General features: G+C 31.5%; 9 protein-coding genes across 21 annotated transcripts in view; 3 read left to right on the plus strand and 6 right to left on the minus strand.

The window, feature by feature from the left end:
- Nucleotides 1-4,099: 4,099 nt before the first annotated feature.
- Nucleotides 4,100-6,553, minus strand: LOC126841307 (lipase member H-A-like). The gene is made up of 4 exons (XM_050577700.1): nt 6,408-6,553; nt 5,985-6,121; nt 5,399-5,683; nt 4,100-4,287 (listed from the first exon to the last, which is right to left on the minus strand). Exons 1-4 carry the CDS (start codon nt 6,551-6,553, stop codon nt 4,100-4,102), a joined length of 756 nt encoding a protein of 251 aa, XP_050433657.1.
- Nucleotides 6,554-10,286: 3,733 nt separating this feature from the next.
- LOC126839233 (acyl-CoA Delta-9 desaturase-like) lies at nt 10,287-13,216 on the minus strand. 2 transcript variants are annotated; one of them, XM_050574407.1, is made up of 6 exons: nt 13,079-13,216; nt 12,642-12,911; nt 11,963-12,093; nt 11,697-11,902; nt 11,370-11,555; nt 10,287-10,796 (listed from the first exon to the last, which is right to left on the minus strand). In XM_050574407.1, the coding sequence occupies exons 2-6, from the start codon at nt 12,862-12,864 to the stop codon at nt 10,523-10,525; spliced, it is 1,020 nt and encodes a 339-aa protein (XP_050430364.1). In that variant the 5' UTR covers nt 12,865-12,911; nt 13,079-13,216; the 3' UTR covers nt 10,287-10,522. The 2 variants fall into 2 exon arrangements, with proteins under 2 accessions (XP_050430364.1, XP_050430355.1); XM_050574398.1 differs by having other exon boundaries at nt 13,072-13,212.
- A 4,669-nt stretch (nt 13,217-17,885) lies between these two features.
- Nucleotides 17,886-33,485, plus strand: LOC126843806 (EF-hand domain-containing protein 1-like). 2 transcript variants are annotated; one of them, XM_050581612.1, is made up of 11 exons: nt 17,886-17,936; nt 26,405-26,563; nt 27,046-27,182; nt 27,364-27,580; nt 27,684-27,803; nt 27,861-28,048; nt 31,941-32,119; nt 32,276-32,345; nt 32,469-32,592; nt 32,702-33,047; nt 33,152-33,485. In XM_050581612.1, the coding sequence occupies exons 2-11, from the start codon at nt 26,516-26,518 to the stop codon at nt 33,352-33,354; spliced, it is 1,632 nt and encodes a 543-aa protein (XP_050437569.1). In that variant the 5' UTR covers nt 17,886-17,936; nt 26,405-26,515; the 3' UTR covers nt 33,355-33,485. The 2 variants fall into 2 exon arrangements, with proteins under 2 accessions (XP_050437569.1, XP_050437560.1); XM_050581603.1 differs by having other exon boundaries at nt 27,684-28,048.
- On the minus strand, nt 23,814-39,378 carry LOC126843796 (tubulin-specific chaperone D). Of its 2 annotated transcripts, none has more exons than XM_050581589.1 (18): nt 39,186-39,378; nt 37,756-38,147; nt 37,513-37,688; nt 37,302-37,440; nt 37,033-37,231; nt 36,726-36,945; nt 36,502-36,650; nt 36,193-36,422; nt 35,876-36,121; nt 35,468-35,798; nt 35,007-35,369; nt 34,790-34,923; nt 34,568-34,719; nt 34,298-34,493; nt 33,916-34,230; nt 33,651-33,857; nt 29,666-29,735; nt 23,814-24,183 (listed from the first exon to the last, which is right to left on the minus strand). In XM_050581589.1, exons 2-18 carry the CDS (start codon nt 38,122-38,124, stop codon nt 24,098-24,100), a joined length of 3,582 nt encoding a protein of 1,193 aa, XP_050437546.1. In that variant the 5' UTR covers nt 38,125-38,147; nt 39,186-39,378; the 3' UTR covers nt 23,814-24,097. The 2 variants fall into 2 exon arrangements, with proteins under 2 accessions (XP_050437546.1, XP_050437538.1); XM_050581581.1 differs by lacking the exon at nt 23,814-24,183 and adding an exon at nt 28,808-29,028.
- Nucleotides 39,379-44,855: 5,477 nt separating this feature from the next.
- LOC126842320 (transcription initiation factor TFIID subunit 9) lies at nt 44,856-47,005 on the minus strand. Of its 2 annotated transcripts, none has more exons than XM_050579258.1 (6): nt 46,876-47,005; nt 46,586-46,721; nt 46,387-46,523; nt 46,025-46,153; nt 45,861-45,966; nt 44,856-45,275 (listed from the first exon to the last, which is right to left on the minus strand). In XM_050579258.1, the coding sequence occupies exons 2-6, from the start codon at nt 46,707-46,709 to the stop codon at nt 45,091-45,093; spliced, it is 681 nt and encodes a 226-aa protein (XP_050435215.1). In that variant the 5' UTR covers nt 46,710-46,721; nt 46,876-47,005; the 3' UTR covers nt 44,856-45,090. The 2 variants fall into 2 exon arrangements, with proteins under 2 accessions (XP_050435215.1, XP_050435208.1); XM_050579251.1 differs by having other exon boundaries at nt 46,848-47,000.
- A 738-nt stretch (nt 47,006-47,743) lies between these two features.
- LOC126844171 (putative uncharacterized protein DDB_G0282133) lies at nt 47,744-61,683 on the minus strand. Of its 8 annotated transcripts, none has more exons than XM_050582089.1 (40): nt 61,503-61,683; nt 61,108-61,187; nt 60,884-60,991; nt 60,216-60,323; nt 60,068-60,145; nt 59,946-59,996; nt 58,736-58,882; nt 58,605-58,673; nt 58,333-58,389; nt 57,956-58,189; nt 57,601-57,765; nt 57,379-57,504; nt 57,132-57,293; nt 56,165-56,989; nt 55,976-56,107; nt 55,536-55,676; nt 55,346-55,444; nt 55,151-55,261; nt 54,897-55,076; nt 54,737-54,832; nt 54,265-54,480; nt 54,104-54,184; nt 53,639-53,854; nt 53,454-53,573; nt 53,272-53,370; nt 52,586-52,702; nt 51,920-52,048; nt 51,682-51,840; nt 51,406-51,555; nt 51,199-51,330; nt 50,896-51,129; nt 50,455-50,556; nt 50,253-50,372; nt 50,038-50,167; nt 49,680-49,956; nt 49,328-49,514; nt 48,824-49,000; nt 48,599-48,748; nt 48,353-48,532; nt 47,745-48,293 (listed from the first exon to the last, which is right to left on the minus strand). In XM_050582089.1, the coding sequence occupies exons 2-40, from the start codon at nt 61,130-61,132 to the stop codon at nt 48,010-48,012; spliced, it is 6,174 nt and encodes a 2,057-aa protein (XP_050438046.1). In that variant the 5' UTR covers nt 61,133-61,187; nt 61,503-61,683; the 3' UTR covers nt 47,745-48,009. The 8 variants fall into 8 exon arrangements, with proteins under 8 accessions (XP_050438112.1, XP_050438103.1, XP_050438046.1 ...); XM_050582118.1 differs by having other exon boundaries at nt 54,737-54,805; nt 55,334-55,444; XM_050582107.1 differs by having other exon boundaries at nt 54,737-54,811; nt 55,334-55,444.
- A 627-nt stretch (nt 61,684-62,310) lies between these two features.
- LOC126845557 (U6 small nuclear RNA (adenine-(43)-N(6))-methyltransferase) lies at nt 62,311-65,831 on the plus strand. Of its 2 annotated transcripts, none has more exons than XM_050584270.1 (7): nt 62,311-62,536; nt 62,616-62,832; nt 62,916-63,056; nt 64,043-64,265; nt 64,337-64,622; nt 64,697-65,060; nt 65,558-65,831. In XM_050584270.1, the coding sequence occupies exons 1-6, from the start codon at nt 62,432-62,434 to the stop codon at nt 65,042-65,044; spliced, it is 1,320 nt and encodes a 439-aa protein (XP_050440227.1). In that variant the 5' UTR covers nt 62,311-62,431; the 3' UTR covers nt 65,045-65,060; nt 65,558-65,831. The 2 variants fall into 2 exon arrangements, with proteins under 2 accessions (XP_050440227.1, XP_050440218.1); XM_050584261.1 differs by having other exon boundaries at nt 64,697-65,045; nt 65,558-65,827.
- On the minus strand, nt 65,170-76,062 carry LOC126845551 (TNF receptor-associated factor 4). The gene is made up of 7 exons (XM_050584249.1): nt 75,734-76,062; nt 68,319-68,420; nt 67,970-68,224; nt 67,665-67,892; nt 66,449-66,593; nt 66,079-66,353; nt 65,170-65,677 (listed from the first exon to the last, which is right to left on the minus strand). Exons 1-7 carry the CDS (start codon nt 75,902-75,904, stop codon nt 65,477-65,479), a joined length of 1,377 nt encoding a protein of 458 aa, XP_050440206.1. The 5' UTR covers nt 75,905-76,062; the 3' UTR covers nt 65,170-65,476.
- A 15,233-nt stretch (nt 76,063-91,295) lies between these two features.
- LOC126841383 (protein CBFA2T1) overlaps nt 91,296-144,179 on the plus strand; it is a 56,964-nt gene continuing 4,080 nt past the window's right edge. The window contains exons 1-8 of the mRNA XM_050577836.1: nt 91,296-91,365; nt 91,436-91,714; nt 122,457-122,635; nt 127,987-128,110; nt 139,495-139,632; nt 140,460-140,599; nt 141,334-141,480; nt 143,652-144,086. Of these exons, the coding sequence (XP_050433793.1) occupies nt 91,296-91,365; nt 91,436-91,714; nt 122,457-122,635; nt 127,987-128,110; nt 139,495-139,632; nt 140,460-140,599; nt 141,334-141,480; nt 143,652-144,086 (1,512 nt within the window). The remainder of the gene's footprint in view (nt 91,366-91,435; nt 91,715-122,456; nt 122,636-127,986; nt 128,111-139,494; nt 139,633-140,459; nt 140,600-141,333; nt 141,481-143,651; nt 144,087-144,179) is intronic.

Consider the following 144,179-nt stretch of genomic DNA (forward strand, 5'->3'; position numbering starts at 1 on the left):
TTGAGTTTTATATTTATTATTATTGAGAGAGTATATTTTATTGTTATGTGTGTTCTATAGAGTTATTATGGTTTACATATTGATATATGTTATTTAATTATTGTTATCGTTATTTTTGGGTCTATTTTTATATTTATATTGTTTTATTGATTTATTAGTGAGCCAAAGTGACAGTTGTTTTTCCTAATACATAGCTGTGATAACTGCAGTTAATTTTTTTTTAATATTTAGTTTTAAGAATTACACACAATACACATATACATACTACTAATCCAGCATTACATAGCTCACTGGTTTTGTACAGGCGAACCCTTCCACCTCCAGTGAGTCTATCACATCATTACAACACACACTGATCGGTACGGTAGAACGCGAGGAGTTGGTGACCGAGTAAAGTGGATTATATTTGTTCACATGCGGCCCACAGCCACAGAACAAATTTATTAAAAAAAAGTAATTTTCAACAAAATTGTAACTTATCACGTTTCATTAATAAACGATTCATTTGTTTTCTTTGTTCGTAAAAATTCATTAAAAATATATATTTAAAAGTGCACAGCCTTTTCGATAATCATTACACTGGCATGCCCGATAGTTTTTGTTTAAATAATCATAAGAACTATTATACAAAGATTTGCTCAAAATAATGTTATTTTTTCACTTATAATGCAATCCGTAATGTTATCATAATAGTATATTACCTTACAAAATGGCGCTAATTAGGAATATAACTTTCGAAGGCTCCTACCCGAGTCCTTTGAACACTCATTTAGGCTATCAAAAAAATTTCATGAGACAACAAGTTGGAAAGTCCCAAAGTATCATATTTTAAAATTATTATTAATTACTAATAATCGTTCAGTTCAGTTCTGTGTTGAAAATAATAACAAAATATGGTAACACGGCTCTATGTATAGGCAATTTAAAAACGTTCCAGCATACCGTACCAGTGGCGTATTCTTGGCTTTTTGTCTACATTATTCAGCCCTCGAAATTCTTTAAAATTCTGAATTTCTCAATAATATTATTAAACAAATTGTTCAGGGTGTTCAGGGAAAGGGAGTAGGCAAAGTGCTAAGAATCTATTTTTTGGAATTTTATTCCTAACACTAAATACATTTTATCGAATTTATTAAAATAAAAAATGTAAAAACCATTTTTTACATAATGTTCATTAATAATACTAATTCCTACAAATTTCCTACTAATTTCCTACAAATTTTGTGAAACGTCAAACAATCATTGGTTAAAAAACCCTAGTGATTATTTTTCTGAGACGGTTTTTTTTTAATTTTTATAATATATTCTAAAGAAGTATAATAAAACATTTTAAATAATAAAGAACCAAAAAAAAAAAAATCACTCCAATAACTCACCGCTAAGATGTCAAGCTTTCCTACTGTATATACTTTTAACTATAGTAAACACAAGTGGCCAATCGCTTGTGTCTTTTGCGATATTTGAATAAAAAAATTATTTTATATTATTTTAGTGAAAATCTAATTTTTTTAAATTCTGTAGTGCAACACGACGGTTTAAATAGTTACAACCATACTAACTACATTGTAGTTAAGTTGTAACTATTATTCAACGCATTGTGCTCAAAAAAAAATGTTTTCAGTTTTCCGATTAGCAGGTAGCGATAACTTTTAAATACAATAATAATGTACAATTACTATTTATATGATGATAGTGTCCAAGGTTAATAGCAGATTCAACGGTAACAACGGTCTAGTGTGAAAAACTTAGCTATAGAGAGGCAACTTTTTTTTTTTGCATAAAACAAGCCCACTCAAACAACAATTACCTAGCAATGCTACCATAGATATTTTTCTATATTCTTATTTGGTAACGTGGTGACGTTACATACAATATAGTCTGGTTTGATTTAATATCGTTTAAAATCATACTTGAACGTACGAAAACTGAGACATTTAGGCATATTACTTATTAGCAATGCCTGAAGGGATGGGTTCAGTTGGGCCATAAAAACAGCATGAAAAATGTTGATAGACAGACAATAAATTATGCAAATAATGTTGCCAGAAACCGAATTCAAATAAGCAGCCTTTTTTATTTTTAATTTGTATAACTAAATATATCCTGTACTCCCAGATTAAATGTTAATTGCCAACTCAGTTAGGTTGAAACTAACTCTCAGGCCCGTACTGGCTTCTCTTGTGGGGCGCTGGTTGTGCTTAATTTTTTTTAAAAATTGAATTCTAGTTTAGAGATTTATAGATTACTGGTTAAAAATAAATAAAAGAATGTATTCTTGAACATTTTTAATAAAATTACAAATGGGTATGTTTTTCTAACCACAAAACAATATTTTAACGAAAAAATGTTATTCGAATTTATTTCAGTAATAAATTCATTCACTCTAAACGTGTAAATTGTTATTCATAATCAGAAAATAATAGCACTAAATACTCAGAAATGTTAATAGGACTGTAGTTTAGTCACCCAAAGATGCCAAAAAATATCTATCCATTTTTTTGGAGCATATTATAATAATAATTATTTATTGGTTATTAACATAAAAAAAAAAAATAGCAAATATCACTAACAATAATGTTTGTCTTTTTATTTTATTACCATTTATATTAATTGTAAGATACTGATATTATTAATTATTGACTCGTAGAGTTATAGGTTCGTTTTTGTTGTAAAATGGTATTGTAGTCATGGAAACATAATATACTCCTGCGGATCTGTAAGCATAATAATATGTACAACAATTAATAGCGTCCATTAGAGGTAGGTATGTTTGCATTAAATATAAATAATTTTCAACAAACTTCAAAGAAACGTGTTCGCCAAACACAATCGAATTGTTGTCCGGCTTATTCGAGCATGTTGTACTTATAGCGTTGTTATTATTATTGTCAATGGCCAGCACATTAATTTTATTTTTAACAAGTTCTTTTATTTCGCTGCAAGGTATAGCCTTTATTCCCATGTTGTTTACCGATTCGGCGTAGAACAAAACGGCGCTTATGTGCGAACATAAGAAATCCAGCTTTTGATCCTTGCCTTTAGTAAATCATAATTGTAAGTAATTATCAATATTGAAAAAATTGTAATACGCAAATAAATTCATTTTCAACTTAGTAGTTTTATTTTTTTTTAAATACACACTGAAATTTGAATAAGATTTATAACATTAGGTATAACACCTTAATGAAAAAATATCAAATTGCAGATATTTAAAAGAGCACAGTTTACAGACTGATCAATAATGAGAGTTCTTCCTTGTTATTAAGCCCTTCGGTGTAGGAAATAAAAACTCAAACTTTCAATCCATTTCCACAAAATGTTTGAGTTTCGTGATTAATTCCTTATTATTTTAACAAACAGATGACAATGCTAATTTCCAGCAACTAACAGAGCCATCGTTGAACAAAATATAAAGAAAATCGTTGGCCATTAAAAAAGAATACAATTCGTACAGTAATAGTAAGAAAACGTTTGAATTGCCTTCCTTATGCCAATATCAATACCGTACAACTCACTTACAATTCTTAAAGCTTCAACATTGATATTCTAGAGGTATTTGACTTCTACTAAACCATTTTGGTTAAGTCTTTTTTTAATATGCAATCTTTACCATTCCTGACGACAACACGAATAAAAAGAAGGTAACAATTCAAGCTTCTTTTTACCTATTAGCATTTAGCTCTGCCTTGTATTTTATTCCAAGGAAATTGTCAGAAGCGCATTCTTCCTATGGCTCCAAATAAGGCAAAACATAATTGAACAATTGAGTGGAAAAAGGATAAAATTCCATTGAAACTTTATTTAAAAATTATAACAGGAATTATATAAATTATATATAGGAAATAAACAGATTTCTTTAATTTCCCAAAAGTTGGGTGCCGAGAAATATTATCCCTTTTCCACTCAGCTTTTCGATTATGATTTGGTATCTATAGCCAGGTTAAAATTTGTTCTAAATAATGTTTTTTTGACGTATTTATACTAAATTGTTCTTTTGTTTTCAAATGTAAATATATTAAATTAATAATTTTTTTAAAAATCATTATTGTGTACTGTACCGCTCTTTGGGCGTCAATTATTTTAAACAAATTTCTATTGTTTACGTTATGTATTCACCTCCGAGACATGCCGTTTGTATCACGCCGTTGTTTATGTAAAAATCAACAGTTCCTATGGGATCCACGTAGCCCAAAACATTGATATTGGTGTGCACCACGTCTACGAATTTAGCTATGCGAGTATTTACTCTTGGCGATCCTTCAAATAACGGACCTGCTGGGTCTAACGCTACATAAAAAACAAAAACAAATGTTAACGATCGAACCACTTATTTCAGGAATACATACATATATTTTAAGGGAAACGTCTCATTCTAATTTTAACCATACTCTCAAAAACGCGTTGGCCGACAATAGTTTTGAAAACGGACAGTAAAGACAGTATGTAAGAAAATACAATAGCCATTATTTTCCAACATTAGTGGAAATATTTGAAATCCCGCGCTTATTTAATTATCAATAGCAAAAAATGGGATTTTTTTAAAATTAAATAGGCATCTTTTTGTAATGTAAATTTGAAAAATACAAAAATGACACATAGCAATACAAAATAAATATCACTGACACTTATCAATACTTACTTGATCGAAGTACATTTTTAATTTTATTGTAAAAATAATTAAACATCTTATTAAATTGCAATTGTTCACAAAGAAGTTATTAGTTAACTAAAAATAATTTTTAAAACTGTGCCACGATCGATAGGTACCTTTGAAGAAATGTTTTGAAGTATCCCAAAGTATTTTTTTCAAATAAGGAACATATGTTTTTATACAAAATTATACTTTTGTGTCAAAATATACTTTTCTTTTCTGTGTTAATATATGCATAAGTGTGTATTAAGTAAAAAATTTAAATTTCCTGGTTTTTTGGTTCATTGCACTTTTTGGGACATTGGTATTACAATATACTTAATAGCCTCCTACACGTGTACGAATATTGGATTTTGGAAGAAAGAAACTGATGTTTTTACTTTTAGATGACAGCGCGTTAGTGAAGCTCAATAGGTACGCAGTATACCTATATTAATTCTGGGGCTTGGGTCAAAAAGGGGGCTAATCTCAGTTTTTGCCGAAAATTAATTAGACCATTAAATACAAAAATTAAACCATCCTCTACTGTGGAAAAATGACACTATGAGGACAACTATTAAATAACTTATGAAGAGTTTGGTAAAAATGTTAACGTAATGAAGCATAATGAAAAATGAAATCTTTAAAGTTCATTTGCCAATGGACTAAATTTTCCAATTTTCTAAAATGCACCCAAGGCGTTTGTGCACTATGCCTATAATTATTATTAGTATTGCCGTCGATAAGCTATATGTTCTATATGCTCACCAGTCACCCTGTCCACCAAATTTCCGGTCAGTCGCACATAGTGTTTGCCTACTTGGCCGGCTATATGAGCGCCAAGGCTGTGGCCGATCAGGTGTACGTGATTCATATAGGACCTCGAGGTTAGCGTTAACACGACGAGGTCGACAACTTGCTTGGCTATGTCCGGTACGTCGCAGAGTACCAATTTCACGTACAATGTTCCCAATTCGAATATGGAAACGTTGGCGACAATGCTGGAGTAATCTACCAGGACGACGTTACGGTTTGCCACTCCGTTTAAATAGCCTATAAATATATTATAGAGCAAGAACAACAACAAAGTAGGTACATTAAAATGTTTTAGATTCTTAGATGTCTTAAAGTTATCATAACTTTTTTTTTCTATTTCCAATACCGTACTTATTTGATTTTCGAAAAATCAAGAAAGTAAAATTTCAGATAGCCGCCACTAAAAATATCACTTTTGTGGGGTTAGGCGGTGCTTATCGATAAAACAAAAAAGACATTGTAATTTGTAGTTATTCATTCTTAAAGCCATCAGTGCCTTATATACAAACACGAGTATGTGTATTTTATAGTTACAAACCAGTTCGTAGGGTAGTGACGTATGGGTCGTCGTAGCGCTCAGTATAACCGTGAATGATAATAATAAGACTTCTGCTGTTTACAAACGGAGCATGTTTAATTGTGTCCTCGTCTACCGCCAATCTAGACAGTCTATTTCTAAAAAATGTTAACGACTTAGGTTCGTTAAATGACAAGAAATTAAATTAAGGAAGGTGCACAAAGGAGGGTAATTGCGAGATACCTCTTGACCATATTATAAAGACAAGAGATTTTCTATTGCCTCTATTATCACTTTTCATTATTCCAAGAGAGCCCTATGAACATAGTAGTTGTGATAATGTGCTAAGGACACTTATATTTTTATGACCCTTTATGACCTTAGAGTCTTAAGTTTAAGCTTAAGAGTTTAATATAAACGTTAAGACTATTTCCATATGCTTACTTGGTGTACAAGAAGTACTTCATGTTATCAATATTAGACGGCCTCAACATACAAACGGGATTCGTCAAAGTTATGCCTTCGCCAATCAACGATAACAGAGTTAAAACGGTCAAAATGCAAAACACAGTAAAGTCCATTGAGTCCATATTTATTTTAGAATATCGGCAACACCTGTAGGATTCAGACGTCTGATTTAAATACCAAATATAAATAATAGTAGTTCAGTATAATAGACTATAATATTATGACACCTGTCACCTGACCCAGTTCAGATAGTATTGTAAACGAATAAGGTGAATGTAAATGTGATTTTTTTTCAAAAAAAAAAAAAAAACACCATTTGAATTGAATATTTATAAAAGAAGTAAAAATAACCGTTTTCACATACAATTTTACTTGAAAAAAATTATTTAAAAAAAAAATATATTATTCTTATTTAAAATTGTGAATACAAATTTTTCAAATTTATTTTTTGACTAACAGTAAGAGTTTTAATTGTACAAATATGATCCTTTTCATAAACAAATGTGTTACTCAATTCTTTTTTGAAATAACATTACTAAATCGTAAACAGGATTGTGTGCAATATAATGATGTAAATCAAAGCTACTTTACCCATATACTTTATTATGACTTTTAAATAAATGTTTCGTTGTAAATGTTTAAATCGCCATAATCGAAATATGAACTATGAGCTAAAGTAAACGATGCGTCTATAGCCACTGTTGTGGCCGAAGCGCACGGCTAGCCGCTCCCTCTCATCTTCATCGTCTACACACTGTCACTACCGGGCTCTGTTATCACGGAACGGTTTTTTTTAATTGTAATTTGTAACGTTATTATAGTAGTAGATTTTTATACAATTTTTGCTTTTTATCTAGATTTTGTTGTGTGTTTCGTCTCCGTATGAATTTAAGTTTTTGTGTATTTATTAAGTCAAAAGAGTAAATAAATATTGTAAACCAATATTTAAAATTTATATTTTAACTAACAGTAAGGGTTTTAAATGAACGAATATGACCCTTTTCATAAACAATTGAGTTACTTAACTCTTTTCTGAAATGACATTACTAAATCTTAAACAGGATTGTATGTAATAGAATGATGTAAACCAAAACTACATTACTAATATACTTTATTATGACTGTTAAACAAATGTTTTGTTGTAAATGTTTCAATCGCTGTAATAAAATGAACATTCTGTTAATAAAATCTATATTATGTTAACAATATGTATAGGCTACATTTCTCGATCTATGGAATTTCGGAAAACACCGGAAGAAACATTTCTGTATCATAACCTTCAGAGTCCTTTGAAAACTCATTTCGGCTCTTAAAAAATGTTATCAGCCAACAAGGTGGAAAGTCCCAAAGTAACATATTTTATAATTATTATTAATTACTAATCGTTAAGATCAGTTTAATCCTTTGTTGAATAAAATAACAAAATATTGTAACTCTATGTATAGGCAATTTTAAAACGTTTTGGCATACCGTACCAGTGGCGTTTTCTAGGCTTTTTGTCTAAAATATTTTTTTAAAATTCTGAATTTCTCAATAATTTTATCAAGCAAACTGTTTAGGTAAAGGAAGAGAGGAAAGCGCTAAGAATATATTTTTTTGAGTAAAAAAGAAATTTTATCGAATTTATTTAATAAATGTAAACAAAAATCAAAAAATTAATAATCAACGTTACTCGAAATGTTGAAAACTGAAATATATTTTGTATGCACAACGTTTTATGTTTGCTTGAAAGAAAAAAACAATTTTCCTAAACAAAAATGAAAATTGCGTAGAACAGAAAAACAAAGCATTTGATATTACTGACAAATACAATTTTAATTTGTAAGACAGTTTTGCAGAAAATCATTGTAATTTTTTTGTTCGCATAATTCTTTCAGAAAAATTAATTCGACAGGACGCAAATTTTTAAGAAAAGAAAACCAATCTAGAAAGATTGAAAACAATCATTGGTTGAAGTACCCTAGTGATTATTTTTCTTTTTTTTTTATTCGAATAATATATTCTAAAGAAGTATAATAAAACATTTTAAATAATAAAGAACCAAAAAAAAAAAAACACTCCAATAACTCACCGCTTAGATGTCAAGCTTTCCTACTGTATATACTTTTAACTATAGTAAACACAAGTGGCCAATCGCTTGTGTCTTTTGCGATATTTGTATACAAGAATATTTATATATTATTTCAGTGAAAATCTAATTTTATTTAATTCTATAGTGCTACACGCTGTTTTAAATAGTTAAAATCATACTAACTAAATTGCAGTTAAGTTGTAACTATTATGCAACACATTGTGCTCCACTAAAAATAATGTTTTCAGTTTTCCGATTAGCAGGTAGCGATAACTTTTAAATACAACAATAATGTACAATTAATATTTTTATGATAATAGTGCCCAAGGTTATTAGCAGATTAAACGGTAACAACGGTCTAGTGTGAAAAACTTAGCTATAGAGAGGCAACTTTTTTTTTGCATAAAACACGCCTACAGTCATTTAACAATGCATATCAGTGGCAATGATGAAGAATCCAAAAAATAATCGTTTGTCACGCTACTGATAACCAAATGGCGGATATTGTTGTGTTGAACATTCTGGAGCAAGGACGCCCACATGAAGGGAGGACAACTCTCTCCTAGTTTCTGCACAAGTTAAAAAAATGTATATCCAATACCCCAAATTTATAAAATATATTACAAAATCATAGGTGGCCCTCCCACCTGAATTTTCACCAGTGGGCTAGCCTATCTGGAGTAACCATAATAAAATGTTTTTCACTGTTATCAGGTACCTAGCAATAGTTATTGCTAGAGCCAGAAAGTTCATGCATTTTCATGTTATTTTTTTTAATGGTCCGAAAAATAGCTATATATAAGCTACAAATTTTGAATTACACTTTTAAAGGATTCGAATCAAAAATTTATTGTTTTGCATATTTCCATAATATTCATAATATATAATATTGCAGTATACATAATATACTATTACTCTTATTTTATTGAAATAATGTTTACATGTTGCATAAATATTCAAGGTGTCAATAAATTATTGTATTTCATAATAAACTGATTTACTCACGATTATAATGACATTTATTGCATATGAAGTGTTGATTTAAACAGGTAATTAATAATTTTTATCATAATTTAATACATTCGAAACGTTTTTAAAACTATAAATGTGCAGACCTTTTGCGTCCATCCCCATCTTTAGCCATTTTTTCCCAGTAAGGTTTAAGTTTAGTTTTAGATTTAGGCTTTAGGTCAAGTTTACAATTGGTAAAAAAAATCAAATGTCGGACTTTTACCAACACTAGTTGTTATTATAAGATTTGCCAAATCTCGTTTGTTAAAGTTTGAAAACAATAATATAATTTTAACCTAAGCAGATTATTTTATCTATACATTTAACTTTCTAATTTAATAAATAGATTTATTTAACACACTAATAGCCTAATATTCGTATTTTAAATTAAAGTTATAAGTTATAACTGAAACCTTCAACTAAAACCTGAACTCATTAATTTTTTTTTCCATTTGACGAAAGTTTTATAAAGTTAAAAAACTTTTTCTGATGAATCCACGAGGTTGCAAGTGTGCCACTATCCTATAAACAACTTTGTTATTGCTATACTTATCCTTGACAATCGACTACGTATTTCATATCCCAAATTATTATTCCAACAAAAAACTATGAAAAAGTTTCCACCCCCTTCTTACAGATATATAAAACTATATCTGTATAATCACCAGATTTCTGAGCGATTGCCATCTTATGTTTGCAAAAATCAATTTAACCTATTTGGAAAAAAATGGGATAACTATAACATTTGAATAAATATTACAAAAATTTAACAATATCCTTTGACTTTTTTACTGTAATTTTTCGTGATAAAATGATCAGCGTTATATCATAAAACTATAAATAATTTAAAAAAAAATATATTTAAATTACACCAAGCTATTACAATACCAAATATCATTTACGGTTTTTATGTATTCTATATGGTAGATGGTAGTAATTAAATATTAAATAACATTCTTGAATAAACGTGTTTAAAAAGTCTTGTAATGTAGAAAAGAAATGCATTGATCTAATTGAAATAAGCTTCCGTATCCGGTACTTCCTGCCAACTTCCATCGCCGTGTCTGAGAGCTACTTTTCTGACAAGGTCTGTTGACGGCCTTTTGAGGTCGTACGCCCATCCGATCTTGGCGAACATGTCCAACAGCAACGTTGTACCATTGACCATGTTGCCGCCATATTCTTGGGCACTGTAATCCCACGGGAAAGTATGATGATAGTTGTGCCATCCTTCTCCGGAGGTCAAAAGAGACACAGTCAAGCTTTGCACAGGCCTGATGCGCCTGAAAGCAAAACATATTATCGACGATTTCTGAGTGTGACCATAAGTAATTTATTCTTCTTTATCTTCGCCTTACACTCCCCCAACTACATGGAGTCAGTTACCCTAGTACTACACCTCCACAGAGCTCAATCTTCTCTACATCTCGTTCAAACACCCCAGCTCTCCTCATATCACTCTCTGTATTTCCTTTGGTCTTCCTCTTCCTCTCTTTCCCTCTACATTCATCTTCATAACAACTCTCACTGCCTCTGCGTCTTTCCTCATAAACATGACCGAACCATCTCAACATATGCTCTCTTAATTTCCCCACAATTGATGCAACTCGTAGACTCCCCTTGTAGTCACTTTACTCACCCATCTTAGTATTCTCATCTCCGCTAAACTAATTCTCTGTTCAGTTTTCTTGTCTACTGCCCAACATTCCGACTCATATAACATTGCTGGCCTTATAACCGTCCTATCATATTTACCTTTCAATCTCATAGGCATCTTCCAGTCACACAAAACACCTGAGTCCTGACGCTTCCCCTCCACTTTATCCATCCACAATTTATTATTACTTATGACTTACTTGTCATAAGGTTTGGATCCAAAATAGTGAGCCAAGCTGTTGATACATAAAACGAAGTGGTTAAAGACAACCAATCGTAAAAATCCACTAATACAAATTGCTTCCATCCAGTTTTCATTCCAGAAGATCGCTGGTACAGTGATTGGAATCACAAGGCTCAAAAGTATAAAAAAAACCCGAAAATATCTAAAAAAAGAATATATAATATATATATATATAAATTGAACAAATATTCTAATCAATACAAGTTATATATTTTTTTAATGCTTTAATAATAATCAATACGTAGCATAGTGAGGTAGCAGTTAAAATATTTAAATAACGTACTTGGTGTGGAATTGAACTAAAGGATCATTGTCCAGGTCGGACATGTCAATAATCTTCCTAAGACGATGGACTTCGGGGTGGCGACGTAGCACAATCCATCCGATATGAGAGAAAAACAGGCCTCGAGTGGCGTTGTGCGGATCACCATCGGTGTCACTGAACTTATGGTGCAGCCTGTGGTCCGAAGCCCAAGCAGTCACTCTTTTCTGTAGACAAAGGCCAGAACTAGATAATTAAATCACAATAAGACCAATAACAATTATTACCTGTCCGGCAACTGAGTAGCAAGCTAAAAGTATCACTTGTAGTGGTAACTTTGCTTTGAACGATTTGTGTGAGTAGTACCTGTGCGCACCTGCAGTTACGCCAAATTCTCCAATGTATCCTACTAGAATAGCTGTAACATAAGGTAAATATAGATGGAATAAAAACCTTTAGCTTTCATTGCATGGACACAAATTAATTTCAATACAAAACAATAAGTCCAGCATACATATTTCTCAACACAGGGCGTTAGTAGTCTTCATTTATTGTCAAGAACTAATAGTATGAAATATGAAGTCATATGGTAAAAGCATCGAGAGCTACAGAAAATTGTCGTTTCATAGATTTTCTTTTGATACTTCAACAACATACAGTCCCCCTAATTTTTTTCAATACCAGAGGGAAATTCGACAAAATCAATCATGCTACACATTAATACAGTTCTAATGAAGCGATAAGTTATTCGTTATTTGTACAACTAGTTACAAATAACTAGTTACAACAGTTAATTTTTAATTTTAAAACTAGGCAATGGGTATTAACTTTTTTGAGTATAGAGTTTCAGATATTGGAGGGATAAACCCCCTGGGCTCAGCTGGGCTTGACCAAAAAAAATTAATTTTATTGTTAACTCTGTTTGTAAATATACTACATACACCACAAATAGCTAAGTTTTCTCACCCCACACAATTGTCGCCAATTTCACGGTTTTTAAGTAGCGTATCGCACAGATGACGGCTACCACGTGGGCAATAAAGAAGTATATTGCAACGGCCCAATAGATTTCGTATTTGTGATGTGTCTTTTGCGGTTTCGGCGGTTCGGGCATGTCTTCTTCCTTGTTGTTTTCGACCAACGGCTCGGCCACCGGCTCTTCGGTCTTTGATCTCAATTGTACGCCCATCTCGTTGACTCGTCGACAATATACAATAATTTCCGTCACCAAATGGTCTGAAATGGTCATAGGGGAAAGAATGTTGATCCAGTTAAAAATAAGAGAGCTTTAACTATAGGCCTCTCGTCGACAGGTATTCTTAGAATACTTAAATTTTAAATGAAATACAAGCACTTGAAAAAAAGTTGTACTTTTATAAAAATACAGTGTACTTACTACTTACTGTAATGTTAATTTTTTTACTGCTGAGAGCGTCTATGGTGTAGAACAATTACTTCTTTTAGATATATTATAATAGAAGAAGTAATAATACTTTAGAAGTTGTGGATGTTTAGCGTTCGCTGTATTACTGAAAACCCGGTACAACTTTTTATAGCTCTTACTGTCACACTGACATCTCCAATCGTCCTTCGTGGACAGGTTTTTATTTGCACCTACCTAATTAGCAAAACAATTTATTGACATTTTAAAAATATTAAATCATTACCAAAATAATGTGTTGCAAAAATAATATTTTTATAACATTTAAAAACGTTTCAGATACCTGCGTAACGCTTTTTTCTACACAAGTTTTTGGTAACAGTTTTTGACATTTTCATGTCTTAGCTCTAGCACATACCGAAAAAACTGTCTTTTTATAAAATATTTAGAAAACAATCTGTTATGAATTACAATAAAACATTGCTTTCAAAATACAGGGTGAATTATTTTTCGAGGGCCACTCAAAATCTCACTGGGTTTAATTAATAACATCATTTTTTGATTTCATAGTGCTTTCATATAATGTGATCTCAATTTGCCACAAATTTGTATGTTTGATGTTTTTAGGTTACCTTTTAAGTTTCAAAAGTTGAAAAATAATTAGTTTGGGAGGGGGTTAGGAACATACAAATTAGTGGACAATTTAGATCACATTAAATGAAAAAAAAAAAAAATTATTAATTAAACCCAATGAGATATGGAGAGGCCAATAATAAAACAATCACCATGTAAATTAGAATTATGTTTATTTTTTGATATTTTATTTTATGACATATTATACAAAACATTTTTTATAAAAACATATTTATTAAACATTTTTTATAAAAACATATTTATTAAATATTATTTATCAAATATTTTAATATTTAGAAAAAAAAATGTTTTTTAATGTGATTATTATATAATGTAGCATAATTTTAATGAGATACATCAATTTATATGATTTGCGTTCAAATTTGATATTAATTGTAAAGTCGGACCCCTATTTATGGAGTTACGGGGAATTTAGGGGGTAGTTCTAAATACAAAAAGAAAATGCATCTATTAATGTTTTTGCGATAATTGAAATCAAATAATGTATAATATTTACAATCAAATATGATTTCCGAATGCAAAACATTTGTAATTGAATCCCTAAATCATCATTTTGAAAATTTGATTTCATGGTTGAACTCAGTGAAGTTAAAATATATATTTTGGTAGGTATATTTGATATTTTACAATTATTTAAAAAATGTACTCTTTATATGTCCCTAAATTAGAGAACATTTTAAACCGATATTAGAATTGAACTTAGAAACCTTAAAAACAAACATTTTAAAAACGCCTAATGACAAATTATATATATTTTTTAAAACTACCCCTACTTCTACTCCTAAATTAGAGTAAAATTTACTAAAAAAACATAATATATTAAAATCCCAGTTTAGATAATGTAATATGTGACATACATATAATAATATAAACTCCTAAAATTTATATTGTTATGACTTACGAATGAATTGTATGAAATTTTCCAATTTGACGGTTCGCCTAAGGTATTGTTAACAAACTCACAAATTTGTTTTATTCAAATTTTTTAAAACATAAAAAAAAGAACTTTTGTTAATGAGGGTCTAACAGAAACTTGAAAATGTTTAATAAAGTTGTGTCGGTATAAACTTACAACCTAACCTACCACAGCATATTTTAACAACTGCGCTGGTCGACAAGGATGTCACTTATTTATTTAATTAAGTTTGTTCCAATTTCTTAAAAAATATTTTTTTTGTATAGTGACTATCGTAATAACATTAATCATTATGTCCCGATTTGTTTGCCCAACAACTAATATACACGCAGATATACTTTCATTAGTTATTACCTAACGGCTAACTTATCGATAAACTAGTATTTCCAAAACAAAATCTAGAATAAATTACTACAGTAGCCTTAATATATAGAAAACAAAAGTAGACTACATATTGATGGTATTATCTAGGATCATAAAAGTTTCATTTTTTGAAAGAGACAATTTTATTATAAACGCTTATGTATTTGAATGTGTTGAAGCTTTCGCGGATTTAAATATCACATGATATATCCGAAAATTATTCATGTGACGCTTATATATTATTGCGTTATTCTCAAAAAGTTATCATAATATGATGTACGTTATTTGTGTTGCCTACTTATAGTTAATAATTTAAATTTTAACTTTTAAATAATATATTTACTGTACTTTGGGCATAGCGCGTTATCAAACGAACAAATATGAGTTTAATAAAAGGAAATCTGCGTATGGTGAACGGGTGAAGATTGTTTTTCCTTATGTAAATTTAATGAAATCACTGCGACAAAAGTATCTGGGTGTATATTAATTTATCTAAAATTTATGGATGTGACTAAGTAATTAGTATAGCTCATATAAGTGGTTTGTTTTGTTAAACACATTTAAATATCAAATTAATTAAGACAGACAAATAATATATTACGGTCGAATAAATATATTTTTATAACGTTTTTTATTATATTAGAACGTTTTTATAAACTCACAATTTTGTTTGTCGTTCCGGGTGGAATCTTGCAATTCAAAAAGACTTATTTCTCACCCGCAAGCAATAATTATGCGTGGTGCGTTTGGGCGTAAACGTTGCTCAGATATGAGCGGTACCAGGTTCAAACCCGTGTTCCCATCATTACCCTTTTTTGCATTTTCTTACAACTTTTATTCAACTTTTATGATAATTTATATAGTAATTACAACTTAATTTCAACTTTTATGATAATTTATACAGTTATAATTCTAAAATTATAAGCTTTTAAATTGATTACTAATTCTTATGATAATCCTTCTGACCATGCAGCAATAACATTGTACATTTAAATGTATAGATACGTACATAAGAAAACGAAAAAGAACAAAATAACTAAAGTAGATTAAAAAATTAATCTAAAAATAACGTTTTTATGCGCCTTTAAAAGTATAAAATAACCCTCCGGAGGTCTTGATAACCAAATAGGACAGATGAACTAGAAAAACGTGGGGCGCATCTTTACTACTTCACACGTCTGAGTATATAATAACATTCTCTTCTCATTAATAACTCATAATTCATGCACAATCATCTTTTCTCTTCTAAATAAAATAATACTTAATGACATGTCATGTAAAATTGAGCACCACATTACTTTAAATGTTAAGCAAGTAGGTAGTTAAAAAAAAATTGAAGCAACCTACATAAAACAAACTTTGGAGAGAATAGCAATTAAGTCTTTTCAATTTGCAATGAAATTTAAGGCAAGTGGCACGGAAATCCATCAAATTTCATTCCCAAAAAAAAGTCATACTATCACTTTCTGATCCGTTCGGTTAGAGAGACAGCATTATTAGAGACAACTTAATGCATTAGCATGAAAGCTTAGGTTTTAATATCTAAGTAGAAAGATGCGCCCCACGTTTTTCTAGTCCATCTGTCCTATTTGGTTATCAAGACCTCCGGAGGGTTATTTTATACTTTTAAAGGCGCATTAAAACGTTATTTTTAGATTATTTTTTTAATCTACTTTAGTTATTCATAGTAATATTCAGTACTGATAATAATACATTTATTTTTAGTTTAATAGCACTGTAGCTACTCTGTATGATTTCTATTTAAATACAACATTAAAGTTTGATAACTATTTAATTATTTTTAGAAATAAAACATTTTTTAAGTGAAGTATTTGCTGCACCCTAAAAAGATATTATGTTATTATTATTTTATCTCATTGCATTACACTAATTCCAGTTTTTTCAGTTACAAAAAAAATATATTACAATAGATAGATTTTACTTTTATGTTGTTTAAGCTGTTCTTCATACGCAGCAATCACAGTTTAAACAAAATTTGACTATATTTATTAAGATAACTCTGTGAACGGATCTGAATTCAGGCCAGGGTACTTATTATGCAAGTTTTGTTTTCAATTAGTACAAATAAGTACAGCATAAATATTTCGTTGCCTAGTTAAACAAAATAACAGTACATGGATTTTTAGTTTTTTTTGACAAATCAAATCAATACTAAAAATACCAGACATTGGATATTTTTAATTGATTTATGATTAACCTTTAGATATGTTATTGTACTTTAAAACATTTCTTGCTATACCTGTTATAAGTAAGCATCACGGACACCCGCTTTTTAATTGGCTTACCTCTAGCATTTATTCTAAATTTAAACCATTTATTATTTACTCTAATCGGGAAGCAAGTAGAACCAGACACTCGCTTTTCAACTAACAACCTATCATGACATCCGTGTAATTTACACGTTTTTGTGACCAGGGTGAGAAAAAGGTTATACATTTTAAAAACATTTTACAATAACTTAATATGACAGAAGATATGCAATAAAAACAATAAATTATTTAATAAATAATTATCTTTTTCTAGAATATAAAACAACTTAAATTCAAATTAAGAGTTTATCTTCTACAGAACAATTATTTTTTCAAAACCATACAGTTAATATTATTATTATCATAATACTTATATTATCTTCAAGTAAAAACTAAATCAATAATACAATTTAAATTTCATATTCGACTGTGAATTTTTCTGATGATCCCAAGGCTTGGGTAAATTTTGAAATCGTTATAGAGAAATGAAAAATAAGTTAAACATTTTAAAAACGAGATTACAATTACTTACAATTGATTTAGACCGAGTTTTATATTATGGTAAGGGGGGGGGGGTCTAACTTCACACACGACTACCTAAGTACCTTTACTTTATTGGGCCAAATCACCGTGCATTTTAAATTGAAACTCTTTAATGAATTGTTACGACGAGCCCGGTGAGTGTAATATTATTTTATTAAAAACTAAGTGTCTGTCATTACTCAACTAATGTTTACAAGATTTTTTAAATTGTGTTTTTATCTATTAATTATACATAAATGTTTGTTATAGATTACTATTTCAGTGTTTTTTTTTAATTGGACATGTACAACATGCTCAAACTCTTAAATTTTTTTATAATATTTCGAATTATTATTATGAAATATATCAAACATTACTATTTTGAACTTCTAACTTCTGTTCTAACTTGTATTCTTTTTATACAACTAGATTGTTTTTTAATTATAATTTAAATGTAGTTTTAGTATGCAATGTGATCAAAATTGTATGTTATAGCCAGGACTCGGCAATAAAGCACATCAAATAATCAAAATAAAATCTTCATTATAAGCACATTAAAATGAGCAAAAAAAGCAAACTTAAAAATAGTGACCCTTCTGCTAACTCCAAAAATGAAACAAATATCCAGTCAGAAATTCAAATTTCTCCTTGTATTATAAAATTCTAGATATTTTTTCCCATGCTGATTATATTTTTTGAAATCTAATAAAATGTAGATAACAAAAACAAAACAAATATGAGTTGAAATTATATTTAGTTTTAGTTCTATTGGAAACACACACTGAAAAAAAATCAAAATTTTTTTTGCATAAAAAAAACCAGAAATCACTAATAACAAGCTTTTTTTTTAACCCATCGAAATAGCAAAAACGGCACTTTCAATTTTCATATACTATCTGCTACATTTTAAGTCAAACCAAAAAAATAATAAGAAAATGCTATAAGCTTCGAGCCCAATTAGGTTGTTAAAACAGTTGTTCTAATAATTTTTCAAAACAAAAAATATAATATCCAAAAACGCTTTAGAAACGTTGAGTAAACAATTTGACTGACAATTGTATTTGTGTTGCGTGCTGTCGTTTGAAAAGTAAAAAAACAAAATCATTAAAACGTAATTTAAGGAGAGAAAAATATGAACAATATTTGCCAAAAAAATTGTACTGTTTGAATAAGTAGGTCACCCTAGTTACATTAGTGACTAATGATAAATAAATATAAATGTAACGATGTTAATTTAGTTCGGTCCTAATTTTCGGTGTCTCAATAAATGCCGGGGGAAATGTTCTAATTGAGGCTTTAAACAGTAGTTAGGAGTTATAAATTCACAATCTTATTAAACAATGTCAATATACACTATATTTTCGATTAAGATAGTTGATTCGTACCATATTATTTAATCGTTTGGGTACAATTAATTTTTTGATATTAAAATACAAAAATCTACAGCTATTTAAAAATCGTTTTGATTTATCGAAATGACACACTGACATACACTGACGCCCCCGTGTTAACAAAAAATGATATACTATGCGATTTAAACAAGTGTTTTTATAAATAATAATTGATTCGCATTAATCTTATTATAGGCTTTCAATGGCTATAAATGTACAAACAAACCGTATAGTCAATTCATAAATAATTTCCAAATTTCAAACTGAGTACGGCACTCATCTTAAATAACGCGCTAACAAAAGGTAAGTGAATTTAGTAGTAAAATCTATATACGTTTAATTTATTTGTCGCTTTTTTGATAATCGGTGTTGAGTTTTTTTTTATTATGGGTGGTTCTTGTGCACATATCATTTAGGCTAACTAAGATGTGTTATCCAAATAAATCATTATTATAAAAAAAAAACAAATATTCTATTTAATGTCGTACACAATAAATTTACTACATAATACTCTTTTTTACACACATAAACGATTGTAATTTATAGCCCCAAACGTTATAATTGACAAGTCATCATTTTAAAACAATGTAGTCATTAAAACGGCTGTTTTGATTTTTTTTGTAAATGTAATAAAATAAAAAGCTAGTACAGCGGGGTTGGAGCATAGTGGGGACGGAAAGGTCACAGGTCTACAGATTTTATTATAACCGAAAGTGGTAAAATCACTTTTAATTAAACGCTTCGATGCGAATCTGTGGATAGAATGTTCAAACCAGTTATTTAGCCATTCAGCGGTTTAGAAGATATCGTGGGACCAGCAATAATGTACTTAAAATTTAATATTTTAGTCTTGTGCAGGGTGGACACGATAAGGGTTGATCGTCTGTCTAAAAAAATGTACTGTTATAGTTACCCATATATCGTAATTAACAATATAATAAAAATATTTTCATTACCTGTTGTCTGTTGATTCACTCACACATAGCAACCTAGAAACTGACTACGGCCAAAGTGTAAATTTACCCTATTTTTGGTGTTTTTCCCTAATAAAAAAAAAAAATGACTACATATTTTTGAGAAGATTTTATATGTTATAGTTCCATTTTAGATCTACCTTCGGTCTATTTTTCAGATCTAAATCTTTAAAATTTTGTTTGAAAAAGTGAAATAAAGAAAAAATTTCTATTCCTTCTAGGGGAAAGGATTTATGATATTTTTTTGGTTTGTTAATGTTTATCGATAGTACTATGTTTGAAGAACAATTCATAAAAAATTTAGAACATTTTCGACTATTTTTACAAAAGTTATAGAGCACCGTAATTTTAAGTTGAAAAATTTGTAAATTTTTTGGGTGTTTTTCTCGATTTTGATGGGGAAGGGGTGACTTTTTTAAGTTTTTGGCCCAATAACGTACCTTCCAGGTATGATTTCTGAGTTGCTACACGAATAAATCGGCTCAGCAGTTTACGAGTTATCGTGGGTCCAGACAAAAAAAAAATAAAAACACATCATTGTAAAAACAATACCTTCTTAGCTCCACACCGAAGCTAAAAAATAGTATAATACTTAAAATAGAAAAATTTGACTTCAGGAAAACTGCATTTACTTATTATGTTACGCAATTTATCAAACTACATTTTTTTTTTTCAGAAAAGCAGGAAAATGAAATTAATTTTTATTACATTATTTGAGATGCTTAGTGCAGTATGCATTCTTTGTGAAGTAACTAATGGTAAGTTATGAATTAGTTTATCTATTATAAAGTAATTAATATGCACATAAAAAATAAGCGCATATTTCTTTAGCGAAGTAAGGACGGACTCAGTTGAATTACTTGCACCATAAACAGTATTATAAAAACAGAATTTTTTTTTTATTTTCATTACCTCACTTTTTAATTGTTTTATTACATTTATCATACCATAACCTTTACATCTACTCAGTATTTGTTAAGAAGGTTAGTCAATTTTTTTACTGACTTAAGGTCAAAATTTCAATTTTTTTTTATCCTAATACAACATACTGTACTCTTTTAATTCATAACTTTGTTTTTAATTTTTTTTTTGTGATGTACAAAAAACTTTAAAGTGCCATACTTTAATTAATATGCACATAAAAAATAAGCGCATATTTCTTTAGCGAAGTAAGGACGGACTCAGTTGAATTACTTGCACCATAAACAGTATTATAAAAACAGAATTTTTTTTTTATTTTCATTACCTCACTTTTTAATTGTTTTATTACATTTATCATACCATAACCTTTACATCTACTCAGTATTTGTTAAGAAGGTTAGTCAATTTTATTTTTTTATAAAGCATTTGAATCAACTAAAACATTTTGATTTCGTTAATAATAATGTAAAAAATGTAACGGTTCAATTAGTCGTATTATTGTTTAATAAAACATATCGAAAAAAGTGGTTTTATAGTGCAAATAATTTGTTATAAAAAACATTGTTTTATAATAATATTATTCCATCTATGGTTTTCTCAAACCCATTTTATGTTTTTAGAAGAAAAAGATTGTTATTAAAATGAAAAAAATAATTTATATATTATATAAATATAATTTATTAAAAATGAATATTTTATAATAAATAAGTGGGTATTATTGTAACATCATTCTCACATAATGTGGTTGATTTATTAATTTCTTTATAAAACAATATACTACTCATTGCATCGATAAAGAAAATGTATTATAATATAACTTTAATATGTGTTTGTTTTAGTTCCACTCTATAGACTGGCAGTTACGTGAGCTACGACCATGTGTGTGCACAAATGGATTCGTGTATTACGGTTTACAAAATATTAACAGAAAATAATTACAATTGATAATAAAATGTAATATTAATTTCTGTAAAACTACCTACAACACAATAAATGATTTAAAATAAAAATAAATTGCGTTCATACAAATGTCAAATAACATTATATAAATATCTAATATTACATATTAGTTAACGGTAAGCACTATTACCTACACCAATGAAATATATAGATCCAAGGTCGAAAAACATCTGTTGAAAAAACACCATAACTGAATCGCTTCATATGCAAAAACGGCCTTGATCCTGAACTTTAAACTTTTGGAAAAAAGAAAAAAAAATTTTTTTGTTAAGTCCTCATAATATGTTTAGTGATAAAAAATCATTTTTTATAAAAATTACATTTTTTTTTTTTTTAATGTTAAATTTTGCTATTTATTTGGTATACTTGTTTTGTAATTTTGCAACAGTTTGCAAACTGAATTTCGAGTAGTTAAACCCATAATAGTCTTCCAAAACCACATTTAAAGTGTTCAGGTTTTTTTGCAGCTCTTAAAATATAAAATTGTGCCTAAAAAAACAGAAACTCCAAGTAGTTTTGACCCATCTAAGTACATCTGCATACGATTCCGGATCTAATGTTTTTTTTTAATTTCCAATTTATATTTTATTTAACTACATTTTTTTACTATTTCAAATATCCTGTTTTTTTTTTTTTAATAAACATATACTTGAATTTTGAATTTAAATTTTATACTTTAATAATGTTTTTATTCGAATATTATTTTAATTTTTATTTTAATCAACTTTTTTTGGATACAATTACATTCAGATTTAATAATTGCATTGACTCAACTTTTTGCTAACTTCTTCTGTGCTGATTTATACTGTACTTGGTCTGAACTGTGCTTGGTTTTTGTTATTTGCGGCACTTTATAGCTATTACTACAGCCAGAAAGTTCATGCATTTCCATGTTATTTTTCTGAAATGGTCTAAAAAATAGCTACCTGGGTCATTCAATGCAAAATCACCTAATGATTACCTTAAGTTCACGATCACGTTACATAATGACTAATTATGATATTGTATAGGAACTTTCACTAAACAATTTTAATTAAGTGTTCTTTTTCATAATATACTTGAACAATTTTTTTTTAAATACTTAAGTACTTAAAAAATGAAAAACAAATTCAAAATTGTATGGATTTCATTCAATTTTTTTACTGACTTAAGGTCAAAATTTCAACTTTTTTTTATCCTAATACATCATACTGTACTCTTTTAATTCATAACTTTGTTTTTAATTTTTTTTTTGTGATGTACAAAAAACTTTAAAGTATGGCATTTTACTAAAAAGTGATATACTTAAGAACCTATAACTTTTTATCCCTACACTGACTACGGTCAAGTAAAGGAACCGCCAACACTTACTTTTCAATCTCATTTCGTCTTGTACGATGGCAAATGTCTGTCGTTCAATGGTTACACAAAACAATCAAACCCCGAATCGCCATTGGACAGTTGTGCTCTTGCGATCAGTTCACCAAAGAGTTTTTGACCAGCCAGGGTATTGTAGTGACCCCGGACGAACCCGTGCCCGAAGACCCTTACACCGTTAAAAGAAGCCAACAGTTACAACTAGAAATGAAAGCCAAAAAGCCTTACTTTTTTAGTAGTTTTTTTTCTACATTTCATTATTATTGAAAGTTAATAATTCAAACGACAATTTAAAAATTAAATTTTTTACTACTCAGTATTATCAGTAAACCTAAAAAAATGTGTTTGCATTTGAAAACAAAGTTGATAGTTTTATTCCGTATAATGGGTTAAAATAAAAATTTTCTAAGTAATGACAAATATACTATAATAATATGTACCTACAAGTAAAAGAACATTTCTTTTTCAAATGATTAATATTTTTCCAGAAAATTAGTGTCTTACAACACCCTGTGTACAAAAATAATAGATGCTTACTTTGGATTTAATTTTGTAAATATTACAGACATTTATTTAGATGCTCACGACAGGGGCGTATTTATGGGGGTGGCTGAGGGGACTCCATTTTATTATTAATTGTAATTTTTTTCTGTTAATAATTTGGAAACTGTAGCATTACTACGGAATCTATTTGTGCACACACATGGTCGTAGCTCACGGGACTGGCAGAAGTGACTTAGATCGTCCAGTATGGACTATGGTTTTTGGTATCGGATTGCCTGCCGGTCCAACCACTGAACCTAAAACAAAAACATATTATTGTTGTATAATAAATCTTTATCGAAAACAATGTGTAATATATTTTTTTGTAAAGAAATGAATAAACCACTTTATGGAAAAATGATGTTACAATAATACCCACATATTGAAAGTAAAATATTTATTTTTAATAATTACATTTTTTTTCTTCTAAAAACATAAAACGGGTTTGAGAAAACCATAAATGGAATAATATTACAATAAAACAATGTTTTTCATAACAAATTATTCGCACATAAAAACCATTTTTTGTAATATGTTTTATTATAATGACACAACTAATTGAAACGTTACAATTATTTTACATTATTATTAACGAAGTCAAAATGTTTTGGTCGATTCAAATGCTTTATAAAGAAAACAAAAAAAAAATAGCTTTATCCTCTTAACAACAACTGAGTTCATGTAGAGTAGATTGAAAGGTTCTCATATGATAAATGAAAAAAAAGTGACTAGTGAGGTAATGAAAATAAAAAAAAATCCCATTTTTATAAAATTATTTATGTTGCAACTTGCAAAAAATTCAACTGAGTAAGGACTACTTCACAAAAGAAATATGCGCTTATTGTGTATGTGTATATTAAATATTTTGTAATAGATAAACTATTTCATAATTTACCTGCAAGGATGGATGTTGCATAAAGTATCAAAAATAATGTAATATTGAAAAAATTCATTTTTCTGCTTTTCTAAAAAAAAAAAAAATCCAGTTTGACAAATTGTGTAACATAATAAGTAAATGCAATTTTCCTGAATTCGGGTTTTTCTATTTTAAGTATTACACTTTTTTTAAATATTGTTAAAATATATTTAGAAGTAGTATTCATTTTTGTAAACGATTTTTTTTTATACTATTATAAAATATTAGAAACGCGAAATCACAGAAGAGATTATGTGGAATTCAAAACTATTTTAGAGTTCAAATTGGAAAAAATTGGGAGCTTGGATTGATGAAAATGCCAAGGGTCTATTTACGCCTAATTTTACCACAGTCGCGAGGCCCCTAAATTTTACCTTTTTCTTTGTTAGACTTTGGGCTTCCAATATTGGGTAAAAAAAACTATTTATTTTATTACATTTACAAAAAAAAATAGTCGTTTTAATAAGTACGTTGTTTTAAAATGATGACTGGCCAATTATAACGTATGGGGCTCGTGAAAGTGTATCGTTTAAGTGTATTTTGTAATAAATGTACTTTGTACGACATTAAATAGAATATTGTTTTTTTTTTTTATAATAATGATTTATTTGGAAAAAAACATCTTAGTTAGCCTAAATAATATGTGCACAAGATAATAAAAATAAAACTGAAAACCGATTATCAAAAAAGCGACAAATAAATTAAACGTATATAGATTTTACTACTTGATTCACTTACCTTTTATAAATGTATTGTTAAAGATGAGTGTCGTATTCAGTTTGAATTTTTGAAACCAATTATGAATTTCCTCTATCGTGTGTTTGTATATTTATACTCATTAAAAGTCTGTGAATTTATGTAAATAAATTATTAGTTATCAAACACTTGTTTAAATCGCATACTATATCATTTTTGTTAACACGGGGGCGTCAATCTACGTCATTGTGTCATTTCGATAAATCAAAATTATTTTTAAATTATTTTTGAAATAGCTATAGATTTTTGTATTTTAATATAAAACATTTTATTGGACCCATACGATTAAATAACATGATACCAATTCTAATAATCTTGTTAATCATACTCAATTAATAATTAATGCAAAAAGCACTTGGAGTTGAGTAAATCTAGAACTGAATTTTTGGAAATTTCTTACTTGAATAATAACTACTTTTCAGATAAAGTCGAATTCTATAATATGTAATATTTTATAAAATTGTACTATTGAATACATTTTTTTTTTTTAACAGCAATTACATAAAATGAAAGTTACTTGAATAATTTATTATATGAATAACATTTTATTTGAAATATTACGCACAAACTTTTCCATAAAAAAAACACTTCTAACGGAATACGGGATTATAAAGGGAAAATTTGCTAGAAAATAAACTAGTATTAAATGTTAAATTGGTATTCAACATCCTTGCTCGAAAAAACCTCATTATATGGCACCTTTAAAATTGTTATTGAAATAGCACCTATGGTTATAAACACAGTAAAAATTATTCTACCAAGTTCTATAAAAATGTCAATGCTATAACAATTGCATGACTTCTTAGACTGGTTACGCCTCTGCTTCTTTTATGCTCCTAGTAACGGGAGCTATATCGATCAAATGAAAATGTTAATGAACAGTATAGGTTCAGTCATTGCAGGAATACAAACAGACAATGGACGGTTTGCCGTTTATACCGGGATTTCGTTTCAACGACATCACTGTAAGTATTTATGCGATTATAATAAATTATTTAATAAAATGCTTTACGGTTAATATTATATAAAAACAGAATCATCCAAACATTTCCATGACTACATGTAGATAATCTAAATATTGTTTAATATTCAGTAAAATAGGAATAGTATTACCGCATGTAAAACATTTTGTAGCTACCTTGAATATTATATAAATTATAATTTGAAAATATTCTATAAAGTTTTCCATTTTTTAAAATATGCCCAATAGAACTTTATTCTGTGTCGACTCAAATATCTTACAAATAATTTCATACAACTTTCGCCACTTCTGAAATATGTTTATACCTAACACGTTTAATGTCATGTTTAAAATAGTTGCAATCGATTTATTGTTACTTATATATAATATAATTAACAAGATTACTTTTGTTTCATGTATATATAATTACAAATACATAAAGCAACTTAAACTTTAACTTGTGTTATTACTATATGTTTTTATTAGAAAAGAAATTATCACTTAAGCGCCCAATTCAAGTGGAAAAACGGATATGCCATTCCTAAAGAAAAATGCATTGGCATCGGCAGAGGTTTACTCGATGTAGATTCTGTTCAACATACGAGGACATTGGGATCCACCGGGTCCATAATTTAAAATAAAAATAATTCTAATTTATTGGCAAAGCGATAGCTTTTTAATATATGGTTTTTTTTTATAATTCTAGAATCATTCAATATGTAATATCACTTTGAAATTTGAATTTTATGCATTCACAATCTTATTTTCTAAATGTATATAAAACATATTTGATATTATTTTTAGCTATGACCCTACACTGACTTACGGTCAAGTAAAGCAACCGCCGAAACCTACTTTTCAATCCCATTTCGTCTTGTACGATGGCAAATGTCTGTCGTTCAATGGTTACACAAAACAATCAAACCCCGAATCGCCATTGGACAGTTACAGAGTGCGTCGTGTAAAAATCACTTATTATTTAGTAGACGACACTATATCCGTCGTTGAACCCGTCGTAGAGGTAACACATTTTTTTTATCTTATCAAATAATCGACAAAGGTTAATTAGAATTTATTAGGCCCTATGCCATAAGTTATAATATTAATGCATTTTTCTTTTTTAGAACGCAGGTTATCCGCAAGGGTGTCTGTTGAAACGCGGTTCAATACCAAAACCAAGCCGGAAGAACAAGACTTGGCACTGGTCGGATTTCAACAACGGTGTAGAGCTGACATTTCACGGTGTTAGTTACAGATTGTGCTCTTGCGACCAGTTCACCAAAGAGTTTTTGACCAGCCAGGGTATTGTAATGACCCCGGACGAACCCGTGCCCGAAGACCCTTACACCGTTAAAAGAAGCCAACAGTTACAACAAGAAATGAAAGCCAAAGAGGCTGCGATGGCGACAAAGTTGACCGAATTTGCAAGTGACCAAGTCGAACACGGCAAGTTCAAACGGTTTTTGGAATACGACGGCAAAGTACTCAGGTGAGTAGGGTTCGAAGTACTGGGCCCAACCCAATAGAACCCAGTGGATTTTTATGAGTTGGGCCTAGTAATAAAACCCAATAAACAAAAAAATATGTGTTTGCATTTGAAAAACAAAGTTGATAGTTTTATTCCGTATAACGGGTGAATATAAACATTTTCTAAGTAATGATAAATATAGTATAATAATATGTGCCTGCAAGTATAAAAACAAGTATTTTTTTTAATTATTAATATTTTTCGAGAAAATGAGTGTCTTACAACACACTGTGTACAAAAATAATAGATGCATGCTTTGGATTTAATTTTGTAAATAGTGCAGACATTTATTTAGATGCTCACGACAGGGGCATATTTATGAGAGGGATGGCTAAGGGGGCTCCAGCCCCCCCCCCCCCCCCCGAAATTTTGTTAGTCTGCCTATGAGCCTATATGTTGTACATTTTAGAAGTCTAATATTGACTTTACAAAAAAAATTCAATTTTAATAAACAAATTACTTAACTTGTGAAATAAAAGTTACTTTAAACGTTTAAATCGCTCTATATCTCCAGCCTTCCACTTTATCAGTTATCACTTATCCCTAACGTTTTCTTACTAAAGGACAATCTGCTACTTTGACAAAAATGTGATCCGTAATAGTTATGGTGTTTTTAACAGATTTTTTTCGACTATATGGATCTAGATATTTTATTAGTGTAAAAATGTTTATTTATATATTAATATTTGACATTTGTATAAACGAAAATTAGTTTCATTTTAAATCATTTATTGTGTGATAGTTTTACAGAAATTAATATTAAATTTTTACTATCAATTGTAATTTTTTTCTGTTAATAATTTGGAAACTGTAGCATTACTACGGGTTTTATTTGTGCACACACATGGTCGTAGCTCACGCGGCTGGCTTAATTGCCCCAGATCGTCTAGAATTGATCACGGATTTTTTAACTGGATCGGCTGCCGGTCTATGCAGTGTACCTAAATTAAAAACATATTATTATTGTATAATAATTCTTTATCGAAAACAATGTGTAATATATATTTTTGTAAAGAAATTAATAAACCACTTTATGGAAAAATGATGTTACAATAATACCCACATATTGAAAGTAAAATATTTATTTTTAATAATTACATTTTTTTTCTTCTAAAAACATAAAACGGGTTTGACAAAACCATAAATGAAATAATATTACAATAAAACAATGTTTTTCATAACAAATTATTTGCACATAAAAACCATTTTTTGTAATATGTTTTATTATAATGACACAACTAATTGAAACGTTACAATTATTTTACATTATTATTAACGAAGTCAAAATGTTTTGGTCGATTCAAATGCTTTATAAAGAAAACAAAAAAAAATAGCTTTATCCTCTTAACAACAACTGAGTACATGTAGAGTAGATGGAAAGGTTCTCATATGATAAATGAAAAAAAAGTGACTAGTGAGGTAATGAAAATAAAAAAAAATCCCATTTTTATAAAATAATTTATGTTGCAACTTGCAAAAAATTCAACTGAGTAAGGACTACTTCACAAAAGAAATATGCGCTTATTGTGTATGTGTATATTAAATATTTTGTAATAAATAAACTATTTCATAACTTACCTGCAAGGATGGATGTTGCATAAAGTATCAAAAATAATGTAATATTGAAAAAATTCATTTTTCTGCTTTTCTAAAAAAAAAAAAAATCCAGTTTGACAAATTGTGTAACATAATAAGTAAATGCAATTTTCCTGAATTCGGGTTTTTCTATTTTAAGTATTACACTTTTTTTAAATATTGTTAAAATATATTTAGAAGTAGTATTCATTTTTGTAAACGATTTTTTTTTTATACTATTATAAAATATTAGAAACGCGAAATCACAGAAGAGATTATGTGGAATTCAAAACTATTTTAGAGTTCAAATTGGAAAAAATTGGGAGCTTGGATTGATGAAAATGCCAAGGGTCTATTTACGCCTAATTTAACCACAGTCGCGAGGCCCCTAAATTTTACCTTTTTCTTTGTTAGACTTTGGGCTTCCAATATTGGGTAAAAAAAACTATTTATTTTATTACATTTACAAAAAAAAAAATAGTCGTTTTAATAAGTACGTTGTTTTAAAATGATGACTGGCCAATTATAACGTATGGGGCTCGTAAAAGTTAATCGTTCAAGTGTATTTTGTAATAAATGTACTTTGTACGACATTAAATAGAATATTGTTTCTTTTTTTTATAATAATGATTTATTCGGAAAAAAAACATCTTAGTTAGCCTAAATAATATGAGCACAAGGTAATAAAAATTAAACTGAAAACTGATTATCAAAAAAGCGACAAATAAATTAAACGTATATAGATTTTACTACTTGATTCACTTACCTTTTATAAATGTATTGTTAAAGATGAGTGTCGTATTCAGTTTGAATTTTTGAAACCAATTATGAATTTCCTCTATTGTGTGTTTGTATATTTATACTCATTAAAAGTCTTTGTGAATTTATGTAAATCAATTATTAGTTATCAAACACTTGTTTTAATCGCATAGTATATCATTTTTGTTAACACAGGGGCGTCAATGTACGTTATTGTCATTTCGATAAATCAAAATTATTTTTAAATAGCTGTAGATTTTTATATTTTATTATAAAACAATTATTGGACCCTGCGATTATAAAACATGATACGAATTCTAATAAAATCAAATATCCTAATGGAAAATATAGTGTATATTGACATTGTTTAATAATATTGTGAATTGTTAACTCCCAACTACTGTTTAAAGCCTTAGTTAGAACATTTTCCCCAGCATTTATTGAGATACCGAACATTAGGCAAATAAATTAACATTATTACATTTATATGACTAATGTACCTACCTATTCAAACAATACAATTTTTTTGGCAAATATTGTTTATACTTTTCTCTTTAAATTACGTTTTAATGATTTTGTTTTTTACTTTTCAAATGACAACACACAACACATAAATAAAAATGTCAGTCAAATTGTTTACTCAACGTTTCTAAAGCGTTTTGAAAATGTGTTTTTTAAACAATTATAAAAAAAAGTTTAATGCACTCAATATTTCATATAAAAAAAAATAACGCTCAAAGTATAATCGTTTGGCTTAAAAGGTGAATTTGTTGGTATTTTGATCACATTGCATAATAAAACTACATTTAAATGCCAAAAAGACTTCCTTAGAAAAGAAAAAGTTTATCTACAGATTTTTCAAAAATTGTAAATACATCAATTTTACTAGATTTACCTTAAGTAATAATTAACAAAATAAGTCCAAAAACTAAAGAACCTGTGTTTGTGCAAGGGTTCGTTTTTTTTACCAAAAAGCTTGACCAAATTTCAACTAGGTACTTAAAATGGCCCGATTTCGATTCTGTAATAAGATAAGACTTCATTGGCTACTCTACTAAATTATGTCGGAAACGATTTTTTGCTTTTTTTATGTAAAAATAGAGTTAATTAATATTTAAACATTTTCATATTTCATTTATTTAATTACAAGAAACTGGTTTTTTATTTAAAAGAAAATCGGTTTTCTACATAACCTAGTAAATAAATAGTCGAACAACTCGAATCTTTTTACAAAATTAAAATCTGATAGATCTAAGTAGGTAGGCGTAATTTCTAAAAGGCTTTTAGGTTTAAAATAAACCAAATTGGCTTATGCTCGTAGGAAAAAATACATTAACTAAAAATAACACCTTGAAGCTTATACAAATTAACCGGAAAATTAAACGATATGGTCGAAAATCATTAAAACCATTTTTTTTTATCTCCTATGCAAAACTCCTTAAAAACAGACTGAATACAATCCCCTTATTACAATAATTATTATTAGTCAACGTTAATAGTTTCTGACTTCTGTGAATAGATTTTATGCGGCCTGGGACGACAACGGATCCGAACCAGCGGAAAGGAAGTTTTTCGTTTTTATGTACTTCTTAGCTAACGACCAAGTGAAGATCTACGAATCAAATAACAAGTGCAACGATTCGTTTCCGCTGTTTTTGGGCGAAACTAAACTGCGAAAAAATTGGAAAAGTTTTTCTTGTGAGTTCATGGATAATTCAATATATAATTTATATTACTTACCAAATTAACCAATTACTTAAGCTTTTCGGATTTAAAGAGTGTACATAATTTTAGTAATATTAAACAATACAGTTGTAAAGATGTACAAACGGTTTATTTCGTTTTACTTTTCAGCCGATTTACTCGATTATTATCAACCGAAAGATTTCATAATTGGCAGCTATATTTCCGTGATGGGACGAAGGTAGGTAAACTCGGTAGTCAAAATAATTATCTTAAAAAAAAAATTAGAGCCACATCCCATGTCCAAACGGTAATATTGTGTGTAATTTTTATTTTTTTACAAATACATTTGTTTAATTTATAGATTTATGCTCTACGATTGCGATCCGTTCACTCGAGATTATTACAATCATAAGTTGGGCATCGTTCAACCTGATCCCATTCGAGTGGTGGAGCCCAAAGACAACCATTTGACTCATGAGGAAAAAGTTAGCAGCATTATTAAATTATTCAATTACAACAAAGTACAATATGTTATTTTGTTTATAAGTAATATGATTAACATTTTTTTGTTTTTTGGCATTAACATTTCCATAGGCGATACCGCCTTACACGGGCATTGGAGACCCAGACGACACGATGCAAAACTGCTTGTCGCTTACACCGAAACCGCCAAAGAAAGTAGACTTTGTCAGATATGTGTTGAACGCCGGCAAGAAGTTGCGATATAAACTCAAGATGTCATCAGTCCGCGAGGAAGACCGTCACAGAGATTTCATCATGACATTCTGTCTCGGTAACAGTCAAATGGCCATTCAAGAAATGGGCAACAAAAACAGCGGGTTCATCAGAGGGAAATTTATGGCCGGTGTACAGCTCCGCAAACCTCATGTGAACGTAGACGACAATCAGCAGTATTACGGACCAAATGATTTTGCTATCGGTTAGTTACATATGACTATAATAGTGTTATGTACATGAATAAAATATTTTTTATTAACATACGCCTCTGTTGTAACTTTGTTTTTCTTTGTAACACTACATAAGGAGCTGAAATAAACGTTAGAGGATTTACGTTCATTATCGCCGGCTTGGATTTGTGGACATACAACTACATGAAAGACAACAGCTACATGTTCAACCCAGAAGTCATACATGGTGCTAAAGAGTATTTAGAACGAGAAGGCATATTGAAAGAACAAATGATGATTACAGGAACCAACGATAAACCCCGAGATGTTTTTTGTTGACAAACAATTTAGTAGATTAATAAATAACATGATAACAAATTAGAATGTAAATAATTTGTTTTATTTAAAATTTAACAAAATTAAAAAAATAGAGTGTAAATACACGTGGACTACAAAAATCAAATTAATTAATTAATAAAGGGTTCATCACAGATGTTAGTAAAATTAGTAAATCGTTTATAGCTTAACATAATTAAAAATCTTACTATAAGAGTTAACGGAAATTAGTTTTTTGGAATTACTCTTGGAATGGGTACGTTCAGCAGACCACAAAATTTATTTCGTACTGCCCTCACTTTATCAACGCTGGATTCTTGCCAATCGAATTCTTCAAGTAGTTCGGTGGCTTCATTGACATTCTCATCTGGTACTCCGAATATATCGGAATAGACAATTAGAACTTCCACAAGCCGAGCTGCCACAACTTTACGCAACCAAGCGAATCGATGAGCCAAAAATATAGACAACTGGGTCATTGAACGCATTCCAACTTGTCCAGGAACCTGTGCAAAGAAGCTAACGTGTACATTCTGAAAATTAAAAGTTAAATGCCAGCTATACCTGTACTAAATGGCAAAGTAGTTCAACACACGATGTAAGTTTGCTCGATCCTTTAGTAGAAACAGCTTCTTTTTTTATGAGTGTCAAAACATTAGCAGCAAACTCTGATTCGTCTCGTTCAAACTGATTTTTAAAAGCGCCCGCAGTAGCCAACCTCTCAATAGACATCAACACACATTGATGAATACGTTCATCTGCATCGACTTCGGCAACTTTACCACTCCAAACGGCTATTATATCATTGCATAACATTTCAAATTCATCGTCCGGAACGAATTTCATGTGTTCAGTGAAATGATGACAGGCTTCTTTCACCTAATGAAAACAAATTTATATATTAACTAGAAATTTATCAACATTTGCTGAATCGTGTAATACATACAAGGCTTTCAGAAACACCACCAATACAGACTAATAGTCCAACCAGTACGGAGTACTTATATTCGGGCATGCTAAGAAATTTCACCATAACAGAAAACGAGTCCGATTCGGTGAACCAATTGAACGAATCTTTTTTTTTAAACAATTTTTCCAATTCTTCTCGATGGGCAACATTGGGTACGACATTTTTTTTCCTTCTACGATACATTTGTTTTTTTTTTTTTATAACAGATATTTATTAACGAAAACAGTTATTATTAATCACACCAACCTGTGCAATAGATTTGTTATGACCATACAAGATAGACCTCTAATTTTGTCGATGCGGTCAACACCTTGTCTCACTAAGACGCACATAATTTGTCTGACAATATTCTTGTCGAGCAATTCGGGATGAATATCTGTCAAATTTGAAACTATAACCTGATGCAAACATAAATATTAATATATTACATGTAGTTCACTATTTAGTTTTATTCACACAAAAACATACTTCTAAGCTATTTATGGCAGCCTCTCTAACCCATACTCCAATATCTCCTCTGTGGTCCATTGTGTATTCTAACGCACAGCTCAATAAACAATGTAAAATTAAGTTAGAATGTTCAACACAATTGTCAACATAACCTGAATAGTAGAAAAATACAAATTATGTATAAACATTATTGTTTAACGTTTACAAAGGAAAATATTTAATCATCTAAACATACAAGGTGTTGAGCTTAATTCAGTCCAAATCTTTGTAATGGCCATCACAGCGTCTCGCCTGGACTCGGCCCACTTTATTGTTGGTCGTGTAATTTTCGCACAGTCTATAAGACCATTCAAAATGAGTAAAATGTGTTTGTTCAATATAGAAGACGGAAGCGATCCTAGTGCTAAGCTGTAACCAATGCGCTCCATCATATGATTTGAGGATAATTTATTCACATAAGTGTTTATTATACTATCAGTCTCGGGTGAAGTAGGGTCATAATAGTTGCTAAATAAAGGACCGATGGCTTGTACAGCTTTGTTTCGTAAATCTAACATTTCGTTTGATATACAATCTTCCAGCAAAATTCTCCATTCGTCTGGAAATTATATTTAAAAAAAAACAATTATTATTCAATAACTATAACATTGAATAGTGTTTTAAAGGATTACATTAATACCGTCAAAGATTACATACCTATAATTTTTTTATCATCGACTATAATTTTACTGATGGATATGAGTTTGATCAGGTGACAACAAGCCATTTTTACTAATTCACTGCTAATGCCTTTTAATTTCCCATGATTTTTTAAATTGAGTACAAGGTTTATTATTTTTTCTAATAATTCTTTGTTTAATTCTACATTAGGATCAAGAGTCTTTGATATTCCATCCAATACTTCACCAACCGCCATAACACTTCCATGTCGTTTATTAATATTGGATGTTTCGGTTAGTTTTAATAGTTCTGAGAAAACGTAATCTTTAGCTTTTGTTGGCTTTAATGTAACCAACCTGCCTAATGCCTAAAAATAGATTTGTTAAAATTATTATTATTATTATTATTACCTAATTTATATCATGAAATAAAATAAATAATTACCATAGCAGCTAATTCTCGAATTGAAGTATCCCAATGAACAATTTTTTTTTCCAGAAGGTGTTTTATCAGTAGTTCATCGTACTCTTTGTACTGAGCAATGTAGACACTTATTTCTAAATAAGCATGATTTCTCATACCGACTGCAAAATAATCGGCCGCAGTAACAATATCAATTCCATGAGGAAAAGTACCTTGACGACCCACGTTTTCTTGGAATGCTGCTGAAGCAGCTCTGCGACAAGTTAACTACAAAAAATAAAAACCATTTATTTAGAAATTGTTATTTTTTTTTTTTTCATTTTCCCCTTTCAAATTACTTCTCTGTCAAAACAAGCTACTGCTAAAAGTGCTCCAGCAATTTCTTCAACGTAAGGTTGAATGTCACTTGTGCTAAACGCTCTTGCAAATGACCAGCACACATAGCATGCAGCGTCACGGATATGAGATCCAACAGAAGTATATCCTTTCGGCTCATCATATACTAAGGCTTTCAAAATAGCAGGGACGACATGAGATAAGTTTTCACTGATCAACAACCCACGGCGACCTTTAATAAGAAAAAAAAACAAGTTTTGTAATTTCATTTTTTTCCAAAACTACGAAAGTCTTATATAGTTTTTACAAACCTAATTCAGCAAGAGCCAAACATCCTCCGTGCCATGCGTTATCGTTTTCGTCAGGACTCAGCATGCTTAAAACGGCATTAACCACTTCATTTCCGTACGTTTTTGATAGACGACCAGTTATACGTCCAATTCCTTTAGCTGCAGAGTACCTATAGGGTATTGTACAATCAAGTCATTGAGTAATTTATTCATATAAAATAAATCAACATAAACTCTTAAAATACCTAACAATAATATCGGTGTCTTTTAGTCCTTCAATCAATTCTTGAATAATGTCTTCTAGAACTGCAGGAATATCATCATAGTCATCCTCAACGTCATCTAAATTTTGTTTGATAATTACTTCAGATGATTTTGATTCTGCATTTAATAAGTTTTGCTCCAACGATCTAGTTCCTCGATCATAACGCCAAGCAGCAATTCTGACTTTCAATAATGTTAGTCCTTAGAAAGAAAGAGAAAAATCTATAGGTATTTTTTATGCACAAGAAAATAATAAGTAATAACATAACTAAATGCAATCAAACACACCTGCTCTTTGTACGATTTTCATATAATATTTTCTAGTCAATCTTAAGTTGTCAGATTTACATTTTGACTGTTTTAAACATTCAAAAATATCTTCGACATAATGTTGGGCATCCTCACGCCTAGCCGCCTTAAAGATAGCTGCAATGGTACTCATGGCACCTAATCTCTCCCAACGGGTTGCATTTTGATCAGTTATTTTCTGCAATCAAATTTTTGAAAACTTCATAATAAAATTGTAATAATTATGACATATTATACTGAATTCCTACTTGTTTGGCCCATTTCAAGAAATCAGGTAAATGGGTTTCTTTAACATCAGATCTTATAAATAATCGAGTAGCAAGAACAGTAGCGGTATCCCTACACGCGTCACCAGAACATAAGTACTTCATTATAATATCAACCAATCTACAATGAATAAAATGACACATCACACATTGAACAAATGAATAAATGTTGATGTTGTAGTATTATTAAAACCTTTGCAGTGTAGTTTTATTTTCTGGGTGTAATGTACCATCCAGCTTCCTCATATCGAAAGGTATTATAACGATAATAGAAAGCCATAACAATAAACAATAACGAGTTTCCCAAGAATTGTAATCGGATTCGTCTTGTTCTTCTAACATTTTCAATACTTTTTCTAAATCGGATACCTACATAGAAACAAATGTTAAATTAGTATTTTATTCAAATACATTACAATTTAAAATGTATACATACTTCATGAGGTAAGTTTCGTAAAATAACTTTGTATCCTCTCACACTGACAACCAGAAAGAGATATTGGAATGTCTTATGTTTAAGTAGAGTAGGTTTTGAATCATCTCTTACGATGGCCAAAATTTTGTCAAGTATTTCACACAAATAAGGATCAATCAAATGTGGTTGTTCTATATACTGTGTAAGAATGTACTTAAGCGTCTCGTAAGCTTTTTCACTTTGACTTTCATTTGAATAAATTTCTGGGAGTTGGTCAATCAGTCCAAGAACTTGTTTCCATTCTGAGAATAGTACTAAACAACAGCCTAGTCCTACGCCTTCACTAGTATCTTCTAGCGAATCTGACACACTGTCACATGGCATAACCATTCTGGAAAATTGTGTTCGTAAATCTGAAATAAGTTATGGCATATTTATAATCCAAACAAACAATTATAAGTATGAATAAAGATTAAAAATTCACTTTCATCTTTTTCTACCATTAAAAAACTACTATTTTAAACATATTTTATCTAGCGTCTGAATAGCTAATCAATTACAATGTTCTTTATACAATACTTAGTAATGATTTTATTAACCTTTTATTTTGTTAATATTAATATTATTTATTAAGTGTTCATTCTATAATTATTAGGTATAGATTATTTAAAATTTTAGTGAAGATACTACACATGTGTTGCAAAAGTGACATAAGTCAACAAATTTGTGTTTTTGAGCTATCACCATGGTGATGATCAGGCAAGCAATCCTTTGATCAAAATCTTATTTTGAAATTGTTTTATACTTTTTGACTCGAGTTACTCTTGAAAGATATGTGAAAAATAATATAAAAAAGCTAATCATTAAGTTGCAAATATAAATTTAATTATAATATACTACACTGACATTATTATTAATTAACACATTGGAGACGACTGCCGTGTTTAACGCGGTCTTTATTATTAACTATAGGAGACGGAAATATTATTATCAGGCAACAATGTTGAGCACAAATTATGTGTTTAGCGCTGCATGTAACAATGATATAAAAATATTATCGTGTCCAGTATATAAAAATACTGACCGCGTAGACACAGCACCCGTCCTCAATTTAGCAATGTCATAAAATTAGTTTAATCTCCAATGTGTTAATAGTAAATTATTATCTTCTCATTTAAACATTTTCAATAGATAATAACATATATTTTTGGGTTTTTTTATTACCAAATAGTTTAATTTGTTTACATTCAAATTATTTAAACTTTTAATCAGATTTACCTAGGTGGTAAATCTTTGGTACAAACTTCAAATATCAACATCAGTTATTAAAAGTATACAGCAGATTTGTTGGGTATGCTTAAATTACTATGTTAATCAAATAAAAATTTACATCTAACAATAAAACAGTAGTTAGTAATTAATTAAAATAAGTATAGTTTAACATTTTTTACCTTATAAACTTAATAACAAATTATTTCTCATTCGATTAGTTCATTCATTACAAATCGACTTAGTAAAAGAGTAATTTCTCGAAGAATCGAAAAGAAAATATATTAGTATAAGTATTACAAAAATATTATATAAATTTAACAGAACAAAAAAAACCATAGAGGAATTATTCAGAATTCATCAATGAACATGTTGTAAACAATCCATGGCCCACGCTTTTTACCTTATCACTACATAAAAATCGATATCACAATTCACAGAATATATCATTATCACTTTAAATGATAACATAAATTCAGGACTCCAGCTGTTTATTGATAGGACTCCTGTCTATTGATCCGGCTAAAGAACAGGTTAATTTAAATTTGTATTTATCCAGTATGAATATACAGATAATATATTATACTGTATATATATTTATGTACGGTTAATTTTAAATTATAGACATTTTATATACTATACTATGTGTTAAATGAGTGTCTTGGACCACATAACTACACAAACTATTATTTTGTGTATCATAATTATTGTATAATATATTTGGCTTCCTCTCAATTGGCCGATTCCAATGAACGGCTATTATTTTTTTCGTCCTTATAGGGGTTTATATTTTACTTCCCCTTTATAAAATCGAGTAAAACAGTAAATAGTGGTATTATCTTGAAACCACCTTTTTAGTATTTTTTTAGTCTGATGTTGTTGCGCCTTATTGATACTACCATCAAAATACTTTGAAAAAACTAAAAGAAAATTAAATGTGTGACTCAAAGGATTAAATTTAAAAATTAGTCCGAATTAGTTCCAAATTTGATAACGTTCAACTAAGAGTAGTCTGTCGAAATATTAAGTTCTGCTGCTCATGGCCGAATCCAGCACTCATTTTTGGGGAGGGTTTTATTTTAAGATAAAACTAGTAAATAATATTTAGGATTTTAATTAAATAGAACCATATCAGTTTTTAGGTATATATATATACCGCGTGGTCGAAAAATCTCAGGTGTATGAATGTATCTTAACGGGCCAATTTCTATCTCGGTTATCAACTCACTATTACGTTTTTTAGGTGCAGTTTTATTCGTTGGAATCTCTACTTTACAATGGTATATTTGGATTTTTGTTGTGACTATTTTAGCAGGTTGAAATAATAGATCTTTCCAGTAAACGATTACGGTGTCCTGTCGTTGTCGCCGACGCTGGTAATGACTATTATTTTTGTGTTTATACATATATATATATATATATAATAATTCGTTATTGTGGGTACAGATCCAAAAATGTAATGCAGTTTGAGTACACTATAAATTCTATTTGTATGTATATATATATAAATATATATAATATATAATATTTTTATTATCGACACGACTCGTGCTTTTATTCATGTACAGAGTTGAAACTTGAATCGATTCTATATATGAATGTAAACATTTAATTATTACCCAGTCATTATTGACTATATTTAAATATTGACAATATTTAAAAATATTTCCAAACCATTTTCATTAATATTTAGGTAATTAAGTTTTACATCTTTCATTTGATCAAGTTTGTTTTGATCAAGATTATTTTTATAATAAATAATTGTTTGAATAAAACGCATGTGCATACTGGACTAGCTACTATATACAGTATATTACACCCTTCTATCAACCACAATTACTCTGTCAAATAATTCAATCTATGCTAAATTAATATTAATAATGTAAAGCTAATTTTGTGTTCAAAGAGATCCTTTATTATATATAATATAATATAATATAATATAGGATCTCCTTGAACACAAAATTTGCAAACCTTTGCTGACTCTATGTGAGTTTTTAACTGCTGAAAACAATTCGTTTCTATGTTAACTTCTGCTTGTTGTTTGAATAACAAGACGTAGCAATTGTATATTAAAAGTCAATACTTAGATTTTAATATTTTCAGCGAACAATATGCATTGTGTCGAAGCGTTCTGCAGATATATTTTACGTTAAAACAATTACTTTTTCGAACGACTTAAATATTACTGTCATGTTCTACCATAAGTTTGGACGTAACTTCAAGCTATTTCCAAAAAAATCCGAAGGCGACCAAAAACTCAAAAGGGGTTTCGCCTGGAGACTTGATGGTAGGTATTTCGAACACATACAGTTATTATATTATGTAACATAATACAGCAATATGTTCTTCTCTCTCATTGTTATTTATAATAACTGTTTCAAAAAAAAAAAACTTTTATAAGAACACTTGGAATTTTAAAAGTTGGTGAATTAATTTAAGCATTTGAGAGTCTAACAGGGCGATTTCACATTTGGGCTTCAGAGTAGGTAATGCAAAAACCCAGCATGCTGTGTTGAAATCTCTTAACATATAATAATTTAGATACCAAATATAAAGTCCAAATCCAATTATTACTAAATACTATTTTTACTAATATTATGTTTAACTTTTTTTTTTAGATTCAAGTGCAATTATTTACACGTGGCGGTCAATCATAAATTTCCTAATAAGTATAAATAATACGAAGTAACCCATAAGCAAAACATGTAGTCATTTATTTTAAATATTAATAATAATTTAATTGTATACAGCTGTAAGGGTCCGGAATTAACTATAGACGAAATAATTGTACCAAGTTTCTCTGCTCAGTAAAATTCTTACATATTAAACTCAAAATAAAATAATTGAAAAAACATTTTTTTATATGTCTGGTTTGTTAGTTCTAGACCTTTTTCTAGTGCTTGGTTTAGTATAAGTAATGTATTCCTCAAACGAATTTATAAAAAGTGAGTGTAATTATTGGAAATATTTTTTTCAACTAAATCAATACATTTTTGAGTAATTTATTCTGGTCTCACTTGGAAGTAAAATAAAGATACCTAGTAGGAACCTACGCTAAAATATCTAAACAATTGAGTTACCTCCCCTCCCCTCTACTAAGTCAAGTACTATGTGGATTAGGTCTATGTACGATGATGCCATTTTACTCTTAATTCTCCCTTTATAAATTATTTTGGACAACCGCACAATTATAATTTATTTATTTAAGTAAATTTACACATTTTAGCACTATTGTCATTTCAGATAATTGAACTAAACTACTTTAACAATTTTTTCGTTTGTAACTTCTCACTTTCGCGTTGTGGTCGTTCTCGTTATAGTTCATAAACCTCTCACATTTTCTGCTTAGTAAAAATTAATTACTTACTCAAAAAATTTCCGTCCAGTTAATCAAGTCACAACATTTTGTAAACCAACAAGATTTTTTTGTAAATCAAATTACCAATATCTATCCCGTGATCCTACTGGATAACATCCTTCGTACTCTCTTATACGCAAAGTCTGTCGAAACCGGGATATTTTAGTCATTAAGTTAGTCTTAAGTTATGCCCGGATCGGCTTCGATGCGTAAGTCCACCATTGTCTGTTGCGTGGCCGCTCAGTCTGTCGATACCGGGATATTTTAGTCATTAAGTTAGTCTTAAGTTAGTCATTAAGTTAGTCCTAAGTTATGCCCGGATCGGCTTCGATGCGTAAGTCCACCATTGTCTGTTGTGTGGCCGCTCAGTCTGTCGATACCGGGATATTTTAGTCATTAAGTTAGTCTTAAGTTATGCCCGGATCGACATCTATGCGTAAGTTCACAATTGCTTGAAACGCCCCTACCACACATTTCTGGTGGTTGTACAGTAAATACAATTTGAGCATCATCGTAGATGGAGATACCACATAAAAAAAACGAGCCAAATACTCTACCTCATAGGTGGTTTGGAAACGAGTATACAATCCCTAATACGAAGTAACCGGTAAGCAAAACATGTAGTAATTTATTTTAAATATTAATAATAATTTAATTATACACAGCTGTAAGGGTCCGGAATTAACTACAGACGAAATAATTGTACTAAGTTTCTCTGCTCAGTAAAATTCTTACTATTCAAATTCAAAATAAAATAATTGAAAAAAACATTTTTTTATATGTCTGGTTTGTTAATTCTAGACCTTTTTCTAGTGCTTGATTTGGTATTAGTAATGTATTCCTCCTTATTGACGTCTTTCAATAAGGTACACCAACGAAATTCGAAAAAAACTAAAATTCATTGGCGTGTCCATAAGCCTAAGCAGGCGATAACGATAATATCACATATTTATTTTTGTTTAATTCTATTTTAGGCTTTAATGCTAAAAGAAAAGTTACATCAAAATATTTTTCTTTTTTTTACATCATTTTCAGGAGTACTTTAAAAAATTGGAACAAAAGACATAAAGGAAAGGTAATACAAATATTTTTCGATGAAATTTCGGGGGGGGGGGGAGAGAGGTTGCTGCTGTAATAATTAGCTCATTTTATATCAATCCCTCTGCCAAAATGTTTTAATCTAATCTTAGTATAAGGTTATTTCCAGATCCGAGACAATCCGAAGATTCAATAAGCTCAACGTGACGGACAAATAAAACTAAATATTGTTTTTGCCTTTTAGTTTTTTTCTAATTGTTTTAATTGTTTTCCTTAATACTGTATTTTTTTTTTTATCGAATGACCTTATTTACACTTGTTAGAGTTAATATCCGTTAGAACTTGTTTTAATACCTGCTAATATTATTTATGGTAAATTTTTGTAATTTTGGCTTCTAAGTTTTTAATTTTATTCTGTATTTTATACTTTTATTATTCATATAATTTTTAAACTATGATATGAAGATTAAATTGAAACAAAATGAGACCAAATTGATATCAAGACTATTAAAAATTATTATTTGTATCCCTGGTATTGGAGACTTACCTTCTACAACCGTGCAGTTGTACCTACCATTATATAAACTATAGTGCTAACGCTGTATATAAATTAAGATATTGCTTTTGTAATTATTTGGTAATATTAAAGTGTATATTATGCAGTGGTGTTCCCATTGGGTATACTCCATATACGCCGTATCCTCTCAAGATTTTTTTTAAAAAACATGGGTCTACTGCATATACTCTCAAGTTTAAACTAATTTGCGAAAAAAATAGTTATTATTTTTGTAGATTCATTTCTTTATAGAAAATATAAATCAATTAAATTTATATTACAAATAAAATCTCTGTTAGAGTGAATGCAGACTAATATTTACACTGCACCGGTGCGGTAGCCACGGCCGACCATTTATGATTTTAGCTAAAAATATAATCTGATTTTTATATTATTTTGTTTTCAAACATTATCTTCCATCACCAGATGCATAACCCGTCCCCCCGTACATAAATAATATTATTTAGCACCTTAATACTTTTTTGTTAAAATTGTGCTGAGTATACCCTCAACAAATTTGATAGGAACATCACTGTTATTATGTACAAGTTAAATTAAAATAACTGATTAAAATATGTAAGAAAATGACGTACTTGTTGTTAACTATCATAAAATATAAATACAGCTTATATTTAATAGATGATTAATTTGTTTTTTGTTTGGTATTTATAAAAAAATTATTGAGATGACAATTTAACTTTAGACCATATTAGAGAGTCCATTAAACATAAAGTATCTTTTAGTATATTTATTTAAAAAATCAAATTTATTTACTATTGTCGGCAAATAACTTAACAAGTTTTAACTTTTTAACTAACTAAAATTAGCAATTAATAAATCCAATATAAAAAGAATAATATTCGACATTTTTTTTTTATAAATAAAAAAAAATTAGTGTTGCATGCATTGTATTATATTACATTAGTGTTTTTAATTTTATATAAAACTAAAATTTTAGAACATAATTAATTTTTATTATTATAAACTGAATAATAACGTCTTTGAACTCACAATTATTTCAATTAAATATAATCCTACACTGTGAAGTCTACTCAGTTGAAAACTTACAATAATTTATAATAAACTTGCATAATAAAAATTTGTACAAAATAGCGGGTCATTTCACAATATTTTACATATTATCAAGTTGTTTATCAACAGATTCGTCCAGTGAAATACCAAATGAATGATTGTCGTATGTTTGGGTGTCCATAAGTTCAACTTTGTCATTTTCTTCCACACTTTCGTGATTACTCTGTTGTTGTTCCATTATATCTTGTAGATCAAAATCTAATGAATTGCTCATCATTGATTCCGCTATAACGAAAAAAAAAAAACAGATAAACTTGTAGTATTTAGAATTTTATGATAGGAGTATTTGGGATGGGGCTCGAGATGCGCCGTTGAATAATGCGCATGGCTTAGAATGACATTACAGTCGTAGTCTCCAATTCCCTCCTGCCTACAGGATAAATAACTCAAAAATTGTCCAATGAAAACATACAGTCATTAATTTTCATTATATTATTGTTTAACACATTGGAGACTAAACTAATTTCGTGACAAACCTCATATCAATACATAACTGACAACATTATTTAAAGAATGCCTTAAAATCACCCGTCCAAGCAACAATAGTAAGGCAGGAAACGTTTCGTCCATATGAACTGAAAACAAGTGCCGCGCTAAACACTGCATTCATCCTTAACGTTGTTGCCTAATAATAATATTGCCGTCTCTAATAGTTAATAATAAAGACTGCGTTAAATACGACAGTCGTCTTCTATGTGTTAAACGAGTTAACTATAAATGCGGTGGGGTTATTATATGAATTTAAAAGTACATATATTTTAATTGATTAATACAAATTATAAATCTAGGCACAAAATTATTATGACTTACATTGCTCGTTGATATTTTGCTCAACTACCATTTTTCTTGAAGCTTCTAATAATTCCGCAGCAGTTGTTTTAAATGCATCTAGTTTTAAAGTACTAGAACCAGAGTCCTATAAAAATGTTCAAATCAAACCACTTCCTAATACAATATAAATTAACAATAATTACCAAGTTATCGACGAGTCTGTAATTCGTTTGCAAGAAATTGGAACGATCATGTGGAATTCTTAACCCACTAGCTGGTTTGATAGGAGGTAGTGGTATTTTGTTGATTTCATGACTTGCCGCCATAAGTACCTGAAATTTATGAAATGATGATTAATTTTTTTCTCGTCACAACAAGAACATACAAGTTATGTAAGACAGTATAACTTTTAAATAATAATAATTATTTACAACAAATTTACTATTTTTCTTACAAATATTTATTGTTGTTAGGCTTTAAAATGTACTATTGCTCAGGATTATTTTTTCCATTTAATTTATCATTATACAACGTTTTGATTATTTTCCATTCTCATTATACTTACATCACGTGGAGTAGGCTTGTAAAAAATGCCTTCCTGGGCCATTTGAATAGCTAGTTTAACGTCATCCGCATCTATATTTTTCTTTTTAGCAAAACTTGAAAATGTCTTTGCATCCTCTAACAACAGAGTAGCGTATCCTGTAAAAGCAATTAGTATTACACTATTGTGTGTAAATTGTAATTTTTTTTAAATATATTACTGTAATTAAATTCTAAGAGATGATTCAAAACTTGCTGGTCGTATTCATATATTCCCAAATCTTTCATTATGGAGACTATAATCTGAGTGTCTTTCGGCAAATGTTTTCCTTGTCCAGACGCCATTTGAAATGTTGACTTTATAGTTTATAACATAAATTCAATAAGCAAATTGTTATTATTATTTATTTTTTTGAAGAGATATTTTCAAAGTAAGAACAGTATTAAATAATAACTGAATCAAACAATAATAAATTACTAAACTGATATAAACTATAGACTAGGTATTAACCGTGAGTGTATTTTGTATTCTTTTCTATGATTCCAGGATTTTGTGTATAAGTCATTAAACTTTATATAGACTACTTTTGCGAATAAAACGGGTTTGAATTCGGCACTAATCATTTGCTAAAAAGTAAAATTTTAAATAGATAAGACCAAAATGATAATAGTCGATTTTTTTTAGTAGTAACAAAATATACTGTAAAGGCCTTATATCGTCTTCTGATTGGCCGTTGTAATCACGGTATCATTTGGTCACCGTGACCTACCAGGTTATTGGTAGAGTTAAGCACAACCACAAAATAGATTATAATATTACTACTATGAGACTAAATTTATAAATTTAAGACTAAAAGTATTTATGTAAAAATACCTTCAGAAATTAGTTGAAATATTTGAAATCTTTTTTTTTTTTTAATTGAAATGATCAACTGTTTTCATTTTTTTTATGTAAAAAATGTTCAAATTTAATTTATTTAATTACAAGAAACCGAGTTTATTAAATGACAATAGAAAAATTAAAGCTGTTAATTAAATGACATGGTCGAAATTTATGAAACATTTATCCTAATTATTGCCTGTATAAAACTCCTTAAAACCTGTCCGCTTTTAATTCTATTAATGTAAAAACATTGTGACGATGACTTTTTGCCAGAAAAAAACGTTGCATTTGGTAACAACGTTTTAATAAAATAATATCAATGTCTTAAAAATTATGTAGAAAGAAATCAGTACACAATACTGTGATAGTATAAACTCGTATATTAAACATACAATTACTTTCATTTATTTAAATAAATTTTTAACAATATATTATGATACAATTTTTTTTGGTTATATAATAGTAAAACATTAAAAAACTACATAAAAACTATGTACCATTTGTCATTTTTATAATACAATATCTATCTAAATCCGCGTACAAAAATAAGCAGAGTTCCGAGTTTTTGAAAAGGTTATATTATTTATTATATTGGCTAACCAATATTATAATTATCACAGACATTATCAGTCAAAATTATTTATAAATATTAAAATAATAATACAAAATTTACACTTTTGGTTTTTATATTAAACTAAAATAATAAACAATGATAGAATCAAGTAATTTCGTAGAAATAGGAATTATTTCTATGTTGTGGACTTATTGAATAGCATGCACTTGGGTTATCACTCGATAAACGTTTTTACTTTTCAACAAAGAACTATTAATGATACAGTTGACCATATTGTAGTCATCCATGTCGCATAACTTGTCCCATAACTCTGATCCCAGAACAGATTTAAAAATGGTAATTTTTTTTAATAAAAGTGCAGACAGCTTGTACTTTGGTTTCCATTTCATCAAAGCTACAGTACTTGTTGCATAATCAACTGAGCCCAAAACCATAATTAAAGTCGCAAGCGATTCTTCAAACAAACGAGAACCTGTGGAAAAAAGAATTAGTTAAGAATTTGTTTACAGACTTGTGTGCTAAGATACTAACGATTACGATTATCATTAAAGTACGATAGAAACTTTTCTTGCAGCGTCTTATAACAGTTGTACATGGTTATATTAATATGTTCTTTATAGTCTTTATTCGGGTAGACTAAGCGTTTGTATTTATTTACATAGGTAGCCACGATAGTGTTACAAGATGTTTTGAATGGTGGAATTGATTTAACTAAAAATGGCATTTTAAAAATTAAAACAAAATTAACACATAGAAGACAACAATATGTACTATTACCCAATGCTTGTAGGGTTTTTAAAGCATTTCCTTCATTTTGTTGAGTATTCAAGTAATTCTCAATGATTGGAAACAGACAATTCACAATAAATTCGACCTTGTCTTTGGGATTACAACATTTCAAAAATAAAACGATAGATACGAAAAAATCTGTTGATAAAAATATTCAAAAATTACCAAATACAAAAAAACTGAAATTGAAAAATTGTTTATTTTAACACATACCTGGTTTGTTTATGTGCTGCATGAAATTTACAGGTAACTCTGTGCTAAACGAGTAATTAAAATGAAATGATAGCAAATTAATTAACTCTCGCTGGTAAATATCAGGGCCAATAAACTGTTCAGAGTAGAATTTCTGTTTAGCAATCAAACATGATAAAATAGGTACAAGAACAGGGTCTGAAACAAAACACATTCTTATATAAAACTTAAAGGCCAAAATAATTTAATAGCATCATGAACAAAATATACAGGCTGGCAGAGAGGTATGACGTTTTTCACAATAACTAATAAATCACTTAGTTTAAACAATCAAATTAAACAAAAATCTAAGGCAGTTTTTAATTTTTGTCTCAGTCAAATTTAACCAAATTACATTACTCCATACTATAGGTGGACAATACTATTGTATACCATTTTGTTGACAAATTTACCTCAAATCTGGATTAATAGTTATAAAATTAACATGAAATTCCAAAAAATAAAATATCCAAAAACTAGATTTACCCTGCTGATCATTTAGTTTCCTAGGTAAACAACTTTTCCACATCAATAACGATACAAATATGACACAGCAATACTTATTAGGTAATAATACCATTGAGTCGAAAATAAACATTTGTAAAGTCTTCAATAGTCTTAATCGCACACATATGTCAACAAAATATGTTGTTTGTGTAATGATCATATTATCCTGAAAAAAAAAAAAAATTAAATTCTTAGCTACTTATTTTTATAAGTATTTTATTAGTTTGTACTTCATATTTATGCTCCTTACGAGGAGTGTGTCAATACACATTTAAGTAATATAGTTTACATAATTACATATTCATTTTACTTTTTAGTTGAAATCACTTACAATCTGATGGTTAACATTCAATTTTTTGTTTAATATATTCTTCCGAATGACATTTAAAATCTTATGAATTAATGAATCTTTCCTGATCATTTTTGCTAGTGCCAAAGTGAGCAAGGTTAACCTTACTATTTTAGGGCAAATAATGTGCAAATTTGTGCTTCTCAAATTTTCAAACTTCTTGGCATCATCCAATTGAGAATAGTCGACTTTGTAGGGTTCCAATCCGTTTATTACTGGTACACCGAGAGTATTTTCAAAAAGAAATACTCCAAATGAACTAGAGTAAATTAAAATGTGTACATTACATTAAATTCTTGCTATAGTCAATTTCATTTACATTGGAAATGTCATTTATTACCAAGCGATATCCTCTTCACTGAAAAATCTTAGGTTTCTAAATTCTTTAGATTCCACTACTTCATTTATAGGCTTGTTTGAATTAATAAATTCTCTTAGGTTGCATCTAATTTTCATATTACTCTTGGGAGCTAAAACAGTTTATGATTCATAAGCATTGTTTAAATTCATCTAGAAAATTATTGATTACGATAAAATTGCATTCCATTGACTTACTATGTTGTTTCTTTTGTTGTAAAGCTGTATTTTTCTTTTTTTTCTTTTTTTTTTTAGGTGTTTTAATTTCACAGCTCGTTTCGTTGGATTCATCGAGTTTTCCAATGCTTTCGCCAACATCTTAAAAAAAAGAAAACAACAAATAGTATAATTAGATAATTTAAATTATATTTTCTACAAACAAATTAATTTACAAATTTACCTTCTTTCATATCAACATTACTGATTTCTAATGGCATATCATTTACATTTATATCTTGTGTTTTAGTATTTGCAATACTACCAATTGTAAATTCCGGATCATCTAAAAAACAACAAATATAGTACATAGATATAAAAATACATTTTATTTACTCAAGTAAGATTTTATTCAAGTAGCAAAACATTTATAACTTGTTACGCTTTTTTAATAATTAACAGTTACAGTTTTATGTGTCAGTTATTAAAAACCTATAACTAATAGGTACTAATACTAATAGGCCTATGGGGTGATTCCATTTTGCCTAATAACTAGATTTTAGATTTTATGCTCATTTAAGACATTAGTCAAATAACTCTATTAGTTGGGATGATTAAATATTTTTTGAGGCCAATGGTTTTAACTTATTATTATTAATCTTGTATATATGTTGTATATGCTTACCACATTCAGGCACATTTAAATGAAAACACATGGGAACATAAGGCACATCGACTAACATCTCTGTAAATATATCTTGAATGTGTTTCGGAAATGATAATATGTCGTTATTTGAGTATTCTTTTAAATATAATTCATTACACATATCAACTGTAAGATTGGGGGACATATAATCAAGTTGAACCTTTATGCTGGATTGTTGATCTTCTTTAGGTTCAACAATTGTTATTGGCAAAGCTAAAAAATATTTTAGAAATAACAAAAAATAGTAGGTAAGCAACAAAAGGGTTGTGCAAAGTTTTATACCCGTGTCTTTGTCATTGGTATCAAAATTATTTAATGAAAATAATTCATTGTTATTTCCTTGAGTAACATTTATATTTGTAACCAAGTCTTCTTCCTTGTTGAATACAGATATCATATTTTTAGGTTCTAAAACTAAAATAATCATAACAATAATTAAAAGAGTTATTTATTTTGAAGGTTTTTGTTCCATCCAAAAAAAAATTGTACCCTTTTTTCCTCCTATGTCTTCCGAAGAAGTACTATTACTTCCACATAAAGATAAGACATTAGAAGAGTTTAATGATACATTGTTATCACATTTTTGTAACGAATCTAAAGTTTTAGAATTTTTGTCACTGTAGTTGTCGAAATCACATTCTAAAAACATTAAAAACAATTAGTTTTTAAACAAATTTAACCATAATTTAAACACTTAAATATTTAAAATTGTATTAATTGACAATACATTTATAGCGTTAAATTAAAGCTCATTGCAATACTCACCAATCTGCAATTTTCCTTCATCGTCAGAACTATCATTGTCAGTCGAATTATTATTATGATTAAGCACCTTTCCGTCATCATAAGAACCAATATCAGTAGCCGGACTACTATTGTCCAAGTTTAGATTGAATATACTTGGTTGAGGTATATCAATAGTCTCTATGATATGTACAAATGAAGAAAATTATTATTAATATAATGTTGTATTATAATAATTTTTAATATTAATTTGGCTCACCCATTGTGTTTTTTTCACAATGTACTTTATCCATTGATTTTGTTAATGTATTGTGTTCATATTGTGATTCCAACAATGGTAAACCATTTTGAATTAGTCCAAATAATGATTTACTCTCTTCATTATGCCCTAAACAAATTTGTTTACAATTAACATTTAAACTTAATTACTCACATAAAATTATATTTTAGGGGTATAGTTTACACAGGGTTGATGAATAAAAATAATGTCGTGCTATGAACCAAATTAAAATGAATAATTCCTAGGTTAATAAGCGCTCAAGAGAGACTTTAACTTAAGGTTTGTACATTGCTAATGATTTTATAATTACAAAATTAGTTTTAATCAATATATAAGCCATCGAGGGCAAAAGTAGTGAAAGTCACGTAAGTTCAAAGTTGAGAAATAAAAAGATAATGCAGAAATGCTGTAAACGATTTTACGAGAACGTAAAAGTTCTCCCGTCATATAACGAAAACAACCAAAGGACTTGTACTACTTTCGCAGGAAACTGATTGAAGGTAGAATTATCTGGTAGTGTTACTTAAGATTATGTGAAAACGTAATGGGACTTACACCACTCTTGCTCTTGGCATCACATATTTTTTTAAAATATAATCTAACCAATAAAATGCAAAAATAAAGTTTAAAAATTAAATATCGTACCCATAAGACTGTTTTTAAAATCTGGTGTCGTTTTGATTATTGAACATGGTTTATAGTCTGGTTTCTTTTCATCATGAAGCGTATCACATACATTAGTAGATGGAGTCAATGTTTTATCTATTTAAAAAAAAAGTCGATTGTTTTGAAAAATATTTTGCATTTGAGAATTAGGAGACAGCGTGTTGGTTTTTGAATTACCAGAATTTGAATTATACAACTCATTACTACTGACTTGCCAATCTAAGTATTAAAAACATCACAATAGAGTAAGCAACATGCGAGAATAATAAGCGCTCTGTGCCAAAGTGTTTTTTGTTCAAAAAACAAGTCTTATAGAAAATTACTTGACTTTTGCAGAATTATCAGATTTCAATATTTTTTTTTTAAAAAGAAGTTTTTTTTAAGTCTGCATTGGATTTTTATTTTTTTAAATATAATTCTACACGCTGTAATAACAGTTCAATGCTGACTATATTGCACTAATATGCAAAAAAAATTATCAAATCTGATCATATTTACAAGACATAATATCATTACTTTTCCCGAAATGTTTCACAACTAAAATGGCTACAACTCACACGGAAAATGTTATTAATTAAAAATTATACCATAAAGCTAATACAAAATTAACTGAAAATAAGTGAGCGAGATCAAAATTAAAAATGTACAAAAAAAAGTAAACTTACCCATAGAGTTATTTTCATCATAAGCTGGTGTTATTGTACTGTTGTCTAAATTGATATTTTTCCCATTACAGATTGAATCAGGCACTACATTATTTGAAGCTAAATTAAATATTTTAAAACACAATTATGAATGTCAAGTAAAATAAGATTTACGAGTAAAATAAAATATTACAGATACTCACTAGTTTGGGTTGATTCATCGTCAGAAGATGTTTCACTATCTACATTAGTTATTATTGCACTATTGTATGAATTGATTTTCTTCTCATTACAGATTGAAACAGGCACTACATTATTTGAAGCTAAAATAAAAATTATAACACACGTTTATAAATGTCAATTAAAATGAAATATTTCAAATACTCACTAGTTTGGGTTGATTCATTGTCAGAAAATATTTCACTATCCGAAAACCATTCATTATTGATACAAGGCATAGTTTTAGTCGATTCAATTACTCTTTTTAGTGGACTATTACCGCAATGAAATTGGTTGCTACTAAGATGTATTGGTGACTTATTAGGTTCATTCTTTGATGCACTATCTAAAGGCAATTTGTTTGGCGATGATATGCTTTTATTTGCTAAAAGAATCGAGAACAAAAATTTAATTTAAATATTTTGTATTAGATATAAAAAATAAAACATAAATAATATCCAGTGAATTTTTCCAACAAATTTAGTTTTTTTTTTTATTAGCCGTGACTCACAAGAACTAGATCTGAAGAATTAGTGTCTTGACATTTAAAAATTTGAACTAAATAATTATTGCTATTATTTTGTAAAACTAAAAAAACTGTTATGATTGAAGAACAAAAAAAAAGAAACCTTACCCATTGAATTTTTTTCGTCATTAGTTGTTATTGCACTATTGTCTGAATTGATATTATTTTCATAAGAAATTGAAACTGACACTACATTATTTAAAGTTAAAATATAATAACAGCACATGTTTATAAATGTCAACCAAAATAAAATATTGCAAATAACTCACTAGTTTGGGTTGATTCATCGTCAGAAGATGTTTCACTATCCGAAAACCATTCATTATTGGTACAAGACGTAGTTTTAGTCGATTCAATTACTCTTTTTAGTGGACTATTACCGCAATGAAATTGGTTGCTACTAAGATGTATTGGTGACTTATTAGGTTCATTCTTTGATGCACTCTTTAAAGACAATTTGTTTGGCGATGATATGCTTTTATTTGCTAAAAGAATCGAGAACAAAAATTTAATTTAAATATTTTGTATTAGATATAAAAAATAAAACATAAAACATAAATAATATCCAGTGAATTTTTCCAACAAATTTAGTTTTTTTTTTAATTAGCCGTGACTCACAAGAACTAGATCTGAGGAATTAGTGTCTTGACATTTAAAAATTTGAACTTAATAATTATTACTATTATTTTGTAAAACTAAAAAAAATGTTATGATTGAAGAACAAAAAAAAAGAAACCTTACCCATTGAATTGTTTTCGTCATTAGTTGTTATTGCATTATTGTCTGAATTGATATTCTTCTCATAAGAAACTGAAACTGGCACTATATTAATTAAAGCTAATGTATAATAACAGCACATGTTTATAAACGTCGAGTAAAATAAAATATTGCAAATACTCACTAATTTGGGTTGATTCATTATTGATAGAACCCGTAGTTTTAGTCTGTTCGATTATACTTTTTAGTGGACTATTAACACAATGGTATTGTTTGTTACTAAGATGTATTGGTGACTTATCAGGTTTATTTTTTGATGCACTCTCTAAAAACAATTTTTTTGGCGATGTTATACTTTTACTTGCTAAAAGAATCGAGAAAAAAAACATAATATTAATATTTTGTATAAGATAAAAACAAAAAAAAGGAAATCCATACTCTTATTTTCATTTAAATGTGTTTTCTTGTGTTCCACTTTTTTTTGACCAGTAATATTTAATTCTTTTTTAGAAACCAAATTAGTTTTTAATAAACAAGATGATTGATTATCTAAAAAAAAAATTATGTTTAAAATTAGACTAACGTTTACTTTCGTTCTATGTTGTTTATAATAATATTCACTTGTATTATTACTTTCATATTTGACAGGACTATCGTTAGTAAAAATATTTTCAAATGTTAAAGTTGAAGATTTAGGTATTTTGTTCAAATTACCATTAACATGTTTCATTTCTGTAACAAAAAAGTTAATTTTCAATAATATCAAATTTTCAATTAGAGTATACTTAAATTGAACTAAACATGTTTAAACATTAAAACATACCTATTGATTCCTTTTTTTCGATCTTAAAATTGCCTTTTAGGATTATTTGGTTTTTATTTTTTGAGGGTTTAGAAGAAGAATATAAAGTATTATCAAACGATTGTTCATCTTTCTGGACAATAGTTTTACTATTTTGACATTCTAAAAACAACAAAAACACAAGTTATTTAACTATAAAATGATATATTTTAATAATAAATTCATTTAACATATGTATGTAAGTTAGTTAGATTAACGCTTTAAGACTGTACATAAATTCCATTTTAGGAGAGATTGCAGATGTTGCTTTTGCGGTATAATATTATTTATTGTTTTCCTAACATTAAACCTTAGCACCAGCCCTTATTTAATTATTGCGGAACAATCATCGAACTGATCTATTATTATTTTTTAAATCTAAGATATAATACTATTTTAAATAAATATTAGTTATAACTCACTTGGATTGAGCTGATAACCATTTGTATTTTCACTTTTTATTTCAGACTCAGCAGTTTTGGCTGGTAAGCATGTATCTAATTCGAAAGTATTTTCCATTGTTGTTGCAACATCATTCTCTTTTTCAGCCAATACTAGAAAATAAAATTGTTAAAAAATGTTTGCAAATAAATGAAATATTTGTTTCTTACTTTCGTTGAGAAATTCACAACTATCGGAGTGGTAGTCTACACCTACATAAGCTTCATTTAGAATACTCATTATGTCTGGTTCTATATCGTATGTTTTTGGAACTCCTAGAGTTTCATCAGAAATATTCATTGCAATATCATGTTCTATATTATGGCTTTCTTTTCTATCATTAGTAACAACTGTTTCATTTGTTATGCTATTTATAATGGGTTCTATACAATTGATTTTTGATGTTTTTGGAAACACTTCAGAAGTTCCATTTGACACATTCATTGCGGTATGTTCTATACGGTCTTCTTTTATATCGTTTGGAACAACAGTTTTGTTTGAAACATTCTTTAAGATGGCCATAATTGGTTCTATATGTTCTTTTTTTGATGTTTTTGGAACCACTTCTAAAGTTTCATTTGAAATATCCATTGCGGTATGTTCTATATGGTCTTCTTTTATTATATCGTTTGGAACAACCGTTTCATTTGAAACATTCTTTAAGAAGGTCATGATTGGTTCTACATGGTCATCTTTTAATGGTTTTGAAGCTACTTCTAAAATTTCATTCATACGTTTAAGTACTGGTTTAACTTTTACAATGTTTCCTTTATTGACTATGTTGTTTCTCGGTCTAATTAAGCTTTCTTTCCCTTTTGTTATTAGACTTTGTAAAGCACTGTTTTCAGCAATTTTTTGATGATGAAATTTATCACGAGCTTTTTGAGTGTTGATATCAAACACAAAATGCTTTAATTTTGTATTTAATATTTTATTGAGAGTTATGTCAAGATCAAAGTATGTTTTACACTTACACTTATTCTCAACTGGAAGGGCTGAAACAAAACAAACAAACAAACTAAAAAGACATTTATTAAGTGAACCTCAAATTTAGCACCAAATTGTGTAGTAACTGTTCTTTATCACTTTTACTTGTACAAATATAAAATATAAAATAAATATAATTTAATTACTCACAGCTTCGTAATTTCTCGTTTATACATGAATTAATTATTACATTTGTATTAGTTGCTGTTTGAGATACTAAAATACTTTTATTAGTCAACTTGTTATCAGCATCATTGGTTTGCTCATTTATAATCGCTTGAGGTAGTTCGGTAGCAACAAAATCAGAAAAATCTAAAAATGATTGTATCATAAATAATAAAATAATAGTAAGGTAAGTTAAGTTTAAAGAAATAAAATTTGTGGAATAAATATGTACCAAAATGAATTGGAGTGGCAAGTGTATTCTTAATTTTTAAATCATCTTGTCCTGCTTCTTTGTTTGTTTGTTGACTATTTATTAAAAATGTATTTGACATTTCTAAATTGCTGCCATTAGTTCGTTCTTTATAACAAAATAATAATAGTAATAGTATTAATGTATTTATTAAATAGTAATTGAAATGAAAACTGGTAATTAAACTAAAAAAAAATTACTTACGACTATTTATACTCTCGTTAGAACCATCATCGCTACATAAAGATTCAATAACCGAAGCAGGCGTTAAAGGCAAGTCAAACATACTTTTTTGTAGACTAGTGTTATAGGTATTTTCATTATTTACATTCACTTGAGGTGATTTGATTGTATTTTTCTCTAGCACAGCTATAAATAAAAACGTTTTTTTTTTTTTTAATATTATAAGTAAAAAAAAATTTAATGTTTTACATTAACTAATATTTATCACATTAAATTATAATGAATAATTGTAAAAACAAATTTTTTAAACTACTCAATCTAAATACATTTATAACATATAATATTTTTAGTTAAAATGATGTAAACACAAAATTACTTTTTTTTCCCGTGACGTTATTGACTAACAAATATCGAGGTGAATCTCCAGGACATTCTGATGAATTACTATTTAAAGTTGAGGTATCGTCTGAATTCATAGATTTTAATGACGGATTATCGCGTATAATTACACGAAAAACTTGAGCTGGATTTTTCTTTTGGCAAAAAGATACATCTATATCTTCTTCACTATTCAATTCATTGCTTTTACCCATTTGTATATTATGATTACCTGCAAATAATATAATAATTATTAATTTTTCAAAAACTAAAATTATATTTAATTTAAAAAAACAAACAATGTACAACATTTTATGCCGTTAACAATTTTCCCAATAATTGGTTAACAAGGTGAGATTATGAAAAACAACTTACTAGTATCTTTTAATTTTAAAGTTGATTTCTTGTTGAAATACTTTTTCATTCCACTATCTAACACATATAAATCATTTAATTAATTTAAATTGAATAATAACACACCCGATGATGCACCATTTTTAAACAGTTGCAAAGCAATAGATATACTCAAACAAATTAAAATACATATATACACGTATGATCACAAGTGTGTGTGTGTGTAAGGGTTAATATATTTAAAACATATTGCATATTACTTTAGTTATATTTAATTATCTAAAACAGTATACCTTTAGTAAAAGTAGATGCACAATCTGAGGCCAATGAAGATTCATTTGCTCTGTTAACTGTATTAGAAGCTAAAATTAAATAATTATTAATTATTACACATTGTATTTAAAAATTATAGAAACAAAGTTACTTGTTGCACTAGTTTGAGTTAATTGAAGTTCTTCTTCAGATTCAGAACCTGATTCAAACAACGATGGCGTAGAATTTGTATTACGTTTTTTCTTTGTTTTTATTCTTTTGAAATTTAAAGATGAAGAAACAATGTCATTTGTAAAAACTAAAAAATATACAAGAATTTATAATATAAAAAATATATACTAAGATCCATAAAGTAGGTCTGAGGTATAAATTATCGATGGGTGTCTAATACCTCGAATTTTTAAAAAAGTCAATTTATTATGTACATATTGCAAAATCAATTTTTTTTTAGATAAGAGGTATATATACTGATGATATTAAGAGTCCAAATTTTAATTACTATCACAATTTGTAGTGATGTTCGTTTGAAATTTTTTCTTCTTCATTAATTCAGTTTGTTTGAAAAAACAACTTAAAGTTTGGTTTAATTTGGTCTTAAGAACATTTAAAAAAGTTTGGTTTTGATTTGCATTGAAAAATAAGGCTTTGTCACATCACAATTATACTATTAAAACAGATTCTAAAATATGACACTAAAATAATTTTTTTTGAATTTTTATGAACTATAAAGATTGGGATAATCTATTCACACGTTACGTGTTACCACGGCCTTTACACGCTGCAAATTTTTAATCCCGTGGTCTCCCATTTATATTTATACATTACTCAATTTTGTGATCATATTTTTAACTTGCCACTCAATTCCATGCCGTTCTACAACACACATTTCAAAATATTTCGAAAAGACTGTTACATTTGACGACAACCAACAGAGTGCTTTATCAAATTACTTTATACTACTGTGCTTTAAATACTCCTTTTTCATCTCTTTTCTCATTAATAGGATTAAACCCAAAATTTGCGGCTACTTGAAGATTCATTTAAAAATGTTGCCACGGCCATTTCTTACAAATCCCCTTCAAAATTACTGTCAGGAAACTTGAATAATCCATAATTGATATTATAGGTGCATATTCTCTAATCAAAATTAAAAACGGTACTGATGCTTAACGTATAAATTTAATTCATTTTATTATCCGTGGTATCCGTCGCGTTGTATTAGTATGCACAACAAAATCACACATATAACACGGTGTGGCGTGTTACCACTTGATGTGTGAATAGTATTTCCCTACCTTAATAAGGATTATGATCATCAACTATTTTTTTTAATATGGACCTTAATAAAATAAAATATTTACCATATCCAGGCATGACTTTTTTGTTTTTTTGGAAGTTTTTACTTCTCTTTCCTGAAACAAAATTAAAAAACATTACACTTGAATAAATATATATTTTTAGTATTTTGCGTAACAATTTATACTTGGAGGTTTTTTGGACTTGGTTGCTTCATGGTTAATAGGCATTTTTGAATCTTGAGATGTTTTTAATTTGTTATTCTCTAAAGAACAAAATAGGTTTTGTTAATCAAATGTGTAAAATTTTATATAGTACATTCATAACTTTAATACCTTCCAGTTGTTTAAGCAATCGATGTCTGGTCATGTATCCCCTAGTGGTTGTTTGAACAGCTTCATTGATATCTTCTATGCTCAAACTACATGATTTTTTCCTTTTAGCTAAAAACAAAATTAATTTATTTTAAATTGTTCATAAGTATTTGTACTACTATATTCTGTTAATACTAACATAAACTTGCATTATATCATGTTACAGTAGTGCAAATAATAATTTAGTAAAAAAAAAAATATGTTTAGCTACAATATAAATTGTAGAGATATTTGAGCAGTTATATTTTTCAATTATCTAACTAAAAGAAAAGAACAGCTAGTTTTGATATAAACAGGAAAATGTAAAATAAACAATATACATATATTATCGAGTCCTGCATTTGCTACACAATAGATAGCAAGTAATTATTTAGAAATGTTATCTACAGTAAGAAAGGTACGAATGTATAGTTAGAAGGGAAGTGTCGTATGAATGACTCGATCGGTAACAAAGAAATTTAAGGTTTAATGTTGTCTGGGTACCAATCTTGGTTAAGTTTTTAAAAATGACTGCTAAACAAATACTATTTTCAAGGTCGATAGTTACCTACCAATAAAAAAATCGAAAAGCTAGAGCATGACGTACCTAATTATAAATTAGTCAATACAATACTATAGAAACGACTTACAAGAAATATTATCATTTTCATTAGAGCTATCTTCATTGTCTGTGTTTAGAAGTGGTCTTTTAGAATTTGAACTAGGTGAACTTATTTTTGCTGGTGAAAATGAATTAGCTGGAAAACAAATATAAAAATTATTAGTATTATTTTGGGCTCCTAGTAAGCACCATCTCCGGCCAGTGTTTAAAATTAGACAACTAGATGATAATATTAAGAAAACAGTAACTCACTGTGACTTGGACTCATCTTGATCATTTTTCAAGTGATGCCAGCAGTCTCTATATCTGCAGCTAACGTTTAATTGTTTCCGCTATATCAGTTCACAAAAAGAAACAATATGAATGGTAGAATAGGTATGAAACAACACAGCTTTAAATAACTATTGTTATAAACAACTTTATGGTTGACTTTAAAAATTAACTTCCAATTGAACATAAAAATTATAATGAATAAGACACACAGTACCCGACAGCACCGTGTTACAACAAAAAAAAGCAATGGCAATTGATTTATAATGAAATTATAAATTAAACTATTTAGTTGAAAGTTTACAAACAACACTGCTTAAGTAAAACGTTTGCAAACGTTTGCGCCAATCGAACAAAATTTAATACTCATCACATACCGTGCTTGTTTATAGTCATCGAAATATAATTATCGTTTAAATATTATGTTCCGGATGTGAACGAATGTTTTTATATTACTAAATGTAAAATCAATGAAGAAAACATTACAAATTACAATGGGATTAATGAAAAACGCTGAAGAGAATACACCGACTTCGACCGGTGTGCTAAGTACCGACCATGTGCATATCATGAAGTTAGAAACATCAAAACAATTGAACAAGGCGAGCTGCTGTTACCGCGTTTATGTTCTTGATAAGAGATCATGATAAGAGACAATGATATAAGATAATATTTTTATAGTCATTGGTAAATACAAAATAACAACATTATGTTGTATTTAATCAATTTTACAGCGTTGTGTAAACAATGCAATACAAAATGAATTATTTAAATTTTAAGAAAATACGAAATCAACACAACCGACGAGGAAATTTGCAGACATAGTAATAAACCATTAAATGTTGAATATAATTCGTTTTCGGTATTACTTTTAAAATTGTTTTTTTCCTACGCCTCATAATGGAGGTAATATTGGTAACAGTCCAATAACACGCTATACGTCCTATTCATTGCAAATGATCTAAGATAATACCACGGCCTTAGAAAAAGATATTATTGTCTTTAAAAGTTCTAAGACCACTGCCGTGTCTCTAGACCATTGAACTATAATGTTAAATGTTGGAGGCAAAATGGATTTATAAGACTCCCTTGGATGGAGGTTTTTACAATTTACAAGATAAACTCCACTTACACAGTCTTTGAAATTGATAAGAATTTTAGGATCAATATAAATTGAGTTCTAGAAGCGCGCGCATATGTGCCATACCAGAAGTTTTATTAAAACAAACAAGTGACAACAAATTTTAATTGTTTTAAAAATTATAATCGTTTCTGTTGAATTAAGCATTTAAAAGCATATCACAACATGCCCAAAATTCAATTGATGCATCCCAGGAATTTGTATAGAACCCCGCCCAATTTCAAAGAATTGGCAGACAATTACCCAGAATTTAGAAAATATGCAACCACTGTAAGTTTTTCATTTGTTACACTATTTGTATTCGCGTTTTTACTTAGTTTTGAACATTGCACAATTCAAACGTTTACAGAGTCTAGACGGAAAAATAGTTTTTGATTTTAAAAATCAAGACGGACTAAGAGTGTTGACACGTATTTTGTTGAAAAAGGATTTTGATCTGGATGTTGATTTACCAGTTGGTAAACTAATACCGACTGTTCCTTTACGACTCAATTATATTTTATGGATAGAAGATCTTTTGAACTTGAATAATTCCAATTCATCAAATACCAAAGGCATAGATATAGGTAAATATGTAATATAATTAACATTGGCATTGTAAGAAATAGGTATTTTCTATCATTTAGTAAACATTTTGCTACTTTTATAGGTACCGGAGCATCGTGCATTTACCCATTACTTGCGGCTAAGAAATTTGGTTGGTCCATGGTCGGTACTGATATTAATAAAGAATCTGTTGAAAGTGCGTCAAAAAATATATTAAAGAACAACTTACTAGATCGCATAAATGGTAAATCTAAAACACAAAATTTAGTATATTAGTTATGTTACCTATTGATGCTAAAATTATAGCGCTTGGTATTTTTGAAGAAATCATATTTTTACAGTTGGTGTAGTTTTAAGAAAAATTTTCTATATTATAAATGCGCAGTTTTGTTTCAAGTCGACTTTCAAATTTTACGTTATGTAATCAGTTTTTAAATTTTCCCAGCTCTTTTATGTTTAGTACACTAACGCTTTTAGTCATGATTCGTACTCATTGAGCCAGTAACCTCTTACGGAACACTAATAGATTAGCCTTCCTGCTGGGAACTAAACTGCATTTGTTTAAAATTTGTATTAGGTAGACTTCTTGATTCATTTTTATTCATTTAACATTTAATGACTTGGAACATAATTAAACGGAGCGCCCATAATCAAGTGTCGAACCAGCGACAGTAAGTGCTAAACACTTCCGCCTTATCCACTCGGCCATTCCTCCTCCTAATTTTTCAAATATAATATAATATTTTTATTTTTTAGACAATTGTACGTCTAATATTATCCTTTGAAGTTTGATAGTTATTTGTTTTCAATTCAGGTTTGGTGTGTTTTTTCTTTTCTCCTAACTTTGTATAGATTAAATTTACTATAAATATGCACAACTTATATAATAATTGAAAACATTACTATAGTTACTTTCAATTCTGGATATCACAAAGGTAAACCTAAAATAACATTTTAAAATGAGCGCCGAATCAACCTCACGTCGAAAAACAATCTGAATATTGCTTATCTTTAATATAATAAATAATTATTAATCTATGTTCCTACCAACCAAGTGCCGGAAAAAAAAAAAATTTTTTTTTTATAGTTTTTATCATCATTTTACAAAATTAAGTTTTTTTTTTGTCAAATTGCATCTGTATTCTATATTTATTATGTATATAATTTTAATGTATACAAGTTTCTTGTTAAAAATGTCCTAATACTATTCACATTTCATATTTTTTTTAGTATTAGAAGTGTCAGAATGGGATAGCCTTTTACCAGTGAAAAAAAATGAACATTACGATTTTTGTATGTGTAACCCTCCGTTTCATTGTCAACAAGTATTAAACACGTCTGACGAGGACGACTGCGATAAAGCAAATTCCTGTGAAATGTACACGGCTGGCGGTGAAGTCGATTTTGTAAAAAAAATTATAAGCGAAAGTGAAAGATTGCTTAATTCCATAAGGTACGTTAGTACATATTTAATATTTTTTAAAAATTGTATTGATCATTTTTTTTTTGTGTATATCGATTTAGTATTTATACTACTATGATTGGATACAAATCGTCACTGAAACCACTCAAAAAAGAACTTCAAAATATTGGAGCCAAAAGTATCTGTGAAGCTGGATTTTTCCAAGGTCGTACAGCACGTTGGGGAATAGCATGGACATTCCAGCCAGACATAAAACTAATCGATTTTATGCCTACTAAAGATTTTAAGAAAAAAGCACTTAAACCGCCCGTGTCATTTGCTCTTCCAGATTCTTATGATGCAAATACTGCTCTGTCAAAGTTGAACGAGCTATTGATAAGTCTTAAGGTAGTGTACCCGTTTGTTTATTATTTATTTAGATAAATTTTATTTTGATTGTTGTACAATTATTTTATTTACAGTTGGCTATAGTTCCCTGTAAAACACCAACGAACAAAGATACCTTGTTTCAAGCTGACGTCAAAGCATATGAAAACACGTGGGTTCACCAAAGACGAAAAAGACGTATGGAACAGAGAACAATTGACAATAAACGACAAAAATTGCAAGAGAGCACACCCGAAGATTCATACAATGTAGTATGTGCACAACCCTCAGAAACTAATGTCAATAATAAGACATTTTTATTTGACGCCACATTTCTTTTGCGGAAATCCAATGACAAGATTTGGGTTGATATGTTGCACGTAAACGGCAATAGAGATAATTCCCATCAGGTGTTTCAGTACTTAAAAAATAGATTTACATAACGTAAGTCAGTCAAAGGTATATAAATAAATACAAAAACTATGACGTTTTTATTAGTTTAATGTGAATAACAATAAAAAAAAAAATATTGTGTATAATATACTTAATTATAATTTAATGATTACATTACTAAAAAACTAGTTTATTATTTTGGTACAGCGTTCTTGAAAAAAAAAAAACAAAGAAAGAAAAACAAATTACTTTATAAAAAGATACAAAGAAAAACTAAGAAAAAAAAACATAAACCTTAAATAAAATAAAAAATAGATTCAACATAAATAATCTACTTGTTTGTACATTACCAGAAATTTATGGGAGTTGGGGGAATAACCCCATTTATATTGAACATGACTTTTTTTTCATACATTTAATGAGATCAACAAATTTGTTTAAAAAAATGTCATTACTTAGAAGAGAGTGTATAATATGGTTTTTTATACAGCAATTATTTTACTTGGATCTACTTTGATACGAAGAAATAGTGTGTTTTCTTTGATAAACTGTCTCTTTTTCAGTAATGTATCATGCGACACGAATTTTGGAAAACCAAATCCGAGACAATCCGGTTGTGTGCTTGGCCGTTGGAAATTTTCCCAGGATGGATCAGGCACAAAGCTTTCTACTATGTTGCATGGCTACGGAAAAACAAAGAGGTAAATTAAACATCATGGCATTGCCTGGTACATCATAATAAATCGACTAATGTCATACAAGTATGTTTGCACGTTTCAAAATGAATATTTGAATCACATTTATTTATTCGTGTTTTAATTTTATCATATGTTTGTTATAATGTTAAGTTTTATTAATAATAATAAAAAAAAATTGTGTTCAAATATAGTATGTGTATGACAATTTTTTTCTATTTTTTTATTTTCTACAGTACAGATGTACAACAAGGTGTATTTGAAAACTATGTCACCCTATATAAAGTCACACTCTGTTGAGAGCAAGATATACATAGCATGACATTGAATCCCGATACACCTTGTGAATTTTTTTATATAATGGTTACTAATATAATATGTTTTTATACCTTTTCGCTTTGGTCAAACAATGTAAACGCCACTGAATGTGAAAACGGCCATTTCAGTAGAGCATCAAATTCTCCCGGCAGGATTTTTATGTACACCGATACGTGTGTGCCCTCGCCAGATCCGTTGCCGTTCAAAAACACAGACGCTTGTAACTTGTACCCAAACTGACTGGTATAGAACGGCGAGCCGATCAGCTCCAGTCCGTCGCCACACAACTTATGTCGGCCTTCTTCCAGTTTCTCTAGGACATCACTGATTTTCCAGATTAGAGTACCTAAGGCCAATGGGAAATAATAAATTATTGTATTGATGATCAAAAACAAAAATCAATACAAATCTAACTGTTTATTGGTTATGATTTAAACTCACCCGATTGGTTAACGGCCATGTTATTAATGACTTTTTTCATGGACACAATTTGCTGCTGTTGTTTGGCGACCATCGCACACATGAGTGTCATGTGCTGTTGGCCGGCCTCTTCCATGTGCGCATCCATGGGTTTTCCTCTCAAAGCCTGTAAATTACAAATTGATTTAATATACAAACATAAATACATACATCTTATTGTGGTGAAAGAGATGAAATGTTTGTGACAAAAAAGATTGCTATAAGTCATATAATTATTGTAAATATTTAGAACTATTTAAAAATTTACTCATTTGATAAATTAATAAAAATGTAGACATAAAAACAAACTTAAATCATAATTTAAACACTTTGATTACAACAGTTTTATTTATTCATTGCATTTTTTGTTTTTACCTTTTACAACTTAATTGATTGATCTTTTTTAGTTAAATGAGGAGATTTCTATAAAAACTAACAAATTCGGAGGAACGAGTAAAATGATTAATCTCGACTTGGGTAACATGCCAATATTAAAACTGAAAATTCATCGTGTGTGGATTAAGAATAATTGTATTATTTATGTTGATAGGGTTATAATTTATCTAAAAACTAGCACTTTTCATGTTTTAATTATTATCTCATTATTAATATAAATACTACATAAATTACATTCTTAATCATCGGATATTCAACGAGTATACATAATATGTAAATCGTATACTATAATGCTTGTAAACTTTAATCGTCGGTTATTTGTTTTATACAACACTGACCACAACGTGTATTATTAACCCTGTTGGTTCCAAATAAATTTTAGAGGATATTTTTTTCGAATACTTGCCATAATACAACGTGCAATAACGAGTTTTGTGTAGGCAATATTGAAGAAAAAAAAGAGGCTTTAATCATAGGCGCGATTACGGGGGGGGGGGGGGCTAGGGTGGGCTTAGCCCCCTAATGCTAGACATAGCCCCACCAAAAAAATTAGGTTATACATAAAGTTTTAAAATACAAAAATATATTTACTTATATATGTATATTTAAAAAGAAATTCCAGCCCCCCGAGTTAAAAATTGAATTTGCGCCTATGGTTTTAATCAATTTTGATCATATCTATTAATTTACCGGTTAATTCGTATAAGCTTTAAGGTATTATTTTTAATTTAAATAATTTTTTTCTATGATCCATTTTGGTATATTTTAAATCAAAACGCCAGACAACAATGTCGAATTTTACCTTGAAACGGCATCCGACGTCTTTGAAACAACACGACTGCAACGTGGAGTTGCACGTGAGCTTTATGTGATGTTCCAAGTCTTCTCGGGCCACGGTGGCCGTCTCGCACCTGTTCGGGCAAGGGACGGGATACCGCGGGCACGAGGTCGTGTGTGAATTCATCGTGTCGGCCACGAATTGTCGTCCACAATGGCGACACGGTACCAGTCTTTTCGAGCATTCGGTCACCTGGAAAAAACAACGACAGTTTTCATTAGATTTTGTCCCCAACACAACCCCCATTTTTTTGTTATTCGCGTTCTCACCTTGTGCTTGGCCAACATCCTCCGGGGTATCTTGACGCCGCACTTGGCCTCGCAGTGAATGGGCTCCACCGGGCAAGTCCGGCTGTGCTCCTCGCCGGCCGCTTCGCCTTTCATTTCCCCGTTACAGTAATCGCACTTTATAAGACGTTCCACGCACGTGTACCTCACGTGATCGTCCATGAGTATGCGAGCAATCTGGGCCCCACAGTGGTTGGTGCATGGCGTAGCGTCGAACTTGCAAGTTTGCAAATGACCCTAAGATGCCATCACAGTCCGGTTATTAGTATTCATTTTTAATTTCAATCGACTATATTATTATATTATAATAACCTATATTTTAGGTACTAACCTTCAAACGCTTGAGCTGATCGGTCCACTTGCACCCCTCCTTGTGATGGATACAATACACGGTGGAAGCCATAATGTCCTTCTCCTTCTCGCTGTCGGACGCCTAAAAAAATGAAAAAAACAAATCTAACGTTAAATCAAAATTTTACCGACTTCCAACGTCAACGGGGAGAGTATTGGGAATAAAATTAAAAATTCAAGATTACATCCGGCCACTTGTGCAACATGGTATATAAAGCAAATAAAAAAGAACATATCGTGGATTGTATCTTAAATATCAGGGTACAGACGTCTTAACCCAGAGAAGGCAACGCCACATTGTTCGTGCAAACGGACCGTGACAAAATCTGCTCAAAATCCGTTTTTGCTATTTTTTCCCATTTTTTTTGGAACGGGACGACGTACCCGAGCCGGAATGGACTTACAAACAAAGCAAAGCCCGTTTTATATTTACCAAACACATGTGCCGCCTTTTTTTTTACAATAGGTCGGCTGACGAGTTCACCATATGTTTGTAAAATGTAATACAAAAACGATTTTTCGGCCCTTCCCAGTGGGATACCACACGGAACTGTCGACACATGTGTGTGTTGGCACGTTTAAGGTTCCAAACGTCTGAAACGCCTCCTTCAAGGAAATTTAGCCGGGGGCGCGTCTCCTGCTGCTGTCCAAGTGGTTAGCGAGGAAGAGTACCATTTTTACCGATAACCCTTGGTGTTGGTTGTTACAACGGATAGCATTACCAAAAAATAGAAATGTAAAGCCCAGTAATAATAATTGTGAATCCCCCTGTGAACGTCGTTTATGGTCTATTGGTACTCGTGAACGACAGTGTACGTTTTCTGTAGCATATAAAACCGCAGGAATCGATTAATCTAACCTAACCGCTCCAAGAGGATAGCCTATTAACGATAACCGAACCTTAGGTCCCTCGCGACCGGTAGCCATGTAATAATAACTTTCCCACGCGATCATTTCTGTCGTATACACTAATATAGTTTATAATATCCGACTATTTATTCATTTACAGTGGTGCTGTCCATTTTTTGTCAGTTGAACCGCGATGCAATTGAAAATATCTAGCGAGTCTTAAAACAGTAGGAACAGTATAGCAGTAGTGATCAAACCAAAAGATGTCTGCACGGTCTTAAAGTGATCAACTTTAGTAATTTGGCGGCATAGTGGATACCAGATATCAGGATAAAACGAGAACATTGATGGTCAGAAATTGTAAAAGACATTTTTTTTTAAATATTTCCGTCAAAACGTTAATTAATAAATTGAGTAGTTTGATAGAAACTGGACTGGGGTGGAACCAGACGAGGGGGGAAGTTAATCTATACCGTGCAATGGGTAATACTTGTAACACTGGCGTCAGCCACGTACGTTTATCAGGTCTTCATAGGAGCGTCAGGCTAGGTTGGGCACGCCGTGAAACCAAACCAGGTGTGAATCCTTCACCCGTGAGCATCGTGGCCGGTCAGTAAGGCGTTTCGAAAAGGATATACGCTTGGCGAAGTTCGGGGAGAGACCTACCGTAGAATAATACATGCACACTGTAAGTATAGTAAGTTACGGTCGCCGAAGCACCTGCTCGCCATGCACGCAGCTGCGGTCTTACACATGGCGTGTAGTATGTACGTGTACCTAAATACATTAACATGCAAGCTTGGATCTAAATATAAAAATTGGGGAGAGGAGGTCAAGTTTCCCAGAGTAAAAAAAATACTTGGTCATGACCCACCCCATCCCCCTTGGATCCGCGCCTGTTAACGTGTAGGTTGAGCATAATACATCAAAGATCCGAAAAAGCTCCTACACTTGTTGAATAGGACTTAAAAGTTGACTACTCGTCCGATTTAAGAGCAAAACGAACATAAGTCTTATACATATTTTATTATACATTTCATTATTGTACACCACCACCGCACCGACACGGATGGTATTCTGGAAATTCATTTTATTTTTTTTTTGTCACTAAATTACAAAACGATAATAATTATACAGCGTGTCCGTCTTCTATACATTAGCTTTTGTATTACAATAATAATAACAACGACAACAGTACCTATATAATAATGTATTAACATATTATATCGTTATCGCGTGAACGGGGTGCACCCGACAATAGCGTCCGAGATGATCATTAGTCAACCGCGCGCTGGCCAAGCTATTTTGACAGCATTACTAAAAAAAAAAAAAGCATATGTATGTACTTATGCATCTACATACATATATATACACTCAAATATGTATACATATGTAGGTATGTATGAGTTTTCTTACAGACAAACGTATCGAATCGGTCCGGCATTGAATTTGAATTCGAACGCATATCGTGGTCGCGCGTACATAAATTATATTTTCCACCAAAAACGCTTAACAACGAATTATCTTACCACCCGATAACAATATTTCCAGTCACACACGCATAACTTCTTTTATAACAATATATCGTATTATGTGTGTGATATGAATTACTTAGACCGACCCCGACAGATGTATCTACGTCCGCCGTTTTGGGCGCATTCCATTCGGGTTAGTTGGTAGGTTTTATTATTTAGTTTTCACCCGCAACACACATGTGACAGATGCTTTCGAACCGTGATTATCCTCCCTTGTGGACTGCGGGCACAACCCAATGGGGGTCACACGTCCGGCAGCTTGCGCACGCCAGAGAGATGATCAGACTACCTACCAGAAGAAATTAAAACCATTTCGACATCCGTCCATTGGCAAAAGCCACGAAACATATTATTAACCCACTATCTAATTGTACAATTATTATTCACATATTCATCGGATCTTTGATTTGTGTTTTTTTTTTCCATAATATATTTGTCGACCTACTTACACTACTATACGGTTCTTGAGTGAGTTTATTATAACTCGGTTCTAGAGCCCAAGAAATAGGAAATACAAGAACGGGCGTTTGTCACGAGAAGACGTTGCACTAAGAAATGGACAGTTTTTTTATAAATAAAGAAATAAGGTCGATCGTCGACTGTGCAAGATTCGCGGGGCCACCGTAAAGACAGGATCCTGCTTCTTAGGTCAGGCAATAGCATATAGTATCATATACATAGTAGTGTGAACTAGGACCATGAACGGTTTGAAACTTATTGGTAATGTAAACAAAATCTATTTCTTAAACTGAACCTAGTTGGTGGTAAACTTCTACAGTACATAATAATATTATAGTAGTATATGATGTGTATTTGTGTTGCTCGTGCAAACCTTATACACTCACGAAATACGGTCACAGGAGATGAGTACAGGTACAATGATAATTTTCCCGTTGCTACAAACCCAAGTATATTTCCAAATCAACCTAGATCACAAACGAACCGCAAGTTCTTATGAAATTTAAGCGAGGAAAGCACCGAACCGTGTATAATATAGTACACGTTCGGACGTTGAATGTATACAATAATATGCTATTGATAATTATTTTCGAATTAACGGGTCGCCCGAAGACCTTGCATAAGGTTAGTTTATATTATTATTATTTATAGTACTATTAGATATATATTTTGCGGAGGAGAACGCCATTATAAAAGACGAATATTACTACTTATGTTGTGATGTCCGACAACCGGTTGGTTACGCGTTTAGATTATTTCCACTGTGCGGTGCAGCCGAATAACCCGTTAGCTATAGGTCTAGCTAGGATTATATCATACGCAATTTATAGTAATAATAATACACAATAACGTTCTAATGAGCTTAATACGACCCTTTGGACTGTACTATAGGGAATTAATTGGTTTTATTTTACATGGCACATATCCATTATCCATTAAAGGTAAATAAAAACCAAAAATCTCTATCATATTACCTTTCAAATACGATAATTCTCATTGCACATGATCCTTCAACTCACACACACACTGTCCAAGTATAAACCGGCTAGCTCTTAATATACTATTATATATGTATAATATATATACACAATATTATTAAGTTGTTGGCGAATCTAACTGCAGTTTGTTCGTTTATTATATGCGTTTTATTAGTTTTGTGAATAATTCTAAACAACGTTGTTTGCGCCAAACGACAATTATTATGCATTATTCAATTTTTTTTTACATTCATACATTTTATAAATGTAGTGTCACAATGTACACGTTGGCAGTGTGTCTATTAGTACGGTTAAAAAAAAAAAGTGTATACTTACTATTATTAATTAAGCGTGCGACGACCGTACACATTGTTTTTTTTTGTTGTTGTTTATTTATATAGTTCAAGTGCGACTGGGACATATTAAAAAACAAAAGTATAGTGGGCGAATGCATCGTGAAAATGCAGATTTCTACACAGTCGGTCTAAATTATATTTTCATTTTTGACAAATGTCGAGTACCTACATGCGACTTACTCGTAGTCGCAGTCGCCTAACTGTATTTGCATAATATATTATTATAATATAATAACACTGTCTGTGCTAGCCCCTCCCGGACCTTAACTAATAATATTTTCATTAACGGCCGTATACGCTGAAGAAAAAAAAGAAAAAAAAAAGAAGACAATTGTATGCAAATGCGACGGCGCGCTCACAATAATCGTTGCACCACGTTTCATTGTTGTTGTATGATAAAAAAAAGTGTTTTAATTTTTTTTTTCGTTTAATATATTATTGTATACATCATAGTTTTGGTAATATAATAATTCCATATAAGTAGTGGATCGTAGTATAGGTATAGTTTACGTCATTGTATTTCTGTAGCCGTCTGCCATATATGTCTATATATGCCATACATGTGTAGTGCGCCAAAATACAATGTATAATAAATATTATGTATAATACTTAACAGATTGATACCAAAGAATACACATGTACTTAAATCGACACGACTAATAACACTGCGAGCACGACCAATTTTTATCCCTCTCTCTCTCTCTCAAAATAATAGGTAATATAAATATTGTTAATAAGTAAATTACATAAGAAGCTTACGCGTGTATCCGAATAGCGTGTTATAACAAAAAAATTTACGTTTAATTACTTTAACCACAACCACCAATACATTAGGTTTAGCCGTACACACATGATTTATTTACCAGTTTACTTGTAATTTTTTTTTTATCTTCCTACTATTTATTAGATTCCTGTTTCGAGTTGTTCCTATTTGAACTGCACAACCAAACTCGTTCCATGTGCAATGCATTTTTATTTAGCAGAATACAGATCCGTAGTGCGATACCGAAGAATTGCACCGATAAACATAATATTATATTTTAGTCTCTCTCGTGGCCGCTCTCCAAGTATTAAATTCACAAAAAAAAACCAGTAAACGCGGGCTAGTAGAATGACGGGTAGAAGCGTTTTGAATTTCTACTTAAGTAAAAAATAATTTCACACAACCTCTGGGCAATTAATTGTGGCGTTACGCGATGACATTTTTGACAACCGTATATTTTCACAATAAAAATTTCTCTACAATATTAATACCACTAAGTATTAACTATTATTAATTCACAATAATGTTACACAACGCTTCGAAGACGGTTATTGGATTTCGGCAGGTCGCAGCTATAACACGGTAGAAGTATAGGTTTTTGTATAAGGCATGCTAAGTAATGTAACGCAGAAGCCAAACCTCTTTGACGCTAAGACTATACTAATCACGTGAAGATGATTTGAAATTTACAAATCGTTACGAAATTGTATACCTGACAAATTGTATTTATTTGTATATGTATTGTCGTTTGTTGCAAATGTTTAACGTAACTTTAAAAAAATGTCTCACATTAAAAAAAACAAAAACAAAATGGTTGTTTTATCAATAGATTCTTGCTAAATGATAAATGTTTTTCATATAAGAAAACTGATGTACTAATATGATCTCAACCGTTAAGTACAAAACTGCTTTAATGAAAACCAAAAAAGAAAAGCCCGATAGCTTTTAAGTGTTTAATAAGAAATCGCTAAGCCGAAAATAATTTAGTTGAATCAGTGACAACTAAACACTTAAAAGTCGGTCCTACCAGTACCGCAGCTACCTAACACTGAGCTAAGTTAACAAAATTAAACTTAACTACATATTTTTCAGTCAAGAACATTATTTATTTAGTAAAGTCAACTAGAAAATCTCGATTGAACTTTTTTTTCGGTGTGCCTACCTATAGTTACATTAGTTTACATTCGGTTAAATTTAACAGTAAGGTACTCGATTGTTTTTTATTTTTAATAGTGAAAATTGAGTAAGTACTGATATTATACAAAAACATATATTTTGTTTTCCTCTACACAAGGGTTGTGCTTTACCAACCTTGAATTCCTACGGCGGACGTTCTAATCCCTATAATCAAATCTTACAGTCAGAAAAACATCAAAAGAAAAAGCTATTCCAAGGAGAGGGTTAGTCTTTTCCTAGTTATATAGAAATTTAATTTTATTGCTGGGAGAGCCCGCGTATTTGTAGCCTACGAGGTTTTATATTGTTGTGTTTTCTATTATTCTATAATCCAGGCCAACCTTAGATTTTATAAGGGCAGTATTCAATGTATTAGGAAGATTCACATTATAAACAGCAAGAGTATAACTTTAATATTTAAAAAATATCGTATAAACGTTTTAAATATATTTTCCCCATAAAAACAGTTAAAACATATTTTACTATTAAATTTGAAAAAAGAACACTGTCAAATAATTGGCACGCAACTCAAAGGATCACATTCAACCATTTTAATAAATTAATATTCCAAAACAGGTAACCTGGAAACAATTTTGGTCGAAAGTGAAAAAATCACCAGGCACGAGAAACGAAAAAAAACATTTTCCAGAGAACCGTTTTTTATTGAGAAAGCAATAAAAAACGATTTTGTTTTAGGTGTACGCAATATACAGTGGCGTAATAAGGGGTGTGCCTTCGCCACTCCCTCCGGATATTTATATTTCCCATCTATAATTTCGGTGGCATTGGGGGGAAGATAAAATACTATGGTATGATTACCCAAAATAAGAGATGTATTATTATCTGGACGCCCCTTCACCAAAAAAAAATATGCCATCAAGGAGATACTGAGTATTTTAAAAGCAAGCTAGATTTCCATAATGTTTAACCTCAAGTATCGAGCCCCTTTCTCCTTAAAGACGGCTCAGTTCATATAAGTGCACAATCGGAGATGGACTGAGAATCATTAACTACAAGGTGGAAGTTCACGTACACAATACAACGCAACTAGAGGGGTGTTAGGGAGATTTTAGCATCCCCATACTCAAAATTAGCACTCCCAAAAATTCAAACCCCAATTCTTGGTTTGTAAGCATACGGTTTTAATATGTTCATATTCTGTCCAAATCATACTCTTGTCGAGCGATTTTTTTAAAGCTAGGTAGGTGATGAAAAACAATGTCGCATCCCTAATCAGACAGTTGTGGGTATAATTATTATACTGTTTGAACGGTACTCACGTCGGGCGAAGACATGGGGGTTTTGTCTTTGGTCGGCGTGGCGGGGGGTGCGAAAATGTTGCACGAGGAGGTGTTGATGGAAGTGGTGATGCTGTGCTTGGAAGACTTGTTGGGCGAGTTTCTGGACGGGAAGCTCAAGGTCTTGGTCCACAGAGCTAGGCTGCGACCCATTTCGAAAAAAAGAAAATAGGCAGTACTTAACAATAAACGTTCGGATCACAAAACTGTAAAAGGGCACGCGCACGTTTGTATATTTGATATTTTAATCGCACGCTGTCGTCAAAAAAAAAAAAAAATACACAAATATAATTTGTCGAAAGAACGTGATGTCGACACAACGATTAAAACGCGACTGGCCAAGACGGCGGCTTATGGATAGGATACAACCGGTGCGAAAGGACCTAACAGCAGCTGTTGCGGGGTCTGCCCCACCACCGCTATGTGTATTTGTCCTGCAGGCGCCGCCGCCGTTGCCTCCCATAACATGCACCGACTTGCAGCCACACGTCGCATAGGGTCTTACTTCCTTTAGTCATATTTTATTATTATTACATTATGTATTTAGCAGTCGTCCTCTAAGTGTTATTGCACTCTTTATACCCTCCCCCCTTACCCTCTCCTCCCTACCTCGAAATATGAATAAATAAATAATAAATATAAAACTGTTATCCGATTATCGAGTATGATATTCTATGCGGTCCAATGCATGATTTTTATAATGTACAATTTTTTTTATATAAATTAAATTGTCGATAATTTTAGGCGAAAGAAGTAAAAAAAAAATATATGTATATATATATATATATATCTAAAAAAAATTACATTTCACAACACAAATCATTTATTTATAAAACGTGATAAGTCAAAATTTTGTTGAAAACTACTTTTTTTAAATACCTAAATATGTTTTGGTTCATTTTTTTCAAACATTTACAACTAAAGTTTCTATTATTAATTTATATTTATTTTAAAAATATTTGCTTAAAAGTCATAATAAAATATATTGGTAAAGAAGTTTTCGTTTATACCATTCTGTTGCACACAATCCCGTTTGTGATTTAGTAATTTTATCTATGAAAAGATTTAAGGAACTCTTTTGTTTATGAAAAGGGTCAAATTCGTTTAACTAAAACTCTTATTGTTGGCTAAAAAATAAATTTGAAAAAATTGGTATTCACAAATTTAAATAGGTATAGTGCATAAGAATTTTTTATAATTTTTACTAAGTAAAATTATATGTGGAAAACGGATCATTTTAATTTCCCGAAAGTTTAACTTTTTTTACTAAAGCTTTTTGTGAACAATTATACCTAAATAATAGTTAGAATGAGTATGATATTATATTTTTGGCAAATTTTGAAAAAAAAAAAATGCAAAATGTCATTTGTCTGGATTAGATAAGCGGTATACGAAAACCTGGTTGTATAATTTCACTAGTATATTTCACCATTTAATTAAATCGCTTAACTAAATGAAACGTTTATATAAACGACAATGGTCAGTGTACAAACTATTAACGTTATATAATGTATTAAAAAAAAAACAGTAGTCGGTTGTCAGAGAGTGAGTAATAACGCTTTGGGCGAAAACCTATAACGTTTCGGTTATCGATCGACATAAACATTTTTTTTTTTATTATTACTTAACGAGGAAACGCACACTGTTTAAACTATATAAACGTAATTATAAGTCATCGTTTTATATGTGTACACATATCATATTATTATTATCATAGGCGTTAATTTTTTGTTTTATATAATCATTTTTAATTATATTTTACACTACTCGAGCATAACATATTATAATAAATGCCGCATAGAATAAAGATAAGAAAACGTTGGTTCTTTTACAACAATCACTGTACACATTACCGTCCTAAAAAATATTACTTTCGGCTTAACCGATGTAAGCTCTAACTAAAAAAAAAAATATGTATACAACCAAGCCATAAACGTGCTCGGTGCCAGTGTAAACAAAATTCTGTGCACACCAATTGGCTAGGTTAAATTCATGTTTATAAATTCCATTCGGTCAAAACGCAAGTAAATTTAAGATTTTACTCTTATTTAATACTTAAAGAATGTATATACTTATTCAAAAAAAAAAAACTAACAAACTTCCCACAAAAAAACATCATATGCAGATTGGTACCATTTTACGACCACTTGTACTTGAAACTTAAATATAAATATTTTTAACGTTTTTAAACTACTATTAAATAAAATAAAAAAATGTGAACAATGCAAACGGCGGTGCCGCGCATTATACCTTTGTTTTTTTATGATGACAAACCAACTGTGTTCCTATATGTAGATTAACACAGACAGATCAGACATCCTGTATGTTATAGCAGTGATTTCTACTTGACAACCGACGAAGTCTGGAAAAAGGGTTATACGCGATTAACGTTTCTCTGAAACGTTTACTTGACTATATAGATACTAATTACTGCGTTTTTCATACCACAAGTGTAACATCTTATGTTCTAATTAGCCTGGAAATCTAATAACGTCCGATCGAGACGAGCCTAGTTAGCCACACGCTTTAATTCAATTAACTCTTAACAAAAATAACACAAAACATGAGGATTTCTACTTGAGATGGCGCTCGATAAAGTAGAGTAGGTTTTTTTTTCATTCTATGCGTTGTACAAACCTAATTTTTAAATGTTTAACCACTACAAAGCCAACAATAATAAAAAATATCTAATAAGAAATTGATTTGTAGTCCGAATAGTAGCCAACTAATAAACAACTAAGAAAGGTTACCTTAAATAATGCATATTATTATTATTTGCAATCATTCTATTTTATGGAAAAATAAAAAAAAATTCACCAGACCTATTAAATATGATAATAATATTATTATATAATATGATACTCGACGCTCATATAATTATTACTTTATTATTCAAATCGTTTTGAATTGTGAATAATTATTTCAAAGCAATGTAATAATTGCAAACCGGATATATTATTCGTGGAAAAAAAATTAAGTACCAGACTTTTGCATTAAAAATAAAAATAAAAATTTTAATACAATACAATTTCAGTACAATTTTCCGCATTTAAATGTGCACGATTTTCGCACGTAGGTAATTTATATACGTTTAATTGTATTCTTACTCGATTATTTTGTTATTAAGGCTTTATTTTAACGCGAAACGGATTTTATAAGTGTGAACACAGTCAATGTTTTAATAGTACAATTAACAGTGGTTGTGTTTTTTAATTAAAGCACACTGCGTCGTACGTCATACGTCGTACAATTTTACCGATTAACATTCACAATCGGTATAAAGTGAAGTCAACAAGTCAAACGACTTATTACATTATAATTATTGTATATTTTAAGCCGGTACAGTTTTTTATAATATAGGGGGGTGGGTGGCAGGACAGGGGGCTACCCGGCTTAAACCTAAACCTACACGTGTGTTCGTTCACACGGTTACAATTTATATATATAATGAATAAAACAAAACTATACATCATAATGACACTATATAGTAAAGCGTTTGGTTTGATAACAATATTATACACTGATAACATTCAAAATGGAACAAGCCAAGCGGATCCGATTTTTTGGTTCAGCGGTTTATTAAAAAGAAAATTATATATATTTTTTTTAAATAACATATTTTATGATAGGCTTAACCCGGCTCTGAGAGTGCGAAGAACAGCTAATGCGATCACACGAATACCGCGAGAAATGGCCTGTACGGTAGTAGTAGCTGTTGGAGTGTGTATAAGTGTATCTGTGTATAATATGTATGTATATATAAAGAAACAGGTTTAGCGCCGTGTCCTTTACGACGACATCAGCGTCCTTGCCTCGGGCTAAGTGGTCGCAGTCATCCGAGTAGTCGCCGGAGCTTGAAAAAAAAACAACAACACAACGCTGCAATATGTGTGTGTCTTTCCTCCTTTTTTTTTTTTTACACACTATATGTTATTATTATTATCGTTATTGTTGTTGTCGTTGTAATAACGTTTAACCGTTCCTTAACCCGCCGCCCCCGTCCCTCGGGAACACAGCATTTCCAGTGGTTCCGGTCGGTTGGACACACACATACACAGAAACAAACTTATACGCTACATGTGTGTGTACTGTATTACAGTAGACTAAACAAAAATTACAATATTTCTTCGATGAGACAATTTTTATTTCAGTGTGTACATAAAGAAATACCATAATAATCTAGTTATGCAGCGGTTAGAAAATTAATAAGTGTGCAATATACCTCCTGACCGCATTTTTACAATATATTATGTTGGCTAGCCAACAAGGGACGAGGGTTACAATACATCATCCCCTAGAGTCTTAATTTTTATAAATAGTTTGTTTGATTAAGAGCTCTATCATTTTTTTTTAACTTTAACGGTAACGTATACATTTAATTAGCTTTTTAAATTAGGAATAATTTACTGAAAATTTTGATTGGTCGATTACCAGTTTTGGGTAATTACTTCCGGAGTATTATAATGTTTAAATTTTAAACAGGAAGTGCAGTGCAGTATATAGTAATGCGGGCAGATAAAAATATTACTACACTTCACCATATATACTTCCTGTCCTAAATGCTTAACTTTGACAACATTAAACGCAATTATCGAAAACTAGTTGGCGACCAGTTAGCACCAGTTCAGCGTAGACTATTATTAATTTAATTAGTTAATTAAATATATTATACGTTACCGCTTAAGTTTCAAAAGTTAACAGAGCTACGGAAAATACTAATAAGGTAAATATTTTGGTAATTTTATAATATTGTAAGATGAACAAAAACGTTTTCAAAAAGAAAAGCTAAAAAGTTGTGATTATTTTATGTAAAACCACATAAAATAATCACAACTTTTTACTGCCTTATACTTAATGAATCACCCTTTATATGTGATTGCGGCACTAATGTCATCAGCCGTAACTGCTAAACAAATACATTCTAGAACTATCATTTAGAACGCTTAATTTAATTGAATACAAACCTCCCAACCCTATTTTTGCATTAATTTTTTGTTTTCACCGCCCACAAGTGAATAAAAAACATAACCAGTGTATAATGTATTGTAATATCATAATAGTTTATGATGATTAACCTAACCTATTTTGTATACATCAGAGTCTGTCGATATTTTATCGTAGGGACACGATAAATAACATTGTTGTTATAATATGGGGACGAACTAGAGAAATAAGTGATTATTGTAAAACCAAAAATGTAATCTTCAAGGTTTCTGACCGGTCCAATGCTCGCTGCATATTATATAGATCTCTATCGGACCGGGATTGTGACGATAACCACTACTTGATCCTTAATAGACCGTGTCGCCCACATCGACCACAAGACTTATATTAGCGATAATCCAATTCTAAACTATTCCTATATAAGAAGGTCGCGCGTTACTACAATATAACGTTATCTCTAATTAGGCGAGCATCCGTTTTCATCATAATATATTTCAATAAATTATCGGCATGTTATTAGTATAATCAATAAAAAAAAACGGGAACCAACAATGCATGGGCGGAACACGGACAGCATATTATTTCTTCTCTAGTATAATATTTTTTATTTTATAGTCCACAACCAGCCGTTCTTGAACTATCGACCTTAGCCCGTGTCAATAATATTTGTTTTTTAATATGTTCATCGTCAAAAAAGATATAACATGTATTTCTGCAGATATGTTTGAAACGAGCTATCGCTTCCACTAACAGAGGCAACTTTTAGACGCTATAGATCAACTTGATCTATTGATCTAATCAAGTCAGACTGAGAGCGTACGGCAATGGTCAGGACGGATGTAATTGAAGTACAGCATAAGCTAAGACGGAATTTGACCGCTATGTTTTGTAAAAAGCGTAATATTAGAAATATTCTATACTTGGCAGCGTGTGAAGGAGTCGGTTTTGAGTCGATACAAGGCCGTTAGATATTTAAAGACTTCTAAAAACAGTATAACCTGTTCTTACACGGTAATTGGCGATTAAAGTTCTCGTTTATAGCTAAAAAGATCTTAATTTGTTTTTTCCTCCAAAAATAGTATGAAAAGTAATTTATCTTTTCTCACTATATTTAAATTAAATTAAATTCAAAAAGAGAACATCGACGAAACTGTCAAACTCTATAATTTGGGTTTAAACTTTAAATAAAATTACATCATTTAGACAATATGGGGAAAAATGTAATTATTTGCATATTTTATAAAAACGGATGTTGTGTACACAAATATACATTCCGCGTGTATGACAGATAGGTATCACGATTTTGCTTTGACGGTGAACACTTTTGTCGAGTAGTTTCTTACACCGAAACATCTTGATAATAGACTTGGTTTTGCATCTCTTCAAACTAAGACAACACAGCTCACAGGAAGTCATAATAATTACTTGTAAAGGACCTGTAAAGGATTCATATACAGTGTTTTTTTTTTTATCATGGGCCACTCAATATCTGCCCTACACTTGAAAATTCAAAAATAGTTATCCAAACTGGTTATCGACCGTTCAATGTTTTTAGTGTCGTTATTCTCAATTTAATAAGACGATGAAATGTATGCGTTACCGTTTAGGTTTTAAAAGTTTTGAAGGGGGCAGGAACATAGAAAATTATGGAAAATTGAGATCACATTATATAGAAACATTTCTAACTAATCTCAGTGAGATATTGAGTGGTCCACGATAAAAAATAAGGAACTTCGTTCCAAAATCACTCTGTATTAATGTGTGTATGTTGGAATTATGCAGGGTAAAAATGGCGGTTATACAGTGTGGCGCTGTAGTGAAGTCATCATCACAATAATATTATATTATAAACTCTATGGAATCGGACGAAGGTCGCACAGCGGTTTATTGTTATTTTTTTTCGGTTGTTGTTTTTTTGTTTTTTCTTACTCGATGGTCCGGGGGTTTTCAATAAGACAATGGCGCGAGGACGTTCGAGGACGTTGGCGGGAACGATGGGAAAAGCATTTCAGGAATTCGGACCGACAGGAAACGTGTGAATTAGAAAATCCGGTCTTACACCCGTTTCCTGTGATTTTACACAACAACAACATGCGCATATTATTATAGTGAATTTCTATACACATGTATAAGCGCATAGTGTAATATTCGCATGTAGTAAAAATACTTTACACGGCCACGCGGCTTTCACGGCTTTCGGCTCGTCGATAAGGCCAACTAAAGAACCGTTGCCAGTTTGTTGGGTACACAATAATTAGTTTATACAACTACAGGTACCTACATCATAGATATGCCACTGAAGAAATCCCCAATTTAGACGGTACAACTTTAAAAGTCAGAAGCTCACACTGAAATGCCCCAATTAAGCGTAACTTCGAATTAACTTTTATATTGGTCAATGGTTGTATTATTGTGTATAATATAATGTCTAGAAATACACAGTACGCTGTACAACGTACACTATATTATATTTTGATAGGAGAAAATCTGACAGACCAGAATTGATTACACGACGAATCCAGTTGATCACATTCGTGTTGCCGACACTTGACCCGTCGGTGTTGTGTATATTATAACATTGGTTTCCGATGTTAATCTCTCGGTCGAATCCGTAAAGTTATTCATTAATTCCACTCGTTGTACATCAGTTTATTGTTCCTGAAAAAAATGGTAAACGATATCATCTATACACACGTATGACTGCCCTCCTAATCTATTGATGGTATCTGCGCTGACTCGACTTGTCCATTCGACACCGTACAAACGACAACGCGGTAACATATTATATTGTACACAAAATGTAAACCAAAGCCACGGCCGCTTATGTAATATATTATTATTATTATGTGTACTCGTGTGTCAACAGACCCCGTTTGAACTTTGGTGAACATATTGTACCTACACCGTAGCCGTACGCACGTTTTATTACAAGCATTTCCTGTTCCATCATCATCATCATATTATTATTGAAACACAGTCTCGCATGTGTGTGTAAAAAAGTGTACCTACATATAATTAACTGCAGATAATTTATCACAAGAATATCCGTAATCTTGACCGGCAACCACTGAACTCAATATATTATTGAACGCGCATTGCCCGAAAATGTCCTCTAGCGAAAAGGCTGCCATATTGTGAACTGTTATTGTTTTTTTTATGATATTTATTGTGTTTTCTATGATTTATCAAATATATGACGGTGTTATCATAGAATATGTGATGGCAGAACGCATTTTTACTTCCAATGAAACGGTAAACAACATGGTAACTTTCTGGTCCATGACAAATTCCAAACCGTATTCGCTTTTTATATAATTTAATATTGAGTTCAGCGACGGCAATAATAAAGCTATAAACATTGTGAAGGTCGTTATAAAAAAATACATATATACGCATACATATATATACGCATATATATATAATATATATATATGTATAATATAATGTAGATGTATATATTTTTTTTTACAAACGTTGACAAAAAACCACTATGGATTATTCGAGGAAACGGTTAAATCTCTTTTTAGTTATCTAACATTACACGATTCGGATCCACCTTGCTACTGACTAGTAATATAGGTAATTGATAAAAAACAAATTTCTACAAGTGTACAAGTAGCACGCCTATGCCGACTAGACGTAGGTAGGTACAACTTATAGTTTTCTACATATAAAGATTGTGAGTAAAAAGTCACTATTGACCACAGAAGTAGATAATAAACTAGATTGTTCCTGACTTGTGTTGGTCACGGACCACGTCGGGATAACAAATAATTTTAAAACGATTTAACAATAAGAAATTAATGATAATTCTCAACGCATATTTTCTGTCACCTACAACGACAAAAGTTATCCCGTTTTTGCTTATTGACTGTTGGGACTTGGAATGATGTGTTTCCTGTCCGTTTTCCACTCCTCCCTTTAACCTAAGCACTACAATGCGCAAGAATAAAAAATAAATGTATCACTGTTACCTACCGCCAGGTGTTGAACGGTATTATCTTTGTTGTTCAAAATCAGATACGTGCTATACATGATAATAATTCATGCTATTGCAAAAAAAAAAAAAAATAGAAATCATAATACACACAATATCGTTCATGTTTTTAGAATGGAGATCGCCTTTTGCGTAGCACGGCCAGCTGTAAAGGTGTTTGGATGTGTAAATGTGCGCACTTACTTGTGCATGAACTAACTGACAAATGAACACAATGACATAAACAAGCCATTACGACTGTATTGCATCAGAGGCGTAGAAAACGTTTTGTCGCTAAGTCGTCGAGACGGTTAGTTATTAAAAATGTGGTGAAAATAGCTATTTGGGTAGGTACTATTTGTGATTTATCACCGTAGTCGTGCAAAAATGTAAACCTAACCGCTTGTTTTAGACAATGTCCACTTTTCCCTCACTCTCTCTGTCTGTCTATTTAATACACACACTAATTACCAGACTCAAATCATCTTAAAACGCTGGTCGCCTCATCGATAATCGCTACGGTAGTCGATGAGACCGTCTTCACTTAAAAAACCGACAAGGCACATTTTCACAGTGGATTTCCAAAAGTCATCTTTGTTGTGGTTAACTTTTCGTTTTTAAATTACCAATAAAGTCGTTTGGTCGGGCGTTCAAGTTTATATTGGGAATATGTCGACGTTCACGTTGCATACAATGCATATTATATTATCATTATGGATTGTTGTTTAAACGAGCCTGCGCAGATGTCTAAATTACCAGACCGTGAATTATTTTTTAAGTTATTATCCGAAAATTAGAAGTAACGTTTCGCTTGCCGCGTGGCTGCTGTTGTTTTTTTTACAATACTAAGTTTACCTCTACTAGCTATATACCTATCTATAATGGTTGAAGTATATTCATTACACAGTACAGACACACACATTGGTTTCGAACATATCCGGCCTTGGCAATGCAAATTTATCCACTCGGAACGACCGACAGTGTACGGTTATAATATAATGTTATTGTTGAATTTAATATTATTCCCATTTTCTTTCCCAATAGACATGGGCTGAGAGAACACGGTCGGGGGAGTTTTATGATACACATCTGCTGTTAATGCGTTTTAAGCAAATACCTATTGCGAATTCTTAAAATTCTTTTGAAACTAAACGCCTCAGTTGCGGTTATTCGAGTGTTCGCAGTATATTATTGATCAAGCTACAACTACCAATTAGCAAAACTGACCCAACTTTTTTTTATACTTAACAATTGAACCTAATTAGTATAGAAAATCGGGGATCGTTATTTTTAATAAAGCACACCGATGAAAAACAGTAATTATTGTAGTTCATGTAAGAAATTAATGAAAGATTTATGTGTTACGGTACAATACTCGTGTTTCTAAAAGACGCACAACACTCAGTAGAGTACTTTTCAATTGCTTGGTAAAGTACTAAAAACGTTAATTGTGTAACATGCGTACCATGTAATTAAATCGAATATAATTATAAAATAAAAAAGTTCTCGTTATTGTATACTAGCAATAATTACCTACTGACTGAGCACAAGAAAAAGGTTCTGAATTCTTAAACACGATGATCCAGATTAGAAGACTTTGAGATAGTGGGGTTTTCTAGAAGTCTTCTTTATCTTCGCCTTGCACTCCCAACTACATGGGGTCGGTCACTTTATTCTTACACCTCAAGTGTCCTCATATCACACATAGGCAAGGTCAAGCCTCATTTTTAACCCTTTCCTAGTAACTTGATCATAAAGTAATCTTATGTTTATATTACACCTCTCTCAAAGGGGTCAATTATTAAATATTATAAATTATGTAATGTTCAAATGAAGTACACGGTAAATACAACTAAAATATTTAATTACCTACATTATATAATGCTATTCAAACTAAATACGAGTATAACATTGTACACAGCCCATTAGAATTTGTCCATAATTCAAATTATTTACGTTTCACTTGCACGTATGGTGTGTGTGTATGTAGATTGACCGTGCAATTACTTTGGACATGCGAAAACAGTTCGGTGAGTTTTATGTACTCAATGTAAATATAATCTCACAAGCGGTCTCTTTTAAAAAATAGAAGGAAAAAAAAAGCAAGACTAACGTCGGGGAATAAAAAGCAGCGACGACGTGTGTACCTATACCGAAACCAGATAATCAGATAACTCTAAACGTCAGACATTGCCGGTGGCGTGTCAGGAAAAAATATATTTCCATATAGCTCTTACTTCTTCTTCTTCTTATAGTCACACTAGTATTTAAAAACACCGCCTCGGCTAGACGTTGGGTCACACATTCTTGTGGCAAAGCACCGCCTTAGAGATATAATAACATAAACCAGGTAATATGCTACACTTTTTGGACTTGTAAGATTTCACGTGCCTGGAACACCAATTATTTTATGCGCCGGCTTTTTTTTTTGTTTGTTTTTACAAACAAGATCATCTCGAATTTCGTCTTTAAGACGATTCGATTTCAACACAAACCGCTTTGTAAAACGATTTAAAACTAATTTAGTAAAAATTGAGTTTATACATTAAAAGGGATGACCCTTTGAATGTATAAACTCAATGCAGTAGGGCCAAATTATAGTGTAGAAAATATTGCACACACTAATTACAATAATAACGTGTAAACTGATAACAAGAGGTTGATTAACAATGGTTAATGGTGACAACATTTCAGATGCTTGTTACAATTTCTTAGATCACACTGTACAATAGAAAAATTATTTTTTGGTCACACTGACATGAGATTATTAAAGTTTGTTTACATTTCTTATTTTTTAAAGTGAACTATCTGGCATTTATATAATCTGTGTTTATACACCAAGTTGTATTACCTACGTCGTTTCGGGTGCCGGATTTTTTAAAATATTTTTTATCAACCCGTTTATGATAATGATTCGGCACACAAGATTATATATATATTTTTTTTATAAGACTATATCATTCTAGTATAAAGCTAATTCACATTTTAACGCGTTTAAGTTGTGTTGTAATAATACAGTGTGTTGAAAACGTTCAACGTTGTTTTACGATTGGTATATAATTTGTTTTATCGACCGACGATGATGTTGTTTGCATTGGCGAGTGAAAACTGAAGACCTACAAGAAGATATTATTATTACCAAACGGTATATATTGTTATCGATTGAACGCTATTTTACGACCCCGTCTGTTTTTTCTACTGGCATTTGTCCCTATAATGGGTATGTATATAGTATGGGATATGACTTGGAAGACACATATTGTCGCCACTCTCTACCGTGCCCATTACAAGAAAACCATCGTCCCCCATCGGCACTGAAAACGGTGCTACGGTTAAGACAGGCACGGCAGGTGGTCATCATCAACACGAAGAGACCTCAACGCACACGATATGTCCATGACGGTTGTGTGTGCACCTACAGTGTACATATATAACATCAATTAGGTACACCAAAGATCCGTTGGTAAGTACCATTGCCGTCTATGTAATGTGTAACAATACACAATTATCCTTCTTTTCGGTAAATTATCCACTAACGCCTGGGACCAGATTATTGTGTAGGAACAGAGAGACAGGGCAAATCGGCACTCCTCCTCCCCAGTCATTATAATATTACCATATAAGTGCTAGGACGAATTAGGGATTTGTTCAACGGTAAACTCCAGTCATATCTTTTATTGTGTAATATTAATAGTATAGTATACTTTTCATATGGTGTATCATCACACTGCTGTAGTATTTCTAGCCTTTAATGCAGATTAAATAAAACCAGAAAAAAATTCAAACAAACTTAAATAATCTCAAGTTAGTGTGACCGAAAAATAGAAAAACTGATTCTTCTGTTATACAGTGTGGTCTAAGGAATTGTATAAAACACCCGTGCTGTTATCACCATTAACCATTGTTAATCAACTACTTGCTATCAGTAATTCTTATCGGTTTACACATTATTATTGTAAATAGCGTGTTCAATATTTTCGACACTATAATTTTGCCCTTCTGCATTGAGTTTTAACCAATCAAAAATCGTTATTTGAAAATCTATATTTTTTTAACTGTAAAGCGCACTATCTGGTTTTATTTTATATCTGTGCCTTTAGTTTATATACAATATTACTGCGTCATAATTTACTACATTAGTATTACTAGTATTAATATTAGGTTGAAATTTTGCGAAGCTGTCAAGATCCTGTGGGAACACACCCTACCAAGAGACCTATTTTAATTAACAAAACGGTTTCCTATGAAGTTTTAGCAGTATTGGAGATGAGACAAGTAAGTTACGCTCATCCAATTGTTTTTAATTATTATGAAATTTCCCGTTGTACAAACTGTACTAAACTTGATGAAAATTTAATATTTTTTTTTGCTTAAAGATGGAATGAAGTTGATTGAAATGTATTAAAATCAATAATTTTGTTATTAGTAACCGCACTTAATGTTGGGTCGACCTGTCCTAACAAATTATATTATGCGCTTGACGCCAATTAAAAATAATAATGCAAAACGACAAGCTATATATTTTTTTTCTAGTTGTATCACTGTCGTTTGTGTCACTGAAGTCGTCAAACTCGACTTGATTAATTATCAAACGATAGGTATATACAATAATATATAACGTTTTCTTTTTCGAAATATATATATTTATATAATATCAAATCAGATCATAAAGAGAATAAATAAATAATATTATACTTTGTAGATTACTGATTCGAGTCGTCCACGATGTGCGATAACGTTATTTGAAAAATAAACTAGACTATATTATCATTATACATCTGGTTGGGGTAATAAAAAAAATATGAACGCTAAAAAAAAATATGTAAGAGAGCTGTTGTTTAATAGGATATTAACGAGTTTCGATAGCGTCCCACGGGCATCGCTTGACCAGTTAGTTAACATCCCACTCAGAATCGGCTTGTTAGTTGTTTACCAAACTGGCAGGAAATTTGTCAGTAACCCAACTTGTCGACACATTTGGCAATAATCAATTTAACGTTTTAAAAAAAAAAACCTTAATCGTTAAATCTTGCCTCGACAGTATAGGACTTCACAAACAGTTCACCTTTAACTGTTTTGAAAAAAACCTTTATTTACAAGAAGTTAATCAAAATAGTTTTTTACTTTGTTCTATCCTAAAAAAGTTTTTACTTTTTTAATATCTATATAAATGCCACAAAAGTTTTTGCTAAACTTTTCCCTCTAAAACAGAAGGTATTTGTACACAAAAAATTCAATTATTAAGTTGTTAAGTACTTGGTTGCTTTTTCATAAAATGGATTGTGTTAAAAAAATTAAACTGTCACTTACCTGTACTATGAAATTTAATTGATTATTATACTTATATTATATTGATATAAACTATCATCATTCGTTTTTATGTTAAACGCATAGTATAGGAGTAAAATTATTATTAAATATATTGACGGTTACATTTCCTATTAATAAAAACGTGAAAGCCTAGTACTTTTTTCACTGGTTCCTATTCGTGCAAACGGTTTATAGGAACTATTAAATAAAAACTTTTATAAATCCAGTTAGAAAATAAAAGTTATGAAAATAACATTGTTGAAACAAGTTCTATCGGTAAAAGTAAAAGTTAAAAAAAAACTTTTAGACATCTACATGTATATATATGTAAGTTAAATTTTTAATTTTATTAATAACAGTTAACAACAGTGTTCACTGTATATTGTGTGATATATCTACCACAAAAATTATAGGTAGATAAACGGTAGTGTTTAATTTGGTTTTTTTTAATCCCATTAAAATAATGTAAATAGGTTTGGATAGTTTGTAGGTTGTATTATAGTGGGCAACGCCTTCTGTTGCAATAATATTGTAATGTACCGTACATTGTTATTCCGGATCACCCGTCCGGTAGTCTATTACTATTCGTACTTACTTAATGTATACTTAGTACATTCGAGGAAACTTAAACGCACGTTTACCGCTACGAACCGGAATAGTTTCCGGCCCGCATAGGTCGTACAAGGATACAAAATAATTTAATAATAATAATAATAATAATGGTATTAAAAATACAAACAACGTACGCCGCTTAGACGGTGGTGAACATGACACCATCGATTTAAGTCTGATCACGGTTAAGATAGAGAAAGAGAGAGAGAGAGGTATATTTTCGGTCGCCAACCAGTTTTGGATAATTACTTTTAAATGTATTTAAGTTTAAAATTTCAAAAGTAATTATCCAAAACCGGTCATCGGCTAGTCGACATTTTCAGAAAATTATTTTTAATTTTAAAAGCTGATTAATTATCAAAGTTCTCTTTGAAGTTTTAAAAGTTAATAGCGCGCTGGAAAAAAAACAATTTGAATATTTACTAATGTTGTACAACAACATAAACTGAAGTATTTCTTCTCTTCTGTGATCGTACTGGTTTTAGTGTTTCTGTGAACTTTGCTATAATTACACACAAGCTAGTTTATTACGTTAGCTCATCTGACGTTACTTGGCCAATGTTGCTTGGATACTATATTATGTTGTTTTTGTCAATCGATCGTCTTATGATAATTTGATTTTGCACAGTTGAATATTTTGTCTCCATTTTTGTACAACATTTTTGTCTCAAGATGGCTATGGTTTATTGTGTAATCCTCCTAATGTGTTTCCTGTTGATGTGCGACTGTCGCATTCATGCTTTGCTGTACGACGACACGTATACGGTACAAAGTAAGTTTGTATATGTTCTTTGGTCGTATAAAGTATTTTATTTTACAGCAATATGCGTACAATGTTGTAGACTTTCGGCCTAAAAAGCTGGTGGAAAAGCAATGCTTGTTGACCCAAAAGCCAACGGACTTGCAGTGCGGACCTCCGAAGGCAGTTGACCATCCACCGACTGGCCAGGGCCAAGAGGTCGTGTGCGGCAGCCAGACTTCGCCGTGCCAGTCGCGAAAATCGCTGACACCTTATTTGGCTTACAAAAACGGAAAAGTGCACTTGTACACCTATGAGGATTACATGCGCACAAAGGGACTCGTAAAGGAACAGAAGGAATGTTATGACTATCGTGCGACTAGTAAGTTTCAGTCGACGTGCACGGTAAGAGGTGGCAGCTGGATGGTCTGGTTTTATGACTGGTTGGCTAGTTTTCTCAGCAACAGTATCTTATTTTTCTCTATACCATTTGTTATTCTTATTATTTTGCTGTATGTATTAAAAAATTGAATAAATAACTTTGTATTGTATTATTGTCGTTTGATTTCTAATATTATTAATGCATAGACTACGCTCCTTAAAATCTTAGCTCTCTCTCTCTCTCTCTCTCTTCTCTCACCTCTGCCCCTTGGTAGATCACCAATAAAACCTTACACAAGGACCTAACCTAGTTAAATTTAATTAATAGGTTAATCGATTTTTCGACATGAAAGCGTCTTATTTTCGTCCTCCTCGTCTCCAAGCACCATAAGGTATATTCATGATCCAATATATCTTCTTCAAGGAAATAACTCTCTCCAGCCAACTCCAAATTATAGTCAGCTCGTACTAGAAAAAGAACATTTTGGTAAATTCTGATTTGCCCACCCCTCTCAGAGTGATTGTAACAGAATGTATAAAGGCAAGAAAATGGATCGTTAAAAAAAAATTTGAAATTTAATATTCAATTTGGTATTGGTCTAGGTAGGTATGCTTATAAAGATGTCACCTGTTGTGACATCTCAAAATAGATTTTTTCATAGGTTTTAATCGAATTTATTTTACTTTTCAGCCTACGTTGACTTTTCCCACGAACCCTTAAAAATAATCACACACACCTTCATCCAAGTATGAAAACTAGTATTGTTTGTACTTAATTTGCCCTGACCAACACACATGTTCTGTTGTCTTCGACGTTATGCTAATAGTTATATTGTGGTATAAGCGCATTGTGTTTTTCGGAAAACCGTCTTGCCGATTACTTTATTATAGATGGACATCAGACATTAGTGTTCAATTTATTGATTTCCGCAACAACAATATAAAACGCTTACACGGTACACATCTTAATAATAATAATAGTGTTGTATAATTATTATTATTATTACCTACTATACAGGCGGTGGTCGCTTTGTGTGGCTGATAAAGTAAGTACAAACGCTTTTGTTTGCCACAGTAAAGCGCATCAAAATAAAAAACTCTGAAAAAAACCAAGCGGGACGTGCCGCCGAGATGATGAATCGCCAAGTAGATTTTTTTCGGTCTATACGAAAAACGTTACTCGTGAGAACGTCTTGATCGCGATATTATGTATTATACATTTATCTCCGGTCTTGTCTTCGTCTTGTTCCTTTTTTTTAAACCAAACAGTATCAACATCAGTGCATCGGTGGTGGTTATACGTGCCCGAGTCGGTTTAAGCCCAAAGAAAACAAACAAACACACACACATTACACGCCGTCTCGGTCTCAGAAAATCGCTTATGTATAAAAATTAGATACACACACACACAGAGGTCGTTTTTAAAGAAGAAAAAAAACCTCAACGATTACTTAATTATTTTTTTGGCTCGGATAATTTTTGACACAATATTATAACCGAGTAGGTATGTTTACTCGTAAATACTTATTATACAGACAGAGTAATAACATAATGATTTATCAAGACCAGTTGTCCGAAACGAGCGCACAAGTGTCCTACACTTTTTTCCACGCTTAGCAAAATGTCTATTAATACACACACACACACACAAGGTAATTAGTAAAACTATATTAGAACCTACAACCATGTGCTGTTGGTAAATTATCTTCCAAGATGTTCGGGCCATGGTGTGTAGAAAGGTCAGCGTGCTTACTGCTTGGGCCAACCGCTTTTTCAAAATACTACAAAATATGTTCGAAATACATAACTTGGAGAGAGGCCTTGGATTTACAATTTGCTTACATTGAAAATAATACTGTTGCCCTCTAACCCATTTGTACAAGCCCAAGACCTTATGGGCAAACCAAAAAATGTGTACCGTGCTTTTTGTTTTAAAAAACTGTTGTTTTCAAGTTTCAACGAGACAAAAGTCCGTTTTTGAAATTTTACTTTTTGTAAATTAATGTGCATGGAAAACAGTACACAAAGTATTTATTCAGTGTTTTCTATTTTTTTTTATTATCTATTTTTGCACTTATTGGAGTTTTTCTCTTTTATAATGAAAGATATGACTAAATGTGACTCCGTTAAGCAAAAATATGTATATTTTAAAAATTTGGAGTTACCCCAGTTTAGTTAGTAGAGCTTCACAATGCTATCGATAATTAAGCACAGCTTGTTATGTTTTTTTTATCGAATATGTTGTTTCGTTTAATTTGTTTACTGTAAACACTATTGTGTTTCAATAAACTTGTTTTCGATTCGAGTTAAAGACTAGTTTTTACAATTCAGGCAACACTCTCCGCGTGTTTCTCTTGTGCTAGCTAGTGTATCTAGCAAGTTATGTTTAAAGTGTACATAAAATTTTTTAAAAGAATAACCGAGACACTCGTGGTAGGACACGCGCCGCCACATAACGACGTGCCTCTTATAATTATTGTTGGTTAAGTAATATTGCTCAGCAGCTGCTAAGGAAATGAGAAGAAGTACTGTCCGTATAATATTACTTATAAGAACCCATTGCCAGATGTATTTAACGTAAAACACATTTTTCACATATTTTGCTATACAACGGCATATAGTATATAATATACACATCAAGTAAAATACATAATATTAAATATACAGGATGGTCAATCTGATGTAAGACATCAGTTTTCTCGGAAAATATGAATATTTTGAAATTTATTTTTGCCCTATACTCGCAGGATACACATTTTACTACATTTTTCAATACTTACAAACATTTTATCTTCATCCCTTGTACGTAAAAAGAGTATGGACTTTGGTTTTTTTCAAATGCGAACAATATTCTTTTGTTTTTACCAAGACTGGTAGCCGTCACTGTGTTTGAATAGGTAGATAAAAACCGCTCGTCTATCGTTATCTCAAAGCAGGTAGGTAAAGAATCGCTTATCCACATAATATCAACAAAAAAAAATGTGTAATGAGCGTTATTTATGTCTGGTTATCGGTGACAGTGTTATAGACGGGGGTCAATATTATTTGATTTAATAAAATGAGAGCTGCTAAACTACCGTCTTCGAAAAACCGAACGATTGTTGATCTTAAATTCAAATTTGTACAAATTTTTAATATCCAGCTGTCGACTTAAATATAATATGTATTTGCATTTGAAAAACTAAATATATTAAATAATAATAACATATTAAGTGTATTATATATAAATTATTTTAAAAATATCTATAATTATAAGCTATTTTTTGTTGGTAGTCATAAGATAAATTTTGTTTATTTAATTTTTTTTTCTTAATTGTTTAACTGGTAGATAAATTATGTTATGTATTTGATATATTATAATTTTGTTAAAGTATGTAACTATTTGATTAAAAAAAAAACAATATCTCAGTCTTAATCCGTTATCTATACCCGTCATCTAAAAAATGCAGACATTTCCTTTCTTTCAAAATTATCAAATATCTGTTCCTCACTTCTAGAACGTATTTCCTTCCACTACCTCAATACAATTCCGAACATGTCCCTCTTTAAGGATCTAAATAATCATATTGAGAGGATTCTGAGGTTGGGAAATGCGGATTGGATTGGAATTTTTTTCATTGCTAGACACCAGTAGCAACTAAGTGTTTCATTTGTTAACCGGTTGGTGATTGTGTAAAAAATGTCATTTTAGTTAGTACTAATTTTATGTGAAATATATCTTGTTCAATAAAGGTTCATATTTTACAATATCTACTGTTATAATATTTTACTTATATTTTTACTGTATACTGGGCCAATATGACGTTAAACTCGTGTTTAATTTCGAATAAAAATCGAAATTCGATCAGACTTAAGACATTTTGGTATAGCTAGCTTGTAAAATAACTATTGTTTATACGAAAGCTATCGCAGTAGTGTACTGAAAGGCGTCAACCACTTAAGTTTAAATGTGTTTAGACACTATGTACACACAATATTATACAATATTGGCGTCGTTAAAAAACATGCCTGGGTTAATTTCGTGGTATAAACTTTCTCAGTTTTTTTAATAACAGATTAAAATCACCATAATAAATGTCATCGTGACCATATCTCTCCATTACATATTATTATTATTATTATTGTGTTTTTATATGTGCAGTGCTGGGCTACTGCGGTATATTCTAAAGCCATAAAGAAAGGTAGATATCTTTTGACGTTGGTAGGTTGTATATTTGTTTTGGTTGTTAAGTTGTTGTTAGTCCAAGTCCATAAACAACTCCGGTACGCCACGGAGAAATCATATAATGAGAATAAAACGCTTCTCGTTGCGTAAACGCAGACAAGTGCGGTTAAGTATACCCGGAGACATTATTATTAGTGAAAACTCAAAGTCAAGCACATAAATCAAACCGATAATATTACTTATTGTTCTCCGAATCAAGCATAAGAATAATATTGTCATCGTTAATTAGAAAATCGATTCCGGCTAAGAGTGTTTTTTTTAATGAGGGACAGTTAAAAATGTTGTTCCTTATTACTCCTTCTAAGAAAGGTACGAAAACTTACATGTTACATTAACATCATTGTTTTGTCATCGTATTACAGCACAATGGGAGTATAATGTAAATTAATTTTCAATTATAAAACGTGGATTCAACATTTTGTTTTTTTTTTTCGAAAAAAAAATGTAGATTATTACACTAGTCATAAGGCTGTAAGACCTAATCCTAGCCATTAGGGTTATGGGGCAAAATATAAACTAAATTTTTAAATTAAAAATGTACTACATTTTATGTTTACGATTGTAAAATGGTTATTAATGGTTTAACTGTAAATAAATGAAGTAGTGTTACTGGACACCCCTTAATTTCACGTTGTCCTGTCTTTGTATTATATATATTTTTTCAAATTTACTTATTGTAACTAATATTACAGATTGTAAATATATTTTTAATTAAAAAAAAAAAAAAACTAAAAAAAAAAAAAATTTACATTTTGTACCCATTTGTTTATAATATCGTCTCAAGTCTCAACTGACCCTACATGGAGTGGACGTTTTGTTGTTTCATTCGATATTATTACTCAGACAATCAGTGACCGTCATGACTCATGTTTTATCAAATGAGTTGTTTAGAGTTAATCTAGACAACCATTGTGCCTCCCTAAAGATGACGTACTAATAGATACTGGATGTTGTGCCTTTACAGTTAAATTAGAACAAAAAAAAATAATGACTGCGAATCGTAGTCTTTTTTCCTTGACTCGGCCCTCGTTTTAAACCTGATCGAATAAGAATAAATTTATACAGATGCGTTTAAAATCTTTGGAAACAAAGGATAGTTAATACAGCACATGTATGTATGACACGCACACAGCACGCGCGTGCAATAATACCTAGCTGATGTGTCCACTACAGTGGAATCGAACTAAACTCTCCTTCTATATTATCAATAATATAATATGTGTAACTATCATTAATAACACTTCATATTATTACTTGTACATATAGCGTGTCTCGGTCGGACCTACGGAACCAGACAAGGTAGGTATACATTATAATAATAGTAGTTTCTGTTGTGTGTTTGAGCAATAATTATTTCCCCCGTATAATATCCGTATATTTTATTGCTACTGAAAATACCGACTCCGGTTCGTGTTATCTATTTAAAAAATATATATAATAGTAACAATAAACGAAATAGCTTTTGATATGGGTAAACACGAATCCATTAAACGGTGAAACCTTTTATCGTTCGTTTACTAATCGTAGACCTCGGGGGGCATGTCCGGTATAATCCTAACAACGCATTATTTTATTCGGCTAATGTTCATGTCCTGGACAGCAGTGTCTTGTATTCAACATACTGTCTATTGAAAACTTTCAGTGTTACACCAATACCATAACGTTAACGTTTATCTACATATATTATTAGTGTTAATATTTATAAACTTCCGTGTGAATCCAGTTATTTTTTAAGGCTCGCGGTCATTGAAATTATGATGTAAGATGCCGTACAGATAATATTGACTAAGTTTAACAACCTCGCAATTATTATGTTTTAATTATTATATTATTATTATTGTTTTCAGTCGAGAAATTAGTTTTGTGTAAAGAAAATCGTTTTAGATATTTCGTTCGGTTGCCGACAAATGAGCAACGACGTAGGTATTATAATATCATATTACTTTTCTACACTTAAATTCAAATTAGTGGCCACATTGGTCGTAAAATTATACATCAGGTTTTTACCGAAGGTGCTAGCTGTTGTCGTACACCGAGTGTAATAACCATTTGGGTTTATCCTAATGTGCTGTACGACATGCACGACGAGGGTGAATCGTAACCGTTTATTTTATAACAATCGGTACATAAAGATACCTTTTTTTTAGAAAAAAAAGATAATAATTATAGATAACCATCTGGATGTAAGACGCATAATATCGTAAAGGTGTAACGCTTAGGTCAGGTCGGTCCGAGTTAAGGTAGGCGTACACGCAGTCCGCTAATGACACATATAAAATATATTCAATTTTTTTTTTTATTTGGAATACATTAAACAAAAAAACCTATTTTTGGTCAGAGTCCAAAGCCCCAGCAAAAACATTGTTGTAGTATTGCGTTGGAATTGGGGTGAACGACTCGAAAACATTGTCTCGTTAATTTTGTAATCGCTTCAATATCGTACACCTAAATATTTAAAGGTCAATAATATGTATATTATTATCTAAACCGTTACCTAAGTAGGCAGCCGTTTTCTTTTTGTTATCGATACCCGTGCAATCATATGTACGGTACATTACTATTATGTAACGATACATAATATATGTATATCTGAGATGCATACATCCAACGATGCACCATAGTTTTAAATGTATGTAACTGTAGAATAATGTAAAAGAGCTTGTTTTAATGTCTGGATTACATTAAAGGCTAAGCTAAAGTAAACGCTGACAAACCACCGTAGAGACAGACCTCAATGTGGACGATGTGGTCGCGATGGCAGCAATATCTTGGCTTCGATGCTGAAGAGGCTGTTTTTTGCTCATAACACACAAATCTATTTACAATCAGAATTTTAGTTGAACCGCTAAAAAAACACCCTTTAAAAATGTTAAGTATTTTATCTGTCAAGGTTGAATGATACACAATAAATAATAGTATCCCTTGATTTTTTTTGGGACGTTTGAGATTTTAACTTTTTATATGGCTATGGCCTATGATTATACTGGCAATTCTGTGCAAACAATTTAAGCTTTTTTATGATATCTTTATACACATCTCGGAGCACATGTCCCGGTTCCCATGATCAATAATCAAGAACGATGTGTTTCTACGATGAACAACAACGGAAAGGATATTCCCTGTCAATTAATTTATACTTTAACCTACTGACGTCAATGCTTGTATACAAAGTAGTTTGTCATTATTTGATTTATACCGACGACGGGCTAAACAGAAGAAGTCATCCACCGATGGAACAATCGTGAGCAACGTTATTTATGACCCACGTTGACCATATATTTTTTTCTTATGCGGCATTTGTCATCACCGATTGTGTCGATCGCTGTAATTATCAAACGGACACAGTCACGGCGTCTTGAAGAGTTTTGAAGGTATTGTATCTACAAAAGAATTAGAAAGCCATCGCGATTCTAGATCTTCATAGAATTTTTCAATTATAGTTATAAGCTCTTGGCTATTTGTTAAAGATGTGTCAATGAAATCGTATTGTGTAAACGACTAATCGAAAAACAATAAAAGCCAGTACGGTGGAGGCATATAGGGGGTAGGTATCCACACCGATTAGGGTTGATCGCCTTTCTATAATGATTTATTGCTATTTAGTTCCCTATAGATCTTAATTAACAATATAATGGAAATATGTTCAAATACCTGTTGGCTGTTGATTCACTCACACATAGCAACCTAGAAATTGAATACGGTTAAAGTGTAATTTTCCCTATTTTTGGGGGGTTTTCCTTAATAATAAAAAAATTGAATGGATTTTTGGACCTTCAGTCCAATTTTCAGATATTAAGCCCCAATACATCACCTAAAAAGCGTTATAAAGGAAAAAATTCTACCTCTTCTAGGGGAACGGTTTTATGATATTTTTAGGGTTTGTCAACAATTATCGATAGTACTATTATTGAAGAATATATCATAGAAATTTGAAACTTATTAAGTTATTCGACTGTACTTAAACAAAATGTGGTGGGTCTAGGCACATAGAAAAAAAAATTGAAAATAAAAACACTTAGCTAAGGAGGGTAGCCCCATCCAGCCCCCTTTTTTTGTCCTTGTATTATGCACACATTTATTTACACAAAATACAACAAGACATTAAATAAATTAGTAAAAAAAACCATCACTATATTATTATGTTATACTAAATAAACCAAAAAATGTAAAGTTTGTATTTAATAAATATATTATAATTATTTATATTTATTTATTTATATGTCTCTTATTATGTCAAGCCATAACTGTATAATTATTACTGTAGTAATTATTTTTAGAGTTCCTAGAAATGCATAAGGAATTTGATTTAAAATTTTGGAAATAATAAGAAGTTTGCACCAATAAATTATTATATTATACCAGTTGACAGTTCCTAAAATGTATGTTTCTAAGGTACTGTTATATTTATAAAAATATATTATATCTGATTAAAGTTGAATGAAATTGCCAATTTGCGAATGAATACATAAATTTTCTTTTCGGATTTTATAAGCATTGAGTATCATTAGAATGATCAAGGTCTTTAATAATGTAGCCTGTATAGGTATGTAAGTTGTAAGAATAGTGGTCCAGCGTTGAAGTTACCGACACCGATAATTATTATTATTATCATCACTTGAAATTTATTTTTGTTAGTTATGGTTTTTTCACACCACATTATCATGTATGTTACTTAGTTATAATTAATGTATTATGCTATTATACGTTGGAACATCAAGTATTGTAAGGAATGCTGTGAGTCAGTGTCGGTTTCCGACAATAAAAATAATAATCTGCGATCGAAGGACACATTTCGGTAGGTTAACCATACTATAATACTAGTAGAAGTGGATGCTTGTCAAGTCACTATAACTCTATAGACCAATCTTGAGGAATACATTTTGACAGCTCATTATATCAAATAATTGTTTTTTTATTCTTGTCTACTTCTATTAGTTTATGTACCTTCTGTAAGACGTTAACTACTGTTTCAAACAACAGCTGTCAAGTACATATCCAATCATGAAAACTTCTATTTGTTTTTTGATGCCAGGCTGCTTGACGAGGAAGGTCGCGGGTCTTACGACTCTCTGGATGTATGTCTGATTGTAGTATAGCAATTATTATAATAATTAGTAAGTAAAATTCCAAGTGCAACACTATGTAGGTATTTTTATTTCTTCGCGAAAACTTCAATAAATTAAAATAAGTTTTAGAGGTTTATCAGTACGGTACACTGATAAACCAAAGCCAAAGGCCAACTCAATCAGCTTACATAATTTACCTACCCCAAAGTATACAGAATGAAGATATCATAATATAGGAGCTAAAGAGTTTCATGACAAATACTGTGGATCATAGTATCATATGCCAATCGCTTGTATATATTGTGCATACACAGTACATAATTACTATCATTATTATTACCGTAGTATATACTTAATATTATTATATTGATCTACTGGCGTGCACGTGCCACACGAACACGCCATATGTCTCGAGACCGGTAAATGCAATACGCATTTGAAATTAACAGTTGAAACAATATAAGAAGCGCAACGTCTTAGATATAATATTGAATACTATTTTTTTTTACCTCGTGGGAACAATTATCGACCCGCGACACACACTAACGATTATTATTATTCGTCATTACATAATGACTGGCTTGTTTATTGTACTATTATACAGGCACAAGTATTGTCGTTTGCGCTTTTATATTACTATATTTTCTTAATATTTTTTTATTTAACGGTCATTACCGGGTTGTGCGCTTGATGTTTCCAAAGTATAACAATATAATATTATATATTAACCAGTACACTAATGTACATAAAATATATGAAGCTATATACCGATTCGTATAGCCATTATACCAGGTACTTCATAGTGTATAATTGATATTTGCTAGATCGGACAAAACGTGGATTATTTTCTTGATGTGTGCCTTTAAGCTGTGACTGGAATAATTAAAAAAAAAAAAATAATAAACTACCGAGCCACACGGTAATAATATTGTCATGCAAAATCCGCCTCGAGACAACCGTATTAATGGTTTCTTTTTTTTTTTTTATCAAGTCGGATCTGCCAACAACGACCGTAAATATAGTTTGGTTGTTTTTTAATATAATATAAAATAATACGATGAGTATATTGTCTAATATAAAATAAAGCTATAAAATGATAAAATTCCTGTTCAGAAGTTGTTGATGAAGAATTTTAAATAAATACACATGTTTATCTCTGACGAAAACTAAAAAACGGTTAATCAACGACTTGTTTTAATAACTACCATTTAAGTTAATAGTCTAGCTCCCCAATAATACTAATATGTAATCTAAGATAATGTACCTTATCGTCACAGCTATTATAGTGGAGAAGAGTCTTGCTACTTGTACACTGTTAGACCGGATTTTGTCATTTCTAACTGTAAAATGTATGTTTTGAATGGTCAAAATTAGAAAATAATTGTTTGGGCTAATAACTATGTTTTGTTATGTTATTATAAAAAATGTGTTATAATTATTATATAATATGGTCGATATTACTTTATCACTATAATATTTAATGAGATATCAAGTATGCACGATCGAATGTTAATAATTACAGTCTGTACTGTGTAGTATTGAGTTGTTGACTCGGTGGCTCATTAAAACTTGTCTATTGACTGTGGCTAAATTTTTAAATATATTTTGTCTGTTACTATTGTTATTATTAACATGGTCTTTTGTACGTCGAAAACAAAAGAAACTGCTAAAAACCTCGAAGGTCTTCTGTTTAAAAATAAAAACAAAAAACACCTGGCCGGTATGAAACCAGACGTGCTCGGCGGGTTCCATCTGACGTATATCGCATTCCAGAGGAGAAGAATCGTGTGATTCTGATGACCGGATATAATATTATGACTTCTGAGAGGTATATAAAACGTGCCCATTTAAATAACGCGTTATTTTAATTTCGACCAATTAAGACGGTGCACTTAAAAAAAAAACCTAAGCCGCGCCATTTTCATTTTTTTTCCTAACGAGTTTTCTTCGTCTATTGGGTTTTTTTTATTTCTAAATTACCGAATTTCCAACAAGGTCGGTCGGCTATTTTTCAGACGACCCCGCCTGGACGTTATAAACACCTTCCCAACACGGTTAGGTCTTAAAAATACACTGCACTTAATTATTTATCGACATTAGCATTGCGGCAATGTTACAAATATCATGCATATGCATAATATGCAATCACTTTATACCTAGGTGGTAAATTATTTCTATTATACCGGTTAGGTCATGATTATACAAAATTTGTTTTTTTTTCCCCGAATAATTATTATTTGATAAACGTTGTTAAACAGGATGTTATAATATGTCATAGAGGATCTATTACAACGTTTGCTAGCAGCGACATTAATTAAATTAAATATATTACCTTTATAAACAGTAGAATATTATTTTGACTATGAGAGACACTTTGGTGTTATATTATATTTCAAGAACACACCAATTATACGATAGATAAGGCTATTGAAAAAAAAAATACAATCGATTTTACGAAAAAACATTTAAATTTAGACAACATCTATTCTCAGGCATTATTTTTTTTAGAAAAAATGAAATTATAAAAACCACTACGTTTATGGTAATGAATTATATTTTAGATTAAAAGTTCAAGACCCAAAATTAATATAGTGCCATATATGACAAAAAAAATTTAATTAATTCAAAATAAAAATTACATAATATGACACAGAAAGCAAATCTACTAAGAGATGTTTATTGACCTCACTTCAGACGGTACAAAGGATTTGGCGCCATATTATAATGATAAACAAAAAGAGATGAGTAGAGTGGACGGAGATTCTGAAATTTCAAATTGATAGATCTGAAAAGATCAAAGAGAATCAACGTACACTTTAATGAACTTACCTTGGAAGGAAGGATATAAATCCTTATAACTATAAGGACTAACCAACAAGCTTGGATAGGTAAATTTTTCTAAATAAATTGAACATACGTTTTCTAAATACTATTTTAAGTATAACTTTGGTGTAATCACAATTTTGCTGTGTACAATTTTATTTTATTACAGGATTACAGTATATTTTATTATTACAGGATTTTGTTCATTGAACGCCTTATATTGTTTCTAACATTAAATTTTACTAAGTGTCCTTGTCCAATGGACATTAACCGTTTTGGTGATTTTACAAACCGTCTGTCAGTTCATGAAATCATTTCAGTGAAATGTTAATAAATTTTAAAAAGTGTTTTTGCTAATTTAATCATTTAATTAAGTTTACTAATTGAATTTTCTCACGCTTAGACTTGCTCAATTTACCGATATCATGTTGAAATATTCATAATTTTTGTCAAATCAAGTTATACTGGACTGCGGCTTTAATAGGTATACTCGCTTTATTTGGTAACGGCAACCGTGTCGTCGCTAATCGACAATCTTACCGAGTCGGATGTAAGTATAGTGTTAATTTTGTACTGGACGTTGTGAGTCTAAAAGTGGACCTATGCAGTTAGTGGGTCAAGGTATGTCAGGTCGTTGGCGGCTAAAGACAGCCTTCTGCCTTTTTTTTGCATCTGCAATTCAATGTTCGCACCTGTGATTCTTGTGATGGTATTTTTACATTAATACAATATAGCGGTGCGGGTATGATAGTCACCTGGTCAACCGTATACAATTTAAATACATACATACTTTTACCTGCATTTGGCACTGCACTAACAATCTATATAAATTTATAAACTAGCCAAATCTAAGTAGCCAACTACCAACGCTAATTTGTGCACAACCGGTTTTTATTTTCAAATGGCCTGAACACCAGAAAGACAGCAAAATATTAAGATTATTCCATTAGAAGCGGTAAAACCAAAAGGTTATTAGTAAAATAAATGTTTAACCTAAGAGTATTGGACAGTTAAATTCCTTTTATTTGGTACTCTTAAAAACTTAATCAAATCACTTGTATCCAATTATTTTCAGGTTTTCCCACTTCAGTAGCAATAAATGTTTTATGGATTGTAATTGTTTATAAGTAATTTATACATTTTAATAAAATATGTGTTCACACTCGTTACCATAATGAACTCCTGGAACAACTCTTGAGCAGTTTCCTACAAACAAAATAATATGTATATTATAATATAAACTATGTCGGGAAACCGTTTGTTGAAAGCGTAATAATTGTCTTAACTCTAACTGTTGTGGTGTTGACCGCTTAGAAACTAGTTTATTTGTGAAAACGCATCTTATAATCGCATCTTGTGTGAGATTTCTTTTCGGAATATTTACACAGACTATATTATTATGCTATGAAGAACATGTTCAAACACAAGATCACGATGATATTATTCCAAGTTAATCTGGCATGTATATTTCTACACTAAGTCTTCTTCTATTGTTCCCAGTGTAGCGGGGAAACATAGAGAAACTTTCAACGTCTAATAAATAACAATTAAACTCAGCATTTCGAATTGTATATACGTTTAGAGACAAAACAATATAATATCTCATACACTTAGTGACAACTTGCCTATATATGTACACCGATAGAGTTGTAATCTAATGTTTCCTGTGCAGGAATGGAGATTTTTCGAAATAAAGAATTATATTGTGTTAAAACGGCCGTTTAGTAGTAATTGTTAATCTCTTGACTAAGATTTTAGTATAGTTGTTAAACCATAGCAATTGGCAATCGCGAATCTAATCAAGTGGTTCAATTGATTTTCTAATTAAAATTAAAAATGTAGATCGGACAAACTAATTTAATTTTTAGCGCGAAAACTAGTTTACTGGATAAAGTGTATGTGCTCGAAGTGGTTAATCTCTTATGGATAAACGGATCTACTAAAATAACTGTACAGAAAATCATTTATCGTGCGTAACAAAGCCTAATGAACGCTTAAGCACAATTTTGGGACGATCTACAATGATCCGGAATTAGGGGACCGATTTTAGACCAATTTGAACCTCCCCCCCCGTCCATAGGGATAAAGAGGATTTTACAGAAAACCGTATATCGCATAGTATACCATTTGGAGAATGACATCAGTGTGCAATGAAAATGTTATATTTTGTCAACGATGTTAGCCTCTTAGATAATATTTAGTGGTAAAGTTTTACCTAGAAAATATAAAAATGATTTCTAGTAATTTGCGGCTACTCTTTTATAACATAGACACATCTAGTACATGTTTCAGAAAATTATAATCGAATATTATACAATCTTAATCCAACTGGCACATGAATAATTAATTTATCTAAAATATTTAGACGAACAAGAAAGTCTACATAATGTATCCGATATCGTGTAGCGTATAGTACTCAGTGGCTACTACTGACTATTACATTATTTTTTTTTTTTATAAATAAAGCATTTTAGTGTCAGGAATGTTATTTAATATCCGATATTGTATCAGTGCGTTTGGGCAAGGAAGGGTTATTTTCGCACGGGATGTGTAACGCACCCAAGTATAGTAGGCGCAGGTAAAACTGTGGTAACCAAAGACATGTGAGAGATTGAAATGTTTTTCACGGTTGTTAATCACCGTGTCGTTTATGAGAGTCCTATGATATCACAGTGATAGGTACTCGGTAGCTTGGCCGAAGGTCATGCCGCAAAACGATACGGCGTTCACGTTGATTATATTAATTTTAATTTGTATAATATTTATGATAGAGTTATATATACCTACTCTCTTATTATTAGAAATATATATATACACTCTTAAGCCGCAGTGGTTGGTATGTCGTTTCGATTTCCGGCGTAACAAGATTCGAACAACAAAATCAAGTATTATTTTTTTCCACAAGGACTATCAGATTCGGATCTAAGCGTTTTGAACATTTTCTGTATACAAATAAAAGGTTCGTCCGCGGAAACAGCTATACACACATATATTATTATGTGATTTTATTATCCGTCGAGCAAACGCACGGACGCGCACGTTCAATAATAATTGTACACATCTGCAAACAACAACAAACACATCTGTCGGTCGACCGACGATAATATATTTTTTTAATTATCTTCACCAAACACACAACGGCCAGGTGCATCATCTCCGGGCACGCGTGTCTCCGGCGGTTCGGGTTCGTCGCTATGAAGTGCTTCTGGTCAGGTTATAATGTAAGATGGCCCGACCAAGACAGCGCACTCCAAAGCCCTGCGGGGTACGATTCGTTTAGGAAGAACCACAAAATATACAACTGTATATTTGTACACTATGTGTAGGTACTTACTATGAAGTTAGCTTGTACATGTACAGGCGAACGGATACTACAAAACGCGAATTCCTGGATTCCAGGTGGTTGTCTCCGGACTAGGTGCCGCCTTACCGGGGGTAACAAGAGGGTGTATATATAATATAATATATGTCTATTCCGCAGCCTCGACGATAAACCGGAACATCTGCCACGCGCCAGACACGACCGGGGTCGTCCTGGATCACACAAAAGATGATCACGGCCACTGTTGCAGCCGCCCCCACATTATCTACCGTCGAGGCTGTACACAAGGAGCATGGAAAATAATATGCGCTTCCTTAGAACGACCGCCGCACATAGTTGTACACGTGTGCGAGTATGGAAATGATCAAAGGGATTTTACAAACTGCAGCGGTTTAACAGACAACCAACAAAAAACCTAATCTCGAGTATGTTTGACCACAATATTATGTTAAGAGGTGTTTGCGGATTTGCAGAACAGTTTCTTGAAATCGCGTAGCTGCCATTCTTTCAAAACAAAACGCTTGCCAAGTCGGTGCCACTTTTACTTGCCAAGGTGATTCCAATAAGACCCTAAACAATAAAATCCGTTCATCGGAGATTCAGCTAAACATGAAAATATAGCTTTCGAAACGCACAATCAAACCAATATTAAAAAATTTCATTTTTTTTTAAATTATTGGCAACTAAGTAGCCTAATTTTTAGCTGCTTTATTAGACGCCCACTATCTATCTAATTTCCATTGTGCTTTATGCCTTAAAAGTCCTACTGACTCAACATAACTTGTTTGACGTACAGCTCTAGTCCTTTATAAGATAAGTCCATCTTGAAATTAGCAATTGTTGGCAATGACATTTTCATAAAAACGCAGGTTTTAAGTAAGTTCACCATACCATATTTTATGTTGAAGCACTCGTTTAAAATACGGATATATAGATCAATTTAGTGAAAACTATTTTTTAATTACTCAATCGAATGTCTAAGCACAATAAGGGAGTGGGGGAGAGGGTTCGGAGGTTGTAATATGAACTGGATAACGTTTAAAAACCGCCGGTATCGAATTTTGATTTATTTCAACAATACTGCTGGCATAAATCTTAAAGTATTTGCAGGTATAATATCATATCAATAAATAACTTGGCGGCACTGAAATTCCTCAATCTGTGAGAATTGTGTGAACCACATGTCTTGCAAGGATTCGATGACATTCCGTTCGTCTTTGCTCGACCGTCACAACATAACCCTTTTCTTATGTCTTACAAGCATAATACAAGAAATATTTTCCAATATCCGCCAGGTGATGATCTGGGTGTTGGTTTGTTCTAGCCACGCGAGTGTCCGGGACGCAGCTGTTAGGCGTTTCAACAGAAAAGGTATCGGATAACACAGGCCGCCATAGTAGTGTATTCAAATATCCGTAATAATATCCCGCTTTACAAGTATTAAAAAAAATGTTCAAAATATATACTTAATATCATTTTTTCTAACATTATTATCGTGTAATGAAAGGAAACGGCCGAGTCTATTTTGTCCTGTTCATTGGACAGATTTCCGTTATGCGCACAGGAAACGCACCGTTGTCGGTGGTTAATTTACATGCAGTTGGCAAAATCGGCTATGATAATATAGTAGCGCTTAAAACTGTTGGTATACAGGGTGATTCGTTAGTATAATTTGAACGTGGAAGACAACAAAACGCGTTTGTCAGGGCAAATGTTTAGTTGTATTATAACATTGTAAAATAGTACCTATAAGCAAAAATGTTTTTAAAAACAAAACAGCTACAAAATTTACATTATTATAAAAGACACCGAGTGTCTTACCTTTAATGAATCACCATGTATTGTTCGAGGGGTGCCCTATACCCTATATAGTTCGAAATTACAATTTTAAAATAACACGAACCGCACGAACAAGTCAAAAATATTATAATTCAGTACTTAAATGTATACTAGTCTGGCTGGACAGCGTTAAACGAGTGTTTAATAACAGGAAATCGGGTTGAACAGTAACCAGATATGAAAAATGAGTCCGCCCAGATATTATACATACACCGGAGGTTATTTAACACTAAACATACACAATCATACAAGCCACTACACTACCGTTTTAAAGGGGGGACCGAGAAATTAATTTTACACCTCATAGCCCACGTTAAGACGTGTATCTCACGATGATTTCAATAACATAGAGCTGAGAAACACAAGTCTGAACTAAGCAAGTGAAGTATTTAACCCTTTGTTCAACCACCAAGGGGTATTTTAATATTCGAGAGATATATTAACCGTATGGTTTAGGTTTGGAGGTAAAATCAAATTTACCTCCATCTCAGTGTCATAATAAAAATATACAATGACTTGATATAGTGTGATTTTAACCATGTATTACTGAAAGAATATCTGTCGTTCAAAATCAGAACCTATCAAATTGTTCTTTTTTGTAGTACGAGCTGACTATAAATTGGAGTTGGCTGGAAAGAGTTATTTCCTTGAAGAAGATACATTGGATCATGAATATGCCTTAAGGTACTCGACAATAATACAATACAAAGTTATTTATTCAATTTATTAATGCATATAACGCAATATAAAGAATAAAGACAACTGATAAAATGTAGATGACAAAACTAGCCATCATAGATAACAAAATAAAAACAAAAACATATGTTATAGAGACAACTAAGTAATTGTTGCTGAGAATCCAGTCTATCCAGATGTAACTGTCACCACCACATACCGTCCACATTGTCAGGAAACACATTAGGAGGATGACACAATAAACCTTAGCCATCTTGACACAAAAATGGAGACAAAATATTTAGCTGTGCAAAATCGAATTATCATAAGACGATCGATTGCCAAACAACATAATATATTATGGTAGGTATCCAAGCAACATTCCAAAGTAACGTCAGATGAGCTAACATAATAAACTAGCTTGTGTATAATTATAGCAAAGTTCACAGAAAAGAAGAAAAAACGTTTTTTTTTTTATTGTGGGATTTATGTGTATATAAAATAATATATTTATATATATACATATATATATTTGGGATTCTGTGTCATCAACTTAACTTATAATTATTTTTATAAACATATTTACACGTGATAAGCTTCTAACTCCCACAAAGGTGGTGGGGAAAATGGTAACTTCAATGATCTCTATTGGCGGCATGTAATATTATGTTGTTTTTATGTACAATTATTGAAATGGAGTGCGCACTAGATTTTTGGGTTTAAGCACCCGGTCGACCCGGTGTTGTGTATCCGTTTATTAAAAAAGGGTTATGTACGCCCATGACAGCAACAATAATACTAATCATTCGTCATTATATTATTCTTATCTTGGTGCGGATCGATTATTAAGAAGCGAGAAAAAAAACAGCTAAAGAGATAACCATCGCCCGTGTGGATGGATATGGCGGACGTGATGCGAATAGCCGATGCGGTGTGATTAGCCTTTACCAAAACCGTCGTCGGTCCTCGGCAAAACCTAGTACGAATCCCCGACACTATACAGCCGAATTCGGATGAAAATAATAATAATACTTAGGTATTATATACATGTATGTATTATGTATAGGTATACACGTTTGCGTATGGGTTTCTTAAAGGTCACACTCGTCGTCGCTTCCTTCCGTTTTGCCGCCGTCCCGTCCATAGTAATGAACCGGTGAGAGAAACTGGCCACTCGTCGATCATTTATCATATAACAATAATAATATGTATATTGTAATAATAATCACACACTCACACTTGAACGATGCTACAATAACGTTACACGCGACACGTTTTGACGTTCACCAATCGGCCATTTGATTAATTATTATAAGTATAGCGCATCCAAGGAATACATTATAAGTAATGTTATATGGGTACACTTATGCCGAGAGCCCCCGCGAGCATCGGCGAGGCCATAGGATCATCATCCACCCAGAGGCCGTTTGCACTTGGAGTACTATATAGACTACAAGTACCTACATGTTGGTAATGTGCATTGCGGCTTTCCATTTGTATATAATATATTAGTACATATACAAGGTGATCCATCTGATGTAAGACGCTCGTCTATGTATCTGAACGATTTCCATTTTTGTGACTTGTAACAATAGAAGTGTGCACTAGGCCATCGATTTTGTAAATTATTACTATATTTATTAATATTTAGAAAATTTTCCCCATCCCTTAGACGTAAAAAAAGTATGTACTTTCTTCAAATGGGAACATATTATGTTTTTAATTCCATAAATGTGTAGACATAAAAAAAAATATTAACGTTTGAATTTTGAATTTTCATCAATCCGTTCGTTTGCTATGTAACACGGTAAATATTTAAACCGTTGTCAATCTTACAAGGGATGATGTCGGACATTTTCAAAGTATAGTAAAATATGTACAAGTAAATATACAAATATCCTACAAGTATAGGAAAATAAAAATTTTTCAAAATATTCATATTTTCCCAGAAAAGGAGTGTCTTATATGAGATGGATCATCCTGTATGTTATGTGTATAATATCTACAAATGCAAAGCAGCATATAGGTATACAAATAGCTGATAATAATATGCTCTATTGTGTACAATATCTCGCCCACGTTACAAAAAGTTATACACGTGTCATAGGTATATCCGACTGCATAATAACATTATGCATTCAATGTATCTATATGTGTATGTATGTTAACGAGCAATAACGCAAAACGATCATGATTTAAATGTATGCGAGTCGTTTCGACGGGCGGTTTAGCTGGTGGACATTCAACAATACTATAATTCACTTTAAGATTCGATGATGTAAGAAGAAATGTCTAGTATAACAGCAAAGAAAAAAAACTAAACCGTCGACGACGCCTACCGGTTTGCACCGCAGCAGTAGGTTGTAGGTACCTATCGAGCGCATCGTTTCAATCGATAATAATAAATTACATTTACAGTGTTGTAGAACTGTTTTGTTTAAATTGTATCAATTGTACTCCATGATTAGTTTCGACAAAAATTAACCCGCATGGAGCACAATAATGATTAGACACAAACAGCTAATGATGTTAAACAAGTGTTATTATATATAATGTATTTGATCTATATGTGTAGTTTGTGATAGCTAAAAACTATAATAATAATGTGTCTATATAAATATATAATATCGTGGGTGTTCCGCGTTCAACGAATCGCAAGGGAAAAAGAAACGACTCTTACATTTTACAATAATTGTAAAATGTACTAATTGACCCAAATTTAAATGCATACACTAAGAGCTAACCATACAGTATAGAGCAACATAGTACAAACAAATACAGTACATAGATCAGTATAGGAGAAGTTAGCAAAGTTGGGTCAACCTGAACACTGAAACCTAGACACTGGCTGTTTACTTGCGGATATATATTATATATCGGGTGAAATAATTCAATAATTACAAATAAATTATAGTGTTTGTTGCTTCAGAAGTCACTGCGTTTCATTCTATTTATTTTTCAATCGTTCAAGTATATAATTGATTGTGTAGGAGTCCAATTAATTTATGGCCGTATCCATTGACATTTAATATTGTTTGCTTCGGTTGATTATAATAAAATATGTAAATTTAATCACCGTGCCCTTCCTCTTGTAGTTCCGTTGACCAGCGAAGGGCGAAAGGCTTCTGGTTATATTATCATATGGTTACACCGCGGTCGGGCTGCGACTGAATTACCCAGGATAGTATCCGGAAAAGGGTACCTTCCAGCCGGATATATTATGTCTTGAGTTATTATTATTATTTTTATTTTTTTTGAGAGGAGGGGAGGGGCAATAGTTGTTTGCTCCATGGCGGCATTGGTCCTTAATGAGGCCCTGACTTAAAAGACCATTTGTGCCCAGGTAAAATGAGCCAAAAATACATCTTCAAGGAAATTGCACATAACATTAAAGGTGCTATTTTTACTAGAAGTAACTCGATAGCAGTAATTTGATATTTCCTCTGTGTATATGTTGTATAACAATAAAACGAGTGTTTACAGCATACTAAGTAAAAAAACATAGGCGAGGATGGCCGCAGGCCGTTTCTACTTGTAGAAGAAAGTAAAAGGATGTTTACTAGTAGATGACAATAAAACAAATATTATTTTAATTAATAGCTGAAGGTTGTTCGAGTACAGCTAGAAACAAAATTCAAGATAAATGTAAATTAGAGCCTAATAGGTATGTAATTATTCATAGAATAATCTATACTATACTATGGCGAACGGCCGTGTCGATTTAGGACTGTATTTCCATTTTTTTAAATTTTGTATACATAAAAAATAGACTACGGAATGACATTATGATCTCGTTGCTCATAAAATTAAACATGTGTTCTCATCGATTTGCCAGCATAACACGAGCAGTTTACAAATTTCACCCTTACATAGACTGTATATATGTTCTCTCAACGTAGGATTTTTTAAACGGCACATCCCTATATCAGAAGACATATGGCAAACGCGGTGCACGAGGCACAAACAATTACAATGCACTTTAATGTGTTATGTATTGTTGCTTAATTAATTGACCTGTACTACGCTAATGGCATAAACAGACAGATGGTCCATGATCTTTTAAGCATACGGTTTTTGCAGATGGATAAAGTACCTTTCAAACGATTCTCATGACTGATATTATTGTGTTGTTTACATTGCACAAACCACAATGTCGAAAATATTGGAAAATCGTAGGCATTACCTACTTGTGAAAATACTTTTGAACGTGTTAACCGTCATCCCGTGGGTTTCGGTGATCTCACAAGTAGTTCTGTTTACTTTGCACTGTCAAGAAGACCGGTTCAATGTGCGCCGTCGTCGTTCGCGGTACGTTAAGTTTGGTTAGACTTTAACGAACGCGTTTTGTGCGGTTGGCCCGAGGTAAGATAATATAATTCTAGAGAAAATATATTATGTAAACATACGTGTATATGCGACGACAAAGATGTGATTATTCTGCTGAGAAGAAAAATGTACCTATGTATACATAGTTTGGGTCATCGAAGAGACCTATGGGGCGCGGATGTATGTAAATCGTTTTGGACGTGGGAGGAAGTTACGAAAAACGCAATAAAATTAAGTGTAATATACACTGACAAACCTTGGGAAACATCAACAACCGAGAAAAGGTATATAATAAAACACAATAATCCAAATTAACCGACCCAGTACCGGCCGTAATGCGTGTACAAAAATATTATCATATGCAAATGACGGTCATCGCCACGATGGCAATAATTGCACTCGCCCATCTCTCCTCGACACAGCCTCAAGACAATATAATATAACAACGAGATGCATTATATAATATATCTTATCAGTAAGTGTAACCTATCTGATATACGGTATCAACTACATTGTTGTCATTATTCCTGCGGTTTGCCACTTTACTCCTACACAACAAATTCCGGAATAAAACAGATTCATTAGTTTTTATATTCCCATTGACATAATATCATTTGTATTGTTATTATTACATACAACACTAAGCTCTAACAAGCCAAACTAATAAGTAATAACATAAGTTCATGGTATTTTTCAGCCATGACAGTGTTGGTTTACATACTTACCTAATTATAAGAACCGATATAGATTAGTTTATTTAAATGTAAAATACATATACATATATTATTCAACGATCAATGTCTTTTTTTATAAAATATATTAGTTTAAACTTTAAAGTTAATAGAAAATAATACCAAATCGTTCTGTCAATTATATGGTAGATATGTAATATATTTATAAATATCTTGTTGTAAGTCTAAACGGACGGATTAACTCTGATATACACATTAAACTATCCCGTGTCTAATTGAGGTTGAAAAATAGTAGTTAACGATGAAACTGGAAAATTACAGATAAATACTTTTTTTTTAAACAAATTATTAATTAATAATTTAAATAAGTAATAAAATATTTAAATATTTAAATGATATCAATAATTGATGTACCGTTAGATAGGTAATACGGTTATACTTCCAGTAATTCCAGAAAAACACCTAATTTTGTCGTCTTTAGTTGTGAATATCGCAGTTTATATTAGTTATTTTTATTTGGGATAGAAAATTGTAAAATAATTAGTTTTAGTTTAATAATTTTTTAGTATTTTTTTTTTTCAATTTTATTATTGCTGGACTTGCTATTTTATAAGGATAACACAAGCTTTAAATAAGTCGAATAAGTAATTGTTGTCGCTGTTGAAGTGGTGCAACGTTAGACGACAACTCCAACACAATAGATTTTAGAAAATATTCTAAAAATCATTGGCACGACCGAGTCGGTGTAATTATGTTGTGTAATATCTAATTGATTACACATATTTTCATAGTCTTTTGAGACTGTGCACCGACATACAGCAAAAATACTTCAATAACAAGGGTAGGTATATTATTGTTTTTTTTTTATACGGCCACTTACCGCACTGTTCGTTTGCTGTGAAATGTAATAATTATTATTGGCCAACAGCTGTTTAATTATTGTAAACGACTTAAGTAGAAAAATCTAAAAAAAAAACCACCGTCGCCGATATAAGACGATCCGAGTAAACCCTTTGAGTTCATATTATATATAGTTGTTTCTCTCTCTTTCTCTCTTAACGACAACAACTAACGATAATTATAATATACCTATGTTTGTTTAGATTTTTTTTTTAACTGCTATTGTTTTTTAGCTCGTGCTCTAGACGCTTTTTCGTGGGCAGCTAGTGGAAACACAGCTAGCAATACATAGCTAAAAAAAAAAAAAGGCGTACCCAAGCACTCATGTCCTGTGAGTTTCCGGCCCTACACGCTTTTTTGAAACAATTGCCGTCGATACACAAAGATTGTGCGCTTATTTATAATAATAATATAATAACGTACACGTGGTAAGTATAATAATAATAGTGTATTTAATACGTTTCCCGGCCATCACAAACGTTCTTATCCAAAAAGGGTTAAAAGCAACTGCGGGACAGCAAGCAGCTGCCGGCGCCTGGTTTGTTTTTTTTTTTCAAAAATCTGCCGTCGTTTTAAAATAAGTAAACAACACAAGGATACTGTGTACTGCGCTGTATCATACCGTTTTTACTATACAGTATGATGTATTATAATATATATATATATATAATATCCAATATATGTATACACACACACCTATGGTCGGGGATAAAGGTACCAGCTGCAAGTTGCTTGTTAGCATTATATAAGAAGAACAGGAGACCTGGTCACCTGGCCAAACTAAATGCGTCGTCAACCACAGACACAAGGCTGTGTGTTGACGGGTGCACGCCAGAACTGTTTAATAAGAAACTTGTGAAAAATTGTGATCACATTGTACAAAAAAAAACAATATGAAATAAAAAAAAATTTCCTATTTTCTATTAAACCTGATCACCCTGTATAGTACGGTTAAGTTGCACACTGTAACAAAATATGATGCACATAATTTTATTTGTTTTTTTTTTTTATTTATAAAAAAATAATCTTTATAAATCTCTAAAATTACAGCCCAAACTAATCCAACGTATCCGTTCTAGTACTAGTTTCCTTATTTGGACGTTTCGAGTTGAGTTTGTGATCTATACGATATTCTTGTACACATTTACGAAATATTAAGTAGTTTTCATCATTCAATTTTTAGCTCTGACCCGTAGCAGCAGTGTTGTGTCGTTTGAATACGATTTTTATGTATGTATAGCTACCCTACTAAGTGGTAAGTACTAATAACCGTCATCATATTTTGTTTAATAACAACACTTTAACTATATTATTATGTTATATTTACAAAATAATAATATATATTTGACCAAACCTCTGGCTATAACCTATACAAGTAGATATATATATATATATATATATATATATATATATATATATATATACATATATTTAATATATATACATATATATATATATCAGTATATTATGACAGGTATGAGCACCGTTTGCAAAATATATAATACAATTAAAATAGTATTCATCCAAATACTAGCAATTATTTTTCTCTCTAATTATAAATGCATCGGCATCGCTCAATCGGCTCACATATGACATTTCTGAAAACTAGTTTTTCATCAAAATAAAAAAAGTAGCAGGTAGTAAAACACAACATAATTAATTCGATAAATAAAATTTAATGTTCTAACGTTGTTTAAGAAGAAAAAAAATAATAACTCGGGTAAATAAGGAAAAAAATAATATGAAATTGTCATTTATAATAATTATTTATTACTTAAATTCAATTAATTATTAGAAACGTGTAATGATATTATACTGTAATCAAATTTAATGTTCGCCTCTAGTGTAACCAGAACGATTATTATATAAATAAAGCTCATTAATTATTAAAAGTTCAAATACTTAAGATCAGTCAAGCGAATGACATTATAATTTCTAAATTAGATAACAGAAATAATATCAGGAAAGAGAAAACGGTCGACCAGCCCTGTTGGTTATTGTAAGCAGTTAAATCAGCCCAGTAAATCTGTAAATAGTCAACAATTAATAGATTGTGTTTAATGGAGGTTGAAAAAAAAACAAATTATAAACATTAAAGTAGATTAAGATAACCATTCACTAATTAAATGTATATAAATATACAAGGTGCCAATCTTTCTGAGAATGCTAATAACTGTTATTAATTATTATCCTTATTGTATATGGAATTTATTAAACTTAATCTACATGTACAAATAACTTCTAACCAAAATTGTTTGATGGTCAAGATGGTGCAAAGGTGTTAAGATGTATTGATTGTTATACTACAATAATAATAACATAACCTATTTAGGCCTATCCGTGGGGAATCAATTAGATCAAACCTTGTGTCTTTTTTTACTTCCAGTTACAACTTTAAAAAAAATAAAAATACAGAAAATATATTTAAAAATGTAATACTTATTATTTCAAACAAAAATATTAATGAAAATAATCAATGAAATGGCCATAACTTATGTATTAAAATTAACGCGTTGAAACAAAGCAGCTTTCAAATAATTCAAAAAGATTTGAAATTCTTTAATTAACTAGTGCGAGCAATCCGCTCTTTTTCTTTAATCCTTTTAAACGGTTACGGACAGCTGTTTAAGTATAGTATGTATAATAATATTTAAACATAATATTATGATATTCACTTGGTATACCAGTACGCTATCTAGTAGTAAGACATGACAACACAGAACATATTTTGTTAACGCATACACTAATAGATCATGCACTTAAATATTATTAAAAACATCAATATTATATTGATTGTTGGAAATTAAATAATGTTTCAATTATAAAGTATCTACTTTGGTAAACCAATGTTTATTTATCTGTTTATTTAATCTAATGATGTATTAATATTTTCTAGAAAAAACATGAGCAACACTTGTGGTTATATATTATTATAATATAAAATAATAACAAATAGAACAACAGACATGTCAAAGAATCTAGATATTTTATTATATTGAATTAAACAAGTCACAACTATTAAGTTGATTAAGAGAATGCCGCCAGACACACACAAGTATTTAAAAGGTTAAAATTAGAAACATTTTAACAAAAAATAGCTTAAACTATACTTAGATACTGAGTACAGTATTTAGGATAATTTATTGGTATTTAGTTTTTTTCTCTGGCAATTACGGTCTTGATTAATAAAGGTTTTTCCTCTAAAAATACAACCCTTTGCTTTCTTAGTACAGCTTTACCTAAAAATTAAGTAGACAGTGGTTTAAAACAGTTATAGATTTTTAATCAAGACACTTGCTTGATATTGTATCAATTACCCAAACATGCAATTTTTCACATGGAAATTATAATTAAAACTAAAAACTTTGCCTCGACCGAAACCCAGTATAAAGTTATGAAGAATCCAAATGTTTTTTTAAAACTTAAATGGGATTATTTTTAGCAACGTACCGTTCCGAGTAGAAACATATGTTTTTGTACAAAAATAGGGCCTGTTAGCGTTATAGAAGTAAAAAAATAAAAAAATTATGAAATATCAAGTTAGATAATATATTATGTTTACAAATTTCAGTTTAATGTTCAGATTTAGTAAAAAAAATTGCTTGTACAATGTGCCTTATTAAATAAAACAATTTTTTTTTCTTACTATAAATCAAATTAATTTCCGTTTTACTAATTTAAATTAGCTTACTCTCTATTACCTACTCCGCCGAGCCGAGCTATTTGATTTATATATTTTTTACAGCTAATTTAACTATGACAATTAAAGGCAATTTTTTTTAAATAGCGCTAGTGATGAAAAAATGTGTTTTTTTCCAAAAAATACAGCTGTAAAAAAGCGCAAACCGATTACATATTTTTCCAAAAAATACAGCTGTAAAAAAGCGCAAACCGATTACATATTTTTCCAAAAAAAAAAAACGCGTTATTTGTTAAATATTTTTTATTGGATGTCAAAATCAAAATTTCTATAACTCGGTGTACATGCGTTGTATTGTAACTTGTACAGGTATATTATATTTGCGTATAGGTAGTCAAAGACAATAACTATAACGTTTTTGGCCAAGACCTTTATCGCTTTTACCGTTCATAACCACAGTGATAATTATAATAATAATAATCAGCGGCATTTCTTCGTTTTGAGCTTTTGGGCTCGAGCTTTGGAAAAGTTTTCGGCAAAGGCAGCTGGGCTGTATTATTATACTCACAGCAGCAGCAGCAGCAGCAGCAGCACAGTAAGCTGTGACAATTTCAAAGTACAAAGCTCGGTGCTTTCACCCAATCCTCTCCTTCACTTCCCCTCACCTCCGTCTTCGTGGCCTTTGTTCTTGCCCCCAAGGGTACACCAAAGAGGATAGGGGTAGGGGGTTGCAGCTGCCGCCGGTAAGGGCTCGTGCGAATTTTCCGTCCGACATGTGTGTTTTATATGCCAAGCACACGTCGCTTATAATATGTACTGTACAAGATATATATATATTTATATACATAAGACTCACACCAAGCCGGCAATACCTATAACTAATGGCCAAGTGAAAAATTTGACTACAAACAAAAACCAACTGATGACTTTTACAAAAAAAAACACTACCGCGATTTTTGAATCATCAACAGGTAGCGGTTTCCTTTACATTTTTGCAATGACGCTAAATGTGTGTTTTAACATAATATATTTAACCCTTTCCGGCACCAAGCACGTGACAATGTGCACATCAAAAAAAAGTCCTCTAAATTTAACTCGGAACCGAAAGGGTTGAGAAAAAAATGTAAAATGATCTAACGTGAATCCGGATTTAAAAACAAAAAAACGCCATTGAGCCACTTCAAAAATCGTCGAAATATTGTTACAATTTAAAGTTGTGTACCTAAGTAAAATGTTTTGATTAAAATAAAAAGTGCTCAACTTTTACTATAAATTATTTTCGGATTGGAACAAATCCGAAATCCAAAAGCAGTTAATCTTTTTGGTGTTGTTTTCTATTTTTACATTTTTTTAAAAAATATTTTACTTAGTTACACAGCTTTATACTGTAATAATATTTAATACTTATAAAAATGTTTAGGGACGTGTTTTTCTATTTCAAATTTTCGTTTTTCCATAATTCGTCGCTTGATTAGCTTTAATAACTTGATAGCTGTAGACGTCATATTACAATTAGTACTTATTACTAATAAGTACTAATTATTTTTACTTATAAAATGGTAAATTTAACCTTGCAGAGATCTTTGTTTTAGTAAAAATGCTCATGTTTGTGACTCGTATGACTTGAGTATTTGGGGGAGAAGCGAGCGGCTTTCGAATGGTAGAATCTGATCAGTTCTACTCCTAATAAAATCACAATATGCCTTGCTGTAAATTCATAAATCACCGTTATGTTAACTACTATTTATTCCTGATAGGGACAAATGTATAATGTATTAGACGTTTATCCAACTTATAATATTATCAATACACGTATATTAAATGATTAATGTATGTTAAATGTAAAGATATACAATTAAAACGAATATTCCCTAAGCAATTCTTAGGAACTTATTCTAAGCCCGTTATACTCTTCCCAATAGATGACAACGTTTTCCGAATAAGATTTAAATAGGATGACATATGGAAGTAACAACATAAAAAAAACTTACATAGTTCTTCTTAAATCTTTGGAACATTTTTGTTATATTGATCATTAAATAATGTCGTTTAATTATTTGTGTATAATTTTTTAATTAGTGTTAATGTAATTATTTATAATAATTTAAAAAAAAATATTATCCTGTGCTCTATTGCCCCATGGGCGTAAACTATTTTTTATAGTAAATAAATAAATAAAATAAATAAATAAATAAATTATTTTTGTTTTTTTATAACAGGTTTCTAGAAGATTATAATTCTTGTGTTTATATTGTTATTTTTTCGGAAAAGTTTTGTTTTATCAAAATAATACTTCATAAGACATTAACTTCTATTATTTTTTAAGATTTTTGGTGTTGTTTAACAAAAAAAATTATCGGCGGATCTATTTATATCGTGTCCAAGTTTACCCTAAAGTTTAAAAACTTTACTCGGCAAGTTTTAATACTTAAACAATATCAAGTTTTAATACTTATCTAATAATTAAAATCCAATCCATTTCTTTGTTGTCTGGATGTTAAATCTTGTTTATAATTATTTTGTATTTATGGTTAACGTTTACAAAGCTACCTGTTGTGTTGGCATTTACCGAAAGCTGTGCTCTCGACGATCAAAAGGAACGCGGCGTTCCCGTTTACGTGCGCTACTGTCGTGCTTTTTTGGCAGGTGTGTTTTTGTTCGTTTTGCAAATTTCTAAACCCGCCGCTCTACCATTTTCGAGACGGGCGTAGTGGAATGAGAACATATTTGCGGCCCGCAGGTTTTCGCCTCCGTTTATGTTTATTATATTATAGGGGCGGCCAGGACGAGGGGCGGCGGGGCGGTAAAAACGCGTGCCTGTGACGTCCGCGATAAGCCCTTTGCCCGAGGCCTGCGGCTCAAACGCGCCCGTCCTTTCCAGGCACCTCCGCGGACGTCGTCTCTACGTTGCCGTTACAATGCGGCCGCGTATACCTATTGCGGTGCGCGCGTGAGCCCGTCCCGGCGGCGTTTTGTTGTATATTATTACAGCACGAATATTATTATTGTTGTTATTATTAGTAGTAGTAGTAGTAGTAGGTACCTATAGCAGTGTGCGGCGGCGGTAGTTTCGACGAAATCCGCGGTTTTAATTAACAATGTCAATGGCAGAGGCGACGTATCTGTCTGGACCGGCTGTGTTAATATTATGCATTGCGTCGGCGTGCCGGGAAATGTTCACACGACCGGCTGGTCGCCGCCGCCGCCGACATCGCTCGCACGCTCTAACCGCCGGTATTACGCGACCTGACACAGTGTTCGCCGGCCGCAGCCTGCGTGCGTTGCCTGTGTCGTCGCGCCGTCTGTTTCCGGACACAATATCGAGACCATCCGCGCGTACACAAACAGTTCCGAGTACATAATTATCTTAGTCATCTTATATTCGACAATACAGTGACCGCCATCACTCGACCGGTAAGTATTACATTAGAAAAAAAAAACACTCCTTTACATTGGCGTAAATCAAATTAGTGATGTAAATACATTGATGTACTTACAACAAATCTATCGCTAAAAAAATAAACGTAGGTATTTTGAAAAGCGCAGCTAATATTAAGTTTTAACGTTGTTTGGCATATCCCACCCCCTCCCCCTTGATCTCCGCCAATGCTCCTTTACTTACCGTTAAGTCTATAAAAAGTTCGAAACTAAAACAATTCAAGTCAAAAAAATACAATTTATTTTTATTTATAAGGTGGAAATCAAAAGTCTTAAATGATAAATATATTTTACCTTATAATTGGATTAGGTTGCCCACTTTATAACTTAACTCTTGATTCTTTTTAACAGTTTTTTTATGTAACAAAATATCAACTTTATACTAGAAGATTAGTGTACATCGTGTACAAAATTTTAATATTTTTTTGTCGAATTAACGAGCAGAGGCGGATTTAGCGGATTTTTACGGTTACACAGGCACTATATACAATTTATTATGAGTGAACCAAGGGGGAGGGGGTAGAATAACGAGGGGAAATGCTAAATAATATGTTTAACGCGATAACGAAGCCAGTTAAGCGCGGTACAAGATTGTGCGCAAAGACAAAGACAACACATTTTACCGTGTCGGCGTCTTAAACTCACAGCAAACACAGGCGACCTCGAAATCTTCTTCAAATAGACTACTATACACGGGCTTCAATGGTTATCTTGTTAAACCCCATTGGCGCTCAACAGTCTAATAGTTAATGAGGTAATAAATAAAAAAAATGGTAAATGTACTTCAGTGTGTTTAGATTTTCGCGCGTTTATACTTCTTATTTAAACCAGACGTGCCCATAATAAAAGTTTGCTTATGACCGATTTTTTTACACTTTTTTATTGATTATTTTCTTTGGTTTAGGTATATTAGCAAGAATCTATCTTCCTACTTAAAAAAAATATATATATTTATACATAAATTGTAATCGGACTACTCTCTGCAAGTAATTTATTTATTACCGCCAAAATTACTTATAGAAAAAAATTGTAAGAGTTAAAAACAAAATTCATAAATTGACATGGTGGAAAATGATTAAAACCAAAAATGTTTTTTTCTTCAAATATTGCCTATACTTAAATAAAACGTAGGAGCGAGTAGATGCTCTTTAAAGCATATTTTTGATTTACAATAATATGGCTAGGGGTTATAAGTAAAGAAATGAATACTTACTACACATGGGACGAAAAATATTGATTTGTTTAACAGAAAGTCATTAAAGTCGAGTTTAGAAATCTAAAAAGTTGATTTTTTCGTGTTGCCCAAAAATTGAGAATTGAATGTCAAATTGGGTTTTCATAGAAAAGTAAATAAAAACGGATATAATTATCTAATTTTTACACATACCTAATTATATCAACTATTTTGATTACTGTGGTCGTTTTTATTTTTTTTTCTATGATATTCCATATTCAAATAATGTTGATAGAATTTAATTATTTTAAAATTCACCGCTTATAATATAATATTTTCATCGAAACGGTCGAAATTCGTACTTGACAGTAATTTCGATCGTCGCTTTGACTGAACAAATTTATAACAATGACAGATATATACATACCTATATATGTATATTGTCGAAAACCAAAAACCGTTAAAAATCCAGCATTTGAACAGGTGCCCGTTTGAACAGTGTTGTAACAAGTGCCGGCAAGTACAATACCAACCCCGGCCGCCTAGCTGCGGTTGCCGGTGAATGTTAACCGTAAGTAGGTAACGCACATACTCACACTTAGTCGTAGCCGGTTTTCGAAATTTCAACTTTTCCGTTTAGGCCTTAAGTGGTGGCCGCGTTCTTTGTGTGAAACCCCCCGATTACCGCATAATATTATTATACAATAAAGACAAGTGACAACGATGATATGCCAACGGATTAAGAACACATTGGTCAAACGAAAAATATATGTAAGTCTAAACAAGTGAATTACTTATTTGAGTGTGTTTTGGTGAGTGTTGTTTTTGGGTAATTCAAAATCAAAAGAGTTCTTCAGAAATTGTGACAACCGTCAAATAAAATTCAAAAAATGTCGATTGTATTTGTTTAAAGAACCCAAGACCTTTCTCCCCCCTCACCACCCACCCCATACTTGCGCCTAGGTGTATATCTAAAAATGTAGATCCCCTCCCGAAAACATGCTTGAGAAAATACCTATATATGTATGTATATGTATTGGCTTTGTAATTTTTTTTTCTATATCCTATTTGAGTCATTAGTGTATTATATAACGGTAACGGTGCACGATGCCGGTCGAATCCGGTAAAAAACTCATGTTATAATATAAATTGTATATTTTGTCAGCTTGGATTTACCGAATATACAGTCTATATAATATATAGTCTACATATATATATATATATATGTATAATATTGGTTTTACTATATTGGCAGCAGCCGTTGATGCAGATGTGAGTTTTTCAGACACATTTATTTTTAACGTTCTACAATTATTGAAACTTGTATACAACTGCGTATCGAACGAGGTTGACAATTAATGTTTCCTGGCTTCGAAGATGTTCTCGAAGGTGATATTTTAGCTCCCAAGTGTGTGAAGTGTCCTCTACTTAAACCTAGGTTTTGGTAGACGGTATTGTTTTGTGATTTTTTTTTTATATATCAACTTTTAAAACTCAAATGGTAACGCATATACGTTTCATTAGCATTTTAAATTGACAATTATGCACTAAAAACGTTGACCTATGGATAACCACTTTTGGATAACAGCTATTTTTGAAGTTTTTGAAGTTTCAAGTTTGGGGCAGGAGGAAAGGTGCGGAGTGTAAGTATTATTTTTATCTGCGCGCACTTCCCCAACCCGTCCTCACTTTAAAATTCTTACAACTTAAAAAATAGTTGGTCAAAACTGGTTATCGACCAGTCAGAATTTTTAGTAAAATATTCCTGCTTTAAAAAATTAATAAAATATATTTTAGTCTCTTTGCTTATTTAATATATAAACCTGTTACTCATTCGTTGCGTCCGACCTCAGACACGGGCTACTGGCCGGCCATCAGTTCCTACTAAGATCCACTTGTTTGACCCTAAGTAAACAGTAAGAAGTATGGGTTTTCTTCGAGGCATTATTTATTTATTTTTTGTAGTTTTTAAAGCACAAACACCGTACAGCAACTTTTGCCGTCGTCTTCGTATAAAGAAGTTTGATATATTTTTGTTTCCAATTTTGTTTTCTCTCTTTCTTTCTTCCTCTCTTTCTCTCTCTCCCTCTCTTTCTCCACCCCTCCCTTTCCCCCTCCCTCTCTCCGTACCGCCCGTTCGTTTGGCGATGAGAGCACAACACGTGTTCCGCCTTAAGAGTCGGCCGTCACCGGGAAGGGTAGTGCAAGTCCGACGAGGGGTGTAAAATATCGGGACCTCATATTAAACGACCGCGATTGTTTAGATTATTATAAACGTCGCGTTCGGTGTTTGTGCAATTCGTCGTTTTTCCCACGGCGTTACTCCGACGACGACGACGACGACCCAGTGTGTAAATACATATATATAATATTCTCCTGTCTCACGCTCTGCTTGTCGTCGCAACCGGGCCGTTGTCACGGGCCGCGACGGTCACGACGCGTTATCGGTTTTCGACGTCGCCGATGAAAAGCTACGTGTGCGATATGCATATATATATATACGTAGTGCGTATCGACCTGTCCGCTGATGTATAATAATAATAATATCGGTAATAATAAGCGTCGCGTCGTACGTGTGCGTACACACGGAAAAGAGTGGCACGCAGAGGCGGCGGCGACGGCGGTAGCAAAAGCAGAAGCAGAACCCTGTACACGCGGTCGCCCCCGTCTCGACGGTCGATAGAAAACATGTGTCCTTTTTTCCATACTGACGATGTCCCCCCCAGCCACCATTTCCCCCCTCCACCATCCCCCCAATTCTCGCACTCGCTTTTTCGCTGCCCCGCAGACTATTTCTCTTTTGTATACAGTATACGCACACAGTCAACGTTTGTTGAAAGCACCCACAGCAGCTGGTTAATGTTTATCTAATAATAATAATATACAGAAAGAGGAGGAGGAGAGGGGAAAAAAAGAAAAACGCAGAACGTGCCACTGGACTACGCAAAGTACCGTGTGATATACATATTGTATGTGTATATTATAATATAATAATAATATAATATGCCGGTCGATATGATATAATATTAATGTGTGTGTAGCGCGCGGCAGTGGCTAAGTGTACACACACAGCCTGACGGGGTAGATATGGTGGAGAGGTAGTGCGAGCGTAAGCGTCATCATCGTTAACTATTTTTTTTTTTAAGGATCGCGCCATATTGCGGTAAAGCGATTTTAATCAAATTCGCAATGTTTCCGCGAAACGTTAAGTCGACCGCAGCAGCAGTCACGCGTCCCCCCTCCCCCCTTCTAACGCTTTCCACTTGCGTTAATATTCGAAACAGTCCATTTTCGTCGAATCGTTTTTTCCCCTGCCTCCTTCTCCTCCGATTTTCATCAACAACGCCCTAAATTTAAAATCCAAAGATTAATATTGTTAACCCGGGGGGGGGGGTTGTTGTCCTTTCTCTCAGAACCCAAGTTTCTGTAAAGTCCACAAAGTATTGTAAGAGTAAAAAGCACATTTTTTGTAAATTAGATATTTAAGGCCTTGCGTGAAACAACCTACAACGCAACTGGGTTGGGTTACTACAATGAAAATTGTCCAATATTCGTTGACCGTTGTTCGAAATTAGATTACCTACTACATAGTATACCACTATAGTTTACCACCGCGGTTAGTGCGGTCTTAATTGAAATCCAAGTGCGTTTTCATGTGCCTGTACGGAATATTGATACAGTTGCGCAGAGTTATTTGTCCAATTGTCGAAACGCTAAAAGTTAACTTTGTTGGATCCGCCGAGTTTTGCATTAGACATACAGGCGTATACATAATATATAATGCCAACCATTTGAAAAGCTTAATTAACAAGTTGTTTATTACATTATTCGTTATCCATTATCATCATTTAATTTGCATCGTCTATAATATTTATGTCGGCTCTGAAGATAATTTAAATTCCAATTAAACTTTGTTAAACACGGTTATTACTAAGTTAAGTAAACATATTTAATATTATCGACGATAGATACTGTTTTCAAGGAGTTTTGTATAGGCAATATTTATGGAAAAAAGAGGTTTGTCGAAATTTTGTCTGGCAATATCCTCTTAAATAGATTCTACATTTACTGGCCGTCGTTTCTGCAATGCGAGGTCTAATTGTGCAACTAATAACTGCAGTAAATAGTAATTAGTACTTGCAATTTGTTGCAGTCGATGGAACCGAAGATCATAAAAGAAGAGATGATCGAACGAGATTCCGGCATTCCAGAGGAAAACGCCATTATCATTAACAACAACAACAACAACAAGGATTCCTCTTACAGGATACAAACCCGTAAGTGATCTCACCATACGCTATAACATAAAAAATATGTGGCTTGATTTTTCTGGGTTTTATCCTTTTGAGGAAGCAGATAAAAAAAAAATCACCCAATAAACCTTTAAAGTCGCTTTTTATTTAATATTTTAACCAGAAAAAAAAACAGGGGTATTATAATAAAAAACATATTATCCTAATAATTAAAAACCAATTAAATTATCGCAGCGTTGCAAAACCAGACTTTATCCGCACTTTATTAATTCGCAAGACTTTTGTTGTCCGCTATAATACAAGTGTAGTAAACATAATATTAATTGTAATAGATTAGATGCGAGTAGTTAATATCAAAGTTATAAACCCTAAAAAAAAAATGTATATTCCTTTAATTTTACTTATCTATACGACCACCGCGTTATGCTTATAACGATTATAGATTGTATTATAGGATACCTACTTATTAGTATATTATATCGGGGTGGTTTATTGTGTAAAAGTGGTGTAACTCTAAATTTTTCATATTTTTTATTATTCCAAAATTCAATTACAAGAAGATAATTCACTTTTACAACAAACGACACATAGTGTAGTGCTAAGAACTTAATTTATGAGGAAATTTAAAGTTCGACGCTAATTTATTATAGTTTTTAAACAAATGCCTAGTATTGAAAAATTATTACATAACTCTATTGAGCTTTGTAACTAGTATACACTAGTTATTACTTTAAATAGTCGTTTGCGTCGTAGATTAAGTAGTAACATGTGTGGTAGGTAGAAACAATGTTTTAATAATAATTTTTTTACTTTTGAGATGACTATAAATTTAAAAAGAAAATGACGAATAAATTTTCATTAAAGTTTTCTGCAAAAAAAAAAAAGTATTATAGACATGGCCGTGGGTGCGAAAATGTTTTGTTAAAAAAAAAATGTATTATTACTGATCACAGTCATTGCTAAGCGGCTGATCACATAAACCGGTGAACACGATGTGCGAGTCCACAGTCAACGGTTAAAAAAGTAGTCTAATAATAAAAAACTTGTGGAGTATTGTGAAATATTTTAACGCGCCGGATGTGACTGTTTGTGAGTCTAAGTTCGTTTTGAGTAGATACAAACAAGTTCAACAATTGTTAAAAATTAATAATATTAATTGTATTTTTCCAGTAGACTAGGTAACACAATATAGGATTTTTAATTTTATTTATTTATATTCCGTTGTGACATGATTTTTGTTGCTGACTTGCCATACTAATCTAAATGCCAGTCGACCTTAACCATATCTAAGGCACGTCGTTGACTTATTTTCGCTTTTTTTTAAAGTCATTTTAATTGCTTTCCGTTGTCTACTCGTTTCGACAAACCCGGTTTGGCAATTTCATTTCGGCGGCACCGTCGCCGGTTGTATCAACAAGTTGGAAAACACCAATTGTCCCAACAGCAACCACATGCAAAACAACACAATAATAATATTATAACGTACCCGCCACGCAAAAGGTCCGTGGTAAATGCTAGCATTTGAAAAAAAAAATACTTAACAAAAAAACGCTTGCCGCAAGTGCGGATAGGCGTGTAGACTTTCTTGATTTGCAATTTTTTGGACAAACCTATAAAATATATTTACATGATTTTTTTCGAAAATCTTTTGATAAGACATTTTAAATCGGTACAATTGTAGTCCTATATAAGATATAGTCTATATTGTATTAAGTAATTTTTGGCAAATAAGGATTGACATTTTCATAAAGGCGCAGGTTTTAAATTAAGTTCACCATACTTTTATAGCTCTCGTTTAAAATACAAACAAAAATATCAATGTAGTGAAAACTATTTTTGAATAACTCAATTAAGTCCAAACACAATACAATGGGCAAAAGGTTGGGAGGTTGTAATGTGAACTGGATAAAGGTAATGACATCCCGTTCGTCTTTGCTCGACCTTCACACAACATAATCCTTTATATCCGCCAGGTGATCTTGGCGTTGGTTTGTTCTTATATATTAATTATTAGCTCATCTATATTAGCCATGTCACATCTTAGAGCGTGTGTAGCGTTTTGTGTTATTTTATTTAATTTCTATAGGCAACATAAGCTCTCAAAGACATCGAAATTCATTTTCTTTTCAGCCACCATAATATACAGTTAGGTACTTGGAGAAAGTAAAAACTCAGTGCGGCAAATCGACATTTGCTCAACGGTAGCCGCCGCGGTAGACCCGAACGCAATAGCCGTAGTCGAGTGTCAAGTTTTCTAATTATAATATAATAAAAAACAAAAAGAGCATATTATTATTATTATATATATTATAAAAGGCAAATTGAAGCCGGCACGTCTGTTACACGCATAGTGCTCTCCCCCTTCACGCACAGGTCTACTACCCTCTTCCCACGTCCTCGTCCTCGAGACACCTGCGATTGACGTTCTTTATATAGTAAAATATGGCGCCGCCGCCGTTCTTGGTCTCCTTCCAATAACTTTCACGCCACCACCTCTGTCGGTCGGTCGCCGGCGCATTTATTAAAAAAAAAAAAAACCCCCCGAAATTTATTATAATGTTCGGCCGATTGTAAACCCTTTTTATTTTTTGCCCTCCTCAGACGTCTCTCTCCTCTTGCCCCCCTACCGCGACTCGCCCAAACATGATTTATTCGAAATCCATAGAGAGCCCGCCACAGTGAACCGAGTTATTAATTAAAGTTCGAAAATTAATTCCCGGCCGAGTCGTTTCCATTGAGATATAGCGCGCAGAAAAGTTTTTTTCTTATAGAATACATTAAGTGTTGTATACACACACACACACACATTATAATTTCTTTGTCTGGAATCTGGCGACGACCCGTGTCTTTGCCTAAAGTTTTGCCGCTCTCTAGCTGTCCGTCTCTATGCACAGGCGAATAACCTTATCGTTATGATAATTATTGTTTTACACAAACTTATATGGTGAAACCGAAGCGGTTCTGTGTGTGCCGGGTAGGTACTTAATTACGGTGTAAACGACGTCAAGACCCCCCCCCCCCGGAAATGGAATACATTATCGCCCTGACCGTTGTCCTCCGTGTAATAGTATAGATAATAGCAGGCTCGAGCCTTGCCCGATTATATAAAGGGGTCAAACGGGGGATGAAGTACAATTTTATCCTACATACTGTACGTCTATATACTAATCAGCTTATGCGGGATCCGCTTACACCGACACTTAGGTAACCGTCTACACAACTACACAGAAAAAATACATAGTAGGTCCAACTAAAATAATTATGGTTACTTTTGGGAAACAATACATTTCTGCTGGTTAGAATAACTAAATAAAAATAGTTGGGCCGACTAAATTTTTACTCAAAGCAACTTCTTATATAGAAAATGGAGCCGTAAGGGGCCTACACTCTTAACACATTATTAAAAACAAATTATCAATAACATATACATTTTATATTTTATGATTTATTTTTTACATTAAATTTAATTTTTCGATTAGTTTAATAGCAAACTTGTCAAGAATTTCCTTCGTCTATTTTATTCAAATAGTCTCTGTTAAGAAGGCTAGAAAGATTACTACCGTTCTAAGCCTTACCCGCCACAAAGTTGAAAATTATATTTTACACATGAGTCGTTCATTGAAAAAATTGGTGTAACTCCAAATTTTTAGAATATACATATTTTTGCTTGTTGTCGTATCTTTCATTGTAAAAAAAAGCGACTCTGATAAATGCAAACAAAAAATTTAAAAAATAGGAAACACTTGTATTTGTTTTCCAGCACATTAGTTTATTAAAAAGGTAGTTTTTTGAAAATGCGATTACAGGCTGGGGGATACTAAAAAGCTTAAAACTTAAAATTAGTGCTTTTCAAAATACCTACATTAATTTTGTAGTGAGAGATTTGTTGAAATAAGAATAAATGTAGAGGCTGCTTGAATTAGTTATTGTATAAGATTTGGTTAGACTTTGTATTTTTTTCAAATGTTCAAAGTTGTAATCAGTCGGTAAACAGTTCTAATTTTAAAGAATAATATTGTGATTCATTTGATTACCGTATTGTTATTTTTCCCCCTCTCCACCGCCAGTCTACCCGAAAACAGCGAGCAACTGTTGACGACTATATACTTTCAAAACACTTTTGATACAAACTTCAAACGTTCGCTATACTTACCTACTTAGTACTTACCTACTTGACAACGCGCTGTACAATAAATAAAACTCATCGCCGGCCTGAGATACAAAACAGCCGTTTTCTTTAATACCAAAGCACAATATTTTCTCTGCGCTGAAATCTCTAAATCCTCGTGAAACACTTTACTTTTGTGAAGTTCTGCACGTACCTTAACCGGTCGATAAACTGTCGCGCTTTATTAGTTCTGTTTTTTTACTAAGAAAATATGTTAATTAATATTAAAAGCTTACAGTGGGCATTAATGATTCACGCCATAAAAATGCATTAAAAATAAACTATATTTATATATTATATGTCTTCTCTTTTCTTCTGAAATCTATTCTGTATAATATAATACCTGGACTTAGACTTGTGGAATGCTTTGGGATTTTCTAGAATCTGAATTTGTTTTTTTACCAATTTTCACTACTTGCCCATGACACCTGTGCAGATAATTTCATCGGCCGCTCTTTTTTCAAGGGATCCACTTATAGTGTGACCGTGTACTGGTGCTGTTGGTCGGTTGCCAAAAATGTACTTGGCGAATAATCAATTTACCAGTTCACCGAAAATGACGGACGACAAACCGCATGTATACCAGCAGACCATATACAGTAATAACATATTTTATACGCTATCACTAGGCAGCACCATACGTTTAACAATGCGTATTACACCGAGGAGATTCGTGTAAATTTAAATAAACCACGCCTTTAGTAGTGTACTTTAAAATATATTTTCCCGAAAACGTCGATCCTGCCTCGTCCCACCAAAACCAAAGCGCATTCATTGTTTTCTCTTGTACAATATAATGTTATGTACAATCAAAACAAAAAAAGCCATATGCGTGCAATGTGTGTTATGTCAACCGCATTACAATGTATTGTGTACGAATGAATAATAACACCGTACGGGGACAAAGGCGAAGACAAGTGAGGGAGGGAAAGAGATAAAACGTCGACGAGAGGGTAAAACTTGGCAACTGACTTGGCTGCCGTAACTTTTAATAGACCCTTAGCCGACCTATTCGCGAAAAACTTCAAAAAACAAAAATTCACACTTCACCGGTAATTTCATATAACAAAAGGATAATATAATATATATATATACATACATTGACAACACGCTGTATACATTTATTCATATCGTAGACTTAAATCATAAATAAATATATAAAGTGCCTATATTAATATATAGAAGCCAATTATAGGCTATAACCGATAAGTGCACATGGAAAACAATTTTTAGTTGGGGATCAGCTATAAGTATTATGGTTAATGGCGTTATAATAAGGACACAATGAATGTATAGTTGGAATATAACCTTTAACCCGTCTAGTTCATCTAGAGCTGTTTTTTTCTTCGCTTAATTATAATTTTGTCTTTTCTTATATTCCATAGTTTTTAGATATCTTGTTAACTTAATCGATACAGCTCACATATGGTAGGTATTCTATACTGTTATCAAGTCGGAATCCATTCGACAGCATGCGGCAGCTAAACTATATAACATGAAAATACCTACGACGTGTGTGTGTGTGTGTCGGTTATTAACGTTGAAGGATGACAAGAAGGGGCTGTAGTTTCGGGGGGATACGCAGAGCTTATGGGGTGGCCATAGGGAAGGGGTAGGATATTTCGGTTGCGCCTCGTGACGGAGCTCAGGTGTGCGTTAACGGTATCGGTCGGCCGGTCATGGCTTAACTTTAACTTCCCAGATGCAACCAATTTTTACCGAAATCGATTAGGAACTTCTGTTGCGTCCCCCGCCACCCCTCGTTCCGCTCTTCTGGCCGTTTTCCAACCGTGTATATAGTTATATGTTATTATATATTCCGGGCCGAACGGCAATTTAAATTAAAGGTCGTAAAGTCGCAACGAATACGCTAATTTTACTTGGGCGTGCGAGGAAAGACGAGGAGAAAGAGGTAGGAGTGGGGGTGGAGGTTGAATAGCAGCCGCCTAAGATATTGGCTCAAGGGCGAAGGGAGAGAGAGAGAGAGTGTATGAAACGCCAAAGTCTCTCGGTGGAACAGCTGTGCCGATTTATATATTTCTACGGTTATATATGTCTATGCTGGTATAAAAAACAAAACCTTTTGCTCTCAATAATAATTCTCTTGCTCTACATGTATACTTATATATAAAACTTTTTTTTTTTTACCTAACTCAATCGGTCGAGGGCCGACGGTAGACGGCGTTATCGTGTAAAAACATACTGATCTCCGTCAACACTATATATTGTTATATATGTTTGTCTCGGCCATTAGAAAAATAAACAAACCCCAGTGATCCCCTTCGAGTGCTCCTGACCGACACCGTAAGCACGTTTTCGTTCTTATCTCGTCTGATGCACGTCACCTCATCTCGAAATCCCTTCGTGGCTTAAAGTTTCGATTAGTGGTGAGCTGTAGAGTTCACATTTCACGACGTAATGCTGTTTTTGAAATTTCCAAACCGTACCATCAACGTGTGTTTGGGACGAGAACAGACCAAAATATGCCAGTTTCATATTCAAGGATGCCATGTTTTATATAAATGTGTGTTGTCTAAAAAAAAAGGGGGTGCCTCGTTGGTCTAAAACTGCACTACGGCCTAACCTAACCGTCGGGTGATTATAGTCAAATAGTTATTTAGTTTTCAGAACTATGCAATAAGATTCGACTTAAATTTTTATAACACCTGCACAAAAAACTTATAGTTTTTTTGTCTGTAAAAATAAAAAACAATAGTTCCTATCGTGCAGATGCAGAACACTTATCTTACTCAAGAAAAATAATTTATTACTAATATTTTTATCGTTATTGTTTTTACTATTATTACACCACAATTCATATTTACAACGATAAATACACAACTATTGTGCACTATAAATACACAATTAGTGCGTATACAATATACATACATACATACATATATATATATTTTTTTTTTTTAAAACTTATTGTAGTATCCACATAATGCTGCTTGAATTTCAAAATGTACGATCAACATGTTTAGGACGAGAACAGATGAATATCTCAGTTTTGTTGAATGTCATATTATACTGTTTTGACACAGGCGACGACTTTTATCCTGGTCGATATTTTTGAAACATTTAAGCTTTAAAGCTTTTATGACTATACAGGGCGATTCATTATGGATAGACACTAGTTTTCTCCTAAAATAATTGCAATTTTTAGAGTTTTTCTTTGTGAATAAATTTTTGTTTTTGTTAGATTACAATATTATAAAATTACTAAATATTTACCTTTGTTAGTATTTTCCATTTAAAAAAATAGCCATTTTTTTTTTTTTACTGTCTTATTCAGTGTACATTCAAACTCAAGGAAAAGTTATTACACTTCTAGTTGTTTTTTTATTTTTTGGAATTTAGATACCTATGTCCTTGATGGAACATTTTTTAAAGTAATAATACATAAATTACCATTTTTTTTTTGTATCGCACAAAGTGTGCCCTGCTGAAATTTAATATCAAAAAATTGGGCTTTCACCTTCCAACTTTTAAGTCTAGTTTTTGAAAAATGTTCTCAAAAAATATGGCATTTATTAAAACTGTACGTCCGAAAATTAACGTTTTATTTTACGTGGTTACACTCATCTTGTTGATATTGGAAAACAAATGAGTATAAAAAAATATTCAGTTCTACCAACCTTCATTTTCTATAATTTAATTTTTTGTAGACCAAGCGATTTTAGTGAGCTACATTGAGTAACAATGAAATAATACAGATTTTTTTTTTATATCATACAAGTATTGAACGATAAAAAGTACATAAGTATAAAAAGTATCTAAACCAAACCCAACCAAAAAAAAAAAAAAATGCATTTGACAAAATACTGTGCGACACCTGTGTACACATAATGTAATAATTGCGCCTATTAGCTCATGTATTAGACAATGTACAGCATTTTCTTTTTGAACAACCCGGCGGCGTTTCCAAGACGTACGCCAGGTCGTCTTGTACAATGTGGTATACACCTGCTCCAAATGCAAAAATATTACAAAAAAAAAAACATTAATATTTACACAACTTTTGAGTTTGTAAAACAAACGCGCATGTGTTAACGCAGTAATACTTATCATACAGGCATACTTACATTCCAAGACAAGTGTATTGAGTGTTCATCAGCCTGGGTAATGTGTCATGACTCATGACTCATAATATAACACTATGGTCCTCGTCTGGTTTGAGTAAAAATTTCGGTAGGTTTACTCCAATGAATTGAATCCATTAGCATGTCTTGGATAAATCTTATATAGACTTAATAAATAATATTAAACGCGCCTGTAGTCTGGACAAAACTTACTATAAAACAGAGTTGGACATTATTTTAATTCATTTTATTCAAACTACCTGTTCTAATACAAAGTTAACATACTATTATTATTTCATTATCAATTTAATTTATCCATTTAATAGCGGTTAAAATAACTATTTATTAATGGTAAATTTAACTATTGTCTGTGATTTTTTTTATAAGTATGCAAATTTAAATACTTACTGTCTAGCAGAAGACACAACATAAGTGATGAGCCTAAGCCTAAGTAGTAATCTAACCCAATCTTTATCAAATATGTAGGAATATCATAATTCAATAAATAATAATATAATTTTATTAAAATGCGAGAATATAAATTTAAGCAAATCCACTCAGCAGATTTTCTTAAAATTGTTCTCTTTTATAATTTGACTTTTTAAAAAATATTCGGTTAAAGATTATCACAGTATTATTTGTTTACTTCTATAAATAATATTAAAAAATTAAAATACAAATAATATTATTATTACTATAAAGTTATAACTCTTTAATCTTGAATAATTTTGATTTTAATGACCTATAAAATTATTCATGATTAAAAAGTCAACTTTTATATCAGTAAAAATGATTTGGGATTATTTAATGCTTAACTAAAAATATTTTATAATTAAAATAGTTAATTATCAAACAAACTTTTAAAGTTTAATTTAAAATAAATACCCTCCAACACTTCTTTTATTCATTTAGTACAAGTGGCGTTAAGTGACACATCATTTTAAGTGAAGCAAATTCAGACTTTAACACCCTGTATCCAAATACCGTTAAACGGATTTTGTCCGTTTAACCTTATAGCGATGCTTAGTCTTAACTTATCAACCTCTATTTGTATACGAAGTGATCGCTTCAGTTCATGTATGGGTTTAGCTACCTACTATAGTATTAGAACTTTTATATGTACTTATAAGATAGTTCAACCGTAAAAGTAAATACAAATAGACATTGTACAAGGTCGACTCAAAAGTAGCGTTACGCACATCTGTAAAGGATGCCAAGCCAAAGGCCTAGGTTTTATTTCAACCTTCATTTACAAAACATTTTATTAGCAACCCTTAAACTTAAAAAAGCTACACTCAATACATTTTATAACTATAACACTTAAAACCGCTTCCGAACAAATATAATGTGAATGCAATTTTTTGAACGCGCCGAAACGATTTCTGAAGCTGTTGAATTATTAACGTTGTAAATTCTCAAAACGCCTACACAGTGTAAACTGATTAAATTCTTGCAGGGATTTTGTGTGGTGACAAATCATGACAAGGTCCTCCCACGCAAGTACAAACGGTTAGTGTCATTTAAGCCGACGGGTGTATAGTTAAAGTGTAGGAAACCAACGTGTATTCCGAATGAAATATGATACTCGTGATCTTTTGAAAAACAGGAGAGAGAGAAGACAGTGGTGGTAAGTGAGAATCGCTTGCCCGGTAATCCGCAGACACCTGTGCCCCTTAGCCCGTTTTGGTTCCGGCAAACGTTTCTTTTGTGCGAGAAATAGGATCACCTTTCCCTTTTTTGCCAAAAAAAAAAAAATTATAGTTGAAATTAGTCCATAAATTGCTGCCCAGTCAAAATAACATGTCACATCGGTGGATCGCAGATTTGGATAAATTATTAAATTTTGGACAGAATAAAATAATATAAATTCGCGTATCAGATTTTTGTTAGTTTATAAAATTTATATTAAAAAAAAAAAAAAAATACTAAAAATAATTAGTCAATTTAATGACGATAATATTTTATGAGTAAAAAATTCACACACACGACGAAAAAAAATAACCAATTTAAAATAAATGTCAATTTGTCAACCCTTATTTAATCCAAGTCAACCCTTGTTTATATATGAAGTAATTATTACTCTGATATAAATTATATTAAATTGATAAACAGACAAACTTACGCTAATAAAATATATTTTATGGGGTCAATAAACCAATAAAGTATATATTTTATCAAAGTAGTCTACATTTTTATCGAATATAACGTTATGTTTCGTCGTGTAAATGGTTTCTTAAAACCAATAGAAATTAACACAGCGTGCTATAGTAATATTCAGTTCAGCGCATAAGTTCAAATGTCTTTAGAATATTATTCCAATTTTTTATTGAATATTTTGTAAATATATTGTGAGCCTAAAGTTGTTGCCTACAAGATATTCTTCAGATATTATAAAAATCGAAGAGTTTGGAATTTTCGCACTGTCTGGGTAATTATGAGCTAAAGTCTCAGATACATAGCAAACTTCTTATACCGAACAATTCATCGACCAATTGCACTTGTATCTAAACGGCCATACTCGTTTCTTAAAGACGACTCAAAGAACACACAGGCTAAATATTGTATTTTTGAAAAAAATGGTTTTTATTTTTCAAAATTTCCAAACCGGTCGTCGTTGGAACTTAACCCGGGCCGCCTCGGGGTACAAATAACATATTATATTATTATATTTATATATATAGTATAAAATATACGTTCTCTTCTCCTCGTCGGATCCAACGGCGGCGGCGGCCACGGTGGTACATCAACCGCAGAAGTTGCAGCCAAAACTAATAACTCCCAGAAAACGGCACCGGCGCTGGTGGTGTCGGTGGCAGCCAGTGGCGGCGGCGGTGTGTTTATGTGTATGACACAACTGAATTCCGCTAATGGACGTGTCACGAACACTCGGACACGTACTGGGCGGGTAAAACCGTGGCTTTTGGTAAGGCTTTGTATGTGTGTGTGTAATATATATTATTATATTTCCTCTAAACCCTGTCCGTGAACTGCCGGCCGCCACCGTCGTTTAAAAAGGCCTCTTGTTTTGTTATAATATGACGGATTTGTCGTTGTGTCCTACTATTATTATAATATCACATTATCTATATACCTACGTTTAGCAATTGTTAAACGGTTAGCCGGTATTTTTTCATTTTTCCTTTTTTTGTCTTCTCCAGGTAAATCTAAAATCAAATCCAAAGAAAACGTCGGTTTCTCGTCGACAAATTCCACTACCGAATCGTCCGGCGGCGATCAGTTGCTCAGCCCGTCGCTCCAACCCGTCGGATGTGGCCTCAACGACATCGAACCGGAGAGTGAGTATCAATTATATGTTAAGTATCAGGTTTTTTAGACAAATTTTTTAAAATAAACTGGTAAAAATTGACAAAATTGGGCTATTTGTACAACCCAGACTTGAGTTAAAGACAAACGTGGATTTTTCCTGTAATTAACCTTTTTATTGACTGCAATATTTAATAGAAAATAGACCAGCAAACCGCAAAAGCTTAGCCACACACGCTTAACGAGTTAACTATGACTTCTATTGAAATATATTTTAAAACATATTATGTCGGTTAGATTAGGTTAGGTTAGGTTAGGTTAGGTTAGGTTAGGTGTGAAGCTGTTTTAAACTGGTTTTACTCTAATTATAAAACTTAAATATTTAAAAACTTTCTAAACTATATATTTCAGCTACATTTAAATTGCATAAAGCGTAAATGAAATTATTAATCATAAATTATTTCAGTAGAGTTTATCAATATTGTTTGGTTTTTTATGAATTGTATTGTAACAATAATACCCTAACACAAAATATGAACAAACTACTGAAACACAATGTTACTGTCAAAATATATGAATTCTTTCTTCGCTTCTGTATTAAAACTGTTTTATCGTTTTGAACAGAATTTAATAATAAAAATAAAAAAAGCGAATCGGTTAAAAAAATAAGTCAATATCAGAACACACCTCGTTAGAAATTTATTGTTATGCTGCTACACATTGTGTTTTAGCACAAATAAAATTTTGTTCGAGCATTTGCATAATTGAGTTGTGTGTTTGTACTTAAATTGTTCACGAAGTTCTTTCGGATCTGCTACACCATTTGTTGGCATACCTACAATTCAGGCTTGTGTTATAGGCGGCAGTCCTCCGTCCGAGAACAACGCGTTCAGGAATCATAATAAGCTTAAACGATTTCTGACCACGTTGGTCCAGTTCAGTGGACAATTATCGTTGCAGATGAGCGATCGGGTCAAGGTTCAGATTTTCAATTTAGTGGTGAGTACAACATATCTAAAACAACTAAAAACTTAAAAGATTGCGAATCTTGTTAATAACGGTATCCCCTAAAATACAAGTGTGTAGGTACAAGTAAAATGCACATACAATAATTAGCTGGGTAACAGCTAAGAATGATCGGTTCATGATAGGTATCATTGACGGTCTTGAAGACTGATATTAGCCTGACATAAGAAACAGAGTTAAGATGAAAACTCAATTTTCCAAAACTCGAAATTTTCAAATAAATCTACTTAAAACGCAAATGGTTGTTTTTAGGGTTTCGAGTAAAGTAAATAAGTAAATTAAACAATTTTTTTTTCTTCAAAGTCTCATCGTTAACCTTTGAAATTTTCATACATCAACCTAAACCGAAACTCGATGATTAAATATTTAGAAATTTACAATTTAATAAATTCTAAAAATACTGACAAAAATATTAATTTGTTCGAGAAAAATTCAGCTGTACAATTTTGAAGCTGGTATTTGCTTTTAAAAAAACAAGTGTGTAGTACCTACGTTAGTTTTCCTATACAGTGCAACGGTTTAAGTCGCAACATTTTCTTATCCCTGTAAATTCATTTGGTTTTAAGATACAACTAAGAAAAATAATTAATTCAAAATAACAATGTCGGTAATGTTATTTATTTTTAAAGTTTGCTAAGCTAATATATAATTACTGATTTGTCACTCCTAAGACATGTGCTTATATTGACATTTTTTTTCTCTTACAGAGCAATTTGATCAGCGTCGAAGAATTCCATCACAATCTGCAAGAAATGACCAATTTCCCTCTTAAGCCGTTTGTGCTTCCGTTTTTGAGAACTCACATACCTTCTTTCCAACGTGAACTCAACTCGTTGGCTCGCAACAATAAACAGGTGGGTGTACTTTGTTTATGCTTGTATTTTATCGCATAAGTTTTCGGCGGCCGTTTTTAAGTATTCCGGACAACACGAAGGTTAAACAAAACATATAAACCATGTTAAACAAACAGCTGAGTGTAACATTCGGTATATGTTGCACTCGGAGGCGTATTTACATTTTTGCCACTGTTTATTTAGCGCCTTATTGCCTTAAGAACAAATGCGTCCTAATGGGGCATTATAGATGGGGTAGTTAAAAAAAAAGTGATTCTAAAATATGTTTTCGGTTTTCTGTCCCACTATAGTCTTTCTTTATTTATTTTTTTTCTAAACTATGACATGACATTGACAAGCTGATACAATAAGCATATTATCCAATAACAAGTAATTAGCTGCCAATACCTTTTAAATGCCAATTCCGTTTAAAGACAATTTCCTAATGGCTTTCTTTCCGGGTGAAATCAAATCAAAATCAAAAACCTAGACGCTCATCGGGGTCCACCCCTTTGTAGGGAGAGAAGGTAGGCGAATGAACCTTTAATGTGTTGCGTCGTCGTCCATTATACCGGCCCCATGTGTTGCGGCAACAGCCGTCGCCTTTGCCGGTGCACCACTTGTGATGAATTCCGTCCGACCGACCGGTCAGAGTTTATGCGTGCGAGACCCGTCCAAGTCCCACCACGTGCGACCTCCTCTGCCCGCTGTTTCCTGGACGGCAAAACTAAAGCTGCTGACGGCTTAAGCACCGCAACCCCTTTGCCCAGACGGTACTGTAAGCTTTTGAAACCGCAATATGTCTATCCGTATCCAAAACATCCCTCGCTAAACGAATATATCGTTAAGTTATATTATTATTTGATATATACACACACCAGATTCCAGAACTATATAGGCTTAGAGGATAGTTCATTTTTTATTTCTACCGCACATCACAATTTTAAAGTTTATTTTTATATAAAAATAAAACATGTCAATCTTAACATATACATAGTTCATAAAACATATTAACTATAATTAACCATATTGAAACAAATTTAACTTGTCTTGTAAATTATTTAAACTAAAAAAACAGTTCGATAAAAGTTCCACGGAAAATCGAGCTAATTTTCAAAATAATAACTAAAAACGTTGAATTTAAACAGTCATCGTTTGCAGAAAAATAGTATTTTAGTTCTAAAAATGTACCCTTTTTTTACATAAATTCGTAAAATCCTTTAAATACATATTCCAGTTACCTGGAAATCTAATGTTATCAGAAATGCTTGTGTAAGCATACTAGATTCTTTTAATAAGATTGCTTTTATTTGCGGGGTGGATTCGAAGCTTTAGAAATCAAAACGAAATTCAATAAGTTTATATATAAATAAGTATATGTGAATACAGAACACTATGCATAATGTAAGTCCATACATTGACATAAATGTACACATTGAAAAGAGAAAAAAAACAATTAATTTCACTCTGAAGTAAAACTTTAGCATATTTAGCATATTTTGCTGGACACAATTTATTTAGTAGAAGCTGAATTTAACCATACCTATCTACCTATTTATGTTTTTTTTTTCACCTAACTGTATTCATTTATAAGTATATATCTTAGAAATGGTGTTCGACCAAAGTATATAGCAAGTCTCGCCCATTGCCGCCTGGTCGGTATTCCGTTGAAATATTACAAAAGTAATTGCACCGCGTGTTTTGTTCTCGACGACACGTGTGTCGAACAAGAAAATCGATTTGGTCTCAAAGGCGTGCACCCACGAGACGTCTTATAGTTTACAGTTTAATACTACAAAAGTCTCGCTTATTCATACTTTATGGTAAAACTTTTCACATTACATATTTTCTCTGCCGATACGTCATTGTGCACTATTAAAGCAACGGTGACGTGTATATTATATAGACATAGATAGACAAGTCCGGTATACACATTGAGTCTTGACTTATCAAACATTACTATAAAATTATGCATCCTTGTAGGTATTTGCCTATGCTGCTTCGATACAAGCAATTGTGTTCTTCCATTTGCTTGTCACGCCATTTCTTGAACATATATATTTATTAAAATCAGATTTTTCTGTAACAATCCCCTTTTCAACTCATTTCATTCCGTATTTAATTGTCTAAGCTATCCTCCCCTCGACGGTGTTTGAACGGTACTTGTATACAGCTAATAAACGCTGTTACAGACTCTCCAGCAGTACCTGAAACAGCACGAGAACGCCTACTTGGACAGGGACTCTCAACCCAGCGAACCGTCAGAGATTTTCCACCAAGTGGAACGCATACAAACACAACCTTTGACACAACCTGTGCCACCGTCTCCGTCGTCCCGGGATAACAGCATGTCCATTACAAACAGCAGCAAACGGCCTTACGCCGACAGCAACGTTTACTTCGAGAACGGTTGCAACTCGGACTTGGACTACCAGCAGCCGTGCATCAAACGACCTAATCTCAACTACAGCATGCCGTTCATGTACCACCATCCGCATCTGGGCAGCCAGGAGCCGCAAAACTCCTACAGTGTGGTGCCGCTGTTGCCACTCATCCGGGGCAACGGAGATCCCGAAGAGAACAACAAGGGCGGCCACGTCGAGGACGAGTGGAAGAACATACACGTGGTAAGGACAACGATTGCTCAATATTATTATTAATAAACAGCTGGCTAAGTAGTAGTAGTAGTAGTAGTTTGTGTGCAGCACTGGACTCTGGGA

This window comes from Adelges cooleyi, unplaced genomic scaffold, assembly GCF_023614345.1.
Source record: "Adelges cooleyi isolate 19-005CV unplaced genomic scaffold, UGA_ACOO_1.1 ACOO_flye_CR_arks_rails_tigmint_CR_PRNA_108, whole genome shotgun sequence".
Classification (NCBI taxonomy): Eukaryota; Metazoa; Arthropoda; class Insecta; order Hemiptera; family Adelgidae; genus Adelges; species Adelges cooleyi.

What these genes read in the sequence shown, in the direction of transcription:
- LOC126841307 (XM_050577700.1), bottom strand. Translation starts at nt 6,553, where the DNA reads ATGGACTCAATGGACTTTACTGTGTTTTGCATTTTGACCGTTTTAACT. An exon ending in CGTCACTACCCTACGAACTG is followed by an intron (nt 5,684 to 5,984) that starts GTTTGTAACTAT and finishes ATATATTTATAG; the next exon opens with GCTATTTAAACGGAGTGGCA. An exon ending in TTTGGTGGACAGGGTGACTG is followed by an intron (nt 4,288 to 5,398) that starts GTGAGCATATAG and finishes TTTTTTATGTAG; the next exon opens with CGTTAGACCCAGCAGGTCCG.
- LOC126839233 (XM_050574407.1), bottom strand. Translation starts at nt 12,864, where the DNA reads ATGGGCGTACAATTGAGATCAAAGACCGAAGAGCCGGTGGCCGAGCCG. An exon ending in ATTGGCGACAATTGTGTGGG is followed by an intron (nt 12,094 to 12,641) that starts GTGAGAAAACTT and finishes CTTATGTTACAG; the next exon opens with CTATTCTAGTAGGATACATT. An exon ending in TTAGTTCAATTCCACACCAA is followed by an intron (nt 11,556 to 11,696) that starts GTACGTTATTTA and finishes TTCTTTTTTTAG; the next exon opens with ATATTTTCGGGTTTTTTTTA.
- LOC126843806 (XM_050581603.1), top strand. Translation starts at nt 26,516, where the DNA reads ATGGACGGTTTGCCGTTTATACCGGGATTTCGTTTCAACGACATCACT. An exon ending in AAATTGGAAAAGTTTTTCTT is followed by an intron (nt 32,120 to 32,275) that starts GTGAGTTCATGG and finishes TTTACTTTTCAG; the next exon opens with CCGATTTACTCGATTATTAT. An exon ending in ATTTCCGTGATGGGACGAAG is followed by an intron (nt 32,346 to 32,468) that starts GTAGGTAAACTC and finishes TTTAATTTATAG; the next exon opens with ATTTATGCTCTACGATTGCG.
- LOC126843796 (XM_050581589.1), bottom strand. Translation starts at nt 38,124, where the DNA reads ATGGTTATGCCATGTGACAGTGTGTCAGATTCGCTAGAAGATACTAGT. An exon ending in AATAAAACTACACTGCAAAG is followed by an intron (nt 37,441 to 37,512) that starts GTTTTAATAATA and finishes TATTCATTGTAG; the next exon opens with ATTGGTTGATATTATAATGA. An exon ending in GACACCGATATTATTGTTAG is followed by an intron (nt 36,651 to 36,725) that starts GTATTTTAAGAG and finishes AATACCCTATAG; the next exon opens with GTACTCTGCAGCTAAAGGAA.
- LOC126842320 (XM_050579258.1), bottom strand. Translation starts at nt 46,709, where the DNA reads ATGGCGTCTGGACAAGGAAAACATTTGCCGAAAGACACTCAGATTATA. An exon ending in ACAGACTCGTCGATAACTTG is followed by an intron (nt 45,967 to 46,024) that starts GTAATTATTGTT and finishes ACATTTTTATAG; the next exon opens with GACTCTGGTTCTAGTACTTT. An exon ending in GCAAAATATCAACGAGCAAT is followed by an intron (nt 45,276 to 45,860) that starts GTAAGTCATAAT and finishes TTTTCGTTATAG; the next exon opens with CGGAATCAATGATGAGCAAT.
- LOC126844171 (XM_050582089.1), bottom strand. Translation starts at nt 61,132, where the DNA reads ATGATCAAGATGAGTCCAAGTCACA. An exon ending in TGATGAAAATAACTCTATGG is followed by an intron (nt 52,703 to 53,271) that starts GTAAGTTTACTT and finishes TTTTTTAAATAG; the next exon opens with ATAAAACATTGACTCCATCT. An exon ending in TTTAAATGTGCCTGAATGTG is followed by an intron (nt 50,557 to 50,895) that starts GTAAGCATATAC and finishes GTTGTTTTTTAG; the next exon opens with ATGATCCGGAATTTACAATT.
- LOC126845557 (XM_050584270.1), top strand. Translation starts at nt 62,432, where the DNA reads ATGCCCAAAATTCAATTGATGCATCCCAGGAATTTGTATAGAACCCCG. An exon ending in CTTACTAGATCGCATAAATG is followed by an intron (nt 63,057 to 64,042) that starts GTAAATCTAAAA and finishes TATTTTTTTTAG; the next exon opens with TATTAGAAGTGTCAGAATGG. An exon ending in AGATTGCTTAATTCCATAAG is followed by an intron (nt 64,266 to 64,336) that starts GTACGTTAGTAC and finishes ATATCGATTTAG; the next exon opens with TATTTATACTACTATGATTG.
- LOC126845551 (XM_050584249.1), bottom strand. Translation starts at nt 75,904, where the DNA reads ATGGGTCGCAGCCTAGCTCTGTGGACCAAGACCTTGAGCTTCCCGTCC. An exon ending in ATCAGCTCAAGCGTTTGAAG is followed by an intron (nt 68,225 to 68,318) that starts GTTAGTACCTAA and finishes ATGGCATCTTAG; the next exon opens with GGTCATTTGCAAACTTGCAA. An exon ending in TGTTTGACCAAAGCGAAAAG is followed by an intron (nt 65,678 to 66,078) that starts GTATAAAAACAT and finishes GTTTTTCCGTAG; the next exon opens with CCATGCAACATAGTAGAAAG.